A 116,550-nucleotide genomic window follows, 5' to 3' on the forward strand; every position below is an offset into this window, starting at 1 on the left:
TCACAGGATGAAGTGTTTTGAGTCCCATTGTTCCATGGGCATCCTACTAGATTGACGGCCGCTTCTCAGCCACCCTGACAGCCAAACTGACACTGCTGAACAGACACAAGACGCTCACAGAAATGTGTGTGTGAGAGAGAGAGAGGGGGGAGTGAGTGTGGCTGCACACTGTCTCTTTAAGATCAGACAGCAGCCAGAAAGACCCAATCCTGAGGCTGAAGCTGGTGCACAGACAGCTGGTGGCCCCCTGGGACCCCCACCCCAGCTCAGCAGAGACTTGTACACCAGCGTGGGAAGGTGGGGGACACTCAACATCAGCCCCCACCTCCCTCCGTGGCTCTGCACAGCATATGAGGCATCTTCCCCCCCCCCCCCCCCTCGCAGCAGCAGCCCATGCTGCCTGCATCGTAGGAGAGCAGGATTGATTCCCTCCGAGTTCTCCCACAACTTTGTCTCCCCCCAGACCCAGGAGAATGACCCACCCCTCCTCTGTAGTCCAGGCAGGAGCTTGTGTGCTGCCGGGCCGGGAGCCGGCCTGCTGGGCTGGGCAGTAGCTGTGTGAGCTCCCCGCATTGAGCAATTTCAAAACTTCCTGGGGCTTTGAAAGGAGAGGGGCGCATGCTGGTGCAGCTGGATGCAGGGCAGCCCAGCAGAGTTCAATCTAGTGAGCCGAGTGGTCAGGGTGAGCTAGTTCCTGGAGCCCAGGTACGGCACACAGCGTCTACACTGACGCTTTGTCGCTCTACCTTTGCCGCAAAAAGCTCTACGTCTCTCATCGAGGTGGTTTTATTTTGTCGCCAAAGCAGGGGAGTTTTGTCACTGTCGTACGTACATCTCCACTGTTTCGTCGCCAGAAGCTGACTTTTGTTGACACAGCTCTGTAGTGTAGACCAGCCCTGAGTGGGTGCGGGTTACGTGTCCAGGAATCCATGCTTTGAATGTGGGATAGTCAGGGAGAATGGGTTGTGCCTGAGCCACCTGCCGAGAGTTAATTGCCAAATAGAACATCCCAAGAGGGAAAGAGGCTAAAGTCACTGAATATGTTATTGGCTGACAAGGATTAACTTGTCTCGAGCTGAGTGACAGTATGTGTCCGTGGAGGTAACTGACAAGCGTCTCTTTTGTGCTTCGTCTCCTTGGGCGTAGAACAAATTCAGTCTAATTTTGGCATTGTTGGTAGGAACTGAAGCACTTAGACTCCAACATGTACCTGCAGACTGAGAACTGCCATGCACTGGAGGCAGGCAGGGGTCTTCACGATACACTCCAACAGAGCTCAGTGCAAGGGGTGCCTTCTTTTAGGGAAAGCCTGAAGCACCCACGCCGTCCCTGCTGTGCTCTCTCGCTCCCCTACACAGCACGAAAATAGGTGGGAGGCCAAAGGGCTTAAAAATGGCATTCAGACCCGGAGGAGTGGATAATGCTGCAGGGTCTAGGTACCCTATGTTCTTCCCTCTGGATCCCACAGTAGTAGCTAAATGTTATTGGGGATCAATGCGCTTTTACAGCCAGCTGAAGGATGCCCTGTCTTGAAACTGACACAGGAGTTTGGTAGATGTTATTCACTGAAAGGGATTTTTGTTCCTGATGCACCATGTCAAGTGACATTTATTCTCTCCTGCAGTGGATTCCATTTGTGCTCATGAGCTGGGCCATGATCCCTCGCTTTTCCCACTAACTGGGCCTGCTCTCATCTGAGTGAAGGGTCTGAAGACTCCTCAGCCTTCTGACTTGAGAGATGTGCAATGCAAGGCAGATCACCATCAGAGATTGGCCACAGCTGGAGACAGGGCACCAGATGGGGTGGACCAGTGCTCTGAGGTGGTTCAGAGAATCCTGTCTTAGATACCTAGCTGGTGCGTCGTGCTCTTGTTCTTGGGGTCAAACTAATCATTTGGAGTTGGGAAGGAATTTTCCCCAGGTCAGATGGGCAGGAACCTTGCAGGGAATGGGTGTCACTTTCCTCTGTAGTGTGGGGCATGGTTTGCCTGCTAGGATCATGTGGGCATCTCTCACCTCATCAATTCCCCGCTATTGCAGGGACTTTGGGCACCAGCGGCACCTCGTTCTCTCCTGTGCTCTGTCTGCGGCACACAACAGCTGAGTCTCTGGAGGACTGAAATGCTTTGCTCTAACTAGTCATTGGGAGCAATGTAGATGAATCTGGAGGAAATGCAATGGCTTGTGCTATACAGCAGGTTGGACTAGAACTAGGTGATCGGGGAAGGTCCCTTCTGGCCTTAAACTCTGTAAAGCTATTTTCTTTTGCAGGTAGCTCTTTTTTAAGGGCATGTTCATCTCTTGGTATTTCTGCTGTCAACCCCAGTGGACAAGGGTTTTTTTAATTTATCCTTTGTTTCTAAAGGTTAACTATTGCCCACAGTAGCCTTTAGTAAGAGAACAGAGGGCTTTGGAAACAGAGAGCTTTGGGTTCGGACATTTAAGTGAATTCAAGCAACAAGCTATTTGTGTTCATTATGGTCCAGTCACTGCAGGTCTTCAAGGGCTGATTGGATGGAAAGAATGCACAGGGCAATTCCTACTTGAAGCAAAGAGTGAGACAAGTGGGTCATCGGAGTTCTTCCAAGCTTATCACCTCTGACCATTGAGTCAGTTGATGCCATCTTCTGGTCCCAGACTTTGAGTTTCCGCCAAACCATTTAGAGGGTTTAATGGGAGAAGGAATGGGTGATTTGGGACTTTGGACTGGGAGAACCCTTGTCGCAACGTATGTGGGAACCAAACTCATTCAATTCAAATCCTCAGATGCAACTTAGTTAAAAAAAAAAGATTTTATTATCACCATTTTTCCTTAGCTTAACACTGAATTGTAAATCACTCAATTGTCACATAGTGTCTGAATAGAACCTACAGACAGGAAAAAAGTACAGTAGAATCCACCCTTAAACATAACTGTCTGTCCACCAGGATGCGTTGAACACTGTGCGCCGAGTTACACCGCCCTTCACACACTATAGCGTTCGTAGGGACAGTCCAGCTGTGCGAAGGCTTCCAGCCAAGGGAGTCCATATACCTTGCAAACAATTAAATGGGGGAACACTGGAAAAGGTATCCTCTTCCTCTGCCTCGCAGCCTTCTAGCTGTTTACAAGTGATCCCGTGTACTCTCATCCCCTGCTAAGACTGAACTGACTCATATCAATTACAATTAGGAAAAATACATAGAGGGAGAGTTACAAAGACACAAATCACAAGTCAGGACCACTGAGAGCCAATAGGAGTTAGGCACCTCACTGCCATTTGTGCCTTTGAAAGACTCCTGCGTGGTTGCTGTTATGTGAATAGAGTGGCTAATAAAATACAAATGGACTCTATCACATTCAGGCAACTTCCACTGTGACAGGTAAAGCATCTGACATGACAACCTGGACACAACGAACTGGCAGGGTACAACATGGAAACCAGCGATCAGCTCACTGGAGGACACAGAGCAAACAGACTGTCAGGCGCTGGTTATGAACAGAGAATTCTGGATACTTCTGAGACATTTAACGATTCCCAGCGACACTGTGATCCTAGATTAAGGGTCAGATCTTTCAGCTCTTATTCCCATAGATAATTCTTACTTGACCAGTCCCATTGAAGTCAATCGGACTATTTGCATAGAGGCTGGAGCAGGATCGGTCCATGAGAGTACATCGACACTAGGGAATTTGGCTGCTGTTTTTCTGCAGAGGGCACAAAGCAGTTGCACCAGTACTGACGGTAGGTCACCACAGGTGTCACCATGACCGGGTCACCCAGCCCTGCTCAGAACAGCTGTACGGGTGCCGAAAAACAGCTGTGCGATGTCCCAGAGTAGATAGGGTCAATGCAAGGATTCTGGCAGTGAGCGCAGCCCTAGGGTAGAGGAGGGCATGCTTCATGTCACTATTCTGGTCTCACTCCCCAGGCTGGCAGGCTCTGGATGCAGAGCTAGCCCTCAGGGAAAGATGTACTCCAGGCCACTGGGCCCTAGCCAAAGCCATGGTCAGCCTCAACTCTCCCCCATTTGGAATAAGATTTGCGACCTTGAGCTGGGGATTTTGGGCTGAGGAGCTGAGCCAAAAAGAGCATTTGCAGGGATAAAGCAAATGGGGGAAGGAGAGCACCATGAGAGAGAGAGAGAGAGCGCACTCCCCTGTGTCAATCTACATTAACCCCTTCTCATTTGCATGGCATTTCAGCCTCTAGGCTCTGTGCTGTCTCTGCTAGATGCTCCTATCTCCATTAATACTGACCTGAGGGGCTGTTAGAGGGGATGATCCTGCCATTGAGCTAAAGAAAGTGGCAGTACAGACCCCTGTGCTTTTTAATTTGAAACAGTTTTGCAGGAAGTTGCCTCCATCTCTGGTCCTGGCACTAAAGGTGTCCCGCACCTCTCGCCCTGCTTTGGGATGACAGCAATGCCTGCGCTGAGGCGGCCCTGGGTACACACTTTAACTAACTTGCTGGATAGTTCTTGCCTGTAGTTTCTTCCCTTGTGGCGTTAGAAATAGCAAATGGTTTCACCATGGGTCAGCATCTAGCTAAGAGAAAGGGCCTTTCATGTTCTCTGGCCTGGATTCCCTCCCCACCCCACCACTCACTCTATTGCTTTTCTCTCAAAACATAGGGGGTTTAGAATGATTCATTGAAACAGACAAATAAGCGGCTTTGATGGATCAGAAATGTAACCACCTCGGGCCAATTTTTAAAGGTATTTAGATGCCTAAAGACTGATAGGTGCCTAGGAAGATCCTATTAGGCACCTATGGGAGTTAGGCAGTAGGTGCCTGTCTGACTCTTCAGGTGTCTAAATACTTGTTAAAATGACCCCTAGAGTCCAATGCTGCAACCTTTACTCAGTCAACAGAGCTTGGCTTCAATGTTCTCTGAGTAAAGACTGCAGGCTTGGTCCCGTCCGTGGGCTGCTTCTGACACCTGCTAACTGTGTGGTGGGTGGATTTCACCCCCTGCCCTGGTCTGCCCCTTGAATCATGTGCGAGGTCACAGGACCTGGCACCCAACAGATAAGCCCTTACCTCCCAGGTGAGCTTGTCTCACAGCCACACACTGTGCCCAGCATCCTATGTAAATGCAACGTCCAACTGTTTACACCAGTGCTGCTCAAACTTTTTTGATCGCGTCCCCCTTCTTTGGGTCTGGAGTAGTTTACTCCCCCAACATGCAACTCTCACTAAATATGAAAAGCCGCAAAGCATTGATTGAAACAGAGCCCATGATCCATTGTAATAAGAGCAAAAGCAAAACTGCCCTGGTGATCAATGCCTGCAATTAAATGTGCACACTGCTTCTTAGCAAATGGATTGAAGTACAGACGGCAACGACTTTGTATATTGCTATGCAATCTTAACAGAAATCCGTCCAAATGCACAGCGCCAGTTGAGGACCTGATCTGTCTGGCAGGATCAGCTTGGCTAATTATTCATGGCGGTGGGTAAAATGTTCACAGCAAGTTTTTTCCCTAAAGTTTCTCATGCCCCCCTCAGAATACGCTCTGCACCCCCCCCCCCCCCCCCCCAGTTTGAGAACCTCTAGTTTACACTGCAGAGTTTTGCTTTTAATGTTCTAGCTTTGGTTGCATTTCTAAATACGGTAAGTCATGAAGGACTGGGGCTGTAGGTCCTAAATTGTATTTGCTAGTGCTCTGTAGAATTCTCTTCTCTGCCGCCACCTCCTTGATTACAGCAACTATACTGCGTTGAGTGACATTAAAGCTCCAAGGAATCCTCTGCTGGATATTACTTTCCCTGTGAAGGGTGGCTGTAGATATTATGTGACCGCAGCAGGGAGAAGATGTGGATCTGGACAATCATTAATGAGAGGGCACAGGCCCACAAGACACTGGCTCTGTTAAGGAGTGTCCATGCCGTGACTCCCCCTTGGAAAGACAATGCTGCAGTATTTTGGGGGGGGGGGGGGGGGGGGGGGAAGTTCCTGCTGCTACACAAAACTTTTTTATCCTGATGTTGGCTGATTTAGGACCCATGTGTAGAAGGGGGTTTTACCCACCACAAGTTTACTGGCCATAGCTGCAGAGGTGCAAATCACCTACAGCTCCCATTGAAACAATGGGTACTCAGTTCTTCCGAAAAAGCAGGCCCACCTGTGTTTATGGTTTAGATCAGTCGGGGCGTGTGATCCTGGGAACAGGCCTGATGGCTGCAAGGGTCATTTTACAGGCAGGGTCCATCCATGTACTCTGGTCTAAGTATTACAAGAGTCCATTGCTCTGCGATTAGTACATGGAGCGCACAGCTACAAATGGTCTCCTTTCATCATGCACAGTGGCAGACACAGGTTAAACAGATGTGTAGCTTCCCCAAACATTCGGAGTTGATTTTTCTTCTGGAGGGGGACACCTGCCATTGTACTTCTCAAGACTGAGCACACCCACGCCGCATGTGTCTACATTCGGTGTAAACAGTGAAAGATTCTATGAACCTTTCCTTTGAAGTGTTTGGTCCAAATTCAGCCACGGTGCAAGGGGATGCAACTCTACTTTACCTGCTTACCCCATACCTGATTTGGGCCCTTCATCTTATTATATGTAGCTGCTATAATGTGTGCATCTTTTGAACAATGTAACAATGGTACGTTGCATTTACATAGTTCTTTCCATCTTCCAGGCACTGCCCAAACAATAGCCAGTTAATGTTTTACTAGTCACCAGGGTTCTCACTGTTGTTCTGCCAAAATCTGCACCATCAACAAGCCAGCAGCTTGGCAATTTTTAAATCAACATGGAGAGTTGTTCATGAAGTACCCAGTGACCCACGAAATCTACATGTGTTGAATTTTGATGCTCTTTGGAGGTCTAAATTAAATTTAAAGTTAAAACATTCTTAAAATCTAGTATATCCTTTTCTTGACAGCTTGGAAAGTCATTAGATGAACCCAGGATTATTTAACTTTCTGTGGAGCTGCACACTAATTTATACATTAGTCCATGTTACACTTTACAAAGGTACATTTTCTCTCCATCTTGAGTGGGATTTTTAATGAAATAGACAAATAGCATAAATGAAAGGGACAACCCCACACCCACAAAGCCTTCAATGAACAGCTCAATATGCTACTCAGAAAAATCTCCCTTTAGTTTGCCTGTGGTATGCCAAATGAAACCGGCAGCTAGAGGGCAGAGTCAGCATAATCGCAGAATGAAAAGCTCTTTGCAGTCATAGGGGCTGCAACGGCTATAAGAAAACAGTCTCATCAAATAACAAATGCTAAAGTCCAAGAAAACCAGGGAGACTGAAATATTCATTAAGTTTATACTGAAACTGTTTTAAAAACTAGTACGAAGTCATCTATAGCTGTGTTTCATTCTTCACCAAAGAGGTCAATGGGCAAATTTGTTTACCCAGAGCAAGTCTATATTGTAATGAACATTTCTCACATGGCAATAGCCCAATCTTCATTTTTATTAACCATATATTCTAAATTAATATGGATCTTTTCAGAAATGATGTCATTAATAATGAAGACAGTTATCTACTGTTACCAACAATATGTACTACAGCCTGCAAGTCACAATCTGTGCACATTAAATGGAATATATTATTGCTTGTTAGCCTATTTAGACTCTTTATAAAAAAGATTTTTATACAGAATACAGGATTATGACAAAACTGGCTAAGTAGTTTTCATCTTGAAAATACAACATCAATTTTTTCAACAAAGGCTTGGATAGCAGCTGAGACTTAATGAACAGTAACAAATATTTCTAACAATTAATTATCAGTTTACCAAATATTCTATAGGACTCTTTCCTGGTAGTTATTTACATATGCTTTTTTTTTTTTGGAAAAAACTTGGTAGAATATAACATGGAACATATGAATCAAAAGAATGAGTAAACTTCATACCAAGAGCATAAAACACTTTTGAAAATGCTAAATTATGTCATCTGTTAAAAATCATACATAATTTTGTCTTTAAAGAAAAATATTTCTCCTGTTTTAAAATATTAATAACAGTGTGTAATAAACTTAAAATGAATTTCATAAAAAGTTGTCTTGCTGTCCAAACATTACCAAACATGCTTAGGTTGAGATTCTGCTAACTGCTTCAACATTATCAATAGTTCTTTTATATGAACTTGTGACAGTCTGACTTCAGAAAACCTACAATTTAACAGCACCTTGATAAAGGATGCAGTAATTAAAAACATTAAATGTCTATATTATCACTCAAACAAAGCATTCTGTGATTTTCCTTCAAAAATCCTTTGCCAAGAAGCTGGGATGCATAGATTGGGCCAGTGCCAGCCCAAAGTTTGCTTAGCCCTGATCTTGCAATTGGATCCACACAGACAAACCCTGGTGCTGGGATCCACACAGCTGCTAGAGTCTGGATCCATGGATTCAGTAGTATGATCAGCGCCTTACTTTGTTTCCAGATCATGCTGGCTGGATCAAGGCAAGGGGAAAGCAATGCCAGGAGATTGGAAAAATCACACTTTGGCCTAAAGAAGCCAGGACTGATCACACTGTCACAACTTCAGTGTGTTTAGACTACAAACGGGGGAAATCTGTACAATGGATCTCAGTTTCAATATTCTGCTCTCCTTATGTTCATGGAATTCCCATCAGGAAAAGATCCTTTTGCCCTTAGTGATGTAACCATCACCACTTCCTTAATAGCAAAAAGATAGAGAGCAAAGGAGGTAACATCTATGGACTGGTCCCTCATTTCTTTTGCAGTTGAACCTCCAATGAACATTAAGGGTAGCTTGAGGTACGCAAGGAATGGACAATTAGCCCTGTGCTGGGCACACAATAATCTGTCCCCATACCCAACCCTCACATTTACCTCACAGATTAAAAACTTTATCCATTCCTTTGCTTCAAAATAAAGCATAACTACATTTAGATGTAAGACACAAAACAACTGTTTTGTCTTTTAAAAGTGGACCTTAAGTTCAGGTTTCAGATGCTAGCCGCTCTAGTAAACTGCAACTTTTACTAACTCAAAGTGCCCAGGGCAGAAGTTAGAGTTACTATAACACATTATGTTAGAGATGCTGTCAGGTCAAATCTGACTAAAAAGTTAAGTTTTGCAAAAATTAACTTCTTGCAAGCCTATGACCCTATTAAACTCTCCATCACTTGGAGTCCTGAAATCAAGACAGGATATCTAGCTAAAATATTTTCTCTACTTTAACTACAAGTTATTGAGCTCAATGCAGGAAGTATTGGGTGAAATTCTCTGGCCTGAGGCATGCAGGAGGTTGTGCTAGATCAGAAGTAATCAATTATTTTTGTCAAGGTCCAAATTTCTTGGTCAAGTTATAGTCAAGGTCCAGATTCCAGAGAAAATACAAAAATAACAAGAATAATAAGTAAAAAATTCAAAAGCAGGTCCAGATTTGGCCCGTAATCTGCCATTATTGACTACCCCTGTGCTAGGTGATCATGATGATCCCTCTTGGCCTTAAGCTTTTTGACTGTGAACCATCAGAAGTGTTTCTGTGATTTGTTTTGTTTTAATCCCAGTGAAAAACATTTTTATTTGCCCTTAAGTACGATCCTGAAGTGTATGAAACCCAGACATTGCAGCATTCCTCTAGTGCATGAGAAACAAAGTGAAACTGACCAGTCTATCATCACTATCCAAGCTGTGAGAAATACAGAAGGTACATAAAACAGCATAAAATAGATGGCTAAAACAACTTTCAATTGTAATAATTTCTGGTGTTAATAAAATAACACAGAAAAGGAAATATATAATTTTTAAAATGGGATTTTTAACCTGATTGTAACCTTTTAATGTGATTAAAAACATAAACAAGACATTCCATATAGTTGAGTAGTCCTATATTTAAACTAAGCTAATCACATTTGAGCTTGCAGAGCTTTTGGAAGAGGTCAGACCCCAAAATGTGGAATTTGCTATTCATGGAGGAACAGAGCTTTCTAACTGATAGTCCCAAGAGGAGATTTCTTGAGGTGCTTTTTTAGCATATTTATTCCTCCCACCCCCAATTAAAAAGATTTGGAAAAAAAATTGCATGCCTCTTACTGGACAAAGGTGAAATGTTACTAATTAGTTATACAGGTAGATAATATCCAAATGAAATACCCATATAAAATTTTCAAAGTAACTGAAGATAAAACCCCTGTCATTCAGTTATTAGGTTTGGAATGTATTTAATTTACCCATAGTCCTTTTAAAGACATAGTTATTAAAAGGTCCAGTGCTACAATCCACTAAATCTACCTAATCTAATCTAGTTCATACACATATTGTACAATATTGCCTAGTACTTACTACATACCAAGAGGAAAAGGTGTTGACTTGAATTACAGTAAATGTGCTTTTCAAAAAAAAAAAAAAGAGCCACAACATAGTTTGACCAGCATGCAACAAACTTTCTTCAGCTAATATATAGAAATTGCTTCATACAGTTAGAAAAAAATAGTTAGACTGAGGCCGGAGGCATATGTGTCCAAGGAAATTAAGAGATCAGACTGAAATGTTGGAGCTTTTGTCACCTTAAAACTCTTAAAATTCTCAGGTTTATGTACTCTCCCTCCCTCCAACATTACATCAGTTTTTACAAAGCATATTGTTGGGTCCATTATTTTTGCTACTATTCTGTAATTATTTCAGAATCTTTTAAAATGCCTCAGATAAGGGATAACCGTAAGTAGCTGCCTTCTCCATCCAATGCAACCTCATGCTTCATTATTACTTACTGGTGGTCTGCATGGAGAAACTGTCAGTGTGTTGCAGTGACAGGTCAGGAATCTACTGGCTCCTAACTAAACATTACATGGGACCTCAGATTCTTAAATCACAGAACAAAATATTCCCTTGAACCTTAAATAGCAAACCACTGTGAGACGGCAGTCAAGTCTTCATTAAAAATTATGAGGAAAAAAATCCCCCAGTAGAAAAGGCTTAAACTACCATGAACTCTTTGAGATACTCCAGACTCCTAAAAATGCTCCACAGTTTTGGGGAATGGGTGTCTCCAAACATAAGATTTTGAATCACCTGAATGATCTAATACATCTAGAAAAATACCCCACTCATATAGCACGTGTGACTGTTTGAGAAAGCTGCTCTCTGCTTAGCAGTTCATAGAATGTACAATACTTCTCTTTACTGTGTTAACCTACAGGATTTGTTTTACAATTAACATCTGATGTTCCTTTTTGCTGTTTTTAATGAACAATATATACATGCTGTGACTACTGTGTCTGATAGATTTCTCAACCACTCTCCTGTGCCTGTACTTTGGGAAAACTCTTTCGGTTCACTTGACAATGCCTGTTGGTTAATGGGATTGCCTTAAGCAACTCAATTTGCCACCTGAAAAGGGGTGCTGATGAGCATATACCTTTCCTCACTTAAAAAAAGTTGAGGTTTCTCTTTGCTACACCCTGTCAAGTACCTCCTTTCCAGTACGAGAATAAAATGGTATTATTTCGGGTCAGTCTATAGCATGATGTGTTAGCAGGGGAAGGGGGCACTTCACAAGATATGTATCCCAGACAGAATGAACAGAATGCAGCAGCTAGAAAACACTATGATGGAGGAATGAGCAGCAAAAACTAAGGGGATTTGTAAACTGTGAAACATTGTTTCTGACAATGTGCGAGTAAATCACATTTCAAACTGCAAGTCTGATGTTTGACTCTCATTTCCAGTGACCAAAATTGCAGCTAATTAGTTAGCTAGGCTCCTCCATTAGAACTGTCTGATCTAACCAAAGTGTACTCCTCTTGTATTCCCATCAAACATGCTTCAGCAGCAGTGTTAGTCAAGTACTGTATTAAAGACACTTGCTGGTAATTTGGCACAGTTTAAAACCATGGCAGCAGTCGTTCTACAGCTAACATGATTCTTTGATGTGGAATTTTTTCTAAAGACACAGATGCAATTCCTTTTTTCTTATTTTTATGGAGATAGATCTTATAAAAAACAAAACTCCCATGAAGCTTTCCATTCCTGATCTTTTCAGATCAGATGTTTGCTTTCCAATCTTTCAGGCATTGCCCAAAAAATCTGTATTTTATGAATTTCTAAAATAAAGTTAAGAAAAATATCTTTCCTGCTAAAAAAAAATGCTTCAACTTTTTAGGGTTAATACTGATCTGAAACAAGGGTGCATGAATGACAGCCAGAGAAGTGAAACAAGAGGTTTATGTGTAATTTCACAACTAGGACTCATGCCCGATGGCACCTGCTACTTGGATGGAGAGGACACACTGCCTCCCCCTTGTCTTCTGTCTAAGGTCACTCTTCCAGCTCCTCAAGAACTGACTGAACATGCAATGCACTTGAGGTCAGAGTTCCAGCAAACAAAACCTTGACAGCATGTTTAAAAAAAACAAGCAGTTCCCCCTTCCTTGCTCATTAAGACCTGTCACAACAGGGTCCCACTGTGCTCTCCAATGAAAGCTGTGAAGACTGGCGCAGGAGAGGACCTGTAGCAGGATCTACCATCGAGGAGGTTGGGAAAAGCTTGTACCAGCCAATTGCTAAGGTTGACAAATCCAGTTCTTCCAAGAGAACCCTGGCAACTCCCATGAAGTGTTTGCGCTCCATGCGTCCATAGTTCCCCCAGACTATCACCTTGGAAATGAGAGGGGGTCACAGTTAGTTCTCAGGTAAAGAGCAGCAGGGGATTCATACTTTAGTTTTTGAAAAAGATATTCACACTGAGCCAGATTCAAAGCCTATTCAAGTAAATGCAAAGATTCCCCTGGACTTTTGTGTGCTATGGATCAGACATCCAGTTTTTACATAATGAAAAATACAGCCCTAAATCTCCACACCTTGCCATGTGCCATTCAAAATAAGAGATTTTAGAAAAAGTGTTGGGCTTGTGCTACAGAATTGCTGTTTATTAGACCTCAAGTTTATTTTTATATGGTTTTGCAAATTTTAATATTACAAGAATTTTTTTCACGAAAAAAATGTGTGTGCGCACAAGTTTGTGTATGCAGTTTGTCTTGGGTTTAAATATTCTGCTGCAGAGTTTGCAACCAACCCTGCAACATTGAACAGGTACATCAAGTCTTTCTGTGCCTCATTTCCCCATCTGTAAAATGAGGATACCAATACTTCCTTGTCTGGTTAAGCTCTGACACTGCCAGCTGATCTGCACAATCCTGTTAACAGAATGTCAGTGAAAAAGAATTTTTTTAAAATATCGCCTTTGTTCTCAGAACCAGAACTGAGTCTTTCTGCCAGAGCTCAATTAACTCCTCTTAGTAACTGTGAGAAGAGACAGGTGGTCTGCAAATCGAGCTTGGATCTAGAAGGAACAATCTGGCCCCATGTATTCCCTTTCTCTTTTCATTTTGCATTAGCCTGGAGCTTGACACATGAAAGAGACGACCAGATGCTCATGTCTCCTTCAAAGTGTTTGAGTCATTTAAGCCTTTTTTAGGAGTGGAAGAATCAGGGGGAACGTACAGTGATTCTCGACACTTTTTGATCTGCTACACGAAGGGCCAGATTCTGATACACTTACTGACATTGAGCAGTACCATGACTAGCCTGATTGAAATCAGCGGAATGACTTCTGAAGTAAGATACTATACAATGTAAGGAAGGGTGACAGATAAAGGAATAAGTGACCATTTTAAAAATACAAATGTTCTAGGCATTTGGTAAGCTCCCTGAGAAGTCTCTCCCATGCAAGCATTTTCATGCAAGTTTCATCACATTGTAATTCAGGGGGCAGAATACTTGTTTATATCAATATTTAAGAGTTTTAAGTTATTTTTTGCATGAGCATTATAATGAAAATTGAATAGACAATGTCACAGAAGAGGCCTGTTGAATGAGAGAGCAAAAATGGATCCACTGAACTGGAAAACCAGGGTCAGATGCTAGCTGTCAGAGTACTAAGTAGCAGCACCAAGAGCAAGCTCAGTATTTGCTTTTGCATCCAGGCCTTGTGAAACATAACATATGGTGATGACACATGGTTAGTCACCCGAAGAACGGGACAGAAGCTACAGATTAGCAAGCTAGCTCTGCAATACAAGATGCATGCTTGGAGTTACATGGAGAGAAAGGGGAATAGGCAGAGAAGAAAGTCTTCAAGACTACAAGGGAGATCTAATGAAAAAGGGCTGACAAAGACATAGGCAGCAGTGAAAGTGGAATCACACGACACAACGGATGGTACAACAGGTGCAGCAAGGGCCATCAGCAATTAAACAAACAAACTGGAAGTTCATGCACAATCAAAATGGTCCCATTTGGTCAAGACAGGTAATCAGAGATCTCAGAGTGAGGCTTTTGTTCTGCAGAGAAGAGGATGAGCATGGTGGTGATGATGAAGATGAATGGTGATGTCTGGCTAATCCCTTGCAGCTTCCAGCTTCTTCGCATAGTCTCTGTATTAGCAGAATATTGCAGCTCTCTCAATGCAGAGCTGCTGCTGTCTCACCTGTAAGGTATCAGTAATGGGGAGGGGAGAAGACACATGCCAAATTAAGTCAAAAGTATTATTCAGAAAGCTAGAATTCAGGAGAGCTAGACACTGAAGTCAGTGGTTTGGCTGGGGTATATATTAGCACAGATTAACTGAGTCCCTATTTTTATTCTCTTTCAATAAGCTACAATGATACTTTAAACTGCTTTTTTTAAAGTTACATACTTCAAGCAGCGTGAGCCTGGGAATAGCAGAACCACCGAGTTATGTCCAGGGATCCCACCCTGCTAGTTCAGAGTATGTCATTCCCAGAGTATGGCTCTCCTGCTAAGAGCCAGCTACCTTGGTTACTACACAGTAAGCAATAAGCTATAAGTGAAACATCTCAGATTGCATCATTTTGTTGCTTTTGTTTAGTTTTGTTGTTGTTGTTTGCAAGTGGTTTTCACTGCCCCAGTCAGCATCAAGCACCAGTGCCTGGAGCCAGGGGATAAGGTTTACTAAATGACATGTGCAGTGGGGTGTCCTCCACAGCCATCAATCATCAAGAATTACTGACTGGAGAGGTAACTGCTGCCTAAGGCTACCATCCATCTTGGCAGACACATTGGGTGTATGGAGTTTGTCAGAATATAGAATGTTAAATACTTCCTGAATGTTTGCCACAGAAGTAGCTGGTTCTCTATGGCCATGAATCTCTTACGTGCATCTGGGGGAGTGTTGTTGGGTTTTTTTAAACACTAAAGTTTAAAGAGGAGGCTGAGGACATGCAATCTCCGATAATCGGGATCCTGCACTGCTTTGGGGTTATGCTGGACTCATCACTTCTCACGGCAACAGGGAGGACAGCCTTCCACCATCCAGGAGAACACACCCTTTCTTCTCAGACAAGGACCTGGCCACTCTGATACAGATTCCAGCATCTCCAGGGTAAGTGATTGCAGCTCACTCCTCTTGGGGGTGAACGTGAAAGCCACACAGCAGCTGTACCTTGTAGAGCACACAACAATGTACTTCTGAAGGAACAAAGGCTGATATTAGCACATCCCACAGGTTTGCCTTAAACTCTACCGGCTCCCCCTTCTTTCTGGATTGAGTTCAAATTCCTTATAATTTACAAAACTCTTCCTGGGCTTGGATCTGGCTACTTCAAAGATTGTGCCCTAGAAAAGCAATGTGCATGGAGAAGCTCAGGGTGCGATTCCAGAGCCCTGGGGGAAGACTGGTCTCGACAGTAGGGTCCCAGCTGTGTTGAACTCCTTACTAGAGGAAAACAGGCTTAGCCAGACCCAATCATATTCATAGCCAACTGCAAGCTTCACCTTTTAGCTAACACATTTCCCCAGTAATGACACGTTGTACCCAGAAGTGTTTGATGACTGGGATGATGGGAAGTAAGAAGAGTAAGAAAATGAGAAAGATAAGGAGTGGTGGGAGAGTAGGAAGCAGGGAAACCTAGTACTGTGGGGAGGCAGAGAGAGACCCCCCCTAGGATACAGGTAGTGCTAAATGAATTTGTTTGACACTTAGATACCATGGTGATAAATAGAATGGATAGGCAGACAAAATTAGAGGTCCAGAAGAAACCTGACCTAGGATGAGTCTGTTAAAATGCAGATAGCTGCATATGCAATCTAATTGGCTGCAATAGGAGTTCAGAGGAAGCTGCTACTGATTGACAGGAAGCTAATCAGGATGTATTAATCTGCATGAGGGATCTGATTGGTTACCAATGTTCCATACGTCAGTGGAGATAGGCAGTAGAAACTTTAAGAACTAATTACACCAATGTTGCCAACCAGTCAATAACCAGGATTTTGTATGTAATACATTTAGATGTGAATTAACAATACAAAACATTTTCTGCTCCTTAAAATTCAGGAGAAAAGTTTAAAATGTGCATAAGAGAGGCAGTAAATGTATCACAGTCAAAGAACAAATGCAGACGACATTTGATCTGGAGCTGGTTCTAAAAGATTATTCGTAACTCAATAAAAACCATGAAAACAAGCTGCATTACATCATTCTTTAGCTATCACAGGTACTTTGTACCTGGTAATGGAGAAAAATGGGCATTTTAGCAGTAGATCCACACACGCACCAATGGTACCCAACAGGGCTTTTAAATCAGAACTTATTTGAACAGGAGGAAAACAATTTTCCTGTTTGTCAAATCCAGATTGAGTGCATTTGGTACAATAAGTTATTTATTCATAAATATTTCCCATTATTGGTAAGTACTCTGATTCCTTAACAGACTCCATATATTTTGGTGGAAGCTGAGTGTAGAGAGGGGATTACATCCTACTTCTTCTTAGAGGTGCTCTTACCTGTAATACTTTGCCTTGTGGGCTCTCTGCAAAAAGTAACACCTGGTTGTACAGGGGGTCTAATGATTTGCGAGCCACTTTTGTCTTCTTTTTTGCAATGCACACTCCATTTTCTAGTAGATAAGCCTTGATGTAAGCAGCTGAAAGAAAAATGTATGGTCAAAGCTTGAATCTTCATGGTTCATGTTAGAAAGGGCAGGACAAAACTTCTCAATTGTTATTATGAAAGAGGCATTTTCAGCAAAGGATTTGCTCATCCAATTGTATTTTCAAGCAAGCACATATAGCATTGTGCTACCAAATGAGTCAGGCATCCTCTGTCCAACACAGAGTCAATATTCTATCTGTCCTCGAGCGCTCCACGAGGAAGCGGTTCAGTGGGCTCTGGGTCACTTCAAAGAGGCTGAAACACACTACCTGGAAGGGTTTTGGAGCCGGGTTTTGGGGTCAGTCCTCGAGCCTGAATGATATCCACTTCTAGCTGTCCGTTTCGCTCCTGTAAACCAATTTCCACATCCCCTAAATAACAAACCGGAAATGATTTAAGAGAGTCAGATAGCAAGAAGGCTTTTAAGTAGCACGTCTGATTGTTAAACTGTTTTAAAAAACTTTCATGCACTGGCAACAACTGCAATACAAATGTAGCCCAAAGTGCTTGTTTCCCTCCTGTGTTACTCCAGCACAGCATTAGAGGGGGTGTAACGCCAGGGCCATTCAAGCCCACATTTCCAAAAAGGATCTTTTATTATCGTCTGCTAACCACAGTTGTGGCGAGTCAGGCTAGTGCCATCTAGTCTCCCATCTCCCAAAAATTAGAGGCCCTTTTGAAAAAGTCATGAGGCGTCACAAGAAAATCCTTAGAGAGTTTGTGTGCTTCCACGTGCCAGAGAAGTGTGAAGACGCTCAAGATACCTTTAGAGGATGCACATTGTGGCTAGACCTTGCCTTTCATAGTTGAAGTGTGTCATAGAGACGGGAAATGCTGCAGCTAACAGCATTAGAACAGGATAACACAAATCAAGAAAATCTAGCAGCCAAGCACATTTTATCTAACTTGGAACAGGGGACAGGCATTGGGAGAGCGGTGCTGGGTAGGTTAGTGGGACTGGTACATGCAGTACTCATTTTAAACTCATCTGTGCCTTTCTGTTTCTTACCCATGGAGGTGGTGGCCAAAGTCTGACGACCAACAAATTGTGCAGGACCCATGCTTCCCAGGAAGTCACTAAACTGCCCGGCAGATGCCAGATGGACTCCACTGAAATTCAAGCTGCAAAATAAATTGATTTTGGCAAATCATTATTTCAGTACTTTAATGTGACCTGGTGATCAAATAGTCAGATGTAATAGATGCCTGAAATGAACAGCTATCTTACACAGGCCTCTTTGTCTCAGAACTCCTTGATTTCCATGCCATCTAGTTACACATGATCCATTTAAAGCCCCACTGCCCCATATAGTAGTGCTGGGCAACTAAACAAATACCGTAATCATGGCTATCTGTAATTAATCACCTATAATGAAAAAACTCAGCTCTCCTGTCCCAGGCTCAGGTGCTTCCTGTCACCCCTTTCCTGCAGGAGTAAGGCCTGAGCAGTATCTGGGGTGGCCTGGCATTTATCGCCCTCTATTTCCTCCTCCCTTCTTTTTTTAAACAAAAGAAGGAAAATAGTACTTTGGAGCGTGGGGGTTTCAAAGTGATTGAGCTCAGGTGAGGGGTGCCAAGCTGAGAAGCCACAATGACTGAATCCCCATAATAGATACAGCATGTGCAAGCTGACGCAGTTTCCCCGCCCCTGGAATATGCGTCATTCCTAATCCCCAGGGACCCCATCTAGGGGTGGAAGTAGTACATTTTGCACCCTGTATTAGATGCTTTTGTAGCCTGGCAGCATCCAACATGTTCCCTGGGTAGTTTTCATTCAGTAAAAGGTCTGAAATGATAATTAACATGAACCCTGTATCCCATGATGAATATGCAGGACTTATAGACTGTACCGGGGGGTGGGAGTGGGGGGGAGATACAGCACTGCAGCAAACAAACAGAGCTGTTAGGGATGCAGACTTGTGATATGAATCCATTTCCAAGGCCTGTGGCCTTATCTGCACTGGAGTTTTAGCCACTGGTGAAGTTACGTAGGTGAAAACCTACAATGAAGATGTGGGGCACTCCAGTGTAAGCTGCCTCGGTGCAAATCACAGTTTACACCAGCGCTCTGCATGTACAGTGGGGGCTTGTGCAGTGCAGCTACACAACTACCTAAAAACCCTTGTAGACAAGGCTTGAATTGTGTACCACAGGTTCGTAGTCAGTTTGTAAATATGATCGGCCCTGCTTTTGACCCATCTTCCCCCTGAAAGCTGCCATTCATGAATGTTAAGTGCAATTGTGAAGCCTCTGCACTCACATCCCCACGGAGGAGACACCAGCTTAATGACACTTCACAGCTTTGAAAATTTAGTTCCTTAGAAACAAATCTGTAATAAGGCTCAAATGTTCACTAAGGCGCAGTCTCAAATCAGGACAAATCAACCTAAAAAAACCCCAGTAGCTGACTAACACACGGGCTGGGGAAGGGCTTTACTTGGTCGGGGTGGTGGTGGGGCAGACATTAGACCCATATATATACTATTTAATCAGCCCACCACTACTCTTATTAGCTATCCACAAGCCCAGCATCAGCTCACTTGGAATATTTCTTTTCTCCTTATGAGCAGCAAACCTGCCCAAAGAAATCAGAGAGGGCTGGTGTGACAGCCCAGCCCGAAGGGCGCACAAGGAATGGAAGCAGCATGACACAAAAAGCTCAGCAAGCTGGGTGCTGAGTTCTGTGGAAAATCTGGCTAGGAGTGCGATAGTGGGAGCTGCTGGGTGCTGAGCACCTGAAAATCCAGCCCTGAGCACTTTCAAAATGCAGCCCTGTGCATGAGATCTGTGGACATTAAGTGGTGCACAGAACCTCTGCACAAGGGGTAAATTTCCCCCTAAGTCTCCTTGAAGTAAGCATTTTCACAATGTGTCTGCTGTGTGTGAAATAGTTCCTGGTGATATTTTCAGACAAGCCTCACGTGGCACTAAGCCTAATCAGCACTAATTGCAGACAATGCTGATTCTTTTTGCTTTATTTTGGATTCTGCTGGGAAGTCTGCATCACTGATTCTTCAGCTGAGAAAGGCACCTCCCCCTTGAAGCATGCTTTCTTTTGGGGGAAGGTGTAACTAAAGGATGCAATCTGCTTCCAATCAATACAATACTCCCATGTCCCTTCCTGGTTTTCTCCTCCCAGCTCCACTGCAGGATGGAGTCTGGAGTCTGTCTTCTCTGCTCTGCTGCATCACTTTCCCAAGTTAGTGGTGCCATGAGCAGAGGATCCTGACAGATACACTGAATACGTGCTGGTGCCCTGGAGAAGGGACCTTTGGGTTCCATTCTGCATAGTCACTGTGCTTACTACTGGTATTGGTGAGTGGCTGGCTGGGACAGTGGGGCCAAAATTGAGCGAGTAGCCTCATGACCTGGAGCACAGGGGTGGCAGCACGACTCAGGTAGTGATGGAGGAGCTGTGTCCCCCATGTGCCAGTCACAATACCACTCAGTCCAGGCTCTGTTACCCATGTCATGACGGAGGGCTGCGGGGGCAAACCTGAGAGGACAGTAGGGTGAGCAGTTCTGCTTCTCCTTGCCAGTGCTGTGGGGCTGGCTCCTGCACCAGCTCTCCCCTCTAGGGGCCTGCCTGGCCTAACTCCAGTTCCAGCAGCCAGTGTCCCCTCTGCTCTGCCCCCAGAGCTTGCTCAGTGACAGCCTCAAGACCAGCTAAAAGAGTAGGGAGCTGTGATGAGTGCCCATATGGGGACCTGGCCAGGAAAGGGGTTTTGCCTAGGGCTGAGTGATGGGGCTTAGTGGCTGACTCCACTTTGTTTCCTTGCACCAGGCAGGAGTTTTGTTGGAGAAGAAACTTTGAGCTGGAACCCCTGGAGGTGCCATGGATTGTACACACCATGTGAAAAATTGCTGAGGTTGCCCGTGAATAGCCCCTTAGCTGTAAAACCTGCAGTGCAGAGATCTCCCCTCCTTGGGTGAGACTCCTGGGTTGTGGTATCAGTGTCTCCACCTCTCCTTCTTTAGCTATTGTTCCCACCACTAGGCATTCCTCCAGGATCTTAGTCCCTGCAGCTGTGTGCTGCATGCTGCCTTCTCCCCTGCAGCAGTGGTCCTCCCTGACCACTAACCCCACCCAGTTCATGCAAGCCAGGGCTGCTTCAGGTCCATGCAACCCTAGCCTGCGCCTATGTGGATGGTGCTGCACCTGTGTCTCTGTCACCGCCCTCTTGCCTTATCAAAAGGCAACTGCCACTGGAGATGGGGTGGGAAAAGGGAACTGAGTAACTACTTGGGTGCACATGGGCCTCAGCGTGCTCAAGCTGACTGTGGTATGTCCCATTGAAGCCAGCGTAGCTACCCACTGTAGTGAGGCACCATGCTTGATGGCTGCAGAGTCAGGCTAATTAGTGGAAATGTCTAGAAAGTTAGCAAGCCTGAGATGAAAGATTTGCAGCAAGGATTTAGATTAGCTAAAATAAGGATCTTCAAAGTCAACATGATGCTCCAGTGCTTTGACAGTAGCTTGGGAAGCTGCACGGGCATCTGGAACTGGCACTGGGCTCTTATGGCAGAAAGTGAGGTGGGTTAAGTGGGAACACATTTTTTCCTTTGCCAGACTTCAGATCCAATGGCAGCTCCTGGGAAGACACACACAGATACCAAACTCGGCAATGGATGCACAGTCCTGCTGCGCTGCAGAGAATCATCACTTGGAGCTGTCATGCCCAGGCTTGTGAAGCACCCATGGAAACAGGTTAGCAGAAGACCTACCCCTGGCAAGAGGTTGGACCTGGTGATCTATTTTAGGTTCCAAACTCAGATACCGTGGCAGACTCTGAGATGCATCTGTTCACTAGTTCAATAGTTTCTCTTTGGGACTTGCAGTGTGGCTCTGAAATCTGCAGGACTGAACCAAAGCATTTCTAAAAGTTCCCTCATTTCCTCCTTCTAAAACTGACAGTAGCCACAAATGCAGGGAAGTAGCTCAAGTGACCATTCAGTCATCCCTCCCTTCTTTGAAATTCAGGCTGGCTGTTCCTGAGAGTTCTCTCCCCCTGCTGTTTGCTACTTCACAATACACAGGGCACTTAGCAGCTGACTTGCTTGCCAGTCCTTTGAAGAAATTCAGCTGTTTCTCTCCAACTGCCCTTGATTCAGCAATAATCTTTCCAATGAATTATCACAGGTTGGGAGCATTGGCAGGGAGGCATGGTTCACAAGTGGACCAGCTTCACACAAAAGAGGCAGCTCCATCTTGGGTTATAGCCAACAGATGGTTTTCACACACATTGGAGTGACTCTGAAAGGGCTCTATTATCCCATCGCTGAGTATGCCTCAGCTCTGGCATCATTTCCTTTCCTCTCAAATCAAGCACATTGGAGATGCAGAAGAGTCACTTTCCTCCCTCTACCTTCTACCCTACTGTTATAATCTCCCCCTTTCCCAGTCTGTGAAATAGAGGCAGAATGGGGTTTGTTTAATTAATTGTAACCTTCTCTTTTCCTGGGATGTGTCAGTGTCAGCATATTTTCATACCTTTTTTGTATTTCACAGTTTATAAAATTAACTCCTGGGGTTCTTTTGTTTCCATTCAATATTCAAATTCAGATGCTATTTGACAAAATACCCTCCCACCTTAGATAAAGAAAATCACCACAAATCGGCTCTCACCACATAATGTGTTGATTTTTCTTCTTTAAACCCAAAAAAAGCTGCTAAAAATAGCTGCCAGAAACAAGGAGGTAGTGTTTCTCATTGGACTTGCAAAGTGACTGCTATAACCACTGAGGCCCTTGGGGCCAGGCAGAGCAGAATTGTTACTGCAGTATTACCTCACGCTGCAAAAGTAACACATGCAAAAAAAGATTGTCAGCTGACATGTCAGCATTTTCATTACATTGACAGAGTCTGTGCCCTTTAGACAGGCAAGTGCAGGAGCCAAAGCCATGGCTGGCCTGAACATGGCTGCATCCCAGCTGGCTGAATAGAAAAGGGAATCCATTTCTCTTCCACAGTCCTTTACTCCCATTAATCACATTGAACAGACCCTTTTGTCATGTCAGCATTTTAATGAAATTAGAGCTGAAGGATTTTTCACACTAAACTTGACTCCTCCACTGACCTACAGCTACGGACAGCACATGGGGAGGGCAATGGTGTCTGCTGGGCACAGGGAGGACATATTGCATCCGTGTTATCCGGGGAGATCAAATGACAGCCCTACTCTGTTAGACTCACAGCTGCAGTAATCTTCAATAGAAAGGTGTGGACCAAAGAGACAAGCAGAACCACCATGGCCATGTGCATGAAGATAGTATGGCTGTTACTGAGTACGGATCCTGGATCATTCAACCCCACAAGTACAAGCCTGTACCACTTGGGCTAATGGACTGGACCAGCGGTTTTCAACCTTTTTTCATTTGTGGACCCCTAAAAAAATTTAGAATGGAGGTACAAGCCTCTTTGGAAACCTTAGACAGTCTGAGGACCCTCAGGGGTCCACAGACCACATTTTGAAAACCACTGGAGTAGACAGCAAAGCAGGATTTATTATTGTTAAATTGTAAATGGCAAGCTATTACAGTTGTTGCAACTATCCACTAGAGGGAGACAAGATCACAAACACAGGCTTAGTTTATTAGATTTATAATGCAATGCACCAACAGCCATGCAGTGTTAGTCTCTGGCAGACAGATTTGCAAAGAGGTTAGGTATGCAGTGTACTGGCAAAATTACCATTATTGGGTTTGCAGATGGAGTAATTACATGTGCAGGTGATGTACTTCTAGAAGTACATTTGTGTGCACAACTCGGATGTGCAGAATTACATGATTTGTGCACACAATTGTAATTGGGAGTGCAAATTAGGCCTGTAATTGCATATTTTATACATTTAATTAGACACCTTATGACTTTAGAAATCTGCCCAGTGCTCTCTGCAGGCTGCATTCCTATCCTGAAAATTGGTGCACCTGTCCTGTTTTAGCGCAATTTAAGCATTGTTGATGCAGTGCCAGTGCCCCACCATCTGCCCCTGTGTTCACCTGATGTTGTGCATAGCCCAGCAACTTCCACTGCTAGTTTTATGCCCTTCACTGCCAGAAGAGACAATTCCTTCTTCGCTGAATCATCTCCCTTAAAATGTATTCAAATTCCTGAGCTGCTTTTTCAAACCTATTTGGGAACTGATAGTGGTTTGAATAGCCAGTTTCTATAACCAATGATTCGAAGAAAATCCAGAGCACCAGAGCTTATCTCCTCTATCCTATGTGTGACCGTGCTTTTCCTCTCCTCAGCACACCTCATTGTGTGCTGTGCACCAAGTATGCCAAGCTCATCCCAGCACAGCCAGTTTAGGAAAGATGTTTCGTTACTTTCTTTTCTTGTCCATGTGGAGTTTGTGACCTCTTTTCAAATCTATTTTTAAATCAGTTTTGGGATCTTGTGCACCAAGTACTGTCATCATGTTAGTGCAAGTGCCAGCTTTTTTATCTTACAGTTCACATATTCTGGTTCTTTCTTTCTTTCTTACACCTGGCTTATACTGCTGGAACTCTGCTGACTTCAGTGATGTTACACAGCCATAGCATATTCAGACAAAGGCTATTTTCTTTTCACTTCATTCTGTGATTTTCATGGATTCACTGACACACTACAAGCAACAGGCTACTCGCGATCAATCAACTCAAACTTTAAACATGAAAACATTACTCAGAGATACTAAAGACCATGCTTTCCCCTGGGGATAGGATTCCAATATTTCTCACTGCCTAAAAGGGAGTTTTTCATAAACCATGCATTTTTAAAGGCAACTCTGTTATTTTGTATGTAGTCTGTACATAAAATAGAGAACTCCTTCTGAAATGACATGTATGCAGAAACATGATGCTGCCAATGATCAGAAACTATTATTTCCTAAAAGACATTCTCCTCCCTTCCCCTCCCCCCACTGTGTAAACTGTCAGTAATAAGTGAGTTGCCTGAATGTGACCGCACTTCAGAATAAATGCAGCAGATAACCTTTTAGAGTTGAATTAGGCATTTCCTTCATAGCTTCAATTATAATATAGGTCATCCCTGTTTCTGTCTTCATACACTACAGACAGCTACACGTGCTTCCTATTTCCTGGGGAAAGGAGATAAGTCTCCTCCAAGACTGAGAATGCCACTTCTTCATCACTTCATTGAAGGTGTGGAAGATTTCAGAAGTTCCACCCAGTTTTCATAAAACAGGAACATTCTGTGTAGTAACTGGGTATCGCAGCTGTTCAAAGGTGTAGTTTAACTTCTATACTTAGGGGGATAGCCCCAGTCAGGCCAATGAGGGGCAAATTCTGTGCCTACCCGAGGCTTGCAGTCTGGGGGGACAAGGCCTCCTCAACTCAACCCAACCTCCCCCCACCCCACCCCACAGACAATGCCCTTCATTCTGTGTAATAATCTAGCTCATTTTTAAGGCATCCCAACATTCAGATTTTATCATTTCTATCTAGTTTAGCAGCCAGCTGAATATTTTTCAGCTCAGCAGGAGGCAGAATTTCTTTGTTTAGGTCCTTAGTATTTAGAAAGGCAGCATGAATCCTTTTTCTTCCCTGGGAACTCTCTCTCCACCTATCTGTCCTAAAGGTTTTCTATAAAACCCATCAGTGTAGCATCTCAAAGCAATGACATTTCCATTCAGCTGGGCAACATTCTTTGCTATTTGAGCCCTACACCAGATCTTCCACAAGCTCAGAGGATGTATTCCCAGCTCTGGTCCATGGCCCCCTCCCCAACTCCCCAGTATTTTCTGCAGCAAAGCTTCTAGCAGCATGATGTACTAGCTAGTTTTCTGTAACACAGTGTTCTTCGTTAGTATTGCAAGTTCCTTCTGTTGTATGACTTGTGGCCATGCAAACAATGTTATAAAAAATTCTTCAGTAAAACCCGCACAGAAACCTCACCCACCCCCACCTTATTAGGCAGCGCCTAGTATCCCAGCAGAGATCACCACAAAGTATCCTCAAATGTACTGGGTTCAAATCTACTCCGACTACATTAGAAAACTAAATCTACAGCTGCAATTTGCCAGTTCCTTGAGAGGTTGGCTTGGGATGGGTTTCCCTGTAATTCTGTTTCAGTCTCTAGTTTTCAGAGGTTATCTTCTCAATGACACACTTGTCAAAATTTTAAAGAGAAGACATGGCAATGACAAGATGTGTCCTGGCTGTACAGGCTTGCTAATTTCCTCACATACACTCCTCCTTACACACTAGTGCCTTCACTAGTCACCACCTGCGGAGGTTTACAGTCCTTTATAGTCCTGTACTAAAACCCTGTTTGCTGAGCAGACAGGGATGTAACTTTTTAAATACATACTCAGAGCACAAGGGAGCTCTTGCCTCATGCTAAGGCCTTTTTCCCACTCAAGCTGCATCCTTTGAGAATCTCTCTGTGGTGGGTGATTGAATGATGAGGGCATACACTGAATGACCATGGTATGGAGTCTTCTGGAAGAATAGCCTATGATATTCCCCAATAAAGTAATTCACTCCAGCCAAGGGCAGTGCCACTTCCTTTAGGGTTATCCCTATCTGAGGGCAGACATCTGATCTTCGGGTCAGGGAAAGAGTTTTAACCTTTTCCTCCATCCACCACTGAAAAAGCCATTCTGCCACAAGGAAAATCAGCATTGTCTCTCACCTCAATTTTTCCCTTTCAGTTCTCTCTTCATAGTAAGTCAGCCGTGAACAGTTAGTTTTTGGAGTCTAAGAGCTATAATTTGCTTTAAAGACTTTTATTAGCATTGCTTGATATTTATTTTTTATTGTTGTTCCCTACCACAATATAGTGCTATGCACACATTTGAGAAACAATGCAAATTGTAATATGAAAGAACAGCAAAAAAATAAAATAAAATTATCAGGCTCCGCTGATGTGTACATATGGTTGTGGGTGTGTGGGGCTCCATGCAGCATGTTTAAGGGATGTGCCTACATCACATCATGATTTTAGCCTCAATGTGGTTCAGGAACATTTTACTCCATGGATGGAAAAAGTTACAAAGAGAAGACATGGCAAATAACAAGGTGTTCTTGCTGGAGAGGCTTGCTAATTTCCTCACATAATACACAATCACTCCTCTGTGCCTTTACTAGTCACCACCTGCTGAGCTTTTCTAAGATGAGAAAATCACCTTTGCTTTCTGCAACCTAATCATCCTCGTGGGAATTAGTAAAAACAAGGCAGCTTATGAGCACCACACATTTCTGGCCACTGGCAATCTTCTCTTGCAAGTCTGAGTCTCCTCATGTAGCATTTTCAAGAAGAAGTAAAAATTATGTAACAGTCCCTGTTGCATCCTGAATGTTGTGCAACCTCATTTCGTTCGGATGGAGCAAAGCCGCAGTATAATAGAGCTTGAACGGAGGATAAGGCATGGAGGGACCAGGCTCACACCTGAATTTCTTTGCTCCTTGTTAAATTATCAGATGTTTATTTGTAAGTTCCCAGCACAAGTAAAATTCTGATCCATTTGCTCATGACACTGTATGCTGGGCACATACTGAACTTAACAAGTGTCTTCCTTTCATATATATTTTCAAATACCTATTTTTGAAAATTTGTCTTTCAGGTTATTTCCAAGTACTTATTGGTAATTGCATAGCTACAGCACTGTAAAACAATTAAATAATTAAGTTTTTTAATATAACAAAGGTTAAAGAAACCAAGAACGCCATGCTGACATTATAAAGGCCCTGGCAAGCACCTCTCTTTTAGATCCAACACTGTTTTAAGATAACCATATTCCTATATAATACAACTAAATGAAATCATCTGGATTTCACACACAGTGGTATTCACACTTCATCCCCACTATCACCTATGCCATTCAGAATTTTACACTAAGGAAAATTCTACCATTGTAATTCTATTGGATCTGAAATGAGATGGGTGCAACTTTTGCTAGCTATACACCCAGTTAATTCAATATATGTGAAATGAGCATATTAATCTAGTCTTCATTTTTTAAAAGCATGTACAACTCCTATTACTGGGAGCAGGGATTCTGTTCCCTCCTTCAGGAAAAAGAAAACTCCAGAGCTGCACCTGAAGATTGAAAGTTACTGAGGATTAACGGGCTGTTGTTAAGAGATGATCCAGATGGTCTCTACTTCAAAGAGCCTAGAATCCATGCTCTTTCCCGGATAGAATTTCCATATTGATGAAGGGCTTGAAATATTGGGACAATCTTTCCTTGTTAAAATTAGGTTTGTTGAAGGCCTTAGGCTAAGATGGTCTCTGACCTCATTATGTCTGTAGCAGTAAGAAACCAAGCACTAAAAAGCAAACCCTGCCAGGGCTAATGTGGTCACATGAATCTCCCTTACTCTCACTGTAATTGTGTTCTGAGGGCTGTGAGAGAGGCAAAAATGGATTTGGTTTAGCAGTGTCTTAATTTCTGCTTCTCAGAACAATTCCCCCAAACCTTCCTTCCTTTGTTAAGAACAAGAATGCTAACAAAACCAAAATCCCAACACATTTCTAGCTCATACAGACCTATCGGCTCTTTGTGCTCTCAAACCTGTTTGCTAGTCACTTGTGCTTCTGACAGTATAATTACTGATACCTAGGGGGATTCTAAAGGAGTTCAATTAACTGAGCTGAGAAAAAAGCATACAAGAAACATTTATCACCTTTTCCAGAGGCGTATTGGGCGGCTGTCCCATCCCTGGCAGAACCTTCTAGAACATTCTGACTTCTTATTTGAGAAAAAGTGGTTATAACATGAGATATTATTGCAGCCTTAATAAATACATTGGGGGGGGGGTTGCATGAGAGGATTTATTTTCCTTTGCCGAGCATATAGTTATGTGTTATTTCTCTTTGCAAGTGCAACAAACCACACACAGTGGCATTTACCAAGGTGCAATATTTTCTCTAAAAGAGGCCTCTGTTTCTCTACCAATGCCAGGCCATGGCTACACGGCTATGCATAATGTTGCACAGATGTGCCAAAGTATTGTACAGCCTTCTTGAGAGGCTGAACTGTATAAACGGAAAGGCAAGAATCCTGCCCTGTAGGGAACACAGATTCTCCGCCTGCATTGCCAATGGACAGGACTTAAATCTCTAATCCTCTGAGTCTTGGAGTGAAGGCAGAACTCAGAACACAGGACTGTGTGAGTGTGGCAGGATATTTCCCTGGAGGTAGGTCTTCACAGAGGAGATAAGCTACACCACAGCTTTAGAGTGATAGGATTTCTGCCTCAGACACAGCTCCTAATTATTATTTCTGCCCTGGATGCAGATGTGTAGTATTCTCACTGTAGTCCTTGTTGATAAATTGAAGGAAAATTTGTTTTTGCCTTAACTTTTCTCATCACACATTTTAAATTATTATTTTTATTTTAGAGAGCCTTAGGTCTACACTGGCACCTAGATAATACAATGATGGGTTCTTTAGGAATGCCATGGATGACTAGACAGGACAGACGGCAGCCAAAGTTGGTAGTTAATACTTGATTCCAATTCAGACTACAGTGGCACATCTAAACTGAACATAATTTGAGTTTAGTTACATGCTGTGAACTTGTGAAGTCAGTTACTGCTCTTCCATCCACATGCACAGAATCTGATGTAATGCGGCCCCCTTTTTACTGCAGAAGGGTTTTCCCCCAAAAGATTCCCACCGAAGACCCCTGGATAAACAGGGATAATCTCCACACATTGCCTCAAACCATGCAAAAACAAAATCAGAATTTCAAGCAACACATCTCCCCAAAATTTTGGCCTGTCTGGGTTTTCTAAGCTTTGAGAATTGTACTTTCACAAGATGTAAGGCATGAATCCAGCATATCATGCTATAACTGTTCTGCAGGCCCAGAAAGCTTTCTAAATATTTTGCCTGAAGATAACTCACATACAAAAAGGTTAAAATTTCCAAGAGTATAACATATAATTAATTACTAGAGATTCTCTTGCTAGATATATCCCTTCCATCCCTTGACACAACCATTTCCCCCCAAGGAGTTTGTGGGAGAAGACAGACAACAGATGTATAACACATTATAAACATCGACACTTGTAATCTTATTTACAATAACCATGCAGGAAAGTGCTCTTTTAAAGGCAGTCTGTAATAAGTTTTGGGTATCCTCTTCAGTTCAGACTCATGAGCATACTAAAAGACATGTATAAACAGAAAAACTATCTGCAAACCTCACAACGAAAGAACTGCCCTATTCTAACTCAGTAACTAAACTCCCTGGAAATGCACCTACAGCATGGGTATGTGAGACAAGTGTATCATCGATCATGCAAGGAGAAGAAATAGGTATAGGGGGAATGGAACATCCCAGAAGTAATTATCCAGGTGGCCCCTGATGACTTACTTTCCTTCAGATCCATAGCTGTTCATACTGTCCTCAATTGATTCATGGCTGGCTTGACGGACCGTCCGACTTGGCATTTCGACAGCCAGACCAGTTTCTGTGCTCCGCTGGATGGCACCTTTGAGTCTCCGGCCATCCCCTTCTAAAAACAAGAGAGATAGCAAAGGCAGTCAGCTATTGTTCTGAGCAGCGTATGGTAACACAACAAGAATAACAATCAAATATAACCAAGGAAAGGCTTTTCAGGGAGTTACTTCTGGAATATAGAAATCACTCTGCACTCCATTTTTTTTTAAATTTTGTCACACTCAATCCTGTAGCTCTCACCTTTGTTCATAATGGGCCTGATGTTCATACAAGCTAGATAACCAACTGGGCATTCAAAATGCAAATGTAATTGCTAGCCTAGTTTGAGCATGCAAATCAGATAATTGAATGTGTGCATGTGCATGTAGCATACACATACACACACAGAGCTTAAATTCATAATGAAAATGGTGCCAGGGCTCAAGCAATTTTTTTACATTCATAAATAATGAAGCAAGCCCAGAGGTGCCAGGGCTATGAACTGCCAAGCCAAGCAGGTGCCAGGGCTCAGCCCTGGCAAATCCTGGAACAAATTAAGCAGCACAGATCCACATACATACTAGCCATTTGTGTTTGCAGTTGCCCAATTACTATGCACACCTGTGCAAATATGAACAGAGATTAGGTATTAAATTATGGATCTAACATGTTTGAAAATCTGCTCCACTGTTTCAAGTTGTGAGGAACGCTGGGGAATCATAGTGCCAGGACAGTAATGGAAGGATCAGAGGGAGAGACGGGGCTGTGCAGCACTAGGAACATTCTGAATTGGAGAACAATTCAGGCACAGGCAATAAGGGACCATAAACACATCTCCAAAATGGCTTCCCAATGCAGTCCACTCTGAGGGACTTTAATAGCAAAAGAGCCCACAGCAGGGGCTACTACATTCACACACACCCTCAGCTCAATTCCAATGGGAATCATAATTTGATGTCACAGATTCTCTTTTCCTCCTGGGGTTAATCTTTAAAGGCTCTGAAATTAACAGCTGCTATTTGCATCCTTCTCTTTAGGAGCCTGTTATCAGAATGAATTATGTTATATAATGAATATATAATGAACACCATGAACATTAATTGCTTTAGCTGATGTTAGGTAGCTAACAAGTTTCAACCTTCATACAAAGCTTATCCTGAAATATTGATGTCAGCTGCAAGTTCTCTGAATGAAGTTGGATGTGGGAATCTTTTTAAAGGTGCCCATCCATAAACCTGTATGAGAACGTGCTGTGTGTTAACACTGAGATGGTAAACATTTGACCCACCAGACTGCTTTGTCATTTCTATTGAACAGTTATATTGCAGCAGAGTACACTGTCCTCTACCAGCTCAGGGCCCCGTTGTGTTAGGTGCTACAAAAATGCTTGCAAATATTCAAAATAGTCAATTTACCCTGGGAGACTTGAACATTGCTAAGTGGGGTTACTCCCAGATGCACCCCAACTTTATGAAGAATGCATCTGAATATGAAATGAACCCATTCAGCACAACATCAGCCCTGGAAATACCAATTTTAGGGTATGGGGAGTTTTCAAAACATGGAAGAGGATGGGCCCTCACAGCCACTTCAGAAACTCTGCGAGCTCAGCCTGTAACAGCTTGTTAAAACACATGCAGAATATTGTGTTATTCTTTCCTATGTGTATAGCAAGCTGCTTGGCCTGGGAATGGTTGTCTCCGATTCTCTGTGTGAATGGGCATTTTCCAGGAATTACTGATCTATTAGAAAGGCCCCTGTTCTTTGCTCCGTATGAAATTAACACTGGTAGTGAAATACTATGCAGAGCATCTTCCATTAACTTAGTTAAAAAGCCTGCTTTCTCTGTAGCAGCCTGAGTTTTCCAACTGAGTAAACATTTAAGCCCAAAGGCCTTCTGTACCAGTGGCCGTGCACACGTACAGCACCGTATGCAGGCATTAGACAGAGTTTGTATGTTTTAGGTTAACATTAAATACAGTTTGTATTGTTTGTGTGTCTAGAGCAAGGTGAGATCATATACAGTGTACATCAGAAAGTTAAACAAACAAACATTTTTAAAACAACTGCTATCCAAATCAAAAGCTCCAGACAAAACAAATATTAATCACAGACTTCAGTGAAGGAAAAGCCCAATGAGAAGGCCTACTCTAGTTACTGCTACTGCAGAATTATTCCCAATGGTGTATTTTCTAGTGCTTTGTCCAGCCTAATTCTAAACATCCCAAGTTATGGGGCTTCCCCAATCTGCCTTGAGAGGCTATCCCACAGACTAAAACACTCCTCCTTTACTGATAGTCTTATTTCCCCCTTCATTTTATTTTGTTCCCCTTAGCTATATCCCGTTCTACCATCCTTTACAATTCCCCTCCCTCCTTGCTATGTATACACCTTCAAAATACTCAGATCCTTCCTCTGTTGTTTATTTGCGTATTCAAAGTGGCCATCTACAAAACCAGGGAGAGGAGGGTGGCTGGGGGTGCGCTCTGCGACTGTGGAGCCTGCTTTTTTCCTGTGTCTGTTCATGCATCTGGGCAGAACTCCTCTGGGCAGTGTCCGCCGACTCCCTTGACACTCCCTTGACACCTTCCGGGAGCACTGGGCGCTGTCCGAGGTGCCCCCTTCTGGTTCACTTCATTTAAACCTGTGACCCCCATGCCTGCTCCTTTTTTCATTAGTTGTCCCACACACTTAGTTGTGTCCTGGGTCCAGTGACTCCTCCCCTTCAGGGGGAGGGGCCTTTAGCAGTGGTCATCTAATCCAGCCCCCTGTGCTGAGGCAGGATTATGTGTACCTAGATGATTCCTGATCAGGGTTTGCAATCCACCCTGGCAGAGGGTGTTGCAGGTCAGCACTCAGGGGCATCAGTGGAGCAAGACTGGGCTGGCAGGTCAGGACTGAGTGCATTAGCAGAACGGTGTGCACTATTCTTAGCCCAACCAACATGCAGTAAATCCCCCTTTATTGTCAAAGGCACTAAATTCACTCCATGTTTTTTAAGAAACAGAAAAATGTGGATGCTTTTTTGCTCACTTCCCCATTTATCAGGTTTGCCTTGAGTTAGTAAGAGGGAAGGGGGCTTGGGGCAGCCCTGGGGATGAAAATGGGCAAGGAGGAGCATAGTGCAGCCAGCGAGCAGCTCAGAAAAGAACCAAATCCTGGGGCCAACAGTGGGTGGGAGGCAAGTGGTGGCTGCTCAGGCTCTGCCCTTGGCCTTTAGTTACTAGACTGACAAGTGCACAATGAAGCAGGTACTGCGAATCTCAGCTCTGCAGTAAATGAATTGTCAGCTCCTCCTGCTCTTCTGCCAAATAAAAGTCTTATTTTCAAAAGCTTCGCTGAAAAAAGAATTTGAATGCCAGCTTCTCCGGTTATAAACGTTGTTCAAATGGTGGAGGGTTTTTTTTTCCTGCTTATTCAGATGCTGAGCTGAATCCCCAGCAGCCCATTTGCCAGGAGGCATTTCATTATGAATCCATTCTGAGATTAACAAAACAATCCCTTTGTTCAAATCCAAGAGTGAGGGGAAAAAATCCTCTACCACACGGCATGAATACCCAACACCTGTGACATCCCGCCAGACACACAGAGTACATGTCAATTTGTCTGTCCGAGATGTACCAAGCAGGCCTTTTCAGGGAATTTGGGGTATTTATTTGGGTTTGTAAAAAGTAATGGTCTTTTCAGAAGTGAATGCTGATGCTTAGGAAAAATACTGTTGTTTCTGATTGGCGTTTAACCAGCTGACCCCAATCTCACCACACTTGGGAGAGCTGACACAACTGACAAGCATTTCACATGTCTACATCCTAATGGGTTGTGAATTACAAGCACCTGAAGAGAGCGTCATTTTGTACTGTGCCCAGCAGCAAGAGGGACTAAGATGGACTACTATCAGCACCAAAGTAACCCACTGGAAGCAACAGAAAATGGCGGGGGCTACCCAGGCGCACTACTTAGTCAATTCATGTCACTCCTCCTGTCCTGGTTTCAGCCACAAACCCCTGTTTAAGGGCACACTTTCTTTTAAACTTTAAAAGAAATTCTGGCATAGGATAGAAGAAATATTTTTAGGCATTATTCTTTAAATCTCCTTAAATTAAATGCATCAGCACTGCAGAGTACAGTCTGTGTAATATTTCTTGTGGGGGCTAAAATGAATTAAAGAAGAAATTAGCAAATTGGAAACTTTAAATTGGGCATAAATCACTCTGTTAGACCATAGCTACGTTTGCAGTTAGTGGTGAAGGAGGGATTCTTCCTCATGTTCCACTCACTACAGGCCGTGCTACAGGGACAGTAAAGAACTTGAGGGGGAATTCCCCAGCACGGTCACTGCATTGGCCCCCTGCCGGAGGCAAGCTGAGGCTGGGTTGGAGTACAGAGGGAGGGCTACAGCCATTCAAGGCATACGCATCGCTAGAGAAGCTACCTAGTCTAACTTAGAGTAGTCTTCCTTGGCTCCCCCAACAGCCTGAAATAGGAAGGACTTAAAGTCATCTCTGCCCCCTCCTAGAGGTGCAGCTCAGGAACAGACCCTAACTCACTAATTTCACAGAGCTCAGAACATTCTCTGTCCTCCCCACACTCCCTTAAAAAATAAAACAAAACAAAAAACTGTGCGGATAATTTTTTTTTTAAGTCACTGATGGAAGGTGCCAGCTGGCTGAGGGCCCTGGAGACGGAAGTTCTTTCATGATCTACTGAAGGTGAGCAGCATAAGGATCAAGGGGACAATGTCCTCATTCTGGCTGACAGAAGCAGCGTTGCTCATCGTGTGACTAGGCACAAGGGTGTTTAAACTGGGGTTTGTAAAACAATGTCTCTATTTGAAAGAGCCTCACAGAAGCTAAACCAAACTCAGCCTTCTTTGTCCTTTCCTCCCTATAGGGAGTGGGACACAGTTTCATTAATCTCTTCTCCTGAACCTGCGCCACCTCTCCTCTGCTGAAGGACTCACTTTAAAATGGGAGCAGCTGGCCTTTTATAACTTCAATCCAGAAGCAGGTGTGTTCTGGGGGGAGCAATAGCTCTAGCTCTTCCTCAGACACTATATAAGTAGGAAATCCACAAACACCAGGTTTTAGGGAACATTTCTAGGTGTGCTATGTTCTAAACACAGGTCCTCCTTCCCTTAAGCCTGTTAGAGCAGTAGTTTTCCCTCTCTTGAGGAGGTTTGAGGTGCAGTTTATTAGTAAATCAAGCTGAAACCACGCTTATACAGGTTCCTATCCTATAACCCTTCCCAATGTATCTTACCTTTCTAGATCAGAAGGAACAACTTTAGGGGAAGAAAAAAGGTGAATTCTCTGTAGCCATTTAATACTTGGTCTTATTGCTGAAAATGCTAAAGAGGGTGCCAGTTGTAGGAAGGCATCTGTGATAAGGAAAACCATCTGCTGCAAACTGGGCTAAGACTAACTCACTTCACACTCCACTGATGAGTCATTGGAGCATAATTTCTGAGTGGGGCTGGATTTGAACCAGTCATCTAGAAGGGAAATACAATAGTATAACACTGTGGACTAAAATATCAGTAGGTGAAGGATCAAACACCCATTCTAATTGCTACAGAGGGTGCCAAGAGGTACTCTTCTTTCTGGTTTCTGAAGGAGCGGATGACTACCAAAAAACCAATTAGGATTATTTAAAATACTCTTTCTATTCCTTCGATGGCAACACCAACAGAACTTGGATTTCTGAGCAATGGAACCTACCAGCAGGCTGTTCCTACTGCACTGCAAACGAGACTTGGCAGCAGTAAACCAGCTAGGCTTTTTTCCTTCATTTTATCATAAAATCTGAAAAAGGTACTTTGCCATTTTTGAGGCTTCAGTAGATAATTCCTGTGACTTCATAAGCCCTTTTTTAAAAAAGCTAGCTGGAAGATACTCCATTAACCTTTTTGGATGGAAAATGCCTTTTCAACCAAACTGACAATTTTTTTTTAATTTGCAAAAATCTTCATTATGCTTGAAGTTTTTTCTTTTCCAGTGAAAAGTTTCAAAATGAAAAGTTTAAGTTTTTTTTAAAAGTTACATTTTGGTGGGAAAAGACATTCTGACTCTTACTTTCTTCCACTGGGAAAAGGTCAGGAAAGTTTAAAGAAGTGGGCTCCTCCCAAAATTAAAAATTTTTCAAAAGTTTTAAAAAACCTTTTAAAGAACCAACCTTCTTGTTTGAAGGTTTTCTTCACAAAACTGAAAAAGTTGACATTCTTGAACAAAAGGACAAATTGTATTTCTTTCTAAATATTTAATAGAAATTATTTGTTAACCAGCTTTGTACTCTTCAAAATTCTTTGCATGTTTCCATGTAACTTGTTTGTGACAGCAGGATCCAAACAGCTCAGTATGGAGGCTGGGGCTGATTTTCATTTTTCTAAATGGAACAGAATAATTGATTTTTTTTTTCCAAAGCTGCCACCCCTTGCAGAGAATAATTCAATCTTGATTCAATAAAATGACCATGTGGATAAGGAAAAGAACTGCTATAATTACAATGCTGAACAGTAAATAGAGGTAAAAATGTGTGTGTTGTTTTTAAATTAGGAGAACGGCGGGCGGGCGGAGGGGGAAATTAAATGCTTCACAGCTGCAATATAAGACCTGCAAGGCCAGTCGCTTCTTCAGCTTAAGTGACGGTCCAAATGTCTTAATTTATTTAAAAAAACATTAAATTGCACCTTTCCAAATCCCTGGGTGCTGTTGCCACATAGTAAAACATACAAGCCAAGTTATGCACAAAACCACAGAGGCAGAGAGCAGCCTCTCCACAAACTCCATCTCCATGCACAAGCCCAGCTTTCAGCACATCCTCCTCCCTTCTCCAAAGCCTAAAAACGAGGTGGACTTTGCAGAGGGCCCTGAAGGCCAGCAGATTTGGGCTATTTTGTGCCGTGTGTGTATATGAGCACACATGCACATGGAGGAGTGGAATTAATTTTAAAGGTCAGGGCTGCTCGGAGAGAACACACTGCTGACAGCTCCATCTCTTTTAAAATAAGGGGCTGCTTCATTTGATCTCAACTGCAGCAATGTGGCAGGAGGAGGGATACGTCTCTCAGGCCTGGTCTACACTGGCCGCGGATTTCGGTGGCAGTTGACTACTTAGCTTGCGTATCTCCCAATGACTTCTTAACTTCTACCTACTGCAGCGTCCCCACTGCGTTGCGCCAACAGGAAATGCCCTCCCGTCAACAGCGCTACTCTTCTTGCGGGGGTGGATTAACAGTGTTGACTTCCAGGTTTGATTGAGCGGGTCTCTGCTGCCGCTCAATCGAACCTGCAAAATCGATCCTGCACTGCTGACAAAGCCACCGAGAGTGTAGATGTACACTAAGACAGGCAGGCCCCAGGCCATTTGAACAACACCTTAAACTCTGCTCAGAAACTGACAGTCAGCCAATGCAAGATCAGGGGAACACACAATAGCACTCTACTTGCAAGGTGACAGTGGAATGGTTCACAGCAGCAAGAGCTACATCTGAATGAAATGGTCAATCTCTTGGCCAAAGATAAGCGTAGATAAAAAATTGCGCTGGTCAACATGGTTCTATGATGATCAAATAGAAGGAAGTGTTCAGCTTGGAAAAGAGATAACTAAGGGGGGATATGATAGAGGGCAGTGGCATATGGAGAGTCTCTGGCACCCGGGGGCCTACATTTGTGCCCCCCCCCAGGCCTCACACCCCCCCTGTGCAGGGGAGGAGTCGTGCCAACACCACCCACCCAGCTGCCCTGGTGGGTGGGGCCTGTACCTGGGGGGGGCCCCGCAAATGCAGGCTTGGCTCTGCTGCCTCCCCCACCACTGCAGTTACCCAGAGCGCAGCACCCCACCTCTCCCACTGCAGCCCATCACTGGCTTGGATGGGGTGGCCTCACTCCCTGGCCTGGGGGGGGGGGGTGCGCATTGGGTCGGCTCTTCACGATAAGCAGGGGGCACAGGAGGCTGAGGGGGTGTTATTTACCCCTTCACATAATACATAAACCAAAGGTAACACAATGAAATTAATTAGCAGCAGATTTAAAACAAATGAAGTATTTCTTCACATAACGCACAGTCAACCTGTGGAACTCAGTGCCAGAAGATGCTGTGAAGGCCAAAAGTATAACTGGGTTCAGAAGAATTAGATGAGTTCATGAAGGATAGGTCCATCCATAGCTATTAGGCAAGATGATCAGGGATGCAACACCATGCTCCTGGTGTCTCTAAGCCTCCAACTGTCAGAAGCTGGGACTGGATGACAGGGAATGAATCACTTGAAATTACCCTGTTCCATTCATTCCCTCTGAAGCATCTAGCTGCTATCAGAAGACAGTATACTGGAATAGATGCACCATTAGTCTATTCTAGAATGGCAGTTCTTATGTTCTTAAACTGGGGATCCAAAAACAGTCCTTGTCTGAAAACATGAGTGGCACATTGTGGGTACATTACCTCAGCGAAAGGAGCAGATATAAACCTCAGCATGTCTTCCAGTCTTCCCCCTTCCTGCAAACTTCACTTCTGATTTATCTAGCTTTAGCCATCTAGCCCTCCTACATGCCCGTCTCTTCCTCTCATGGGATAAAGCATTCAACAGCTCTGGTGGGACTAGATGAACCTGGGTGTCACTCGTATACTAACAATACAGAAGTCTGTCTCTTTACTGTCCCTCCCAATGGTCCCATATACACATTAGACAAGATGAAGGCCCACTGGAGAGGAAGGACAAGATGGAGGCCCACTGGAGAGGACCTTTAGAGCAGTGTGATCTAGTGGAAAATTTAGGTTCTATTCTTGGCTCTAAAACTGACTGGCTGTGCGATGTTGGGCAAGTCACTTCCTGTCTCTATAGCTGTTTCCCCTCCCACCCTTTTCTGTCTTGTCTCTTTTAATAGTAAGACAAGACAGAAAAGGGTGGGAGGGGAAACAGCTACAGAGACAGGAAGTTCCTGCCCCAAAGAGCGTGCAATGTGTCTGTACAGTGCCACTGCCTACAGCACAATGGGGCTCTGATCTCATTTGGAGCCTATACAAATAATTAATAATTACCCCACACTTTATAAACCACTGTGTTGTAAAACTTATTTCCCATAATGAGGGGAAATTGTCTAACCTGACATGAATACATGAAGATGTATTAATTCAAACCTGCAGCCATATTGCTCAGTCCAACAATCTGAAAGTTCATAGACTAAGAAGTCCCTGGCACCATGAAATAAACTGAAGTGCAACTACTTTACCTTCCAGTGCCTTAAATGGGCTTTCTTACTGCCCCTGTAAGACCTCCTCCTGTCCCTCATTTTAGGATAAATATTTTCTGGGCCAAAAATCAACAATACTAAGAGGTAAAAGTGATTCATGTCCTTGGTTAAACATCCTCTGGCCTGTCAAACATGACACAAACTTTTGCTCAGGATCCCCACATAATTACAAGAGAGTTGAAGAACCAGAGCATTCTGTCCTAGTTACCCCATCTATCTTACACTATTTATAACTCTGATGACGTTGTCTCAGCCTAGATCTGAAATATGAATGAACCGGAGCTTCGGTAAACCTCCAGAGCCAGAAGAGAAGAAAGAAAAGGTGTGAAAATTTCAGGTGATTATGAAGTGTCACTCTAAATAAGTGTTACTTTTATGCAATAATAATAACTACCACAAGGTTGATAATCATGTCTTGTGAGAGACCAGAGTCCCCTTCTTTACGCAGTGTCACTCTCACCGATTGTACCTTTCTCCAGAAGGAAAACAGGGGTAACAGTGCCCAAAACAGACTAACAACAGAAGTTGCTTTTTTTGTTTGTTTTTAAGTGGATTTTGAGATCATGTAGGTTATGAAAGAGAGAACAGACAAAATAAAAGATGCTGAACATATAAACTTCCTCACTTGAGTTCCTAATTAGGGCTGATGAAGCTTAGCTACAAATAAGGCAAGTTTGGGGGAAAGCAATTAACTTGTCCAAACTTCAGGATTGACAACTGTCCGTAAATTTCGGACAGTCAGTAAAAAAAGGTATAATTTTAACACTGTCCGTAAATCAGTAAATAAATGAAAATGTCCATTAAATTGTTTAGAAATAAAACATCGTATTTTGACATTGATTGTCATCATTCAGAATCACTTCTTGTATCATAAAACTACACTGGCCATGACTATCAATTTCTATTATTGCATACACCCAAAGAACCCGATTGATCAATTCACTGCAGCTAAAACAATTGCGTAATTCTGAATTCATGTGTACAGAATATCGTGAGTAAGTACACACTTTTGCGACGTTATTGAATTGTGTATGGTATTTAGTGATGTCAGTAAAAAGTTTGCCGTGTCAGTAAAAAAAATAAAAAAAAATAAAAAAAATATTAACTTCAGATCTTCATGCCAGTAAAAACTAAAGTGCAAGGTTGGCAGCCCTCTTGGCCCCAGTGTGGTGCAGGACCCTCTCTCAGAAGGAATGTGACTGCTGCTTGTAAAGATCATCTCACATATATAGCACTGCACTGCCTTTTGATAATTTGTTAACAATACAATTAAAAGAAACATAGCCAAGTATTCTGTAACATATATGAAGCCCTGTGAATTTTAGTAGGGCTGCACACATGAAATCTAATGCAAAATCAGGCTTAGAATTTCTTTTTGTATATGTTATGTTCAGTTTGAAACTATGACTGTTTAAATATATTTTCCTTAAGGAAATAAATCATCAAGCACATAGGAAGTCATCCCAAAATAGATACTGTTTAATAACTTGGATCCATTTCACACTTGTTATTTGATCTACAGTTGAGGTAACAATCACAAAAGTCAAGTCACATTTAACTTCAGACATTAAATTTCCAATCGCACCATGTTACTAGTCTATCAAACCATCTTGTTAAGTTTTACTATAGCACCCATCAGTGTAGTATCTACAGCAAACAAGAACCTAGGAATATGTTTCAATTAACTCTGTATCACTAAGAGGAGGAGGATATGCAAAAAATTCCTAGATAGAGTTACGTTAATTTGCAAATGAAAAGCCCACACGGGTCTGTAGCTCTGGCACATGCAACTGTTGATGACCTGAAGCTCTGTATAACTTGAAAGCTCATGTCTCTCACCAACAGAAATTGGTCTAGTGAAGGACCTCACCCACCTTGTCCCTCTTATGCAACAAAGAATGGCATTTTCTTTTTAAACATTACAAAACATAGCACACAGATATCCATTTCTAACACGTCCAGAATGCAAAATCTGCGAGCGAGGAGGGCTGTTGTATTTCATGAAAGCTTGGGGAAACAGTCCAATGTTTCTTTCACAGGCAGTTTGAGTTTCCAGCACAGTGGGACCCAGGCTCACTAACCGGCTCTTTCCCAGTGAGTTGGAGTGGCTTTGGAAATTTGGCTCATAGTTTGTTTAAGCAGAGTGCTGTGTTCTCAATAGAAGACTCATTTAAAACTTGACCAGGGTTCGAAAACAGACAATTCTTTCATCCCCAATTGAGGATATAGGAGCATATGGAAACCCATCCAAAATAACATGCTTGTTTAAAGATTACTGATTATTAAGAAAAAAATCCATCAATGCAACAGCAGAATATATTTGGGGAACAACAACATCTAGTTTTAAATAGAGGGTTCTCAATTACCAAACCACCAGACAGATGAAGGAGGAATCTGTGTCAGTGATAGGGATTTTTTTTTTTTGGACAACTGTGTTCAATATTGTATCAAATGGAATTTGTGGCTAGCCACTCATCATAGGATAATTCTGTGCCTGCTAATCACATGGTTGGCCATTATTCATGGATACAGCATGACTGCACGTAGCAGGACTACCCCATGACTCTGGAGTGTGTGTGGCCACAAGGTCATTGAAAATCCGAGGGCTGAGGCTGCATAGTTTCGTTCAAAATATTTCTAAATTTATTTTACAGGAGGAGTGGAGATTAAATGAACTTTTTAAAGCACCATACTGGGTTCTGTACCTCTCTGCCAAGGGGGAGTAAGAGAGGACAGAACAGAAGAAAAAAGAATATGTACTTGAGACAGAGCCAGTATAAATATAATTTTGCAGACTAACATAAGTAGTTCAGCCAGATAAAATATTGATTAGAGGAACATGTATCTGCATTTAGTGTTGTGGAGGAAAAACATCATTATACCATAACTAACAAGAAAATATTTGATGTGAATTGATTTATAAAATGTACAATAAGGTACAAGACACAATGGTCAAACAAGGTCAGCCTACAGAGAGAAGTCGGGGAGTAGGAGCTGGAAAATTACAGGCCTTGTAAATTACTCTGATGTTGCTCATCAGATGCATGTGTCCACACAGCTAGTTTGTTTTCTACCTGTAGTTTCAAACATTATTTTACATTTATATTTTTCATAATTAGTTAAGGAACTAGCAGAAATTAAAATGCTGTGGAATTTCTTCTGAGACAAGGTGCTAATAATGGCAAAGAAAATTAATTTCAGATACAGTGCAACAAAATTTTCACATCATATTTTATTCTGTGACATACTGTATATGTGTGAATATTTTATGTGCATCTGATTGCATTGCAGCGGGCATTAGTGCTAAAATGAAGCTGTGCCATTGAGACTCCAGATTCACATTTACATCAAGTAATATAGAAACAGATGCAATAAGATACAAAAGAATTACACACACGTAATTTTAAAAATGAACTTCAGAGAAATGCTTTAGATCCCACATCAGTAACAAATCTATGTGCATGCTTAAAAATTACACAGAACATTTAAAACTGAAACAAAGTCAAAGTCTTGAGTTCAGGGTTCTGTGTTTCCCTGGCAACAGAGAAGGGCATCACAAAAACCTCCTGGTAACAGACAGTACAAGGAAATGCTTTATTTTTTTGCAGTGTCCTTCTGTTGTCAGAGAAACGCAGACACTTGAACTCAAGACTTGGCAGGTGAGGGAAAGAGGAAATGACATTCCATTATTTCAGTTTAAAAATGTAAGAGTCTTTGGAGATGTTGAGCCTTTACAGAGACAGTTACTGGATTGAAAATCTTAATCTATCTCCAAAGCAAAAATCTTGGAAGTTCAGCTCTAAATATAAATGATTGGACTGAAGAGTTGAGAAGAAACTCCAGCTTGTAAATTTAAACCCCATACTTTAAATTCTGTCAGTATTCACTTTGGAAAGCATTAGAAATGAAGACTATACATTTAATAATGTCATTTTGGGGAGGAATTTTGCCATCCCTGACTACAAGGGCAATTTCTTCTTGCCTATACATTGGTTTGTATTTTTTTAATCTTTTTTATTAAACCAATAAAGCAGCCGAATGTCCAATATCAGGCTTTGCCACAGTCACAGTTCCAAGGCAACCCACAGGCAAGGACTTTGACACTATTCCAACGCTCAAATAACAAACAAAGCCATTCCAATGAGAGGGCCAATGAGCATTGTAGTTTTATACTGGTGCAGGGAGCTACAATGAATCAGGCTTTGGGTTGAGGAAGTAAAGCTTCTGAGTAAAAAATAGTCACCCTTCCTATTTCAGCTTTCCACGTTGTTGTTGTCGTCATTGTTGTCTTGTCCTGCAATAATATTAGGCCACGAGATTTGAAAATACAAAGGATCCTGTTCAAGTTGCCAAATTCAAAGACTAGATCTAAGGTGTGCAGTCTGAAAAGCTTCACTTTCCCTATGATGCTTCATTCAAAAGCTTGGGCATGTGTTAAAGCTTGCTCCTGAAACTCCTTGTAGAGTGGATATATCTTAGGCCTATCTCTATTGATTTTCATTCCTGCAGTGTGCCTTGTCCGCAATCTCACAATAGTGGATGTTATTTTCCAAGATGTTTTGATATCAGAGGATCTTCCACCTTTTGACCATTTATTTCAGGTATATCCCCCTTGATAGGCTGTCAATTTTCTCAACTGTTGTCCTTCCATCCTGAGTTTCCGATCTTCCAGTTCTGGTCAGGTCATCAGCTACCCCCAGCTCCTGTATACACCTGTGTGTGATGGAATCCACTGAAAAGTCAAATTACATGTTTGCGATTTTAGCTATGTATGACTGAAAGCATTTTTAAGAGTAACAGTGAGAGACCCATAAGGCCACAAACTGGAGGCAGGTGAAATGGAATGACAACAGAATGTCAGGCTGACATCCAGTTCATGTTACCAATCCCAGGAAGACTTGTAGCAAAATATCTGTACGTAGTTACACTTGGCAATTGAGATTTTCTTCTGTGGTCTCCCCATATCACAGCTTTCTGAAGATGCCTTCAATCCCGCTACTGCTGTTCTCTTTGTTGCAAACACACAAAAGTGTGACCATGCCAACCTCAAGCCTCAAACAGCAGTTCTCCCATTCATTTCAGCAGACAATTCTACATTTCCTTCCTTTGTATGTAACAAGTTAAAGTTTTAATCTCAATCAGTGACTTTGAGGCTCAGCCTAAGAAAGAGGCAGGTAAAATGCCTGGTCTTACCTGACAAAATGGCCCACTACTCTTATCGTCATCCACTGCCAGAATGTTTTCTGTGCAGTGGTTTAATACTTATATATGCATCTTATACAGCACTTTTCATCAGTAAATATTAAAGCACTTTACAAAGGAGGTCAGTATCATTATCTCCAATTTACAACTAGGAAAACTGAGGCACAGGGAGATTAAAGGGCCTTGCCCACGGTCACACAGCAGACGAGTCGCAGAGCCAGGAATTGAACCCAGGTCTTCGAGTCCCACTCTGTTGCCCTGTCCATTAGGGCCATACTGCCTCAATCCAGGCAAAAACTAAACAAAATCCCAAATCTCTGTCATACATACCACAAAAAAACAAAAACAAAAAACAAAAAAAAAAAGAAAAAGTCATTGGGCCAGATCCTCAGATGCTGTAAACTGGCATAGTTCCACTGAAGTCAATGGTACAGATTTCCACTTACAATGCTGGTTGGGTGCCTGCTAGGTCGTACAAGAGAAAACACCTTGATAAACATGCACAAGAAATCAGCTAACAGCATCAATATTGGAGGGCCCACTCGTGTATCTTCTATACACCTAATTACATACAAAATATTACACAAAGAATGTTAAGGTTGCAAAGTCAAAGCCCTTCTTTCCTCTCTGCTTCTGTCTCATGGCTCCTCATCCCATTTCCAATAAATGGAGATGCTAGAGCATCTCAATGAAACCATTTTAAGAGCTTTTTTAACAACAACAAATATATTTTTCCTAACCTAATTCTTGGAAACAGTTCCATCGTTTTAGATGAAACTTTAAAAAAAAAAAAAAAAAAAATTCAGCCTGAGGCAAAGACTTGGCATGGAAAATTTCATCCCAAATGGCTGAAGTTTTTCAAAATTATAAACAACTGAAAACAAGGTTTTATAAATGAGAAATATCAGGTAATCTTAACCTATAATGAATATGTTGTGTCATCAAGACATAGCCAGTCATCACCATAATTATTCACATGTATGACACACCCCTTTTGCCTTCTTAGATTTTAAACTCTTTTGGACTGGGACTAGGTCTTTCTTTTCATCTTGCCAGCATTTATAACGTATGTTATTAGATACAAGTGATAGCTTTGCCCAGTATCTCCAAGGAGCCCTGCAGAGTAATTTTCAGCTTGACCCAAAATTTGTAAAAGTGTTGCATAGGTATCAATCATATTACCAGAAGGTAAAGACATTCTCCAAATAATTAATACTCATTGACATGCCATATTGCCCATGTTCACTAAGTTTATGCAAATAATGGTAACATCAGAAGCTGCCTACAACAGACATGGCAACAAGACTAGCTTGGCTGAATAAATCAATGAAAACACTGACACTAAATAATTTGCCAGAAGATGCTGACAATTTAAGGCTACTGAGAAATCTTAACCAAAGCCTCCTCTAATGTTATGCACTAAAGGCTAAATTCTGTCCTCCATTTTGCATGTGCCCACTGAAATCAATTAGAGTTGTGTCCTCATAACTGAGAAAAAAACCTCATTCTAGGAGTATGGAACATCCACACCCTTATGGATGGAGGCAATGCTCAAAGGCCTGAGAGAAGAACAGAGAACTTGCCTGCTACAATAATGATATTGCAACACTGAGTGAGACTAGACTGGCCGGAGAAGGTTCCGTCAGTGAACTAGAAAGCGACTATATTTTCTTATGGAATGGAAAAGCAGAGATGAACACAAAATACATGGAGTTGGATTTGCAATTAAAATGTCTTTCCTGAAACAATTTCCTGACCTCCCTGTTGGCCTGAATGAATGGCTCATGGAACTTCAATTCCCACTGAATCCTTTATGGCATGTCACTGTCATTAGTGCCTACATGCCTACACTGACCAGCACAAAGGAGAGCAAGGAGTAGTTCGACTCAGACCCGGACTCCATCCTCAGATCAATTCCTGCATATGACAAACTTATCCTGCTGGGAGACTTCAATGCTAGAACTAGTAGAGACAGCAGTGTCTGGAGAGGTGTTATAGGGTGACAGTCAGTGGGAAAGATTAACAGCAGTGGATTCCTCCTCATGGGAAAATGTGCAGAACATAGTCTATTCATCACTAACACCATCTCAAATTGAGTGAAGCAAGGCTCCATACTTCCTCCAATGCTGTTCAATCTGTTCTTTGCCTGTGTCCTCAGTCATGCCCAAGGGACTTGGATCAGGAGATATATATCCACTACTGACTTGATGGCTTCCTCTTTGATCTTCAAAGACTCAGTGCTAAGACCAGGACACTTGAGAGACTTCTCATTGAGGTGCTTTTTGCAGATGACTGCGCCTTCATGGCCTATAGACATGACGACCTTCAGGTCAGTGTTGACAGGTTTTCTAAAGCACCACAGCTCTTTCTCAGTAACTCAACACAACTCAATCTCAGTAAGACAGAGGTCTTGTTCTAACCAGCACCTCATTCCAATGCTCCAGCACCAGCCATCTTCATCCAAGGCATACTGCTAAAAAATGTGGATCAATTCAAGTATCTGGGCTGCACTATCTCGAGTGACTGTTCCCTTGACTTCAATGGATGCAGGATCAGACACTTGTGGAGTAATTGGGGGATCTTATTATTGAAACCCTTCTCCTACCTTTCACCTCCCCCCCACTCCTGTTTTGTCTTCTATTGACTTTCATCTGTTGTGGAATGTCTGAATTTAGACTGTAAGCTTTTTGGGGCATGGACCAATGCTCTTCAAGGCACCTCCAGGTGTCTTCATTTGGTTTTGGTACACTCCTAACACGCTTTTGGCCATTTAATAATAGTAACAACCCAAAGCTCTCATGGTTGGTTACTCAAAGATACTGGTGGATGAAGAGACATTCTAATAATGAAAGGAACCTCCATTGTCCTTTCACAGTAACAAAAAGTCTGAGTCTTTCATTAGTTAGACACCCACCTGGTTGCAGATTAATAAGAAAGAAGAACAAATGATTGAACTAAAGGAATATTTATCATCTCAGTCAGCATTTTATTAAGTAGGCAGCTGAGAGTCTTATTCATGTCTTAGTTACTTCAACAACTATTTGTGCCATTAGCACTGGGAGACGAAAAAAAGCAAATAATTTGCTGAAGTTGCTTCTGCCTGTTCATGAATTGTCCAGGAACAGTTTGATTTTATTTAAAAAATATTTGTTTGACATTATTCAAAGAATACTCTGGTTAATAGTTCTTGGTTTGTGCACAAGCAGGTCAATGTGCCTATTCAATATGGAACATTCATGTAGAGATAGGTAGCTTTGAGAAGGCATAGGTTATTGGTGTTTGCTCCCACAAGAATGATCTTTAGACTATCAGGTTTCAGGCTCATGAATGTAGTCTTTCTAATTTGCTTTTTGTGAAAAAAGTGTGGCAACAAACTGTGATACATGACATATTCGTGACATGTTCGTGGCCAGTTGAGACATGGGGTCCTTGGTGTGAGCTGGCACCTGGCCTGTCTGCATCACACAAAACTGGGGGAATTCTACATTAGAGTACATCTTTACAGATAAAGGCCTGGTCCACACTAGGAAATCAGCACAGTATAACTGATCACAGAACTAAAAATTAACGGTAGCTTAGGTACAAGTGATCATGACTTGATCACATTTATTATAATGTGCAAACATAATAAAATCCAAACCAGTCATCTATATATTTGGTGCTTTAAAAGGGCCAGTGTCACAAAACTGAAAACAATTATGAACCAAATCAACTGGGAGGAAGAATTTAATCAGAAAATTTGAATGATAATGGGAATTGTTTAAGAAAACTTCACTAGATGCTCAAAAAACCAATCCCACGTTTGAGGAAAAAGGCCATATTGGTTAAAAAACCTGGTTTAGAGGGGAAGTGAAGGCAGTTACAAAATATAAAAATTATATATATAAATAAAACAAATGGAAAAAAGGGAAAATTGATAGTAATTAATATAAATCAGAAGCTAGGAATTGTAGAAAATTGATAAGAGAAGAAAAGGGATACAAGGAGAAATCTATGGACAGCAGAGATAAGGACAATGAGAGTTTTTAAAAATATACTAGGAACAAAAAGAATCCCGACACTGGTATTGGTCCATTAGTGGATGGACATGGTAGAATTATTAATAATAATGCAGAAAAAGGCAGAAGTTTTCAATAAATATTTCTATTCACCATTGTGTTTTATTTCTCAAATACAGTAGCCTCATTTTATGATGGTGATAACAAGCTTTCCTTTCCACTAGTAACTCAGGATGATGTTAAACAGCAGCAGCTAAAGTTAGACATTTTAAAATCAACATAACTTGCATTTATGAGTTTTAAAAGAGCTGATGAGAAGCTCAAAGGATTGTTAATGTTTATTTTCATTAAAGTTTCAGAATGCTGGGGAAGTTCCAGAAGACTGGAAAAAAGCTAATGTTGTTCCATATTTTAAAAAGATAAACGGGATAACCCAGGTAATTAATGGCCCATCAGCCTGACATCAATCCCAGGCAAGATAATGGTATGGCTGCTACAGGCCTCGATTAATAAAGAATTAAAGGAGGATAATGCAATTAATGCCAATCAACATGAGATTGTGGAAAATAGATCCTGTCAAATTAACTTGATTTTTTTAAATGTGATTTCAAGTTTGGTTGATAAAGATAATAGTATTGAAGTAATATACTTAGACTTCTGTAAGGCGTTTGACTTGGTACCACACAATATTTTGATTAAAAAACTAGAATATAAAATGAACATAGCATCCATTAAATGGATTAAAAGCTGGCTAACTGATAGGTCTCAAAATGTAATTGTAAACGGGGAAATCATCATCAAGCAGGTAAATGTACACACCAAGGAACAAAGAATGGAGACCATACTTGCAGGATGGGGGACTCTATCTTGAGAAGCTGTGATTCTGAAAAAGATTTGGGAGTCATGGTGGATAATCAGCTGAACATGAGCTCCTTGTGCAACACTGTGGCCAAAAGAGCTAATGTGAAACTTGAATGCATAAACAAGGTAACCTCAAGCAGGAGTAGAGAGGTTATTTTACTTCTGTATTTGGCACTGATGTAACCACTGCTGTAATTTTGTGTCCAGTTCTGATGCCCACCATTCAAGAAAGATGTGAAAAATTGGAAAGAGTTCAGAGAAGAGCCACAAGACGGATTAAAGGGTTGGACAACATGCCTTATAGTGAGACTCCAAGAGTTCAATCTATTTACCTTAACAAAGAGACGGTTAAGAGTAGAGACTTGATCATAGTCTATAAGTACCTACATGGGGAACAAATATTTAATAATGGGCCCTTCAACCTAGCAGAGAAAAGTACAACATGATCCAATGGCTGGAAATTGAAGCTACACAAATTCAAAGTGGAAATCAGATGCACATTTTAACAGTAAGAGTAATTAACCATTGGAACCATTTACCACAGTTTGTGATTGATTCTCTATCACTGACAATTTCTAAATCAAGACTGGGTGTATTTCTAAAAGATCTGCTCCAGGAATTTGTAATGGGTTGTTCACTCCACACCCACCCTGAAGGGGTTAAGATGGCCCAGGAGGGGCCAATTAACCTTCACAGTTGCATCACAGATCGGCGGCCCAAGGAATTATAAATATTAATTACAGATAAAGGCCATCTGAGGGAGAAGATGGTAAAGGAATATAAAGAAAGGGCATTGTAGTAACAGGGGCTGAAGGGAGAGGGTCTGCAGTCACTCTGTGCGAGCAGAAAGATGGGGAGGAGGAAACGCAAGGGGAAGAATAAGGTCTGGAATAAGAGTCAATCCCAGAGGAGCTTCAGGGAAAGAAAGCCTGTGAAGATAGGGTAAGAAGCAGCCCAGGGAAACAGAAGCAAGCAGGGGGAATGTGTAAACCTTAGCTGCTGGTTATAGTGTCCCTGTGTCAGAACCCAGTGTAGAGGGAGTGTCTGGGTTCCCCTACCAGCCACTAGGAGGACTGCTGGAGGTGCTACCCACACAGCTGGTCAGGCAAGACTTTGATACCCCAGAAGGGGAGGGACCATCTAGCAACCTAGACAGCGGGCTGAGTCACAAAGAGAGACCACCACAGAGACGGAGCGACCATCGGCAGAGGGTGCCATACAAGAAAAATGCTACTATACCACGCCTGGCCAGGAGGAGGTGCTCCTGTTGTGAGTGAACCCTGTTACAGAATTATTTTGGGGAAGTTGTGTAGGCTGTGCTACACAGGAGATCAGACTAGATGATCTATTGGCCCCTTCTGGCCTTGGAATCTATGAATATCCTCCAATATTTGCTGAAAACTCCCCATTTCCCCAAATATTCATGTCAGGAAGTTACTTCACTAAAATAATAGCAGTAAATGATCACAAAAGGGGCCCAACGGCAGCTGAAGCACATCTATTGCAAATCTGAATGCAAATTCACAGAAGGTATTTTGCAGTACTCGCCCAGCTCTGGCTTTAGCCTCCCTGCCGAGACAATTTCCAGGACATAATATGTGCAGATGTTTGGAGGCTTGTGCCTTGCCCTAGTTTTGAGACGAGGTAACATTTTGTTTCTGCTCTGGCTGCCCATTTCAACCAGAGTAAATTATAAGATTACATTTGAATCTGACGTCACTGCTAAATCTTGCTCCTCTATCTCTGAACTGTTTATACCATCTCTGTTCATCCTTTCAGTAACTCTAAACTGTGGTTGTGCCCTTCCTCTTCGGAACATTCAACTTCTAAGCATGAACTGAATCTTATGCTAATTGCAGATGTTGCATAACAGTGGTTCTCAACCAGGGTACGCATACTCCTGGGGGTACGCAGAGGTCTTCCAGGGGGTATATCAGTTCATATTTGCCATGTGTTAGAACAGACTACATAAAAAGCACCGGTGAAGTCATTACAAACTAAAACTTCATACAGACAATGACTTGTTTATACTGCTCTATCTACTATGCACTGAAATGTAAGTATAAAATTTATATTCCAATTGATTTTATTTTATAATTATATGGTAAAAATGAGAAAGCAAGCAATTTTTCAGTAATAGTGTGCTGTGACACTTTTGTATTTTTATGTCTGATTCTGTAAGCAAGTAGTTTTTAAGTGAGGTGAAACTTGGGGTATGTAAGAGAAAATCAGACTCCTGAAAGGGGTTACAGTAGTCTGGAAAGGTTGAGAGCTTACCTTGTCAATACTTAACTTGTCAATTGGTTTTGTGTTGTAGATTGTTTGCCTTCCAAATCTGACATTGCAACAAAGAAGCAAGGCATAAAAGAGGTGCAAATCAGAATTGTGAGATGATAGAAAGCATGATACAGTGTGTCCTTTCCACCAGTCTACCCCAATAAGCCTGGCAGCACACACTATATGTACATTGCAAACAAGGTTTGTACTGAGCTAATTAATCAACGTCACTAAACAGAGATAGAACTTAGTGCTTGGCAAATATAGTGGGTTAATTTAAAGCAGCTATTTGGCATGTGCAGCTGACAGCTCCTTTCTGGATGTTATTCCACATGTGGTGAACACATTGTTATAGCTATTAAGGGAGTGCTGAGAGGTCTTCTGCTAACAAAATATAATTCCATATTTCTGCAATAACTTAAGAGATGTTCTACTTTTTTCTGATTAGGAAACGGATTAAAGTTGCTTATATTCTGTGCACAAAAGCCTTTGAAAATCGGATACACCGCCTTTCAGCCTGAACATTTGCTGCTCACATCTATACCAGGGGTTTTTGGCCTACATTTCCGTCCATTGCTTACCCTGTTTCAGCTCCTCTGCCAGTGGGAACACTAGTGAACTATTTCTCAATCTTTTTGATACCAGGGACCAGCTTGCTGCCTCCCTCCACTGTGTCAGGGAGATCTCATGGACCAGTGCCAGTCCACAGACCACTTGTTGAGAAACACTGCACTAGTGTATGCAGATGGCTACAGGTGTCAAGCACTATAACACTGAATTTTGCCTTAGTAATTCAGTACAAGAAGTTTCATAAAACTTAAAGCCTATTTATTTAGCTTTTTAAAAGCTGCTTTTGACCCCTTGTCCTCCCCCCACTCTGGTGGAGCTGAATTGGTGGTGGCAACAATGGGAAATTTGGGGCAAAAGAGCCTAGCATATACAAGGTTTATGGGCTAAATCGGACTGTGCCTTTAAAAGCACTATCCTGTGGCAGAAGCATATCGGAAGGGGATTTGGAGTGCCAAAGAGACTTCTGGCTAGGTCAACTAGAATTCCTTCTGGGACTCAAGGGAGAACACGTTGCAGCAGGTGCTCTGCCATTCACAATGCATCATTCATCCTGGCCAGCTCTACTGGTTGGTGTGTGCATAGGGAGTGGAGGAAAGATTGGGTCCTGGCCCCGCTTTCAATCCTGTCTTTCTTAGGGGAGGCAGGTGCTGTCACCAGCTAGTAGCACAACGAACTTGCTCTTTGACCTCACTGTGTGGAAAATTCTTACATCCATTCTCCTGCCCCTGTGCAAACTGGCTTTGGGGATTCCTACATGCGCAAGATCTGCTTTAGCAAACCTTTGATTTGTTTCCAAACTCTCACAAAGTAAAGGACTGACTCAATTAAATGAAAGAACGTTCCTAGGTTCAGAATGTAGCCTAATGGAAAATATTTGTTTCAGAGCAAAGCAACCACTTAGGGTGGGATCCGCGAAGGCACTTAGGCATTGCAACACTGAGCATCACACATTTAGGTGCCTAGAAAAAAAATAATCAAAGGAACACCCCTGTGAACCACAAAGCCTGAGTTAGGTGCCGAGGTGCATGGGGAGAATGAGGTGACTTATCATGCAATCCACAAGGGCCAGCATGCTAGGTAGGGAACTGCCCATGCTAGCCAATGGGCAATGCCAGAGACAGGGATGTGTGCTAAGCTCTGCCTCTGTTTCAGAGACAAGCACCTAAATCCAGGATGCAGGGGACCCCCAGCTCTGTTTAGTGATCTGCGAATGGGAACCCATCTCCTGGAATCAGGCTAAGGTGTTCCTTGCAGGAGTGAGTTAGGGCCGGCCTTGAGCCACACAAGACAGCCTGAGGAAGAGGAGGTGTCACCAGCGGTGGGGGCAGGGCCCAGGCCCACTTTATAACATTTAGCCCAGTGGCCAGAGCACTCACCTGGGATGTCGGAGAGCCAGGTTCAATTCCCCACTGTCTGGCAGACTGGGAGAAGGGAGACCCCTGTTCAAATCCTACCTCACTGTTCTATTGTGGATAAAGAAGTAAGTCATCATTGGGGTCTCCCACATCCCAGAGGAGTTTGCTAACAACTGGGCTAAAGGTGGGGACTGCTGCCACCTCCTCCTGATTCTGAATGGGACCCAATCCAGTAGGCAGTCTTTCAGCACACCTACTGGATCAGACTCCCACCCCCCTGGACTTTAGGCAGCCAAATGCCTGTCTTACCCTGGGTTGTGAATCACTTTGGGGCTCTTGTGGGAGACAGGTGTCCAGATACCTAGAGCAGTGTGCATGCCCAGAGGCAGAAACATAAACGTGTAGGGAGCTTTTACTCTGACAATGTAAGTGTCAAGTGAGTTTAGAAGCCTACCGGGTTTGGTGAGAATTCTGTGGTTCACAGGGGAGCCAAAATTGGGACTTAAGCATGTAAGTCTGGGATTTAAGTGTCTAAGGCTATGTACACACTGACGATGGCAAATTCGCCACTATCAGATCAATTTTTTTCCGCTTTGATTGAGCATGTCTTCACTGTCGCTCAATCAATCCGGAAGTCAATCTAATAAAATGACCTCCCCAAAAAACACAGCTGAGACAGCGCGCTAAAGGGAAGTTACAAAGTCAACAGGAGCTACACAAGCTACTCTGCATAGCTTGCGTAACTCCCATCGACCCCACCAAATTTTGCCAGCAGTGTACACCTGCCCTATGCCTCAGGTTAGGCATCTTAGTACCTTTGTGGATCTGGTCCTTACTGCATGTGTTAGGAAGGAATTTAGAGAATTTGCTTCCTGTAATTGGATATTCATGCTCCTTGGTCACATGAATCCCAGAAAAAACTTGCAAGACAGCTGCATGAATTCTTCTGATGCAAACACTAAGGTGATGACAAAATTGAAGCAGTAGTTGTAACCCCTTTTATGTCTTTCCACAAATATTTTTGCAAACAAATCCACTCTCTCAAATGTTTACAAGAAGCACCTAAAAAGGGGTCACAAACACAAGCAAGAAAGTCTGAGGGTTTTGTTTTTACGAAGTTGACAATACCTTTTGGCAGTATTTATCCAGCTCTAGTAATGAGAGGGAGGATAATACTACCAATAATACCTAGCAATGTCATATAGTGCTTTACAAAAGGTATCTAATTAAGCATCACAAGCTCCTTATGAAGTGTTATCTAGCCTCATTTCACACAGAGGGGAAAGGTAAGACATAATGGCAAACATTAGTTCAGAACCCAGGAGGTCTAGTCTTCTTGTCCCATACTGGCTACTAAGAGATGCTGCATTGTTAAAACCATGCTTGTTTACATTTGCAATCTGTTCTTAATACAAGTCTTGGTTTTACTTTGCTGTGTTATAGCATGAGGACAGCCTTCCAAGTCAACTCATTAATAAATCAAAATGGCAATAAAACGGTTGGCAGGAGATAAATTATTGAACTAAAAGCAATTTACCAGTCAGAAGCAAAACTAAACTACATAAGCCAGAAGCTACTGAACATGGAGTCTGATTTGCCTGAGGATGTTTTTTATTGATGTACTGTAAATTGTCAGTCTAGCGAATGCCAGAAAGAGGAGGGAACATGCTTCTGATCTCTTCATTAAAGCAAGACAAGTAAGGACATTAGTTATATCTCTCAAACAGTGTCCCTTTAATGACATTAGATACTTTTACAAGGCTATGACCCTTCTCCACCCCATTTACCCAAAAGGTGCAATTATTATTGGGGCCAGATGCTTAGCAGATGTAAAGTGACACCGATGTTCATGGAGCTACACCAGTTTACAACAGCAGAGGATCCTAGACCATTGTGTGTTTTCTCTGTAAATTGTGAGCTCAAATCAGTGCTACTTCAGCTCCTATAACTAACCACCTAAGGCATCTTGATCATTATTCACTCTCAGGTGTTGTGCTAGCTTAAATGTTAGCATTTCTCCTTTTGATTCTGTATCTTCTAGTCCCATCTTATTGTAGCATACCATATTTCTAACCATCTGTACAAAACTAACTCAGCCAGCTTGTCAACACTTTGTTAGAGAACTCAGCCGTCCAAATCATCAGTTCAACTTCCTGCACTGGAATATGCACACAGATGAGACATTGCATTGAAAGGCTGCTTTGTAGGTAGGATAGGATGTGGGGAGAGAATATTCATTATTCTGGGAGTCTAAATAGATAGCGCTGGGGAACCTTTTCAGGTCCCAATGGCTGATTAACTAGTGGGATTGTGTAGCCTGCTAAATAAATGACAGTGACCTATTTACTAATCTGTGACTACAGTTTGAACCTGGTTTATATGGCTAGCCCTGGATAATAGTCAGCTCTAGATTTCCTATAGAATGTGTACGATTTAGATCTGTTCTTTTCCCTTTAAGGCCTGTAATTCCATTTACTCCAGTGGGAATTCACATACACATTGAGGGGAAAATACAACACTTCAGTCCAATTGCTAAGAGCAAACCAGTACATTTTATTTTAATGAAAATGTTTTCCTGCTGAAGGCATTATAAATATGTAGCAGTTGCATTAAATAAAATCTTTGGACATTTATGTCTAACAAACACACCACTGTATTTATCAAACATCCCCTCTATATTATAAAGCATGAGTAATACAAAGCCATTTCTTGTACAGTGTCATTCATTCTGCAGTGTCAGAAAGTGCTTCATGGCAGATACATTTTGTATGGAAGGTTTTATCTTTGAAGCTTAATAGATCTCTAATATGCAGCCTCTAATAATGACTTTGCTGACAAGATGAAAGCTGCTGCAGACATTTTGAAGAGCCAATTATTTACTGCACTGTTCCAACTAAGTTGCAATTCACCCCCCACATCTTAAACTCAATTAATGTTACGGAACTGTCTCAAACCCACAAAAGCCAGGAGATTTAGAAGGATTCAACCCTAAGGTGCTGGAGCTGGCTTTCAGCAGCCACTTATTAAAATTCCACCACTATCTTTCAAGGATGTTTCTGGTGGCTTCCCTGACTCAAATGGCAATCATCTGTTCTCTGGATATTAATTTCAGTTTAAAAGCACCTATCCATACTGTTAGGTACCATACAATAATCAATTAAATCTAATCCCAAAATAAAAAGGCACAAACCAACACATTTAATCAAATGTCCTGCCCACTCAGAACTATTGTGAATCCTTCCATACCATCCCTGCTATGGAGGAATTTTCCCTGGAGCTCATAAAAATACTTCTGATTAATATGTTTTTGCTTCTCCCCACACCCCCTGTTGTAATGCATGTGATTGCACCAGATGTCAAGAAAAGAAATGTCCCAAGGGAACATAAAAGAAATGTCCCAAGGGAAGATATACCCAGAATCGCCAAAACTGTCTTCATCCCACTCTCACAGTTTCTAGTTACACAAGGTGAATGCTCCTTGGATATATAGATAATATTGTTGGCATATTTTCAGAGACAAAATCTAAACACTTCTAGCAAATGCACTTGGGCAACAGACATCAGAGCTGAAACCCTGACCTGAGTCAGGCATTACCTAAAAGGTGTGACATCACCATGGTCTTAATATGGGTATGGTCAGTCCTACTGAAATTCAGTTGTAAGAGATGTACAGAGCGCACCTTGATCATGTACGCCTAGCCAGTATCATTATAAACCAGGGAATTTCTAGCCACTAATAGAAATAGTTCTAAAAGCAAATGAACTCTTCATTATGTGTTAACTACTATATATAGTCTTGGCAGAAATTTGATTTAAAAAAAAATAGACAGATAATATCTATGTTCATTTTTAAGCATTTATTTCTATTTTTATAGATTTAAACTTTCCAGTGTGCATAATTATGGGGTTTAAGCATTTTTTTCAATTTCTATCTATTTAAATTTTCACAGCTGTGGGAAATTAGAGAGGGTAGAGGGAGAATCAGACAATTGTTTAATAAGAATAGACATTTATTTCAAAAAGTTTAAAGCTTTATAGCCATTAAAACACAAAAATTGTCAACATCACATGTCAAAATATACAAACTAACTATCCTTAAACCAAACTCAGTTCTCAAGCAGCATTTTTCTTACTTTGCCAGTGTGTAAAATGTTGACTTACTTTCAATGGAAATATTGTTTGTGTGTGTGCAGCGAAATTGACATTTACAAACATTCACCAATAATCTAATCCTTCCAAGCCTACCTATAGCCAAAAAAAAGCAATCACCAATGAAAAGCCACCATTTAACACCACCATATATTGTTCTGAGATCGATATTATAGATATTATATTTGCCTTTTCTGAGGATAGGAAATAACTGATATCACAAGCATGTCAGTGGGGTACTTGTGAGTAAGAGTTGAGCTTTAGTAGTGACCACAGTAGTTAAAGATGGAAAATGCATCTCAGGTCATTGATTCAATCCAATCAGAGACTCTACTGCCGCTGTGTCATATTTTAGCCAAAAGCTGAGGAGGAAACAAGTGTTATAAAGATATCAACACATGCATATCTCCAGATCCATTTTTGGAGTATTTTACACAGAACATTTTCTCTTGCATTGGGCAGTCATTAGAAAGTCACAATATTTAGTCAATCCTTTTACTTCCAAAGGTATTAATCATGCACCATTTAACCACTGGCTTGTCATTTACATTCCTAATCTCTTTCAAATCCTTCTATCTTATTTTCATATAATTTTTCCAAGCCAATTTTGTGCACCTTGCTAATTACACTTCTTCACTATCACACACTGTGTAGCGCACACACATTGAGCTAGAAGGTGATCATTTGCTTTTTTACATATCCAATGAATGACCAGCTATTAAAACACTCAAAATGAATATGACATTACTGTAAGAAAGTCATATTTAATTAGCTAGATAGCCTGTTAGCAACACATGGGAGAGAAGGTTGCATCCCATGGGGAGAAAATGTTTCTACAGATCTTAACAATAAGGATGTGGAGGGGAAAAGGCTTGCCCAGGTTTTATTCCTCTCCAACTAGCACAGAATTTTTTACCTGATCAATTTTTAAAGGAATAGTTATTTGTCCTGACTGGCAATATCAGTGCATGCTGGACCAGCACCTCCTGCTGGCTACAGAAGGATCACAGCCTCTAAACGTGTATGAGCCCAGCATGCAAGGTCCTGGTCAGCAGCAACAAAGTCATACCAAGGTAATGAACACTGTAGATGGATGAGATAGAAGCAGACAGCACCTAAAAATTTAAACACTCACAAATAAATTATTCATAGTCAAAGGAAGAGAAAAGGAAGAGCAAAGAGATGAGGATAAAGAAAGAACTGGAAAAAGGAGGAACTGAGGGAAATAGAGGATTGATTGACTACTGTGATTAGCAATGGGCTAGTTCTTGGAAGTAACCACTATAGCAAAAGCTGCAATCAGAAATCACAGATATGCTTCTAGTGACCTTTCTAGAGGTGAAACTGCAGTCTCTTTTAGGGTACGGACTAAGCAGTCTTACAGTGGACTGGCATCACTTTGAAGCTTGTTCTCTAGAATCTAGCTTCCCCCACTCAGTCTAGTTGTTCTGGTTGCAAAGTGCCTCAAATATGAGTGTAACTGATGCAAAAGTAGGGCTGTAGAGAGCCTGGAACAATAGCTCAGAGAGGTGTGACCTGCCCCATTCATCCCAGCGAGGGGAGAGACCCAGTGTGCTGAAATTTAAATATCAACATTGCTGACTATTTCATTCATCATGTAAGAAAGGAAAGGAAGGGGCACTGCTCTGCACAACTTACTGTTCGTGACCTCTCAGTTCAGTGGGGTTTGGAAGATGCCACCACTTTTCCCCCACCCACTCAAGTCATGAAGGAGCCCAGCATCCCAAGCCCACGGGCACAGTCAAGCCCCACCAAGGGGGAATAATGTTCAAAGAGCCCAGTAGAGCTCAGGAAGCACACGTGGTCTTATTTTGAACAATTTGCACCATCTAATGAGATTAGCATCTCAAGCAGGCAGAGCTTGGAAAAGTACCACCATTCCCCCTCGCCCCAAAATCGACCCACACTGTTTTCAAATTGTCCAATTAAAAAAAAAAATACTGGTGGCATTAAAGCCTGATTTACTAACTTTGCCAATGGCTTCGGATTGCTCTTGGAAGCCTGGACTTACCTACACTGAACCTCTGGGCTACTTGCTTTCATGTGGTAGCAAAGCATTCCCTCAGTTTCTCATTCAAAATGTCAAATGCATTTTATCCCCAAAGCTGTCCGCAGAACTCCTTTCAATATCAGTAAGATACATTTAAGTATTAAATAAAAGTTACTGTACATGACTGAAAAAACCTGCTGTAAACATACAATTTGGCTATGCAAGAAGTTCTTTTCATGGCATATTCTGCATTTGTGTACACCTAACACTTCCAGGCTTTCAGAGGATTGGTGTTTGTTTGTAGAAGCTGTTAATGAAACTTGTTGCTAAATGTGGTTACAATTAGGGAGCTATTAATATGCTGTGACATCAGTCAAGTCAGTTTCCGAGTGAATCACAGTTACAAGCTTGTAGGTGTTCGATAGTTAGTTGTCAAGCTGAAATAGAACAGTGTTAAATATAATCCAGTTCTGTCCTAGTTTTTTTTTTTTTTTTTTTTTGCAGAAGCATTACTGGGCTGAACACCTGCAGGACTGAGGGGATAAGCACTCAGTTTAACTGCTTTTGTCTTGATCTCTGTGACCACTTAGATCAATAAGATTTAAAATGTTTGCTCTTGGCTGTGATTTTACCCATATCTGAAGAATAGCAAAGTTTAAGAAAGTGGATCAACAAATTAGTTATGAAATTGAGTCATGTAAGATGTACTTGTGTAGAGATTTCAACCTTTTTTCTTGGCACCTACTTCAAAGCAAAAGGTACATCCTCACAACCTCATGTGAAAGACTGTGATAACCTTCCTCTGCATAACTGGTGAGTATTATAGCTGACAAGCTCAGATACATTACATCGTTTACAGAATACCAAAGACCAGATCTTCCCCTTCCATTGGGAAACGTCTGCCCCAACTGTGACAAGGTCTGTGGATCCCGGGTAGATCTCATTTGTCACCTGCGGATCCACCAGTGATAACCAGCTATCATTGGAAGCCAGTCATCCCTGAACCACGAGGGATCGTTGATAACCAAAGACCAAATCATGCTTGGATCATAGGTACTGGAACTAGAGGGGCTGAGGATGCTGCTGCACCCCCTGGCTTGACGTGGTTTCCATTATATACAGGTTTTACGGTTTGGTTCAATGGCTTTCAGCACCCCACTATAAAAATTGTTCCAGCACCACTGGCTTGGATTGTACGTGGCTACAGTTGCATGGGTTGACTGAGCTGCAAATCAGGCTGCGCTCCTGACCAGAGCATAGCAAACAAAGGGGGAAACTATTTATGCATACTTTGGCAAATTAGATGGTGAATTTCAGTTCTTCACATTTTCACTTCTTTTGTAATCACTTTTCCTAAATATTCATATGCGCTAATTCCTGTTGGTACGAATGGGCATGGAAAAACTAATCTCAGGCCTGCAGTGGACAATTGTTTAGGGAATAGACAATTTTACAAATTTTAGGGAATTAAAATTGTGGGTGGAAGTAGCAGACTTCCTGCTTTTCCCTGTCAATCTGTCCTAAAAATCTGCTGTCTCTTTGCAGCAGACAGCTGCAGTGAACAGACTGAACACAAAGAGAACCAAATTCACCAGCTAAAATGTCCTTTGAATAGTTTGCCTGGTGTTATTCCCATGTTCATCTGCCTTGGCTTACCATATTGAATTCAGTGCTCCATGACATGTAAGTCAGGCAGAATTTAGCCAGCTGCTTGAGAGCCCATGGAACAGGGCTGACACCACACCATACTAAAGGCTGCATAATGCTTTGCTGTCTTTAGGATGGTTTGAACTGTGGGAGAAACAGAGTTTAGGACTTAAGCTTCTGAACCAGGAGTGTTGCAGATGCAGGGCACTCGGCTCAGAAAGGTGGCGTTTGACTGTTACTAGGCAGCAGATGAGAATTCAGTGGAAACAGATTAAAAACAAGTTTCTAAGAAGCCAACTGGGTGTCCTTGCATTGATCAAAGTGGGCCACTGGGCTGAACCATGGAGCAAAAAAGAGAGGATCTGCAAAGAGCAGAAGTGAGCTCAGAAGAACAGGTCTGATCAGAAGCGCAACTGAACTGCTTTCTTTCTTTTTCAAGCTGTGCTTCCTTAAACCTTCTATTCTTTGCATCATTCCCTTTTCCAAGTAAAATGCTTGAAACCAGATGTTAAAGCTGTGAGCATGATTCCTACCACATAAGGCCATAACTGTGTAATAGTGTAAATGAGAATCAGACCCTGTATTTGCAATTGCATGTCCACTTACCACAGCTCATGCAGATTGGGTAATTCTGTATGCAAATATGTATGGCCAGTTAGATGAATAACTGACTATTTGTACATGCAACTATAATAATTGCACATGCAAATTAGGTGCACATTTGTGCATGCACGGGTTTGAGAAAACTATCCCTTTTTTTATTCCTGCCCATATGAGGCACACACAGTCCACTCCTTTGAGATGAGATCTACCTATTACGCTTCGAGTGCCAGTCATCATGGTATCAGGAGTCCAAAATGAAGTGACAGGTGTCATTGTGTGAAAGGCTGTAGATTGTAACAAAAGGGCCCACCCAAGGAACATCATGCTTATCTGTGCTATACACTTAACAAGCGACTGTGTGCCAGGATTGTAGCTTACCAGTATAATCAGCAATACAGAGAACTGTCTTCCAACAGTCAGTAGTAAAAACACAATAAATGTGTATCTTCTGCATAATGGAAAAAGGCCTGGGACTGTAATAATGGAAAATAAGACCTGAAGGAAATACATAACTACAGAGGAGGATCCAGAGAGTCCTGGAGGGACTTTGTTGTATGCAAAAGTAGCAACTGGATTGAATTATTTATAGTCAAGATAAAACACTGATTAAGAAATGAATGAAACCGGGAGAGCCGTGTGCAAAATTCTACCCAAAGACCTCAGGCTCCTGTCCAAAAAAGAAAGCCTGATAATCAACAGTGTCAGATACAGCTGACAGATCTCACATAGTAATAGCATTAGAGATCAGACCCCTACAAGGCAGCATATGGAAATCAGCAGCTAACCCTCTACAAAGAATCCTCAGGACTAAAAGGATTCGATCTGAAACATGGCTTGAATGTTTCCATAAACTGAGCGATCTTGGAGCTGCACATCAAATAATTGTGAGATAGGGCTCCAAATGGCCAAGGCTCCCAGGTACACAGCAGATATTTTACCTAGTGGCCTGACCACAGACCAAGGGTCATTTTAAAAGTACAGGATAAAAGAGAAAGAACAGCTGTTCTTAATAAAACGTGATAATCACTGTATATATAACAGGAATGCCTTCCTTAGTAAAATCACTTGTAAATCCAGAGGAGGCTTCTTTTTTGAACTCAGTCCCATAGCAATCATCAATATGCCCTCACTAAAAAAATACCATAGGATTACCATGCAATGTTTAAGGCCCCACATGGGAGAAGAAAGTATAGCTTGTGCTGATATCACAGCATAAGAACAGGTACCATGGGATTTTTACCGTTGCCATGGAAATGTCCTCATACTGTGTAGCATTTTGACACTGTCTGTTTTATTACAAGCAGCAACTATGAGGCAATCTGCAGAGCTCACATAAAGTGGCTGTTAGAGTTCACCACAGTTATTACTGCAGCTGACAGCCTATTCAAACTGTCTGGATGTTGGAATTTGACCAATCGGGCAGCAATCTGTTCTAAAGTGCACGAGGAAGCTTTTTAACAGAAACAGTCCCATAAATCTCACAATGATCGATTCATTACCTGCCAGACTGAACACCGAATTGTTTATCTACTTTCCGCATTATTTTTCCTGGTTTCCAGAACAACATTTGAAACACACTTCATCAATGTATTTGAATTATTGTGTCCAAGTCAAAACTTGCTACTCCAAATGAATAGTCCCATTGGCTTCAATAAGATTCTTCACTTGAGAAAGGGCTAAAGGATAGCAGAATCACAGAAATGGAAAGGATCTCGAGAATTCATCTAGTCCAACTACCCGGGCTGAGTGAGGACCAAAACCTAAACCATCCCTCACAGGTGTCTGTCCCATGTTCTTAAAAACCTCCAATGATGGGGATTCCACAACTCTTGAAAACCCTATTCCAGAAGTCAACTACCCTTTATAGTTAGGTTAGATATTGAGAACAAATTTTTATCTACCTTGCTGCAGATTAAGCCCATTACTACTTGTCCAATCTTCAGCAGAGATGGAGAACAATTGATCACCACTCTCTTTATAACAGCCCTTGATATAATTAAAGACATATCAGGTCCCTGCTCAGTCTTCTTTTCTGAAGACATTTTAAATATGCCCAATTTTTTTAACCTTTCCTCATACATCAAATTTTATAAACCTTCTATCATTTTTGTTGCTCTGACTCTCTCCAATTTGTCCACATCCTTCCTAAAGTGTGATGCCCAGAAAATGCACAGTACTCCAACTGAGGCCTTACCAGTGCTGAGTAGCGTGGGTCAATTATCTCCTGTGTCTTACATACAACACTCCTGTTAACACAACACAGAATGATATTAGACTCTGTTGCAACAGCAACATGTTGTTGATTCATACAATTTGTGAACCACTATCACCCCCAGATCCTTTTCATCAGTACTATACCGAGTCAGTTATTCCCCATTTTGTAGATGTGCATTTGATTTTTCCTTCCTGCATGTAGTACTTTGCAGTTGTCATTACTGAATTTCATCTTGTTGATTTCACACCAATTCTCCAATTTGTCAAGGTCATTTTCAATTCCAGTCCTGTCATCTAAAGTGCTTGCAATCCCTCATCAGCTTGGGGTCATCTGCAAATTTTATAAGCATACTCTCCACTCCATTATTCAAGTCATTAATTAAAATATTGAATAGTACTGAACCCAGGACTGACCACTGTGGAACTCCGCTAGATACATCCCCCTAGTTTGACAAAGAACTATTGATAACTACTCTTTGTGTATGGTCTTTCAGACAGTTGTGCACCCTCTTTATAGTAATTTAATCTAGACCGCATTTCCCTAGTTTGCTTATGAGAATGTCATGTGGGACTGTGTCAAAAGCCTTACTAAAATCAAGATATATCATATCTACTCCTTGCCCCCATCCACTAGGTCTGTAACCCTATCAAAGAAGGAAATTAGATGGATTTCTTGAGAACAAATCATACTAAACCAATGCTGACTATTCCTTATAACACCAATTAATCTCAAGTTTCTTACAAATAGATTAATAATTTGTTCCAATATCTTTCCAGGTACTGAAGGTAGATTGGCTCGTCTATAATTCTCTGGGTCCTCCTTTCCCCCCCTTTTTGAAGATGGGTATTGTTTACTCTATTCCAGTCCTCTGGGACCTCAGCCATCCTCCATGAATTCTCAAAGATTATAACTAATAGTCCAGAGACTGCTTCAACTAGTTCCTCAAGATACCCTAGGGTGAATTTTGTCAGGCCCTGCCAACTTGAATAAATCTAAGTTATCTAAATATTTTTAATCTCTTCTATCCCTATTCTCACCTGCATTTCTTCCCCCTTGTTAAGATTTAATTGTGTTGAGTATCTGATCACCATTAACATTTTTAGTGAAGCATAAAGCAAAACAGGCATTAAACACCTCAGTCTTCTTGATGTCATCAGTTATTAGTTCTCCTTCCTGGCAAAGTGGAGGACTACACTTTCCTACATCTTTCTCTTGCTCATAAGGTATTTAAAGAACCTCTTCTTACCGCCTTTTTTACATCCCTTCCTCCATGTAACTCATTGTGCCTTAATCTTTCTAATTTTGTCCCTACAAGATCATGTTATTCTTTTGTACTCCTCCTTAGCAATTTGTCCATGCTTCCACTTTCTACAGGATTCATTTTGATTTTCAGGTAATCAAAAAACTTCTGATGAAACTATGATGGCCTCTTCCTATCTTTCCTTTGCATCAGGATAGTTTACAGTTGTGCCTTTAATACTGTCTCCTTGAAAACCTGCCAGCGTTCATCAATTCCTTTATCCCTTAGATTTTCTTCCCATAGGACCTTACTTATCAGTTCTCCGAGTTTGCTTTTTTGAAGTCCAATGTCCTTATTTGGCAGCTCTTAATCCTTCCTTTCCTGAGAATCATGAAAACTATCATTTTATAACCACTTTCACTCAAATTGGGTTCTGAGTTTGCTAGTTTGGAGGGATCTTTTCCAAAGTGCTTGAGGGAGTTAGGTGCACATCTCTCATTGACTTTCAGCAGGAATTGGATGGCAAACTCTCAGCCATTTTTGAAAATCCTATTCCCACTCCTCCCCAAAAACATTCAAAATAAACATGGCATAATTCCTATGGTCTGAAAACATGGCTATGTCTTCACTGACAAAAAGGATGAATTAGCTGTCTTACTGTGAAATTTTTGTAAAGACCATGTGCTCTAGAGTTTTTACCTCAATGTAATAAGTCAGGGTAAGCCTCAAGTAGGGCGTATATGAGTTGACCTCAACTAGCTACATAGAGGTAAAAAACTATCTTTGCCTTTTCTCCACTAGGATCTTACAGAGAGAATGCTAATGCAAACTCGCTCTCTTGCCATAAAAACACAGCCAAAGCCGCCAACAACTTCAAACCACATGCAAGACTGGGGCCCTATGGTATTTCACATCAGTTAACACAGGGTTTCAAGCAATGGCACTGTAGCATACAAATGACTGAGAGACATAAGCGATTGGCTGAGCCATTCTACCTTGTCTATAATAATCCTACTAGGCAGCAAGTGAGCTGTTCACAGCAGCCAAAAATATAATCTTATAAAAAGCAAAAAGTCTTTCTCCCTGTCTTACTTCCCTAGCAATCCTATCCAAACACAAATACACAAAAAAGAATCCATGTGAAAAACTGGTTCAAGATTTTAATGCCTTTCCCCTAATACTGTGATGTCTTTGTACGTATCAACACAGAGAAGGAACCCTGAATAGAGGGACCGTGATGGAGCATATGCCCACACTGGCAAATAAAGGGTTGATAGGGAACCTGAAAGCCAATAAACCCATTCTGTGGCACCTGAAGTGGAGAGAGCTAATAAAGGATTAGACCCTGCAGGGGACAAACAGACTGGGTGGTTCCTATAAAGGAAGGACTGCAAGACCAAAAGGGGAGAACAGAGTGGAGAGCTGCAGAAGGGAATGTATACCTTGGGACTGACCTCGAAGGGAGAGGGCAGCAATAGCAGGGGTGAAGGGGTTCCAGGCAGCTCTCAGGGAGACTAGCTGCTCTGACAACAGAGTGGGAAAAGCTCCTCAGCAACAGACTGGGAAAAGCTGCACGGAGAGGCAAAATTCCAGGGAGAGAGGACTGCAGAACAGTGCCTGTCTGACAGACTCCTGCCAACAGACAAAGGGAGGAAGCAGCCCAGGGAATCAGAAGTTGGAACATGAGAAATGGACCCTAGTGCTCATCAAAAGGCTCCTGGACTGGAACCCAGAGAAGGGTGAGTCTGCGTTCTTCTACAATCCCTTCGCAAGAGGGGTGATCTAAGCCTCAGGAGTAAAGGGGAAAAAGACTATTGCTGAAGGCTTGCTGCATGATCACTAAAACTTAGTGTTTCATCTGAAATTTTTGGTTACCCCAGAAGGGGTGAGGCTCACCAGAGGGCTGAATCTCAAGAAGGAACCGAACACAGAATGGCCTAGTAACTGCGGATGAGGTGACAAAAATGGCTGCTATTCCACAATCAGCCATCAGGGGGCACACCCAGCCAGCAATGGAACCTTCTACAGTCTCCTCTCCACAAAGGGTTCAGGGTTCTGTGAAATGCTCAATCTCAGCATAATTCTGCCATCGATGAAGTCAATGGACGGTTTACCATGGACTTTTATGGGGCCACTGACTTCAATGGGAACAGTTAGGCTAATGTTGAGTGTTTCTGAACATACAATCCTACAGCGCCCTTCCTTTGTTCCCTGGGATGGCATCACATGATGTGTCTAAACGTCATAACTCAGTTATCTATATGCAAATCACCACATATGCTACTAGTGCCTGCCTGGACCACAAAAAGTAGCCATGCTTAACTATGTTGGTGAAACAGACTGGGATCAGCTGATATAGCATGGTTTCTTCTTCCCTAAGTACATAGAACCATGGTAGAAAATGGTCTTAATCCTGGTAGATACTTAGGACGCAACACAGTTAACATGTGTTGTGTCCATAGGGCAGCTACAGAAGTTACAATATATTCACAACCTACGTTTAAATGGATTTACTTTGGCCCTGGCTGACCTATAAAAGGCTTTGCCCTTCACCACCACTGAACTCTGCAATGGGCGCAACAATTGTTGGAAGAAAGAAAATCTATGCCCACACTGGTCCAGGAGCTGTACATGGATTCAGTTATGATGAAGTGTGTTTTAACACTAGTGTGGCAAGCACAGTGACAAGGTCTAACCAGTCTATTGAAATGATAACTACAGATATGACATTATGAAACTGATGTGCATAACACAGGCCGTAAAATGACTAAGCTGATTGAGAAGCACAGAAGCAAGCACCCTTTTGGCAGGTTCTTTGGGAAGCATCCATCCTAATACTGCTTTCTCCATACACTTCTGTTCTTGCCACACCAAATGCAGTTTTAGTTCAGGTCCATAGAGCGTAGGAGGTTTTCAAGGATTCTGCAGTTAAAAGCTGTGGGTGCTGCTGGTGTGCAATGTTCCTGCTGCAGAATTCTCTTCCTTTGGCTGCTGAGACATTCCATGAAGCAAAGCAGAATTCATAAGGCCTGATCACAAGGCACCTTAGAAAACATTTTCTATTGTATATGTTTATAGAATCATAGGAACGTAGGGCTGGAAGGGCCCTTGAGAGGTCACTAAGTCCAGTCTCCTGCTCCGAGACAGGATTAAGTATATCTAGACCATCCCTGACAGGCTTTGTCTAACCTGCTCTTTGTTGAATTCCCTTCATTGGGAACTTTTAATCTCCCTGGGTAATCTGTTCCTGTGCTTAACTATCCTTAGATTTAGGAACAAACTTCTAATATGAAGCCTAAATCTCCCTTGCTGCAAACTACACCATTGCTACATGTGCTACCCTCATCGACATGGAAGGATAACTGATCACTGTCTTCTTTATAACAACCTTTTACATATTTGAAAACTGTTATATCTCCCCTCAGCCTTCTCTTCTCTACTCTAGACTAAACATGCCAATTTTTTAAACTTTTCCTCATAGGTCATGTTTTCTAAATATTTTGATTTTTGTTGCTTTTTAGATTCTTTCCAGTTTATCCACATCTTTCTTAAAGTGTGCTGTCCAAAACTGGACACAGTACTCCAGGTGAGGCCTCACCAGTGCTGAGCAGAGCAAAACCATTATCTCCCATTTCTCATATATGGCACTCCTGTTAATGCATCCCAGAACATTTGCCTTTTTCACAACAGCATCACATTGATGACCCATTTTTAACGTGATCCATTATAATCCCCAGAACCCTTTTCTGCAGTATTGCTGCCTACCCAGTTCTTCCCCATTTTGTATTTGTCCATATGATTTTTCCTTCCTAAGTGAGGTGCTTTGCACTTGTCTTTATTGAATTCCATCTTGTTGATTTCAGACTAATTCTGTAATTTATCAATGTCATTTTAAATGCTAATCCTGCCCTCGACAGTGCTTACAAGCCCATCCAGTTTGGTGTCATCTGCAAATTTTTAAAAGCGTACTATTTACTTCATCATCCAACTCATTAATGAAAATATTTAATAGTGCCAGACCCTAGACAGACATCTGTGGAACCATGTTTGACATGTCCTTCCAGTTTGACTCTACACCGTCTCTGCACTACACCACAGTTAAAGGCAGCACTAGCTTTTGTGTTTCAAGTAGTATTTCTCCATATTTTATTAAGGCAACATAGATATGAACATGCATTTCTGTAGGTCATAAAATATTTTCAATTACAGGGGGAAAAAAATTTGAAATCTTTCTCAACCTACTATAATCTTTAAGGCGCTGATCACTCAGAGCATTTTACAGGCAACTGGCATTCTGCAAAGCCAGCTGAGTTCTTTCAGTGTTTGGGGAAGATGGCATAACAGGGTAATGGGGCTCAGACAAAATGGGGAATTGGCTGCTATTGTGATTTGACTGATTTCATTGTGGCTGGATTTTGTTTGAGGGTGGGGCTACAGAGTTTTGTATTATTTGTATGTGTGGTAAGCAATAACAGGACTCCCAGAGTCTTTATATGGGTGCCTTTTTATCATTTTACAAATCCAAATAAATAAAATGTGCTGCCCAATTATTGTGCCAGATATATTGTCAAAATGTGTGTGCAGCTGTGTGCCTAATTTGTGCACACTATATGATCCTGATATCTGTTCATAGATTATACACTTTAGATTTCACTCATTCATTCAGAAGGCAAAACAGAACCTTGAATGAATATCACTTTGGTAGCTGTACATTCAAAGTCTGCTAAATAGTTAGGGTTTCTATTTTTCAGAGAATATTTTTAGCTATTTGAGTTTTACGTAGATGTCCAAAAATTGGGGGTTGCAAGGCTCTGTCTTTGCACATACTGTAATGAGTAATGTATGTTATAAATATTACATGGACCAATCAACGAGTAACACATTAGTATGCTTTAGAAATCACACTCTGGTAGTCCGCAGGACTGCTCTGCGTAGACAAGCCCTTAGATACAAGTAACAATTTTTGGTGTTTTGCCAGCGTTTATTGGATAAATATCTCTTGGGGTTTTTTATATTAGGGGTGTTTTATTAATGTTTATTGAATAAATCCAAAAATCAGAAGCTATATAAATAGTTCTGAGGAGAAGACATTCCTATTTAAATGTGGAATTGGTGCTTTAAAGTGCTCTGTATGCTGCTGCAAGACAGATGTCTGTGGAAGACAAGCTAGCAGTAATCACAGCCCTGTGTAAATCCGTCATATGCCTAGTCAGATTACAGTCTGACATGTGTTAGAAATGTACAAAAAGTTTTCTAAATTAAAATGCGCACACTTCTAATCTAGCCCATTGCCCTCAAAAATATAGGCAGCATAATTCATAACTTCAAAAAATAATTGTACAACTAAATTATTCCTCAAAACAACTGGCCCAATTAAATCTAATTCTTCTCTACACAAAGCAAATACATACATTCTGTCAAGTGGAGATGTTGAAGTAAAGTAGTTACAGCATTTCAAAACTCGTCCTCATGTAGAAACCTGACAGAGTAAAGGATTTTTTAGCTGAGAGAACTGTGCTTTAGAATTAAACATTGCATTAGAATTAATTTTACATGAATTAGAAGTGACACGGAAACAGTTGCTCTTAGTTAGAAAAGTTTTCAGGAACAGGATCTATTTAGAGTAAATTGACAGCAAAACGATCCATAAAGACACATCATGGAGAGAAGGGTTTTTCTTCCCCCATGCTTGGCAGTTCAAAAGATTGTGTTTATTCAGTATTCTTCATCTTCTGTACAGGTCTCTTTAAAGTTTATTAGTACTTTTCAAACATCTACATAGTGTGTAATAGGTACAGATGGACACTAACATAGCTAGGCTGCTATAAAGGAATTCTAAATGAGATTTTCAACATTGTAGAAGCTCAAAAAAAATTGGCAAAACAGTTGGAGCATTGAGGATTCTCTAGTATCCTCAAATATAGATTTTTTGGGGGTTGTTGGCACTTTTGAAAAGTTGAAAAGAAATTGCTTTGGGTCAGACAAAAAACTCAAAAAAATTTGAAATTTTTGGCAAATGGAAAAATTGAAGGAAAAATGGTTTTGGGTCACATGAAATGTTATTTTTAGATTTTGGGTATTTTTAAACATTATCGAAATGTTTAAAAATAAAATTAAAGGAAACTTCAAAACAGTCATTTCAAACTGAAAAAATGAAATGTTTAGATTTTTCAGAATTGAAATGAAATGAAATGTTTAGATTTTTCAGAATTTTTTTTCTAAAACAGACAAAAATAATTTGGCAAAATCAACACAAAATTCTGAATCTGCATTTTTTGATGAAAAGGGTTTCAATCTAAAACTTTCATCCAGAGCTGGCTAGGCCTATAAAGGGGAGTATGCTGCAGGCAAGTCTGTGCACATTGGAGAGCTGCAGGAGGAATTCCTCCTGGTGCATCTTCTGGGTCAGTGCACCTCTGGATTATCCCCAGTGCAGGCCAATGCCTCATAGGCATGACTGAGCCCATAGTTAAGAACTGGCTTTGCATGTCACTGAAAACATTTGAGATTTTAAAATTACCATTTAGTCACACAGCTCACAGATGTTCTCACTACCTCCTACATACTATTACCGTAAACACAGGGTACCTGTATAATAGAGCATTGACCAATTACACTATAAGAAGCAGTTTATGGGGTTCTCCAAAACTTTCCAAGGCAATCTAAGAGAAGCCAAAAACAGCCCATATGAACTCAAAAATGAACTTTACATTATGGAATTCACATTAACAAACTTAATTAGCATTCTCTATAAAAGTGTGCTCAACTGCAACACAGTACTGCAATTGAAAATATCAGTGAGAATTTGGAACACACAAAGTTTCTTTTTATTTCATAATTTTACACATTTTAATGTTTAACAATACAGAGAAAAATCAGCTGATCCAACCCAGACAAAAGATGTTACAAATTTCTCCACAAGCCCCCAGCAATTACATTACTCCAGTCCAACATGTCTTAATTCTGGTTTCACAGATCCATTCAATTAACATTTTCATTTAGCTTCTCTTCAAGCGCATGCTGATAATAGAATAATAGCAGTCACTCCTTGACAGGGTGTACAAATGGCAGCACAGTATTTGCTTGGACCTGAGTGTCTCAAGAAATGGATAACTCTACTGCTTTCTTTGCTGGCATCTATGTGGACAGGACTTAACGTTTTGGAAAACAGTTTGACATTTTGACAGTGGCAACCATTTTGTCTCTTGGTCACAGCTAATTTGAGTATTTTATTCCACCATCAGCAAGTTTTATTTTTAACTCATGTTCATTTGCTTTAGTTCACTATTTGGCAAGCAAGGCTCTTGCAAACAGATTGCAACATGGATATAAAGATACATAATGTTTGATTTCAGCCAATCCCAGGAAAAAAATTAGTCATGTTTTAGTACAAGTAAGATTTGTATCTTGATATTAATAAAAGTATGCACTAGATTAAGGCTCAAGTTTTCAAAACGATGAGCATATAAAAATGCACCCATGCTTATGCACTTAATTTGCTTGTGCTGTGACCCTGATTGTGTTTGCAGTCAAGGTAAAGGAGCATGCAAACGGAGGCCCCGATCCTGCAAGTTACTTTATGTGTGCATCTTAGACTGCTGTTACCACAGTGAACTCCACTAGCTTCAAAAGGCATCCAAGCAGGTACAAAATGTGAAAAATTCAAGTTTCACTATTATTTCTTCTATTTAGCTCTTTTTGGTCTATGGCTCTATAATTATACAATGATCAGAGCTAAGACAGACACTTCTACAAATTATAATAATGATATAGGTCCATCAATAATAAAGAGCCCTGTTTTGAAGTTCTTGCCTCCACTGATGTGGATGGAAATTTTGACTGAATGAGGACTACTTGCCTTGGCCAACTGAAAGCACAAGAAAATTACATTCATTAAGTTAAACAGACTTGGTAACCCATAGTTCTTATGCTATTTACTGTAGACACTAATTTATCCATGTTACAGCACTGCTGTATCTTAATGGTGAGCAGATCCTGTTACTTTATCCAGCTACTGATACCATTTAGTAATGAAAATTTCAGCACCGCTTCCTTCCCCCACCGTTTCAGACCTGTGAAACCTGTAAGAGATCCTACATGCAGCAGGGCATATTTGCAGGTCAGTCAATACCCCTGTTCAGGGATGGTTCAGTTGAGAGATCAGTTTCCTTATTAGAAGTTCTGCATGTCTATCTACATCTTGTGGACCTACCACTTTGCCCTTGCATAGACTATGGACTGAGGCTCTTTCTGTATCCATTTCACCACTGAGAAGTCAGTGGAGGCTTTGAAACATCAGAGTCGTGCAGCCTACATGTGATTGGCATATTGGCAGACACAAGACATGTGAAAGCAATTAAGCTGATGCCAAGACCATGGACAGTGAAGAAAAATGAGGCCCAAGTCCAGGAGGGGAGATCTTCTCCAATTAAAAGCATTTTAAAAGATTACCATCTACCAAGTTCAAAATCAGGCCCCTTTTCTAGGCCAATTTTAACTTTATCCAATCAGTTGAGGCTAGAAATGCAGGTGCCTTAGGAAGTTTTAACCTTGATCCAGTAATGCCGTTTATATTTCCACTTCATTCTCTGCTAAAGGCTATGCCAGCTCTAGAAAATTTCCTTCCCAATCTGACTCAAGTCAGAAAACTTGATGGTGATTTGGGGTCAAGGGCCTTCTTCCTTTCACAATACAGCATATCAAATTTCCTTTAAACTTTGCCATTTATTAATTTCTCTTCTTCCTCATTAAGTAGATTCCCTTCTAGCATAGCAAGATTCTCATCTCCAGACAAAATGAACGATACACTTCTCAAAACTGGATTGTTTGCTCTGACAGCGTTCCTCCGTTCTTCATATCCTGGGGTCACTCTTTTCTGTTCCACTGCCATCTTCTACAGGTGATATTTTGCCAAATGCAGTATCCACTACCCTGTGCTGTGTGTCGGATTTCCTTTTTTCTTTTTTTAAAATTAGAATTCATAATGTAATCAGATTCAGTCAGTATCTTGTGAATTTCTGAAGCTTGCTTAAATCTAAATGTTAGTCTCATGTTTGTCACAATGTGATTTATGATTTCTCTATTTTCCACAAAATAGGTATTGTCCTACAAAAATTATTATTTATACTTATTTGTATTTTTGTGAAAGATTGCAAAAATCCAAAGTGTCACATTTTTTCTTTCGGAAACCACCAGTAGATATAGCTGCAGTGTTCATAAAAATATAAATACAGATTCATATTCCAAAGTAAGGGACCAATATTGCACATACTTATTGCCACATGTAATGCATCCTACCTACCCTGAGGAGTTCCACTAAGAGTAGTTCTGAGTAGTTCCATTAATAAGTGCTCCTGTGATAAGCGTTTGAAGGATGAGGCTCTAACTGAAGATTTCATGAATTCATAGGGAAATCTTTGTATCTTTTTATAGGCTGGAATATTAACATTCATGAGTGATTGTTCAGGAATGAGATTAAGTAAATAAAATTCTGACTACAACTATATTTCTTTAGATGCTGGAATAGGAAGAAGCATTCACTTAAAGTGTCAGTCTTCTCAGACCCAACAGGGTCAGCCCTTCAGTAAGGAAATACTGTTCAAGTCCATCTGTCAGGTTCTTGGGCTCCAAAGTGTCTCGCTAGAAATAATTTCTGAAGCAATACTGCAGACTTCTCAAAGCTCCTGTTATTGGCTTGTATGGTCCTCCAGCTGTCACACTCAAATTGACTATGAAGAGCAAATAAATCATTTGCTGAGATCTCACACTTCTTCCTCTTCTATGCAGGATTTTAAACATACTAAAATATCTTCAATTGGAGGATGCTAAAACCTCCTTCTGGTCCTCTACATACTGACAGTCAGAAGTTAATCACTTCTGATTTTTACTTATTTATTTTTTACTTTGATTCCTCTAAAAGCGATCATTTTATATGTTTGACATCTAACTTGCATATGTACCCATCTATTCTTGCAGGGAGCTGCACATCTTGGGATGAATTTACAAGACAGGTATTTGAAAGATGCAGCCAAGATGGTAGGTATTAAAATACCCATGTGCCTCTTAAGTAACAATCTCCACATTTGTTACACAAAAAAAGGATTAAAATATATTACTAGCAACTGACCTGGTGTGTCCAGTACAAATCATTACACATTTTCATAATCAATTGATGGGAATGAAGAGCTTGTTTATACCCTACTCCTTATACATAATCTCATTTTAATACATCCTTTTCCCACTCAGCTTTTGTGCTGTCTATCATGCTGCCCCCTATAGCCTGGAACGCTCTCAAAGACTCTCTCCTCTTGTTCAATCCTACCTCTTGAATTTCTCTCACCTTCATGTGTCTCCCTTTTAGTAACCCTTTCTCCAGAAACATTCTGTGTTGTCTGGTTTACACTATGGGCCAGGGCAGGGACTATCTTTGCAAATCTGGATAAATCACTGCATCAATTCTAAAAGGAATGTTTAAATGTACCAGTTCAGTGTATTTAATTTTAAGAGTGCGTTGTTCACATTGAAAAGCACTTTCAGCTTGGACAGAATGTACAGAAGAAGATGTCTTTTCTGTTTAAAGTATTGTTATCCACCATCCTCTCTGGAAGGCAGTTAAGCATAAGAGAAGGATTAAGACTTGTGCCGTTCATTTGTAAAGACACTGAGTTAAATGTAAACCAGAAAAGAGTGAGTGCAATGTTTTATGCAAAAATCTCTCTTTTTAATCCCATCACCGTAAACCAGGATCTTAACCCCATGTCTCACTATATACACAAAATGTGCTGGGGCGCTGGGTAGCCATTGGCAGATGGTTTAGAGAAATCAATCAGCAGATGAGTGTCTGTCACACCTCAAACCCCAGCTGAGCCAGGCAGGGCTAGAGCTAACACATCAAAATCCCACATTCTCCTGCAAAAAAACAGCCATGTCCCCCAAATCTTCTAGCCCTTCCACCCCCATGCCCAGTACAGTCAGTCACCACCTGCACTCACTGCTCATTGGCGTCACAGCATAACTCAAGGGTTGGTGAGAGACATTTATAGCTATCTTCTATCTATATCTATCTATATTATATATACACACACACACACACACGCCATGCAACATGCTAGAAACCCCACTCACTTCCTCTCTCTGGCTCTCTCTCTCACACACACACACACACACACACACACACACACGATGCAACATGCTAGAAACCTCATTCACTCTCTCCCTCTCCCCCCATGTCCTCGAAGCTGCCTACCACCTATTTATGTCAGGTCTATCGCGCCCTCCCCCATTAATTCATTCCCTAACCCCCCACCCAGCCCGCTCCCATTCACAGCCCCTCAGCTCCCTGCTCTGCCCCAGGCACAATCTCCCGTAAGTCTCTCCCCAGGCATCGTCCCCCCACCAGGGCCAGGCTCTCCCCATGGGCACCCTCCTCAACCGCCCTACTAACACCCCTCCAGCGCTCCGGGCTCCTCCCGCCTGGCGTCCTCCTCTCCCCCTGCCCCACCGACTCCCTCCTTACCCGTGTCCTCCTCGTCGAAGCTGTTCATGCAGGGGAAGTAGATAGCCAGGGCCTCGAAAGAGGCGGACAGGCTGAGGCGGCTCTGCGAGCGCTCCATGAAGAGCCCGGGGCCGGGGGCGCTGCCGGGGGCCTCGGCCGCCGCCTGCGGCTTGGCCAGCTTCGACGCGCCATTCTTCACTCGGAGCACGGCCCGCGGCGTCTTGGCTGCTGCGGGGGCCTCGAGGAGGCGAGACGGGGACGACGACGACGACGGCGGCGGCGGGGCTCAGCCCCGCCCGCGGGAGGCTGCTGGACACCCCGGGGGCTGAGGTGGGGAGCGGGGCTGAGGGCGTTGCTCGCTGCTCCGGGCACGGGCGGTGGGCAGGCAGGCACCTGCCCCTGGGGCGCGAGGCGGGCAGCGAACGGGACGCGGGCAGCTCCTAGCCCGCCGAGGCGGTGGCGGTGGCTGTCTCTGGGGCGGATGCCGACAGGCTGGAAGGAGACACCGGCGGCGGCTGCTCGGCTTCTGCTCGCCGCCCTCCTGTCGCTCCCGAGGCGCGGCTCCCGCTTCCCCAGCGGGCGCGGCTGTGTGCCCTGGCTGGCGGGCTGCGCTCGCCGCGGCTGCTCCCGGCTCCCCAGCCCGCCCGTCAGTCACTCACTCACTCAGCGGAGCGGGGCGGGGGCTGCCATGAAGTCATCCTGGGAAGGCAGCGGCTCCAATCACAGCCGGCGGAGGGGGAGCTGCCTGCGCGAAGGGGGCCGAGCTCCGCCAGGCGCTAGGTTGGCACCCGAGTCTGCGCCCCCCGCGCCCGGCTCCTCCCCGCCCGCCTGCCTTCTCCTCTCCTCGGAGCGCTCACCTGGGCCGCGCCCGGCTCCTTCCACTGCGTCCTGCCAGGCTGAGCGGCTGGGCAAAGCCAGTCCTTGCTCCGCGCTGGGCCGGGGGCCCGCAGCCCTGCCTTGCACAGGCTGCTTTGGAGCAAGACGCGCAGGGGGCTGGGGTCCCTCAAAGCCCAGCATTAGGGGCTGGGGAGCGTAACCCGTAGCTAAAGCCACTGGACACGAAGGTGGGGACCAGCCGAGGGGGAGCTGCTCCCCCGTGCAGTGCAGCGGAGCGGCAGCGGGAGCTCGCTCTGGTTTCAGCCGAGAACGGAGGGCTGAGCCCCCTTCACGTTAACCCCTGGGTTTAGCCCCAACTCAGTGAAGGACCCAACTAAACTGCGTTGCTGATGGCTCTGGATGATTATCTTCGGCAACTCTGTGTGCGTCCCCGTCCCTCCATTTCTCCCTCTTTCCCGCTGGTCACAGCTAAGGCTGAGGTTTCTGCTGGTCCGGGACTACTTGAGGCCAGGGATGGATTTAAGGATTAGGCTTCAGTGGGCAAATACATTGAGGGGTGGCTATCATGAAGCTCAGGGGTACTGTTCCGCAGGGACGGGGGTAGCTGGAAATCAGGAGCAGCAGAGCCGGAGAAGAAGGCATAATGGGAGCAGGAGATGAGGTTGGGAGGTAATGTCGCCGGATTTACTTCTCTTGTTGGCCAGGGTGTGGTGAGTGGGTCTGACTCTCCCCACACAGTATTCTGGGTATTAGCCTCTCTCTAATCAACAGAACAGCATTAACTCACCCACCTCCTGCAGTTCATTCATCTTTCTTTCCCATTCCCCTTTATATTCCGGTAGATCTCACCTTCCCTTTCCTCCCTGTTTTTTCTTCCAGTCTCACCCTCCATCCCTTTCTTTCTCCCTTTCCCTAGGGTGGGCTGTCTCCCTTATTCCCCTTTTCAGGCTCTCCTCTTCTTCTCTCACTTCCCCCTTCTGCTGTACTCTTGATGCCCTCTTCACACCAGTGCCACTCTCACTGGTGGCAACAAAATGCAGCTGTTCCACATTTCAGTCATTTGTCACCCACTTTGATCGCTTGTGTCACGCTGGGCACGTTTGAAAGCTGAAGGGTATGTTCCCAAGCCAGGAGTGTGTATTTGAAATTATTTTTGTTCTCTTTCCTGTGAACTTTCAAATCATGGAGAGGGCAATGGCAATTTATGCCCATAAGTGTGTGTTTGAGGTTTGTTCTTACTCCCCTCTCCACAAGCCAAAGGGGAAGGGGTAATGTGGGAACCTGCAAGCAGGAAGGGTGGGAAGGAGAGAGAAGGGGGTGGTATAGATCAGGGCTGGCTGGGGCAGCAGCACATCAGACTATAGGAGTACCCCAAACTTTGTTTGCTAGGGGTTTGGGCCTAAGCATGATATTGTCTGTTACCCCTTGGCTCTGCTCCTCCCTAGCTCTCTCTCTCTCCCTCTCTCTTTTGAAGATTCCATTGCCAGCCCCAGCACATCTGGCAGCCTCTCTTCTAGGCCTAGGTCCTAGTTAACTGCTGTCTTAGATGTAGCGAGCCCTCAGAGCTGGAAAAGTGATCATGAATTTTTCCCTACACTATATTTTATAGTTAAGATATTACCCCTTCCAGCCCTATAGTATTTATAATTGGTGAAACCCATTGTGTTGTATAGAAATTACTCTACCTTAATTCTCAGGAATGGAATTCTCTCGCTAGATTTCTTAAACCATCCTGTAGGAGTCTAATAGAGAATTGTATCGCGTTATAAGTTCTTTAAGGTGGGTCTAAAACCTCCTGGCCTCCCTTGGACTTTTCCAAAAGGTTGGTCTAAGATAGAGCCCTTTATGTGCATCAGATCTGTGAAGTATTACCTTTTTCCATATCTGCCCAGTACATTTTTTCTATACTGTATGTATTAAATATCAGAGCTTCTGTATGTATTACACCTTTATAAGACAGTTTATACTAAAGTGTTACGGGAAGTCATGACACTAGTATTTTTCCAGTTATTTAGTTTACAGCAGTGAGAATTGTCTGGTTATTTGCTATATGCAGTGTGGATAATCATTTTACTGTACTTGTTCTATCCACTGTATAGTTTTAGAAGAACATTTGGATCCCATGATCTTTACATTTCATAATAAGTGTCACTGAAAGGCAAATGATCCATATCTCAGAATACAGGGAAGCCAATCAGATCGGCAAAAAAATAGCCACCATGCCTACTGCACTGAATGCTCTTGATCAAATAATTTAGTAAAACTACAATGGGTAGGTGTGCCCTCCCACCTCAGCTACAGCATTTGTTTCTGCACTGTACATCTTTTTGGCTGCATATTCCTTACGTACAGTAATGGAAGCAGCAAGGCAAGATCTTCCTACTCTGAAAAGAAGTTTAGAAAGCTGTTGTAGATCAAAGATGACATTGAGACCCCTCATTCTCAATACATTGTTTCTAACATCGAGAGAGAATGCCATTCATACCTCCTGCAGATAGCAACAGAACAATCCACATCGCCTTCCCTTCCACAAATGTACATGTATGTCAACAATTATCTTCAGTTAATCATTAAAAGGGCACTCTTAGCCTTCTTGAAGGAGCCTGTATTAACTGAGGGTAGCACTTAGTTCCCTACATTAAAATCCACCTGCTGTCACCATTTGTCAGCAGAGATGTGGTTTCTTTCCCCATATGCCTGAGTCTTTTCAGGCATTAAAATTACTGTTTTAAGATTCCCTGGTTCCAAGCAGAAAGCATATACAATCAAATGATTTCCCCTGATCACTGATCAGAGGGTAAAAATAGACTTGAAAAATGCTCTTTTTCCCTTAGCTCTTTTTCACAAGCAAGCAGACGACTCTCTCTTCTGGAACAATGCAGTGGAACCATGTCAGTGCTCCTATGGAAATGGGGGGATCCTCCAGCAAACAAATAGTGCCCTGAAATAAAAAGATCCTCACAATGAAGATATGAAGGGTCTACATCCTGCTCTAACTTCTCTTTCAAGCCAGTTTTGTGGTGGAATTATTAATAATATTTGAAGTTATTAATATTGATAGGATAAATCACCAAATACCAAATTAACCATAAATTCCTTTATTAAATCCAAAGGCCAAATAATATTTATACAATTGCTCTAAACATGCCTGAAAAGCCTAACTAATAAGGAATTTGCTACATATAAACAGTAACAAAACATTTATGTATAAGCATGTGATCAAGATACTTACAAACGGGCTAACCTCCTGGGGGTGCTTTAACCCATACTGGTCAGCTCCAACATGGTCAGGCAAATATTCATAATGAACCCTTTAAGAATTTACTTTTTATACCCTTTAACAAACAAGTTATGTCATTACCAATTACTGATTTCAGCTAAAAACCAATTGGAGACATTTCATTCTTATTTCCAGTCTTAATCTAGATAAGATTCACAGCCTCGGTTCTTCCTTTCCTTTCTCATCTTCTCCCTGCCCCCCTGGCTTTCCAGCAGAACAGTGGGAAGGTTTGGGCTTGTTTCTTTTAAGATAGTTTTTCTTTGTCTTGTTACTGCAGCTCTTTACTTTATTAGTTATTTTTAAAACTACATTCTTCGACCGCTGCAAGTAATATTACTTCTTATTCGCATGGCCTTCTTTTACTTACTGATTGGGCCTTCTTTACAGCACATATACATATCCTTAATTAAGCTTAATCAAACTTTAATTCTTTAATTTTATACTTATCCTACATGTGGCATCTGCTTTAACAGACTTGGATTAGAGTTTGGCATGCTACATAAACAGTGGAGCAAGTTTTAGACCATTTCCCAAAGGCTACTTTCCTGGGTTTATCTTCTGGCAAACCTCTTCCAGAATTACTGGCTCTAGATCAAAAGTACCAGCTGTCCCTAGGAGCTAAACATTGCTCACTCAGGAAGCTCAAAAGTAGCGTAGGCACAATTGCATCATTTACTCCCATTTACGTGAAAGGATTTCTGCATATCATGGACTTTCTGGTTGACTAAAGCCTCAGACGGAAAAGGAGATGGAGGCACATCCTCTGCTATTAGCTTGGTTCACCAGTACTAGACAGTCTTCCCGGGTAGCACAAATAAAAACATCACCAGCATACTCATTCCATCCACTCTCTGTGGTAACCAACTGCCATCACAATTAACAAACTGCACACCAGTCTTTTCTATTGCAAATGCAGTTCAGAGCCTAGGGTGTTCTTGAAAAAAATACATGCAGATAAGCCCCTATAACTAAATGTAGCAGAATTAGAGCCTGCAGCATTTCCTCATTTGAAATGCTTGAGCCAAACAGTGAGACCAAATAGGGTGTCTTGCAGTCAATCATTCATCTACTTCCTGTTCTAGACATCATTAGATCTCTGGGACTGGGATGTAACCAAAGAACTGATACTTGTAGATGTATTTATTTACAAATGCAATAAGCAACATAAATATTACTGTGTATTATATTTTGATACCTAGGACAGTCTAAAAGAGCAAACAAAATTAAGGGCCTTATCCTGCGTCCCTTGACATTCAATTGAGGATAACTGGCTTGCAGTGGTGTGTGGCCTGCAGAACCTTTATTACTGGTGATGTGCCAGAAGCAAAGAGGCTGGCTTGACTGTCAAATCCCAGGCTGAGTTTGCAGGGCTGGCAGCTAGAAGAGACTTTTTTTTTACTTGAAAAACTGAAAATAGGTTGAACTGGAGTCACTGCCCAGCAATAAAACATGGAACCCCATGATGACACTTTCACAGACACTTTTCACAGCAGAACTGCAATTTAAATTCCATTTTCAAAGACAGACAGTACAGCAGAAAGGGCAGAATGAAGTCATTGAGTGAAGAAGCCAGGTGCTGAATTCTGGGTGGAAGGAGAACTACGAGGAACACGTTACCAAGGCATTGTGACAGTACTAAGCAAGACCTTAGCAGCAGCATTAGTGAGAAAGTCCTGTTCACTGAAGCTGTTAGACAGTTCCTGTCTACAGTCTTGGCAACAGATTCAATGTGATGAGCAAGAGACATCTGTGAGTCGAAAACTACTTCCAGGTTCCCAGGCACAGAAGCTGCCTAAAAATGATGGGAGCTGATTTCTATTTATTTAAAGCTTACAACAAAACATTTTAGAATAAGGAATGAGTTTATCCCTTGGCCCAGGCTTTGGTCATCTAGACTACTGTAACCCCTCTCTGAGGTCTCCCTTTTCCCTACTGTCTATCTAATCTAGAAGTAATGTTACCTACTGGATAGTGAACTAGACTGGGATTCAGGAGATCTGGCTTCTATTTCTAGCTCTCCTAAATAATCCTCCTCTCATGCTGCTCCAGCCATGTTCTCTTCCCCTAATTGTCTATTACCTTCACAGGTTTCCTCTCCCTTTTCAGCTCAAATTCAAGCTCCTTGTCCTCATATTAAGGCTGTGCACAGCTTCTCAGCCCTTGTTTCCTCCAAAATCTCCTCTTGGGCTCTTTACTTTACTTGCTCCTGTCTCCTTCTCACTCATCTTGTCCCCTATTCCCATTGTCAACTTCATGCCCCTATGATTGGAATAGCTGCCCTCTGCCTATGCACCACGCAGTCTCCATTGCCACTTTTCTCCCTTAGCTCCACTTCTTTCTTTGCAGCCTTCCATTTACTCCGACCAGTTGTCTACTCTCACCCTCGTGCCTTATCTTTAGACTTGTTTGTATGCTACCTGCCCATTTTTGAAGGTTTGCTCCCCTGGGCGGGCAGGGCCCTGCCTAAGCTGTGTTTTGTGGAGCACCACCCCCACCAGCAATATGCTGCTGTGTGGGATATATGGAATCCTGTTTAGCATTAGAAGAGTCAGATGTGTCCAGCTCAAAATAAATAAAATAAAATAAATAATATGAGGAAAAGCTGCATCAGTGAGACAAGGAAAGGACGGACAGCTCAGAAAGGTATCACCCCAATCCAGATGCCTTGAGGAGATCATTTGTATGGGCTGTGTGTGCAAAGAAAATAAGGATTCACAAAGCAGTCTTATAAACCAAATGTTTCTGATAGACCAAATGTTTCCTTCTACATCAACCTGGATAGATAAAAAGGCCAGTAATGTAACATAAGGAGCTGAGGACCGGCAAGGAGAAAGAGTCGTATGGTCTGTTGTATGAACAGTTGTAGATAAACTAGGCACAGTTGAGAGAGAGCAGATAAACATTGAGATTTAGCACATCCAAGTCACTAAGAACCTTAACTAAGCTGCTTTAGTGAAATTGGCTGATCTATTGATTCTTTGACAAAACAATCTTTGACTAGCTGTATATGGTAAACAATTGCTGGATATTTGCTGCTGGCTTCCTCTCTTTCCAGTAATTATGTAGCTTGTATTTTTACCTTGAGTCTTAGATCTCTGGAACTGCCTAGGAGATGATATTTATATATGAAGGGTGAGAGGATTTGCTGCTCTTCCTCTCCTCCCACTATTCTGTTTATTGTTATTTGTAAATAAACACACTCATTGTTTTGTGTTTGTTGTTCTTTCTTCCCTGTCCTCCCATTACTTGCTCAAAAAAGAACTCACATGTTAATTAAGTTGGGGAACTCCAATGCAGTTGTGAAGCAACTCCTCCCAGTGAGGTAGTAAGGATATGCCACAATGAATACACCCAGAGTAAATATAGCAGCATGAATAACAAATAGCTTCCAGTAACTCTACAGTCTGGTCATACTGCTTCTTTTCACTAGGAAAGGCTGACATAAGGCCATTCTGTGCTTGGTGGCAAGAGAGTTGCTCTCAAAGGCCCTCAGATGGATACTCAAAACCAGTGCCACTCAAGCTGTCCAGGGCCACAGATGCAGCTCTGGCTGATTCTACATGTCTGTCATGAGGTTGCATCAATACCTGAGATGATAGTTGCTGTGACACAAACATCATGTTGCAAACCTCTAGCTAAAAAGGAACTTTCCCTTTATTAGTGTTATTTAATAAGCATTTATATAGCAGCAGACATTTGCATTTATTCATTATTTGTATTACAGTAGTACTTAGCTGCCCAACCAAGACTGAAGTCCCAGTGTGCTAGGCCCTGTACCGACACCTCGTGACCTGCCCCAAAGAACCTGCAGTATAAATAGACAAGCCAAACAAAGAGCAGAAGAAAGGACGTTATAATTGTCCCCGTTATAAAAATGGAGAGCTTGTGGCTTAGAGACTTTAAATGACTTGCCCAAGTGCCGCAGACTTTGTGGGTGACAGAGCCAGGAACTGAAGTCAGGTCTGCCGAGAGCCTTACCCACAAGACCAACCCCCCCCCACCACCCTCTTTTACATGATGCTTTACTAACATCAGAGCTTGCAATCCAAATGAAGTTGCACTATCCATAGGAAAATCTCTATAATTATGAAAGCAGCCAGGTGAGCCTTTACAGGACCCTTTGTTAGAGTAGTACTCAGTTTATTAATGACCCGGCCAGATGTGTGCACTGCTGCTCCCTAGCCTTGCTGCTGTGTCTCCAATACAGCCTTGCTAAGCAGGCCAGCAGAATTCTACGCTACGTGGTATCCTCTTGTTCAAAATATAAATCCCACCTTGAAGCAATAGCTGCAGCTTTCACCATGTGCTTATCTTCCATCCTTCTGTCTTAATACCCAGTTGTGTCTTGGATTCACACATCTCTCTCTCTTTCTTTAGCTGTCAGGAACAATGCCACAAAAGCGCAAAGCGATTAGCTAAAAAGAGACAAGGCTGAGCTTGTCAGTAAAGAGACATTGGCCTGCCAGCCTCAGGTCTCATGTTTTTTCCTCTCACTATTTCCTTTTCTTTTCACATTTGTCTAGCCAATCTTTTCCCAAAGGGTAGAAGACTACTGAGCTTCACACCAGCTGCTTCACAGTTCACTCTGTTATCCTGGTTGGCAACTATAGTACATGGGCAAGATCATCTATTTCAGGGGCTCCCAGCCTTTTAGAGTGATTGTGCCATTTCACTAAACTATGGCTGTGCCAACCACCTGTTCCACTGTGCACTGTCTGACCTGACTTGTGATTTAGTCAGCAGAGATGGGGGAGTGGACATTAGTTAAATCAGGATTAAATTCCTTCACTCAGATCCCACATGATCTACTGAAACATGGACTAGACTCCAGCCTGTTTGGGATCCAGATAATTTTGTTTTGCTGACTTTTCCCCACTGAAATGTACCAGCTCAGCATTTCAGCAGCCAGGGTGGGAGAAGGGAAAATGCCTTCAGACAGAAAATGCTGTTACTACCAAGAGCAGGTGTTTGCACATCCACTTCATTGAAACATCAGAGAAACAGCATGTCCCCAGAGTCTGAGATATTCTGCAGCACTGCAGGCTGGAAAATCAGGTAAGAACCAGGCAGAGAGAGGGGAAGAGAATCTGGGGGGAGACAGGGCAGAGGGTAAGGAAGGGATGGGACAGGACAGGGTGCCAGAGAGAAAACACAACATGGTTGAAAGAATGTTGAGCTGACTAAGTCACTAAGGGAAGGTGGTATGAACTGGAGAGAAAGGGTTTGGAAGAAAGGGGAATTGGGCAGGATTAGGGACAAGAGAGCGGGAGAGATATGGAGAAAAACAAGCGGACACAAAGTGGACACAAAATGGCTAAACGGACACAAAGGTGGAGTGCATAGACCTGAAGGCTCCCCCAGCTCTAAATGTTATAGCCAGAGAAATCTGAAAGCCAGAGCCACAAGTGATCATGTGTGTGTTTAAGTAACAGATTTTTCACCTACAAATAAAATTCATGGATGCAAATCAGGCAGTTAAACATCTATCCTGCTTGTGGGTGAAAATTTATAGGTTATTTTTGAAAGTTTGACCCATAAAGTCTTAGTTTAAAAAAACTGCAGACATTTTGCACAATATATTGAGTGTGAGGGTGAGCAGTGTGTGGTTGAATGTGAGCATAGGATTATGCAGATAAACTGCTTCCTTCATTCCTTTCATTCATACCCACTCATGCCACTGGCATTGTCACAGACGGAGGCGATGCTGGAAGTGACAGGTGGAATTTAATGCATTTGAATTTTAATCAGTCGTTTTGGCAAAACACAATAACGCTTCAGCTGGTGGGTAATTCAGACCCAGTTCTACAAATACAGACTCATCCACTACAGCTGTAAATTTTCCCACCTCTCAGCTACAATATAGAAATGTATGAATGATAACTGGCAAAGCAATGATGGCTTGAGAATTAGCTTGGCTCATTATTACGCAACCAAATTGCTAAGTGATTGTGTGGCATTCTGCCCAGGTCATGCCTAGAAATATTTAAATTTAATCCTATCCTGGATTTTACAAGAAAAGATAGTGAGTGACCTGATTCTCTGAAGGTTTTAAAATATTGCTTCACCATTAAAGTCAATGCCAAGAATATAAAATTCAATATTCTATGGGGATGGGCTCATATCATATGATGTCAGCTGTGTTGGCCCTGAAGAATACAGAAGATAGGTCTTTTTGAACATTTCAACATCCTCTGTTCTTCGGTTTCAAAATTATGATCCAGATTTTGGACTTCCATAATTCAGGTGTGTTTGTACAATTGACTTAATTTGGGCTGAGCGTGGGGTTTGTATGCCGGACCTTCAGGACTAAAAGCATTCGCTCTGACCTCTTGAACAAAAGTAGTATATCCACACACCTGAAACTGGTAGCGGACTCATTAACCTCGGTATATCAGCTACAGAAGTGGCACATGTGACATGTCACACATTGAATGGGGAGTTAATTTGGATCTGGCATTTTGGTTTGGGCTCACTTTTAGTTACCAAGAGAAATAATCTCCTATGGACAAAATTCTGCTCTCAGCTGTGCATCTCATCTCTCCGTTTCTGCTCCATTGGCAAGTGCAGAGCTCCAGGAGTTTGAGGTGCTACAGCAGATTGTATATTTCTTTCAGGTTGAGGTTCATTCACCGAGCAAGTCTGGGAGGCTTTTTTAAAATGAGTCAGCTGAGTTCACAATAACAGCAGGGCAGAAATAACCCTACCTATCTGACTTTATTCAGAGATGGGTTTTGGTGCTTGTACAAGTTGCGATAAATTGATTTGCTCCGGGTTGGGATGGCCATCAGCAGGTTTACATAATAACCAATGATTCACCATGGCAGATAAAGCAGAATCTCTGCCTGCAAGAAGGTGACACGGAAAAGACCTGGGAATAATTAATGCAGGACAAGCTGCCTTTTTGTTTGAGTATTTGTGCAGAGGCTGAGCCATATAGAACAGAACAGCTCAGAGGAAGTGGTTAGCAATTGCTACTAATTCTATGGGGAAGGTACTCAGATACTGTGGTGGTGGGCAGTAGGATAAAACTCTAAGATAGAATAATAAATGGCAGAAACGTTGCCTTCATCTCACAACAGTCCTGCAGAAGTTTGGTAACAGTCTCTAGGCGTCTCCTAGGATGCTCCCTATCCCATAGGCCCAGTTCTGACCAGTGCATCCTTCCTACTGAGGAGAGCCACAGGGCTTGTCAGAACCTTCTCCATGATCCTGAGTTGGCGAGAGGAGATGTGTCACTCTTAACCAAAGTGTTCCCTGTAGATCTAGGTCCACAGGACCCAGTTCTGAGAGGAGGGCAAAGAGACAATAGGGAAAGCCCACGTGGGGAAGTGGGGATGCAAGTCTGGTTTAAAGAACTCTGCTGACACACCCCAGAGCAGAGAAGGGGCTTGAACTAGTGCAAAATGAAGGTGAGAGATCTAAGGTTATTTCCCTTGGAAAATATAACACAACTTCAATTAAGGTAAGAAATTGGGCTGACACGAATGAGATTCTGTTAGCAGCGATAAAGATGAAGGCCCTGGTGAATGGTGCCACTAGCCTACTGGAATTCTTTGAATATGCCAATAAAGTAGTGGATAAAGGAGAATTTATCAATGATCTGAAAAAAGGGGTTGAACCTGCCACTATGTCCCTCACCCACAGTTAGTAGGGGCTGCCATGTGAGGGTCCGCCCTGCACTTAGCCACCTGCTGTAAGAAGGGGGCCCCAAGCTTAGGGCTCCCACTTACACCCACCATCCTCTGTGAATAGGTGCCACATGATCTAAAGAAACACACCCGCTGCAGTACATGGACACTGGAATGTCACAGCTGTTTTCTGCGTTACATGGCAACTCCAAACTCTCTTGAAGCCAATGGGAGACTTTCCATTGACTTCAGTGGCTTTGGATCAGACCCTGTGTGGGAGACAAGCACTTAAGGGTAGAGGTGACCATTATTTTAAACCTCCACACAGAGGCAGATTCACTGTGTGCCTCTCACATGATCGTAGCCAAGAATAAAGCTGAGGCTTGCGTGGTCCCCTGTGCAGCAGCTTTACATGCAGGTGAATCGAAGGGAACCCCTGCAGCACAGTTATGGTGAGCTGGGAGTCTCCTCCCCCTGGCTGAGCTGGCAGGAGCCATGCTGTGCTGGTCTTGTCTGGAGGTTGCCTTCCTTTGACTGGGCTGCTGGGAATGGTTCTGAGCTCATCTCAGCTGGAGCATGTTGAGAGCAGATGTTCAGCCATCATGGTCCATTTCCATCACTGGGTGGCTTCGTGGCAGACCCCTGATCATGCCCACTGCTTGGTTTTCCTTTCTGTGGCTGAATGTGCTTGGTTCCAGAGGCCTGGGCTAGCTCAGATTTACAGGACTCAATGCAGAGTAGATGCTTCTACCTGAATTGCTGACTCTGCAGGCACTTGCGAAGCATTCCTGGGCCAGCGCTCTCCTGGGGCTTTGGCCCTTTAACTAGCCCGCTTTAAATAAAGCCAGTTAAAGTTACTGACTGGTTTTTATAAGTCTCAGGCTTCTGAAGGAAAGATTAAATATTTATTTGTAGACAGAGCTGTTTGGGTAATTAAATGCCAGCTTCCTGCATGGAGCCCTGGCTTTCCCAAAAATACCTCTGCAGTCACGGCCAGTGATACCACTACTGCTCATAGACACACAGTATCCCAGCAGCTGCCTGCTGAAAACAACAGCCTCTAGGTGTCAGACTTGCAGGATTTGCTCCCAGCACTCTGTCAAGGAAGTAGCCCAACAGTGAAGGGGCCTATGGCAGTTGCCTACCCAGCTTCCGAGGGGGTCAGTACACTCAGAGCAGAGAATGATCACGCATGATGCTGGAGCTGGGCCTGAATGGCTCATGCTGGCTGTGAGGTCCTCTCTCAATTAGCTTCCAACCATGACAGATCAAAGGTTGACTCCAGATACCCAGGCAACAGAGGAGGCTGGCCACTTGCCCATGTGGAAAGCCAGGAGGAAAAGAACCCCATAATGTTCAGTATGACCTAATACGGAGTGCACACCATCAGCCACTTCTCCCAGAGCCATTCTACAAGGCTAACGGAAATCTGCTTGAGGCCCCAAAAGTTTTATTTTGTAAAAGCCTGTAAAACTAGGGCTGGCCCAGATTTCCCATCCCTGCCTATAGATCATGAGTGTTAGGAGATGAAAGTTTGATTTTTGGAAGGAATTGGTGATGTTACTTTGCGTTAAGGGAACTTCCTCCAATACACTGAGGTTTCTTCCACTTGGGGCATAGCAAGTGAACTACACGATTAGTATTAAACTTCAGAGGCTGTTCTTATACAGAACCCCACTGTTTTTCTGGATGATCCTTCTTGCTGGAAGGTACCTTTTGCAATAATTTGCTTGCTACTGAGAAATCTTCCTCAAATCTTCCTTCTCAGACTTGTGTACAGGATATGACAGTTGCTCTGTGCAATGAATGTCTTCCTCACAGAGAAGAAAGAAATAGGTCTACTGAAGGACCAGAGCAATTTCAAGCTGTTTGCTCTCATAAAACCTGAGTCATGCTAGTCTGTCTTTAGGGGCACATCTCTAATGTTGGAGGTTAAAATTTCTGTTCTGTGCAATCTTGGACTGGCTCTTTGATGTAGTTTCAGTTGTTGACTAACATTCTTTGCTCTGAAATTCTGACATTTTGCACTATCTCCCCAGTGAGCATGTCTGAAAATAGCTGTAGAGAGAGAAGAGAATCCATTAACCCCTTAAGGACAGGGGGCATTTTTTCTGTGTGGTTCCCTCTAGGAATAATCCAAGACTCTGCTGTACAATGATGAAGGATTTCACCATATTTCTCTTTCAGGACATTCTGCAACTATGGCTGTGGTTTGATGCTGTGTCCCCACTGTTGAAATGCGGTGGGCTGCAAAGCTTGGGGGAGGGAGGATGGATCTAGGGGTTTGATCCTGGCCCATCTCTGCTTTCACAGTAAGAGAGCAACAAAGATGGGTTCCACAAGAGCAGGAGAGTCCCCAAAACACTAAGATAGCAGTGTACCTACAGCAACAGACCAAAATCTGGTTACCAGTCTCTCAACCCTATGTGACTTGGTGGATTATTTCCTATCTGTATACACAAATGGTTTGAATCATAGAACAATAGGGTTAGAAGGGACTGCAAGGATCACCTAGTCTGACCCCCTGCCAAGATGCATGATTTGTTATGTCTAAATCATCCAAGACAGAGGGCCATCCAGCCTCTTTTTGAAAACCTCCAATGAAGGAGTTTCCACAACCACCCAAAGCAGTCTGTTCCATTGTCCTACTGTTCTTACAAGTAGGAAGTTTTCCCTGAGATTTAATCTAAAAATCTGTTATGCTGTAGTTTGAACCCATTGCCACTTGTTCTGCCCTCTGTGGCAAGAGAGAACAACTTTTCTCCATCTTTTTAATGGCAGCCTTTCAAGTATTTGAAGACCGCTATCTCAATGAATTGGGTTGATGGGATCACCGTGGAGTTTTGAGTGGAGCTGGATGGAGGACAGAAGTTCCATTTTACAAAGGACTTCGAGTTTTCAAAATCAGGTTTTGTTCTGAATCAGAACAAAATCCAAAAACTTTGAAGTTCTCCACAAAGGAAAACTCACCCCCAAGTTTCTGGTTTGGGTCAGTCAAAACATTTCCATTTCAAATATACTTTTTAAAAAAAATCCATTATAATAAAAAAATTCAAAACAAAAAGTCAAAATATTTTGTTCAAAAATGTTGAAATGGGATATTTTGAGTCTAAACTTTTTATTTTCTGGTTGTCTTCCAAAATGGAATTCTGAAGAAATCAATCCACTTTCATGACGCATTTTTATTTGATTTTGATGCAAGGGCATACTCCAACAGAATATGGTTCCACTAAAATATCTCCAACCAGCTCTAGATCTCAGTTGAGAATGGCTGAGGGAGAGAGCAGTATAGGTTACATGCTGTCCAATCCTTTGAGATAGTGCCAGGGAAATTGGTGGTGCTCTACTAATAAACAATCTGAGGAGCAATGGAAGCATGGGATAAGAGCAACCATCACTAGACAAAGGGAAATTTAAGATCCAGGGAAAAGGTAGCCCAGAATGAGAGGTGTGTGGAAAATCCAATGGCCCCACTTAGACCAAGCTGATCAGATGAGCCTCTTGGTTGAGCCCTTGACATGGGGAGCAGAGATACCTTTTGACATTGTAAACTGATTGGCTGTTCACCCATGTATCCCTTCATGGTCAGGAGTGCCTCTGCCTGCCCTGCTCTTTATTCTCCCTCTTCTAAGTCCTTGTAGGCTTTTATACAGAGTCCACCCACTTTGCTTATCCAACCCACAACACCCTTATTGGGATCTGGGTTTATTTAGACAAAATAAACTCAAAATCCCCCAAATCTCACTCTTGCCTCAGAGCCTGGATGAGAAAAGAGGGTCCTTCTTTTTTTATCAGTTCTTAGGCAGCGACCCATTCTGGGGTTCAGCTTACAGCTGCCCTGCTCAGAGCTAATTTCCTTATAGACCCTCCTTCAGGTCTCTTTTAAGGAACCAGCTGGTTGAGGTTCCTTCCCTGCCACAGAGGTCTCTGGTTGGCTCATTTGCAAGCTTGCTACAGGATTCAAGTCTCCTGTGGGCAGCTCCCTCACTCCCTTAGCTCTCTCACAGACATGCCCCATATCAGTATAATGTATTGGCTTTTAGCCATGTCTCCTTCTAGTGGCTGTAGTCCATGAAACGGATAATGGAGGTGCTGTAGCTAGTAGCTGACGGGAGTGCTCATTAGTGCAAGTGATAGAATCCTGCATTGTTTGGCGCTCAGGGCAAGAGTTCTAGTTCGTGTGTGATTTAGCCTGCGAGGAAGGTTAGTCTTGTGAGTAAGGCATTAGGATGGAACTCAGGGATATGGATTCAGTTCCAGGCTGAGCCAGAGATCATCTGCCTGATGTTGGGTAAGTTTCTGTGCCTCAGTAACCTAGCTGTGAAAATGGGGATAATATAATACTTCCTTTGGCTAGTTAGAATGTAAGATCTTCAAAGTAGGGATGGCTTCTTACTCTCTCTTTGTACAGCACTTGACACAATGCAGCTGTGATGTTGGTTGCAGCTTCTAGGTACTGCTATAATACAAATAATAACAGTCTGAAGATGTTGTTTTTGTTACATCAAAATGGAGCTGACATGAGACTCTGCCCGCACACACTGGGTTCCTACTGATGCAAATAGAAGTGCAGCCAGAGCAAAATCAAATAAAAGTGGAAGTAAGAATCCAGGTTTTGTGCTCTTGGGAGCTGCAAAATAGGCTAAGATGCTAAAAATAACCCGCTACTAGTCTTTACAGAGACAAGGAAAGCTCAAGCTGAGTTTTAACACTGGGTGCCAGCTTCTTCTGCGTAGTGTCATCATGACCTTCTACAGCACTCCCAGGCCAGACTAACTGATGACAAAGGAGTTCTTTGTTCTTATTTTGTTCTTTTTGTTCCAGTTCTTGGGGAAATCAGGGCAATTATTGCAGAGGTTTGTCAGTGAATATTCTTCTGGCTTTTTAAATGTATAGGATTCACTCCTGCAGCCTGTTTGTCTTCGCTCTCTGCCAGGATCCTAGGGAATGAACTTAGTGTTAGGAAAGTCCATGGAAACAGCAAAATTTAAGCAAATATTGGAGAACAGGCACCAAAAAATTGTGAATTCACAATCACATTTGCATCAGAAACCTTTTTCTAAAAGGTTACACTCATCTAGCCAGGGAACACAAGTGCTTTTGAAAATTTGATTTAGTATTTAGCTAAGTGACTAAGGAGCCCAAATGCTATTATTCGGCTTCATGGGCTTCAGAGAGAGATTGCCTGAGTGAAAAAAACTCAGTAGGGTTCTTAAGATTTGGCCCGGAGATTCTAGAACACAAACTCCTAGGACTTTGTTCCCTATGCTGAACAGAGAGGGAGAGGAAATAATAAGGATCACTGGAAAAAAGGGAGCGAAACACAGGATAATCTCCTAGGCAATAACTCCTCATTTAAGAGCAAACACAAGGAAACAATTTACTAGCTAATGGCATTAAACAGATGGATGAAACCACGTCAAGAGCAATCAGGTACCTCAGAGCTCAGAAGCCCCTACTTGTCTACAAACTAAAGGGGAGAATATGTTTGGTGGCTCAGGTATTTCCAAAGCCAGAGTCACAAAAATCTCTTACTGTTATTATTATTCCTCTTTTCCGAAACATTTGTATGACGTGCCATTGATGTTTCCAGTGCTGTACAGAAAACATAAAGAGATGCAGTAGCACCTGCCTGAGGCACTGGTGCTCTCACAATGAACTGTTTCGATATGCATATCAGAGTGATGTATCCAATCTAGAGAGAGGTTCTCAGTCCATTTCTACAGGTCCTGAACCTACACCCCAATCTGCCTGAGACCTTGGCTCTTGTCCCGGTCATGCCGTGCCACAGCCAGTGCTGCAAGCAACTTCCACCTCCCACAAATCCTTAGTGCTGATTTTTACCGATTTCTGAAAAGAATGGTTTTTTACCTCTTAAAACCCCAGAGGCATGAGATCAATCATCCCAAGTGAAAAAAAACACCCAACTTGAATTCATTTAAATATAAAAGCACCCAACTTTGTAAGATCTTAACCAATTGTTATCCCTTCCACATGATTTATTCAGGTTGTCAGCTCCTTGGGGCAGGGCAAAATCTCTTGTGTGTTTGTACAGCACCTGGCATGAATGGCTCCTAGTCCATGGCTAGGGCGGCTCGGTACTACCGCAATACAGGTAGTAATAATGTACAGAACATATGGTTTGTGTAGGATAGTATCATAGAAACACAGACAATAGAGGTGGAAGCAGCCATGTTAGAGCATCTAGTAGAGGAAGGATAACCCAGAGTTAGGACACTAGCCTGCGACTCAGGAGACCTTCATTCAATTCTCTGCTCTGCCACAGACTTCCTGTGTGACCATGGGCAAGTCACTTAGTCTCTCTGTGCCTCAGTTCCCCATCTATAAAACAGGAATAATAGCACTTGATAGATAATGGCCACTTCCCTACCTCAGAGATGTTGTAGGGATAAGTACATTAAAGATTGTGAGGTGCTCAGATACAACGGTACTGGGGGCCATAGACGTATTTAAAATAGATAAATCTCCTGATGGCCAATGCAGAATTGTTTCCCACAGTACCCACACTCGTGTTTTGTCCAGTCCAATTTAGACATGCCAAGGACTGGTGCTTGTGCCACAATCCCTAGTTTTGGGAGAGTATTCCATAGTCTAACAGATATCCCTATGGGACACTCAGATACCAAAATGGCAAATACAGTATAAATGCTGAAAGAAAGAGAATGAGGAAATATTCCCTGTTTTCAGCCCAAATTTAGACCCCCTTGTATGAGACAGAGACCCCCCTGGGAAACGGCCACTTTTTCTATTTTATGCTGGGCAGCAGCAGAACAGAATGTTCTGAAATAGAGAAGCATAAAGCCAAGCAAGTAGCAGTCCCAGGAAGAGGCCATCTCTCACCTTACCCTGCACATTCATGATACTGCCACAAATCCTGTTCACTTTGCACCATTAGACCCTTTGACATCAATGGGCCAGATTCTCCTCTACAGGCCAGCCAATGAGAATGCCCCTTGTGGGGGGAATGCTCCAGCGGTGCAATGCAGGCACAGCCAGCTCCTTGACCAGCTCCCCTACCCGCAACTGTGCCAGCAGAGGGAGGGGGCATGGTGTGACAATACTCCCCGGCATAACGTCCCTAGTTTGCCCTAGTTAACGCCAGGAATGGGCCAGCACAGAGTCAGAGAGCTCCGAGACAGGAGAAAATTGAGGTCAGTGGATTCAATCCTGCTCCAACTGAAGTCAGTTCGATTACCTGTACGAGGATGGTGAGCATGACTGGCCCATTCTCTAGGGACTTTAAAGCTCTCTGTGTAGAGGTTCCTTGCTATGAGTGGATGGGCTGTTTTCTTACCAATAGCAATTAATCTTCTGAAAGGTTTATTAAGACACCATCCAAAGACACCCACAATTTGGGGGCAGAGGATATGTAAGTCTTTGTCTACAGCATATTTATGTGGAGACCTCGTTGCTGTCTTTGGCCAGGCAAACGCTGAAATAAGTTAGCTCCCAAGATAATGTGATCATGGGAATTAAATAAATTTAAGGCATAGGGCTTTAGGGGAACTGTAGGCTTCCCCTCAGATCCATCACTCCCTCACCTGCTTCTACCCTGTCAGAGCCCAAAGAGGAGACAGATACTTTTCAGAGGAAGCCAGGGACGGGCGTGGAGCATCTTTCTGGCCTCGCAAGGGGAATGTGTTTGGAGGGAAAAGAATGGACAGGCACTGCCTCACCTTTGAAGTTAACTGTGGCCCTGTTTACAAACACTACCAAAACCCTCCAAAGACAGAAGCAGAGACAGTAACACAGGGAAACTGAGCAAGTACAGAGGGAGGCCGGGGCATCCATGTTTGGACTGGCAGCTTGTGAGGTCCCTCATCAGCCATCTCCAATATTTAGAACGGATGTGAGTTTTGGAGAGTAAGCAATTAATTCCTGATTGTGCCTGGGAAACCCAGAGCCATAGTCTGCTATGTTACACTTGTGTCAATCTGGAATAACCCAAGTCTCCTTCCTCCAACTCTCTCACTTGGGTTACTGCCTGAGTGGGGAACACACTAAGGACTGAGATTATAGCAACTGGAGGGAGTGTGTAGCTCCTGGCTAAAATATCTCTGGGCAAGTTGCCGGCTCCATTTCCAACACAGGTGTATTACATTTTACATACAATAGCTCTGCAGCCATGTGGCAGCCAGTAAACATTAAGGAGTACTCATTGCTTTCATTCTCCACATGTGAGATTTGCAGATGAGATCAAAAGAAGCCAGTTCTGTTGCAGGCAGACTAGTACTGCTGGGGCAGTCTGCTCTTTCTTTCGGCTCACAGGGCGTGAAATCCAGGGTAAGAGGAGAAATAACAAGTACATAGATGTTGTTGATGCTGCCATGTTCCCATTGTGAAGCTGTCACTCAAATAACTCATTATGCATGGGTATGACGTCAGATCCAGGTCTAATAAACTTTGCTGTCAGTCAGAAGCGTTTTAACAAATGGTTATGGTGACAGCTTCACATTGCAAAACTCCACCCCGTCCCCGTTTTGTTTTCTTTTTATAAACTGACAGTTTTAAAATTAAAATTCCTGATCAGTTATGACTCTCCCCGTCAAGTAACTAACAGCTGTGGTCATGCTGGTTTATAAATGAATTGCATGGGGGAAATTTCTCCTGAAGGTAAGTACAAATGGAATTTTTATATGAGATAATGAACTGATTAGCATGTATGTGTCCTACTGTCCTCTGTGGGACAGCATCAGAACTTTTTGGCTGTAGGTCATAGCCCATATACTGCTAATGGATATTGTCCTTTAGAGCAAGTAACAGAAGCTGATGCTTTGGGAGCAGAAGAATCTGAATTCTATCCCTGCAGACACTGTGAAAGCCCCGTAGGTGATGGGTTGCAGCATCGTGCCAACAATCACAAAGTCTTAGGTGGCCAGATTTCTGTGTGTTTGGCTAGGCATATATACCACACCCATCTCCAGGATGTGCCAGTGTTTTACAAGTTATAATTCTATTTTCTTTCTTCTTTCTTCCATTCATAGGGGTCTTTTTCTTCTGTTGTGTGGGAAAGCTAAGCTAAACAGGCAGTCTGGTACTCTGTCCTGAAGGTTCTTGATCATTCCAGTGTGATCTGGGACAGTGAGAAAAGACAAATGTTACTGGAGTTTCCCTCACAAAGGGAACAAGCCTCCAGCTCTGTTAGTGTTGCTGCCATTTTGCAGCTCCTTACACTGAGGTAACTGAGGAGGGAAACTTGGCCTTTTTAATTTGCTGCAGAAGAGAATCAGACCCCTCCACACCACCTGAAGTCACCACCCTTTTCTCCTTCAACCTGAGCAAGCATTGTATCAGATTTCCATAAGTATAATATTTGCTCTAACAGGTCAATAAATCCCCCTTGTACTCCAGGAGGTCACCTTCCTTAATCTGTGAAGTCTGATTACGTAACAGAGATACTGAACGAATAGCTTAAAATTTAATCTTCATTTCCTTCCATCTCAAGCATGGCAAATCAATTCCTGGGCAGACGCCGCTGCAGCTCACTGCTGGGAGCTCACATTAACTTCAAAAAGGGCCATCTGAAACGAGCTAAAAAAGCAAAAATTAGCATGGTTCCACTGTCCCTCTGAGCAACATCCAGCCCAGTCGGGATCCAAGAACAGAACTGCCACACACAGCTTCAGAAATATCAGACATCCTTGCCCTACAGATGCAGTCCTATGCTCACGTCAGATGCCGAGAGCCGGTGATGAGCAGAGTATAAGAACCTAGAAAGATATAGGAGAGAGGTACAACACAAAGGACGCTGACAAATGGGGGAGAGTGGGAGACAATAGTCAAGATACTGGAAAAAGAACAGCTAAAGTAACTTGCTGATCGATGCCTCGTTAATACATAAATACACAGAGCCCAATTCTCAGAGGAAGCATTAGCCCAGTCTTGAAGTGGTCCCTGTAAGTACAGACATTTGAACTGGTTTGTATGAGGGGCGCTGTGGTCATGCTGTGACTCTACCCCCTCAGAGATCAGGTTTCGGTGCTTAGCTCTCCTACAAACATCTCCTCTAACTTTGGTGCGTCACACAAACTCTCTCTTAGCATCCTCCACCCCAGTAGCTTATGCACATGAGGTCACAGTCTGAAAAGCACCCAAGTGACTTAGGAGCCAACGTCCCATTTTCAGTGACTTAGGCGCCTAAGTTTCATTGAATGTCAATAGGTCTTAAGTCTAAGTGCCTAAGTCACTTTTGAAAATGGGATTTTGGCTCCTAAGTCATTGGCACTTTCGAAAAAGTCACCCTTAACCTCCAGCAGTATTTACTGTATTGAAATTAAAAAAAAAAACCCTGAAAACGTTCAAGTTGCCCTTGAGACCCCTAGAAATCAGGAAGCAGAGGATTTGGGGTTTTTTTATTTTCATGTATTTATTTTGGAGTTATAAGGGAGATCAGACATTAGCCATGTAGCTGGAGCCTGGCTGCAGCCTTAGCTATGCAGAAGCCGTCTACTCTCCATAACAAAACAGCACACACCTGGGGCCTGCCCCAAAGCCCTTCGAAGGCATTGAGAGGCCACCTGTTGATTTCAAAGGACTTTGGTTCAGGCCCCAGCACAGCAAACACCACTGCAAAAAACAAACAAGCAACCCCTTCCCCCAGAAACACAGCAGCTAGTCTCACAGCCTGGGTCTATAGACTCAGGCTCGCCCTGCAGTGCTAAAAATAGCAAGGTAGCTATTCTGGCTCAGCTTGGAGCTCAGCCCCTGATGTTTTCTCACTTCACGGGCTTCAGAGCCTAAGCTCCAGGCTGAGCTGGAATGGCTACGTGGCTATTTTTAGCATCATAGCATGAGACCAAGTCTGTAGACCTGGGCTCTGAGGATCACTGCCACTGGGTTTATTTTGCAGTGTAGACATATCCTGAGTTGGTCTAAGTCCTCAGTGCCGTATGGTTGCATGGCTGTGTGAACATGGACCCTCTTTATGATAGGTGGATATTTGGGATGGAACACAAAGCACTCTGGGAAGCAAGAGGATTATATCATTTAACATGTATTGCGGTGATGCCTAGAGGTCTTAGCCAGGTTGGGGCCTGTTGTGCTAGGTGCTGTACAAACATACAGTAAATGGCAGCCCCTGCTCTAGAGACAAGCTCAGAGTTATTAATGCTTTAAGAATTGTAAAGCACGAAGAATTCTTTCTCCAAGAATCGGGCAGTCCAGACAATACGGAAGAGGTTTTATTCACGATACCGGGAAGTCTGATAAATCAGTTTCAACTTCATGGTGTTACAGTGGTCAATTATATACGCTTTCTTACCGATTACATAGTACGTTTTAAATTCCTTATCTATTCACTTAAAAATACAGACATTGTCCCATCCAGAGAGAACAACAGTGATAATGGTCGTTACATACATGCAGAGACACTTTAATCACTCTACTTACATCAAGGGTGCTAGGGCTACACTCGGGGTGGGAGTAGGGTGGAGAAAGAAGGGGGAGGGTCCTTACAGATAGGTGACAGATGAGACAGAAATTCTAAAAGCAAATGTGCTGTTCTCATTGGAATTAGAATCACTAAGAGGCCATCTGGCTTCCTGAGTCATCGGATGCTTACACTAGCCATTGTCCTTGAGGATCAGGTATGCTCGTTAGCCATTTAAATGAGTTTTGACCTACAACTTGTTAGCTGAAAACAACCTCACGCCTTACAGAACTAAATGGGACTTCATTTTCTGGGGGTTTGTAACCTGGAAACTAAAACTGCATTCAGTGTGAAAAGATCCTGTTTAGCATGCGGTTCCTAATGCAGACTGACCCATTTGGGTACTGAAGAACAAAAGGCTACACAACACACGAGTCTCCTCTCTCCAAGCGCTGACTCATGGCTTCTGCACAGTCATTGGCAAAGCCCTGGGTGGAATTTCAAGCAAATGCAAAAGGAATGAAAGGCCAACAATTCCTGACACTGCAACGGGGAAACCAAAAGCTGAAAGGTACAAATCTAAACATGGGCAAGGTGTTAGCGTCGCAGAGGTGGAGATCCACTGCAGGGGCCAGGTGTACTGAAGTAGAAGCACATGGGCGCAGAGACCTGCAGCACCCAAGCCTTGTCTAGACGAGGTTTTAAAGTTGTGATGTTAGCACTTGCTCGCCAAGCCACTCTAAAAGTTAGTGTAGACAAAGTGCACTGCCTTTAACATGTATTAGGCTGGTCAAGTTAAAGCCTTAGCCATATGGGGACAGCCCCCTATTGAAGTACAGGGCTCCATCTGTGAATACCAATGCCTGCACCATCTGGTCTGCCAGAGACTTCTTGTTACTCAGGTTACTGCCAATGACCCTTGTTATCTGAGGTGTGTCTGAGTTATTGTAATTGAATAGTTCGCATTTCCCACTCATTTAGCTAATTTACTGAGAGGGCAGCTTTCCCTTGTCTTTCGAACCAGCAGGCAAGTAGCCATCTAGATTTATATCTATCTTGGAAAGTGCTTTGGTGAAGGAAGCTGGACGTGCAATGCAGAGAAAGGGATTCAATTCTCTTGTTTCATATCCTACTCATTTTTCTTTGGGTTGTTAATCACATTTCATATGACGGGGGTGATATTAATAGGACATTTCAATTCATAATGTCCCAATCTCCCTTCTCTCACTCCCTTCACTTCCTGGAACACTGACAGCTTCTTTCATATTTAATTAAAACAAATAAGCAGTTCCTACGTCTCGTTAGAGTTATTCTGAGTTTAAACCTATGAGCAGTTTCTCCTAATCAAAGCTATGGAGGGAGTCGACAGCAAAAGCATCTACTTCCTTCCTTGTGCATTTTCTCTTTACTGCACTTGGAATAATGATGTGCTATAAACTTCCTTACTTGGCCAGGTTGCAGCTCGGGTGATAACATTTTGCATCCCTAAATGCCCCTTGGGCTTTCAAGAGGATACACTATTCTTCATCACTTCCTATCCTAGGCTGTTGTATAGTGTTGCAGTACACAATGAGATAGTCGCAATGTTCCACCACAGTGATGGCTTGTGGGATTAGGAGGAATAACAACATATTAAGGCCCAAGTTTTAGCCAGGCCTTAACCCAGCCTTTAGCTTTGTGCCCTTAAGTACTTGTGACTGCATTGTGCCCACAGACAGACAGATGTCTAATTGCTGCCATTTACAACCAGTTTATTGCAGGCACAAGACTGGAGGTGCAAGTATTTCAGGCACAGTTAGAGACTACCTTTGGAAAATATATCCCTTAATAGAATCATAGAAATGTAGGCCTGGAAGGGACCTCAAGAAGTCATCAATTCCAACCCCCTGCTCTATGGCAGGACCAAAGTTTGCAAAGTGCCTTGAGATCCTCAGAAGGAAGATCCCCAGAAATACAGATTGTTATTTCTTAACTCTCTTTTATATGCTGAAGTGCCCCATATTATATAGTCTCTCTCTTACCTCTGACAGAGGAGTGTCACATGCATACATTAATGGGAGCCGAAGGAAAGATTTTATATATTGTTCTCTTCTTCCAACCTTGCATTGTTCTGTTCAGGAATTACATCAGGTGAGCTTGAGTTCAAGCAGAGGATCAGTTATTAAGGAGAGGTAGGTGCTGCTACCGGGCTTATGTGCGAGATCAGAGTCACTGTAGAAAACTTGACCTGGAAAGGCTGAGCCCCCTCCTGTTTGTTGTTGGGTTTTGTTTTATGTTTGGGGATTTACATAACAATTTTGCACAGATCAAAGGATTAAGACCAAATTCAGGTTTCTTTAATACTCTAATTCTCTCCATAGAAAGTCCCAGTGCACAGAATCCACTGCTGTTTCCCCATCCAGAAAAGAGGAGATGGGCAGCACAGACAGCACTGGGTATTTAACTAGAATGTATTCAACAGCATAAAGGGAAATGAATCCTGTATATTTGGGATTCAGGCATGTGAATGGCTTTGGCAGGGAAGCGCCTGCGAATTCGAGAAACCAGAATCAGTGGAAGATGCAGAGCAAATGGGCAAGAAAAGGGGAAGCACAAGAGCTGGAGCTGCTGCTTTGAGGAAAGAAAGCTGAGCAGGTGATATTTGAGTTTAAAGATAGCTGGAAAGTAGGTGAGTGGTGATTTGCACCTGCCACTACGATGGGGCCTGAGAGGCAGTATTGCCCCTCTCTGTCCTTGGACCCTCCAGGTTTGGAGCTTGCACTCCAGCCTCCAACAGCGGCTCCTCTGGCCCTGAATTAAAAGCACTAGCCTCAGATCTCCTAATTTACCCACAATCTTCTCTTTAATAGTATTCACTGCTGGAGCCATCTGGCCTGGGCACTTTATTAGTTTAGAATAATTCAGCTGCTTTGTTAATCTCATCCCATTTCATAGGTTTGCTCTAGTTTTTTCTGCAGCACAATCTGGGATAACAGAGACCCAATGTGCTGAAGATATTGGATTCAGGCCTCATTCTGCACTCAGGCTGCCCAGTGACTTAAATAGGAAGGCTGCCTGCATAAGGGCTGCAGGATCAGGGCCCTTTCTTTCTCAAGGGACACTGCTATTCCAACCACTCAGCAAAGTTGCTGTCCTGGAGTAGTTCTATGTAGGTTCCTGTTGTCTCTTTGCTCCTTCTTGGCTCTCTTTGCTCAGTCCCCAGTGCTCACCCATCTTCCCCTTTGTCCCTTCCCATATTTTTCGTCTATGCATCTGGAACTCCTTCCTCTCTGTCTGCTGCCTCCAACTTCCCGCTGCTCCTTTAGGTCCCTTCTCCCAAGCCCTTGGTTCAAAGAACCTCATACGCTATAATGCTCACACCTCACATGCACATGGAAACTACAATCCTTGAGACACTGCCTTCCTCCCCCATCCCTCATAGCATCGTACTGTTGTCACTGGTGGCCTGCTGTTCCAACCCCTGTGTTTGTTCCTCCTCCTCTTGTTCCCAGCTCCCTTGGATTGACAGCTCTTTGGGGCAATGACTCTGGCCCACATTCTGCCAAGGTAGTTAGGTGTCTAATGCCCATTGAAAGGTAGTTAGACACTTAAATATCTGGGAGGCTCTGGGCCTCCATCTTTATGTGGTTTGCAAAGCACCATGCAGGTCTATAGCCCTGTACCAGGAATAAAGAATAAAGCTAGACCAGATCTTCAGCTGTTGTAAATTGGTGTAGCTCCAGTCAGGTCAGCTCTGCTGATTTACAGATAAGGCCCAGTAGTAATGATAGTAACTTCCTTTCCCCGCTCTGAGAAAATTCTTCCATCCTCAGAGTGACATTCACAACACTGACTCCCCTTGTCCCCGCAACCCAACCAAAAACTAACACAAAAACGGAGGAATTTATTAAAATCTAAACAAGTAAACCTAACAATGCTACTCCAAGCAGGGTTTTGATCCTAAAATGGGAGAGGTGCCAGAGAATCCATGAAGTCTACCATCGTCTTCACTATTGCTATTGATTTTACATGAAAGGTGCTCAGTTATCATGGTGATAGGCCGCTGTATAAAACACTGAGGCCTGGTCTACACTACAAATTTAGGTCGATGGAAGCCGCCTTTCATTGACCTAATAATGTATGCCTCTACACTACCAAGTCTCTTCTGCCGACCTAACTTGCCTATTACATTGACTTAATTACTCCATTTCCACGAGAGGCGTAGCGCTTAATTCGATGTTGATGGGTCGACAGAGAGGCAATGTAGACGCAGCATTGTGTAAGTCGACTGAATTGGCCTCCATGAGGTGTCCCACAATGCTCCACTGTGACTTCTCTGGAGATCATTTTCAACTCCACTGCACAGCAGCCAGGTACACAGGAAACAGCCCCTCCCCTGTTAAAGCCCTGGGAACTTTTGAATTCCTACTTTCTGTTTGATCAGCATGGAGAGCTCACCAGCCCAGCTGATCATGGCAACTCAATGCCCAAAACGTGCTCCAGCTTGGAGTACACAGGAGGTGGTGGATCTTATTGGTCTGTAGGGAGAAGAGTCTGTGCAGGCACAGCTCTGATCCAAGCATAGAAATGTAGACATCTACGAAAAGATCATGCGGGGTATGGTGTATAATGGCTACACCAGAGAGAAGCAGCTGTGCTGTGTGAAAATCAAAGAACTTTGGCAGTGTATCAGAAGACAAGGGAGTCAAACGATTATCCTGGTTCTGCACCACAGATGTCACTTCTACAATGTGCATGTGATTCTTGGTGGCGACCCCACCACGACCCCTAAATGCAGTGTGGATACCTCCCAGGAGTCTCAGTCCTGGGTCACCTCAGACAACAACAAGGACAACATTTTGGATGAGGAAGAGAATGGGAGACAGGCGAGCGGGGGATCCATTCTCCCTGAGAACCAGGAACTATTTTTAACCCCTGATCAGTCCAGCCAGTTGCAGGACAGCATTGTGGCCGAGCGTGATGCCGGGGAAGGCACCTCAGATGAGTATGCAATTCCAATCAAGCTGTAGGGGTTACATGCTCTTATGTTTTATGTTCAATATAAAAAAAAAGTGAGGTGTAGTTGGTATCTGCTTCACAGTTGCTGCTCCAGCTCCAGCTCCAGCTACACAGAGGGTGCCCCCCAGAAAAGACTGATTATGTGCACAGGGATGGCCCTGGAATCCTCCATGGAGATCTTCAGGAAACTTTCCCGGAGGTACTCTGCAATCCTTTGCAGAAGGTTTCTGGGGAGGGCTGCCTTATTTCTCCCACCATGGTAGGACACTTTCCCACGCCACTCCAATATAAATTCTGCTGGCATCATTGTGGTACACAGCATAAGCACCAGGTCTCTGCCCAGATGCTTGCAGCATGTGCTCCATTGCCGCCTCTGTTACCCTCAGGGACTGATATCACATAGGGTCACCTAAAGGAGATGGTGGAAGTTTTCCTTACAAGTCCTCATACCGCGAACAATACAGCATGTCATCCCCCACCCATGGTGATTTCCGGGTCCCTTAACTACTGTTTCCCTAACATGCTGGTGGTTTGGGTGGTAAGGATCAGCATTGACCTCAGAATCTGCAAGCCCAGGGTGACTACTACCAGCAGCATTAAGGGAAGCAGGGAAGGGGGTGTTTCCTATGTTCTCTTGTGGCTACAACCCCAACCCTTCCCCGGAGCCACCTTGGACAAAGACCGCACTTTGAGAGGCTTAATGCTGGTCCCCAGTCTCCAAGCACTGTCCATGTTCCTAAGAGGAGGAGGCATTGTCCACCTGCCCACCTGTGCTCCCGACACAGGTTGCCCGCAAGTTGCAGAACATGGCCTGTCACCCATGCCCTGGCAGTCCACACTTACCGCGGCTGGAACAGCAAATTGGTTCACTGGATGGCTAGGGATACTGATTATGTTCTTGCTTGCACTTGAATGTAATAAGGGGAGTGATTTTTAAATAGCAACTTTGCATTAGACCCGGGGAGCATGGACAATGGTTGCCTCGTATTTTGCATGCATTACAGTGGAAAGCTTGCACATCTTTCAGCACATCCTCCACACTGGTGGAGAGGCTTTTGCAGATTAGAAGAAGGAAAAAGAGAACGTGTGATGACATGTTCAATGAGATAATGAACGCCTCTGGGGCAGTTGACATGGAGCTAAGAGCCTGGAGAATTTCTTTGTCTGAAAAACTGGACGTGGAGAGCATCCCAGGATCATGAGCATGCCACACAGGATGAGATGCTGCAGATTAAGAAAGACCAGTCAGACATGTTGAGGCATCTAGTTGAGCTTCAAGAAAAGCAGCTTGAGGCTAGACTCCCTCTGCAGCCTCTGAAGAACAGCCTGAAAACATTGCCCTGCTCCCAATTCCCCTCCCACAAATGTTTCAGAAGTTGCCGGGGAAGGGGAGAGAGGTGCAGTAACCCTTCCACTCAACACTGGGGAAGGATACTAAGAACAAAAGGTGGCCATTCAAAGACTTTTGATGGACAAGTCTTCTGTGCTTTCACAGACAAGGTGACTTTGTTTCTCCCCTCCAAATTTTATCAGACCATTTGCCCAAGGTTAAATTATTTTCCTGGTCTTTCAGTTTCTTTATATTTGTGCAGTAAAAGTCAGTGTTTCGAGAATGAAATATTCTTTATTAATCCCAAGCATGGGGGCTGACGGGTGAAGGGAGGTGCAGGGAAACTGATGCACTGGAGGGGAGGGGATGGGAAGGCACAATGCAGAGAAGTGGTGCACGTTACTGTGGCTCATTACTGAAACAGGATTTCAAAGCTTCCTGGAGATGAAGAGCACCTCGCTGGGCTCTTCTTATTGCCCTTGTATCTGGCTGCTCAAAATTAGCTGCCAGCCTAGCCACCTCCACGCCCCATCCCTGCGGAAACGTCTCTCCCTGTGCCTCACAGATATTATGGAGCTCAGAGCAGGCAGCGATAGCAATGGGGATATTGCTTTCACTGAGATCTGCCCGAGTGAGCAAACTATGCCAGCGACCCTTTAAACATCCAAAGGCACATTCCACCACCATTCTGCACTTACTGAGCCTATTGTTGAACTGCTTGTTACTGGTGTCCAGGTGACCGATGTAAGGCTTCATGAGCCATGGAAGCAAGAGGTAGGCTGGGTGTTCCAGGATCACTATTGGCATTTCAACATCATTAATGGTTATTTTGGGATCCGGAAAGAAAGTCCCTGACTGCAGCTTTCTGAACAGACCTGTGTTCCTAAAGAGGCACGTGTCATGCACCTCTCCTGACCATCCCACACTGACATCGGTGAATTGCCCCTATGATGCACCCGCACTTGCAATGTCATGGAAAAGTATTCCTTTCAATTTATGTACTCTTTGGCAAGGTGGTCTGGTGCCAAGATAGGATATGCGTGCCATCTATCGCCCCACCGCAGTTAGGGAACCCCATCATGGCAAAACTATCCACTGCACATTGCCCAGAGCCACTACACTTCTTAGCAGAAATCAATTAATGGCCCTGCATACTTGGATCACAACAACTCCCACGGTGGATTTACCAACTCCAATTTGATTCCCCACTGACTGGTGGCAGTCTGGCGTTGCAAGCTTCCACAGAGCAATCACCACTCGCTTTCTCCAGTGTTAGAGCAGGTCTCATTTTAGTGTTTTCTGTGCTTCAGTACTGGGGAAAGCTCTGCACAAAATTACTGGAAAGTGGCCTTCCACATTAAAAAGTTCTGCAGCCACTGCTCTTCATCCCGTAACTGCATAACAACACGATCCCAAGAGTCAGTGTTTGTTTCCTGGGACCGGAAACAGCACTCCACCGTGTTCAGCTGCTGTGCAACTGCCAGCAGCAACTGGGAATTGTTTCATTCTATGGCTTGCAGCATGGCTGCCTGAAGGACATCTCAATGTTTCACATTGCGGCTCCCGTCTCGGCTCTAGAAATACTGCAGGATAAGATGTTTGTGATGCTCACAACAAGACTGAACAGCTGAGCGGGCTCCATGCTTCTCGGGCTATGGCATACACGCAGCCAGTCTTTCAAAAAAAGGTGCGAAAAAGTATGGGTTGTTTGCCGTTGATATCCAAGGAGGGAGGGAAGAAACTGCATCATGGGCGGTCAAAGCCATATTCCCATTCCACCCTGCAACAACGTTTTGGTCCCATGAGGCATTGCAAGTCCTTCCCCAAGCCCTCTGTGGCTAGCTGCACCATGGAATAGCTACCCACAGTGCACTGCTCTCTGCATTGGTGCAAGTACTGCTAGTGAGGACGCACTCCTCCAACACAATGATCATAGTGTGGACATGCCTGACCCACTTAATTACTGTGGTGGGTGGATGTCAGCTTAAATTAAGGTGACTTGACTTTGTAGTGTAGACATGCCCTGAGATAGATAGATTTAGGATCAAACTGTAGCCCAACCGTCATGCCTGTGCAGGGGAGAAGGGGGAATACGGTTATTTTCCTGCATTGACTATCCGTACTGCAGGCATGTGTGAAGATGGAAACAGCCTGCACAGAGTTGGTACTTCCCCACCCATGCAGGTGGGTGGCGGCAGGGATTTGGCAGAACCTTGGCACACTGGAAATTGCACTCTGTACATGTGCCAGGAGAAATATGAGTTGGGGCAGTGCAGAATATGTCCTTCCCCAGAGCAGGGGGAATAAAACAAAGCTTTCTAGTCTGCTGTTGGGCTAATGTAGCCAGGTGCTGCCCCATATATAGGCTTGGAAGGATTAGATTTTTTATTGGTAGATGTCGGTAAATGTCTATTTCACCACACACACAAACCAATGAAAAAATATGTTTAATAACAATCAAAATTTGCAGACTGGCAAAGTAAGAAAATGCTGCATGAGAAATCATTAGAGTTTGATTTAAGGGTATTTACTTTGTAAATTTTGGCACGTGATGTCAAAAATTTGTTTAAATGGTTATACAGCTTTAATTTTTTGAATCTCAACATCTACTGTCATTAAATGATTGTCTGACACACACCCCGTAATTTCCTGCAACCGTGAACATTTAAATAATTAAAAATTGGGAAAAAAATGCTTAAATCCCTAAATTTGCACAACTGTGAAAACTTAAAAATCAATAAAAATGGGGAAAAAATGCTTAAAAATAAACATTGATATTGTCTGCCAAAATTATAAAAAAATAAAAACCAAAGTCTATTAAGCTTACCCCTGTACAGGGCTTATGGCAAAGCCATGACTGAGCCCTGAACAGCTTGAGTGATTAAGTTGCCCTCTATAGAGAGAAGCAAATTTCCTAGCCGGTTCCCTTGTGGTGTGCCTTTGGCACTAAGCAACCTACAGGCCACGTCTGGCGTTAGGGAAAACAGCGCCGTGGGTGAACTTTCTTTGGCGCCCTTTAAGTATGGCTCCCCAAGCAGCGGGTGGCCGCTCAGCAGGAAAAGCAGCGGCCGGTAATGCTGTCAGGAGGGTGGAGAGGGGACATATGTGAGCGCCTGGCTCCTGCCCCACAAATCCTTTTATTCCCTTCCCCCGCCTTCTGGGTTGGCATGGACCTTCTGCAGCCGCTTGACCCCAGGTTCCTCCCCCATCCGGACCACAGAGCTCTGGGCAGTTGCCCACATCACCCACCTGTAAGGCCGGCCCTGCTGCAGGCCAGTGACCAGCATTCAGAAGGCGGCGTTCAGGGCAGTGCCTCACTCAGAGGCTGGGTCAGGCCCTGGTTCATACAGCAAGAGGGAATTAACTGCCTGGCACTTCGGTTTTCACCAGACTTCTCTGGGAGCACGCAGGGCTCTGAAGCTGAGCCCTGCAGTCTGTTGTTGTTTTCTCAGCTGTGTTCCTGCACCCACCACTGCCATGACTAATCCATCCACCCTCCCCCCCCCACACACACACTTCACCCAGCTCTGTCAAGAAATATCAGGAGCCATGTGAGCCAGATCATCAACTAGAAAATTACTCACCCTGAATTAATCACCTAGAGCAACAGCAACTGCATGGGGAGCGAGCCAATGCCACTGGGCAAATGAGCTGGGGCCCTCAGGAGAGAGAGCATGGCACCACAGGGCCAACATTTACCAAAATGGACACCCGAAGGGCCATCTGCAAGGTCTGCACAAGCTGGGGGTAAATCTGTATGCAAACTGCTGGGACGATGCCTCCTTCTTATTTGTCAAGTGTGAGAAGGTGCTGGGTGCTCTAAGGGTCTGTCTATACTGCAATGAGACACCCGTGGCTGGTCCATGACAGCTGACTCAAGCTCCTGGGGCTCAGACTAAGGGGCTGTTTAACTGTGGTGTAGACATTCAGGCTCTGGCTGCAGCCCAAGTACCTGGACCTTCCCGCCTCACAGGGTCCTAGAGCCCAGACTCCATCCCGAGCCTGAATTCCTACACCGCAATTAAACAGTCCCTTCCCCTGAGCCCCATGAGCCCAAGTCAGCTGGCAGGGGCCAGCTGTACGTGTCTAACTGCAGTGTTGACAGACCCTCTAGGAGTAGTCTTTTGCACATCCACTTACCCAATTTTCTTGCACAACCACAGCAATCGTGTGCAAAATCTTAGGTGTGCTGTTGTGCGCAGACCTGGCCTACCTTTGGAAAGTGGGGCCCATTGCGATGGCAGTAAAATAGAAGACAGGTGTCAGCATGGACTGAAAGGCAACAGTTTGGAAAGAGCAGTGAAGTGTAGCACACAGGGCTGGCGGCTGAGTTCTAACTCTGGCTCTTTGACACTGATTCCATCCGTGGCCTCCAGGAAGTCATTTTAATATCTCTGTTCCTTTGTTTTGCAACCTGTGTAAAGGGGAGAATAATACCCCCTTTGTGAGGAGAATCTGAGGTTAAATCGGTGTGTAAAGTGCTATATAAATGCTAAAGTTGTATTAGGATGGAACTAGACCCTGCCTGGGTCTCATGGAGAAGGTGTTAGAGGGTTGTCCTTACCAACCCGGGCTGTGTTACACCCATCACAACCACCGCACTTAGGAAATAAATACTTAACATCTGCAAGGTGTGAAAACAACTGCCAGTTGAGACAGGCTTAGCACACAGCAGATATCAAGCCAGCTGACAAAAGTGCTCCAGAGAACAATCCTGCAGAGAGGCCACATTTCACCCTGTATCACGGGATGCAGAACCTCTCAACCAGATGTTCCTGTCTTCCCCTGCTCCTCCTCTCAGGACGTCCTACTTGCTTGGCCAGTCCCTAGAAGTTCCGTGCTCTTGAAGGCAGCAATGACCAAGAGGAAGCTGTGGGAAAGGCTCTGCCCAACGACCCACTCTTTGGTCAGACCTGCTGTTGTGTGAGGGTTTCAAAGTGTCTCCTCTGTATTTCAGTATCCAGAGAGGCCACGTGTGTGGCTGCATCACCCACCCTGCCCATCGGCAGTGACTGCCCACTGATCCCTTTCCTGCTGGAAAGGATCCTCAAAGATTGGGCCCTCTTCACCTAGAGTCAGCTATATTGTGTGGAGTCTCTGCCTGCAGGTTTGCACGCAAAGCCGATTCTCTTCGCAGCCTGGGATTAGGCTGCTGATAATAGAGGAGCATGGCTGCCAGAAAACATGAAGTGATTTCCCTCTGTCACTATAAATCAGAAACACTCCTCCTGCTGAGAGAGCCAGTCCTCCTTCAAATTAAAAATCAGCATTGGCGTAGCTTATATCAGCCTTATGAAAGCTGCAGCTCCTATCACAGCCATTGCCCTCAGCAAAGGGCTTTGAGTCTGGACTGGCCCAAAGAATGAAACAGAGAGAATCACTGAATCAAAGGGGCTAGAGATGGAGAAGACCCAATGGCTCATCTTGTCCATACCCTGGTGAGGACAGGATGCTTCCTTACTTTATGTTGCCCAGTGTTGTCTCTAATCTAATTCATAAACCCCTGAGATTGCTGTGTGTGTTGTGCCAGCAGGAAGGGACCACTGCATATAAGAGGCTGTGATCCCTCATGCCCCCATAATATGCTGGGGTAGGTGCTCATTGTGTCAGACATACAGAGAAGTTAGATAAAAACAAACACTTTTCCTGGAAGGATGCAGCATAACATTACTTTATTTCTGAGAAGCCAGAACTCTAACACACAGCAGAGAAAACCGACTGCTCTCTAAATCAGAGGGGCACAACTCACCCCACCTTGTTTTAGGCTGGTTTTTGGCAGACTGACTGCAGGAGACAGTGACCCAGATGATCACATGCTTTCCTACAGAGCTCCCTAGCCTGCCAGCAGGATCAGGAAACCCCTTACTTTTAAAATAATTAACAATCAATTTGCATACACCTTGAAGATAACAAGGTAATAGGTAACAGTCAGAATGGATTTAAGAACAAATCAACCCAATAGCTTTCTTTGACAGGTTAACAAGCCTTGTGGATGGGGGAAAGCAGTAGATACGGTATATCTTAATTTTTGATACTGTCTCACACGACCTTCTCATAAACAAACTAGGGAAATACAACTTAGATGGAGCTACTATAAAGTGGGTGCATAACTGGTTGGAAAACCATTCCCAGAGAGTAGTTATCACTGGTTCACAGTCAAGCTGGAAGGGCATATGGAGTGGGGTCCCACAGCAATCAATTCTGGGTCCAGTTCTGTTCAATATCTTCATAAATGATTTAAATAATGGCCAGGGGCACCAGACCGCTTGCTAGCCTGCTCCGCTGGGGCCCGGGGCTAAAGACTTGTAAACGGGCGCTGGTTATTCCCCTAAAGGAAGGCGCTGTGGCCTTCCTCAGAGCCTGGGCCCGAGGAAGGGTCGCGACGCCCCGGCCAGACCATGCCACTGGCTTACACTGCTACAAATGCAGGGCCCTGGTTTCTGCCAGGGAAATGTTGATGAAGGAGAAGGGAATGAAACTATAAGCAGGGCCCTGAGCCAGTGCTTTTAAAATTCCAGAGATGCCACTTTTCCACATGAATTCCATTTACATCCCACTGTCCCATGGTGGTGTGTAACTATAAGGGCTGACCCTGTTATACAGCCTTTCAGAGGATGGAGTAAAAAGGGGGGAGCTTTCAGCCCCAATGTCCCCCCAGTAAATGGCCTGTGTGCTTTTCCAAGGTGCTGTCCACTTCTCCAGTGTAGTCTCCCTTCTCCCAGACTCTGGCTTGGAAACACCGCCTCACCACATGCTCTCTATATTAGGGTCTCAAAGACAGTCCATTTCCTCTCCTCAGCCATACATACAGTGCACATGGGAGCTCATGTATGACCAGCAAGGACACGTCCTCAGAGCTACGCATCATTAATCAACCCTTAACAATGCTGTTGTGTTTCTTTAAAACAAACCTGCAAAGCCCAGAAGAAACAAAGAACGATTCTGAGGACAGACTTAGTTTATATTCCCAACCCATTCCTCTCCTGTAGGAATAAACCACGTGAGAGCCAAAGGAGAAACCTTGCATTGATCTTTAAGTCACAGGATGAAAGCAGAGATCCATTAGTTTATTATATAAATAATTTTCTTTTACAGGTTTGCAGATGAAGAGAGAAGAGAAGCATGTCATGAATGAAATGCTTTAATATTTCTGTATCTCTGCCTGCCTCTTTCACCAGGCACAGAGGTGCAGAAGGTGATGATCTGGCTGTGTGGCACACTGACTTCACACAAAGGCTTTTAAATTGTGTATCTGCAAAGTAAATGCATCTGTGGTAGTTCAGAAAGATGTTTGCATCTCTCAAGTGTGACGCCATAGCACATACTGTATGCTATGAGATCTGGCGGCAGCACACAAGAAGGGAAGCAAAACACTTGGATATTAACACAGCAGCCCTGCTCCACTAATGGAACTTAAATTCCAAGGACTGATTTATACAACAGGGCTGGGAAAGCTAGGATTGGGTGTGCAGGGACAGACGCAGTTCAGAAGGCATTTGTGGGAAGATGCTAAGGTGGAGGGACACTGGGGATGGTGATGAGGAAATTACTACCAGGCCTGGATTAAAGAATTTTGGGGCCCTCTGTGCTATGGAAAGTTGAGGGGGCACCCACCTTCCATACACTAGACAGCAAAATGCCTCTCCCACCCCAATAAACTCCAACAACCCTCCACCAGCCCCCTTATCCTGACAGCCCCCACCACCACATACCAGCAGCCCTGACATACATCCCACTCACGGGAGCTCCCAACATCCTGGCCCTGAACCCCACTGCTCCCCAAGATCCAACATTTCTGCCACAATTCACCCCACTACCCCCCAAACATTCCCCACTCACCCCCAACCCTTCATCTCCACAGCACTCCCCCTCAACCCTACATCAAGTTGCTCCCGTGCCCTCACGCATCACCCCCGGGACCTTCCTGGCCACTCACCGGCAGCCCCCTGGCTCAGGGCTAGGGGGGCTCTTCCTGATCCTGGCTGTCCAGCTCTGCTTGCTCCCATGGCAGGCTCCACACTCTCCTGGCCTCACATGGCTCAAGTGTGTCACACCAATGTGCACTTCCCCAATAACTGGAGGAAAAAACTCAGCTGAACTGCACGACAACCCCATCATGATGGAGGGGCAGCTGGCCCAAATCTGAGCAAGTAGCACTGTGACCTGGCACAGAGGATTGCAGCATAGCTCAGTGGGGTTCCCCCCCCCCCCCCGGACTTTGGGAACCCCCTAAGATGGTGCACATTGTTAGTCTAGGCCTGATTACAACTCATCTGGCTCAGGCACTAAACCAAGAGAAGAGCCCCTGAACAGAGAAGTTAGAGAAATCTTCTCCCATTGAGAAAGATCAGATGGTGAATCCTCATTGCCAAGGGCAGTGGTGGAAATAGCTAATAAAGAACCAGGGAAGTGCTATACAGGAGGGAACAACTATAAGACGCTGCAGCCTAATGGCTATGTAACTGCTTCAGACTGAACAGACTCCTAGGCCTGACTTTGGAGCATGTTAGATGTGCAGTTATCCACAATGATCACAAATCATTTGCAAAGTAGGTGACCTAGGTCCATATCTGCAAAAAGGTATTTAGGCTCCTAACTTCCAGTGATTTCTACTTTTGTGCATCTGGGTCTGAGTGCAAACTGCTGGTTCTGGTCACGTGCATGTACAATTACCCAGTATACCCATGTAAATTAAGTGCACAATTGCACACCTAACTTTTGCCAAACCAGGCCCTACTATCTCTTCGCCACACTGTCTCTGTAGAAAGTGAAAGGGAGGGGTGGAAGGGTGATGGGCGATACCTCAGAACTTGCACAAGCTGAAATTGACCATTTCAGAGTATATTATTCAAGACACAGTTTAGGGGCCAGAAATGAGTTACAGCACAATAAAGCAAAGATTCCCACCCTGGAAGCAGCATAGCAGTGCAATTAATGCAACCACAGTTCATAACAGAGTCAGTGCAGACGGTGACCCATTAAATAGCAGAGAAAACCCAGCAGGTGCAGCAGCTGCACTGTCTCAAGGGGTGACAGGAGACAAATAACTTCTTTTTATTGTCTTGTCAGCAAGAACTGCACAAACCCCCAACAGGGCACCTAAAGTCCCAGCTTTCAGCATGTGACCAAAGGCAGCTGGTGGAACTCAGCTCCTGAAAGTCACAATCTTCTCCTAACGTTGGCACTGAGCACAGAATAGTTCTGACCCAGGAGCTTGGTCTGTCTGGTATGCTTATGTATTAGCCCTCAAGCCGTAAGCCCCCAGAGGACATTTCTGGGAATTTGGGGCTGGACCTGATCCATGCAGCACTCTAACATGTACTTAACTTTATGCATGTGAATTATGATACCAAGCTTTTTAATCTAGTACTTCTCATCCACAGATCTCAAAGCACTTTACAAAGAAGGTCAGTATCATTATCCCCATTCCATCGATGGGGAAACTGAGGCACAGAGAGGCGATGTGACTTGCCTAACATCTCTCAGCTGGCCAGTGGCAGAGCCAGGAATAGAATCTAGTTCTCCTGATTCCCAGTTTAGTGCTCTAGCCACTACACCACACTACCTCCCGATTGACCTAAATAGGATAACTCCTGTGCCTAAAGTTAAGCACATGCTCAAGTGTTTTGCTGCATCAGGGACAGAGTACTCAGCATCTTGCTGGTCTGAGTCCTTATTGCCTCTGGTTGGGCCAGAGGGACATGCAAGGGCAAAGGCCAAGTGACTAACTCCCCCAAGAATTGTACAGCCATCGCTGCCATGATGACATCCAAATGATGTATCACAAACCAGGAGGAGAGTGACTTTCTCCTTTAATGTCTCTTACCAACACCGAGGATAATCTGCTCTATTTTCCTTTCAAGCCATCTCACATTACCTAGTACAACAGAAGTCAGGTGGGATGCTGTAGTACGGGCTCCAGCCCGGCCTGGTCGTTGCGGC

At 43.2% G+C, this 116,550-nt stretch overlaps 1 protein-coding gene across 1 annotated transcript; it reads right to left on the reverse strand.

Moving 5' to 3' along the window:
* Positions 1-7,406: 7,406 nt before the first annotated feature.
* Positions 7,407-77,781, reverse strand: RIMS4 (regulating synaptic membrane exocytosis 4). Its single transcript, XM_067554359.1, has 6 exons — positions 77,168-77,781; positions 30,211-30,352; positions 17,891-18,003; positions 17,151-17,252; positions 16,734-16,873; positions 7,407-12,587 (listed from the first exon to the last, which is right to left on the reverse strand). The coding sequence occupies exons 1-6, from the start codon at positions 77,262-77,264 to the stop codon at positions 12,369-12,371; spliced, it is 813 nt and encodes a 270-aa protein (XP_067410460.1). The 5' UTR covers positions 77,265-77,781; the 3' UTR covers positions 7,407-12,368.
* Positions 77,782-116,550: the final 38,769 nt, after the last annotated feature.

This window comes from Emydura macquarii, unplaced genomic scaffold, assembly GCF_026122565.2.
Source record: "Emydura macquarii macquarii isolate MOO-44397 ecotype Brisbane River unplaced genomic scaffold, CSIRO-AGI_Emac_v2 contig_1483, whole genome shotgun sequence".
Classification (NCBI taxonomy): Eukaryota; Metazoa; Chordata; order Testudines; family Chelidae; genus Emydura; species Emydura macquarii.

What these genes read in the sequence shown, in the direction of transcription:
- RIMS4 (XM_067554359.1), bottom strand. Translation starts at nt 77,264, where the DNA reads ATGGAGCGCTCGCAGAGCCGCCTCAGCCTGTCCGCCTCTTTCGAGGCC. An exon ending in TTTGGCCACCACCTCCATGG is followed by an intron (nt 17,253 to 17,890) that starts GTAAGAAACAGA and finishes TTTGTTATTTAG; the next exon opens with GGGATGTGGAAATTGGTTTA. An exon ending in CACAAGGCAAAGTATTACAG is followed by an intron (nt 12,588 to 16,733) that starts GTAAGAGCACCT and finishes CTCATTTCCAAG; the next exon opens with GTGATAGTCTGGGGGAACTA.